Source organism: Thermobia domestica, chromosome 2, assembly GCF_964235325.1.
Source record: "Thermobia domestica chromosome 2, izTheDome1.hap1.1, whole genome shotgun sequence".
In the NCBI taxonomy this organism is placed as follows: domain Eukaryota; kingdom Metazoa; phylum Arthropoda; class Insecta; order Zygentoma; family Lepismatidae; genus Thermobia; species Thermobia domestica.
In genome coordinates, this window is record NC_137455.1 from 76379826 (window position 1) to 76524004 (window position 144179).

At 35.7% G+C, this 144179-nt stretch overlaps 2 protein-coding genes across 2 annotated transcripts in view; one reads left to right on the forward strand and one right to left on the reverse strand.

Annotated features, from left to right (window-relative positions):
* Positions 1 to 6605: 6605 nt before the first annotated feature.
* LOC145679082 (uncharacterized) lies at positions 6606 to 55300 on the reverse strand. The gene is made up of 2 exons (XM_081749678.1): positions 54159 to 55300; positions 6606 to 6732 (listed from the first exon to the last, which is right to left on the reverse strand). The coding sequence occupies exons 1-2, from the start codon at positions 55298 to 55300 to the stop codon at positions 6606 to 6608; spliced, it is 1269 nt and encodes a 422-aa protein (XP_081605804.1).
* A 34402-nt stretch (positions 55301 to 89702) lies between these two features.
* Positions 89703 to 144179, forward strand: part of LOC145672887 (uncharacterized) — a 255129-nt gene continuing 200652 nt past the window's right edge. Inside the window, exon 1 of the mRNA XM_081742087.1 lies at positions 89703 to 90255. Within this exon, the coding sequence (XP_081598213.1) occupies positions 90145 to 90255 (111 nt within the window). The 5' untranslated portion in view covers positions 89703 to 90144. The remainder of the gene's footprint in view (positions 90256 to 144179) is intronic.

The window sequence follows — 144179 nt, forward strand, 5'->3', positions numbered from 1 at the left end:
AGACTAAGAATAGACTCAACTCGTTTAGGATCCATGGTGATATTATCCCCATCGACTATAAAACCTAAATATTTAATCCGTTTTTTAAAGAAAAAACTCTTATCAGGAGATATAGTCAAACCATATTCTCTAAACCTATTTAACACCATTCTAATCGCCTTTTTATGTGACTCCTTATCCTTATTTGCGATTAAAATGTCATCAAAGTATACATGAACACCATACGGTTCAAGGTCACCAAGTACATCTTTCATACATTTAGATAAAACACTACTTCCAACCTTAATTCCAGCTGGGAGCTTCTTATATTGGAAGGTACCAATCGGAGTGACTATCGTAGTTAAATCTCGACTCGCTTCATCAAGCTCCAGCTGAAAATAAGCCTTCTTTAGGTCACACAATGATATATAGGGGCACCCAGATAGGTTACTTAAACATTCTTCCATGTGAGGTGTCGGAAAAACATAATCTGACAACATACTATTCAATTTTACAAAGTTGGCAACTAATCGATATGAACCATCTCGGTTTTTCACAATGAAACATGTGCTACCAAAATTTGAATGATCTGTTTCAACTAACACATCTTGTTCAACTAATTCTTTAATAACATTCTCAAAAATCTGTCTCTTTTCCCTGGGTATGGGAAAAGGTTTTTCTCGAAAATATTTTTGTTCCCGAAGGTACAATTTACATTTAAAATCTTTGAGGCAGCCCACCTTCTCACTCACAACATCAGGAAAATCCTGTTTGAGTGATCGCACAAATGACTCTATATCTGGATCAATCCAATAGTCACTATCATCTTCCGAAGAACTACCAATAGGAGATTCATCCTCAGGTTCATGAAGTTCTTTTTTATCCAAGTTAATTTCAGTTTCTTCAAGTGGTGGTTTCTCACAAACTATTATGTCACTCGAAGATTCCAGTCCAAGTTGTTGTTTTAACTTCTTAAATCTTTCACTAAATTCTTCTTCAAAGGATTCACTCCACTCGTTAGCATTTTTGGTTTCACCTGAATCTACCAGTTCTAACACTCCATCCTTATCGGCGTACACTTCACCAGTCGCTAAGACGATTTTAGATATCTGGTTCTTTCTAGTATGATCACGAAGTCCATTGACACGTCCAAGTTGATCCACAAGACCGGAAACTGATGTTGGAAAAGTGTTAACTATTGTATCTTCAGGTTCCTGATAGTCCAAATTAGGAACTGGTTCACACTGGATTCCAATCTCCCTAGAATCAGACACCACTGAATGAACGGAAGGGATGAAGTTGTTTCGACGACGGAAGCCATGTAGATAAATACAAACAGGCTTCAGACCCTCATCCTTCAAGCAGCTCGAACCATTGATGCCATCTACTTCAAAGAAATTCTTTAAAGTCTCCATCGATCTAAGAGGAACGTATCTTCTTTGGTTACGAAAATAAAGTTTATTTCCAAGTACGTCAAGCATGGCACCAGTTGAACGCAAAAACGGAGTACCCAAGATAGCATCACAGGGTAATGAAGCTATCACCACGAAGTCCACTTCAAATCTGAATCCACCTAAGTTTAAGTCCACAGTGACTTCTCTAGGTTCTGTCACATTAGAACACATCATTGAGTTCATTTTTATCGACGGAATCGTTCGTTGCCTCTTAATCAGATGACTAATTTGATTAATTAGAGTCGAAGATGCTAAATTTACAGAACTTCCGCTGTCAATACAAAGAGGAAGTCTCTTATCACTAATGGACCCAATCACAAAGGTTGCAGAACAATTATCTCCACTAGAAGGCACTCTGTACGTAGAAGAAGCATTTACACTCTTTCTGTCATTTATGGATTTCCCAGGACTTCCTGTGCTGAGACTGAGTTGGTTAGACTTACCTGAGTTCAACCTCACATTATTACCACTTACACATGTCTTACCCTGTTCAGATTCAAAGTTTTTCTTATTGACATTATTTGAAAAATTATTTTCAGAAACTTTTTTAGAATTATTATTAGATCTATAATTCATGGTATCCTTAAACCTATTCCCTCCATTAGGATAATTAGGCTTAAATCTATTGCCTTTATAAGCATTCTCAGCTGATGGACCACTACTGGCCACCCTTACCTCCTGATCTTCATTTGCAACAAAACAAGTTTTTAAGTTTCTGTTTTTGGATGAATTAATTTCTAAGTATTCCCTTTTTGATCTTTTGTACAAATCAAATTGCTCAATTATATGTTTCATTTCAATAAGGGTTCGTGGAATCCTATCTGAAAAACATTTGTACCTATACACAGGATTCAAACCATGAATGATAATTTCCAAGATTTCAAACTCGCTTGACCCTACATTTAAGACCTTGGCTGAATTATACACGTCATCTATAAATTGCATCACATGCTCACTAGGTTTCATGGGCCTATATACTTTAACTCCTATTAAATATCCCCTAACGTTTAAAGAAATAAATTTGTTCAACAAAGTCATCCTTAATTCGGGCCAAGTTTTATTTAATGTAAGACTATTCATTATTTCTGTATACAACAACCCTGAAGTTTTAACAGAAACTGCATACAAAATCATTCTTAAAGGGAAGTTGTAATTTAAAACAAGATCGTTTAAAATAAGCATCAATTCAAATACTTGAAAACTGTCATTACCATCAATCTTTTTCAAAGAACCAAGTTTAGTGTCAATAAGAATACTAATCTTATTGAAAACATACTTATCTATTAAAGGATCAAAAGATTTCCAATTATCCCCACAGTTTGTTGCTACCGTAAGTCTCTCAGGAACACTGTATGCGTTTAAAGGCATAAAGGCTCTAGGAGGTTCACAATATTGAGACCTTACTGATTCGTGACTATGTCCATACGTATTAGGAATACCATCAAACACTTGAGTTCCCACTCTGTCTACATACTGAGGCGGTTGTTCAAAGTTCCCTGAGTTTTGTTGGTCAAGTACTCTTTGTTTTACTTCGGTTTCAATTTCAGAATCTTTTTTACAAATATTGTGCACACTAGATTTCATCTGAGACCTAACGTCTCTTACCTTAGGGATAGCACCCTTATAATACAAGGGAGGAGGCGGAACAATAAATTTTCTATCATTTCCCTGACTTTCTTGATTTAAATTATCAAATTTTATTTCCTTCTTATTTAAATGTTGATTCTGATCTGGCATGTGACAATGATCATTTACTCCTAAACCACTAAACGCCACTGGTATATTAGGATTACCTAAATCATGACCTTCAACAGATGGTTCTTGATGACTAACTTCTAACGACATACCAGGCTCAAACCTTGACACATTTTCGCTTCTACGACTAAGATATTTATCAATAAAATTAGGTTGTACTGTAAAATTTCTATTCGCATAGCGATGAGAACCGACAACTCGATTAAACGATTCAGAATTTTGCGGTAATTTACTGGAAGCACCTAATCCTGCAAAGCATCTGTTTGCGCCTTGACTATTACCCCCATTTTCTATTTTCAGTTTATTCAATTCATCGCTTAGTTGGTAAACAACATCATTTTCGAACCTAGGTGGCGCTACAATATTCTCCTGTAAAAACTGAGTCGACATGTCAGAAACTTCAACTACTTCAATCATAGGATCTTCAATAATAACTGAAGTAGCATTAGAAACAACAGATCGATTGTCAAATTCCATGTTGAAACCACAATAAATAAACAAAATGTAAATTAAACACAGTACAATTTGAATAAGGAAGTAGTAACACAGAAACAAATTCAACTGTTACAATATATAAATGCTCCAATTTAGCTACACTACAACTACTTCTACAATGAAACTCATTCATTCAATCTCTAGCACGCAAGCCAGTACAAATAAAGGTTGACAAAAAATTTTTTTTTTTTTTTAAATTTCACTTTATTTAACAACAAAAGTAAATAGAAAGCATCCACAGCTGACAGCTTGTGTAGTTGCAAGTCACTCGTGTTTTTATTAATGGAGCTATGAAAACTTCAAACTGTTTTTAGAAAACAGCTAACTCTGATAATTTTTACTAATTTCCAACTAATTCTCTTAAAATTTCAAACTCTAAACAAGCAAACCTAATTTTTATCAAAAATATAAATGCAATCATCAACTGAACTGTGTTTAACCAACAATGACTTCAAAAAAGCAAACGCGGAGATTAATATTAATTTAGGACCTAAAAATCCTATCCCCCAATCAAATTACGGAAATGACTCCCACAATGAAAGATCCTACACACCTTAACTTTTAAATCCTTAACTTCGTAAATCCGGAATTTAACTTCAATCATGAAAATAATCACAGTTACTGTAATTCTATTTACAATGGTCGGTGACCTTACAATAGACTTAATCTACAGGCTAAGTTTTGAATCACCGAAACCACCTCATAACTGTATTGTAGTTTATCTTTTTTGTCACAATTCTCGGTATCGCGGTCAGAATGTTTCCTGCATCTATTAGCTGAAATAGTTAAAAAGGAAACTAAATGTGACCCCGAGTGACTTAACCACACCTGATTGGACAAATCCTGTAAAAAAGATATTATTATAGCAAGTAAATAACAACTAGGTACCATTCACACCAGCACACAATCTTACTCCCTAAACTGAGTGAAGGTGGGTGATTAGAATTACAGATTTTATTTAATGAAATTCCAGAAGTGTTAATTTAAAATATTTAATGCAATTCAGATTCCTTCAGAGTAGTTATAACAATTAAACAAATTCTTATTAGGTTCTTAATTTCGAAGGAGGTGTTCAAAATTTTAATGGAAAAACCTTTACTCTAACAACTACAGTTACTTTTTGCAAGGCAGAGATCATTTACAATAAATAGATTTTGAATGAGGATAACACAATCAAAACTCTCAATTCATTAAATATTAAACGCTAAATTGAATTCTATAATTCATAAACAGCAAGATAACAACCACGTCAATCAATTTAATCCAGCTGTAACAAAAAGATATCGTGACTTTCGAAGTAGCCTCGTATATTTATTAAAAATTAACCTTTGAACTATTTCTCTCTTTAATTCTCTCAGTAATTCTTAGTTAAGGAATGTACGCAGTGCTTTTACTACTATAAAACTATTTAACTAACTACAATACTTTTAACTAGCATTACTACTTCACACTTACCGTAATACAGCAGGAAATAATAGTGACAGTATAGCAGAGGTAGTTACCATTTCTCAACTCCAGATCCTCTTGGGTTTAGAGACTGTTCCTTACAATACAATTCCATACAGTACAGTGCACGCGAATATTCCAAGAACTTAAAAATTAAGCAAAAAATTTATTCGGTCCGAAAGTATGTTCTAGATTTAATCAAAATTATTCGTTTTACTTCAATTTTACGTTTGAAACCTAGCCGAGATATCCAAGAGAGCTAAAATAGAAGTATATGCATTTAACAGCAATTAATTACTGATCTAGGTAACTAGTGACGTTTTCATTAACAGCACTGTAAATTAGTTAACCTATTTCCAAAGCAGGAAATACCAATTTATATTTTACTTTAGTTCTTCAAAACTTTAAACACGTTATTAGAGACTGTTTTAGATTTTAAATTTAAATAGAACGAAATTAAAAGTAATTAGTAATTTTAATTACCATTAATTACCGACAAAGTTTAGTAATGAATGAAAAGAAGTTATGGAAATCCTTCTTATATTAGTTACCACGCGAGTATGCAATTTAAAAGTGGAATTTTAATACTTGATTTAACGTTTTATTTTTCTTCCCCCATTTAAAGTTACCCAGTTAAATTTCTTACTCGACCTTCTGTGGTACAACGAAAGCAAGAAACGCACTAGACTCGATGACGTAATACACGTGTTCCGTCTCTCACAAAGCAGCGTTAGGAATTTAACGTAGTTTTTAGCTTTTAAAAGGTTTTGACTACGGAAGTATTATTAAGAGGAAATTTAGACCTTATTAATTTCATTCACTTGCAAGATACGTCTTCCTTTAACACAACTTCACACACTAGAAACACAAGTAACTTTTTCACTTTTAAACTGATTAAGCTTACAGAACTTATTTAAACACAATTTAATTTTATATTTCTGAACTCTTAGTAATTTAACACTGAGTTTTAGAATCACAGTTGTAATTAAGACACACTTCACAAGTTTAAACGAGGCACAGCTATAACGAACTCTCGACCACGTTTTCTAAAAAGAACAATTTTCGGCGCGAAGTAATGATGTCTATTTCTTGAGTCCAACCCGTGTTGGCTCAATAAACTACAATACAGTTATGAGGCGCAGCGGATCAGAATGCCATATATAGGAGCAAGACTCTCGCTACTGCGCAGCGCCCAACCCATTACATACGTCACTCCAGACCCCTGCGCTAACTGAATTGGTTGTGTAATTTAAAAAAAAAAAAAAAGAATTGATTCTCTGCCGTATTACAAGAATAACCAAGCTAACATATAAACATATATATATCATTTTAAAGCTTTTTTCATGCTCTTTACAATGAAAGTACTCTCATTTCAATCCAACAACGTATAACAAAGTAATTCTTCAAAAACAAAAACAATAACTTTCTTACTTTTTTAAAAAAAGAAAACAAAAAAAGTAATTTTCCATAATGAAACTATGAACCAAAATGTAACGATTTTGCAATCGTTACATCTTCCATTTCTTTCTTTGGACTCTCCTCATTATTGTTATTTTTGTCGAAACCAATGCCCATAGTTCTTTCATTGTTGTACTGTCTTTCCCTACAATTATAGAATAATTTGTTCTCATAGTGGATTGTTCGTTCGCCCATTTTCATTGTGAATGGTTTCAACCATTTTGGATAACTTGATTGGATAGGATAATTTTTTATTATTCTTAGGGTAATTTATATTATTCTTAAATCCAACAACTTACCTCTAAAACCAAGAAGAAAGACTTGTATACAATATTTACAAATATTCTTTTTTTTTTAAAAAAAAAAAAAAAACTAAGTAGGCTATACTTGTCTGTCACCAATGATATTATCTACTAATAAAAGAATAATAATACTGATTATAGTTTTTTCAAAGTGTGTATATTCTTCAGCACCTACAAAGATGCTATTTAAAGTGGTGGATATAGACCCATCTCGATTGAATAAGTGTCCAATTAAATCAAATTATATTGTATTGTTTTCTTATATGGCGGTAGTCACGTTGTTAGTTGACACTGATTACCAGTTGTTTAAAAGTCTTATAAATAAAATTTGTTCAATTATTTTTAATGTTGATTATATAATTAATTTATTTATATACTTGCTAACATTGATTTTACAGTATATTTTTCAAGTTATAGCTCTAATAAGTAAATAATTATTAGGAAGATTTTCATAGTCCTTGATTTCTTTCGTAAAACATAGATACCTAGAAGAGTTTTCATCTTTCTTGTGTCTTAGATGGAGGTTTCCCTTATTTTGAAATAAATCTTGATTATGTCTGTGGTATGTTTCAGGGTAGTTGTGATGCATTTTTCTATCTAATGCAATATTTTGCTTGGTCTAAGTGGTGTCTCATAACCCTTATAACCATTAAGTCCTAGGCTAGTCGAGAAAGCGTTACCCCCTGTAGCGAACGCGGCCAAAGTGGCTATTCAGTAATTTTACTTTCACCAGATATGTAAATCATACTGTGAGCCAGTCAGGGTTTCCAGGTCTTTTTGCCAGGTCCAGGTGTGTAATAGCAGAGTTCCAATACTCTGCACAAACCATCTTCCAAGCAGCTGTTTCCTACTACAATCCCTTTGCCTCGCAACACGTGTTTCCTTTCTTTCCCTTCCTTTTGAAATCTTTTAAACAGCAGGCGGTCTATTGTTCCGACCCGCACCAAATACGCTCGAGTTGACGTTTTCACAGCGATTTTATTGCTTTCGCGTTTATGATTAGTCATCTACATTTAAATACATGGTCAGCGTATTCCAATGAGCAATAAATATGCATGAGCAATACATACGCTTTGCGATCGCCTCAAATAGCCGGGCACTAATGGTTAAGAAGTAATAAATAAGAACTTTCCCTTCATTCACGATTAATCTAGCAGTCGAACTTTCTCAGTCGAACTATCTTTCCGTATGTGAACAGTATTGTAAAAGCCAAAATCCCAGTGATTAATTTAATACATTTAATATGCCGATATTTCATATTCTAAATCAGCGTTTCTCAAAGTGTGTTAGGTTAAAGTTAGAACCCCTTCGTTCATGCAATATCAGGGGTAGATGCTTACAAGGAGTTTCCTTTGTCCAATGTGACCTCGGGAGATATAATTCCTCCATAACTCATTGCAGCCATAAGTGGATGGTAGTTGTAGGATGAATGCCCAATGCAGCCTTCAGAGATAAGGTTTAGAAGGATTTTTCCATAGACCACTGCTACCGCCGCGCCGGGGTGAGATTTCGGTAGGTTAATGATAAGTTGTTAACTGATACTTGTGTCCATTTGTAGTCCTCTTTTATGGGTATCCTCTGAAGGGGCGGTATGTGAGGAGAGGTATCTTCGGTTTCTTTCCGAACCAACTTGTGATTCCCTGGTGTTCCCCTTCCATCGTCTGCTGGTGATAATGTTTCACACAATATAGCACATGGTCGTGAATGAAGCGTATGTTTACACACGAATGAAGCGTGTGTTTACACGTAAGGGTATGAAACCTAACAATATTCTTACTTTAATAATAATTTTCTGTCATTTATTCTCGGTGCTTTGAATATAATTTCGCATTAGGCAAATTTTGAATTTAAGATTCGACTACACATTTTCTCTTGAACCATTTTTAAATTCCACTGCCAGAGGTAATCAAACGAATTCTAAAGAAAATAAACTTGATGTCTCCACATTAAGTTAATGAGGCATATAGTATTTAAGAAGTATATCAAGAACTCATAAACTGAGACAAAAGGGACAACACTGTGTTGGTGAGGTATGTCGTAGCCGCCAGCAGACGCAGGCCGGTAGCCAGACCAAAAATGTAGGGGAGGGGGGTCGGTAGAAGTTAGGGGGGAGCGATCCAACCATATTATAGTTCATTTGCAAGCATATCGTGAAAATTTTAGGGTGCAGTAAAAATTTAGCGGGGGCGAACCTCCTAGACCCCCGTGGATACGATCCTGGAGAGTAGACGAGATTATACTACTACATGTGTTCAAACTGGATCAAGTACAGGGTTTGTCCGGAAAGTAATAGGACTGAGTCGATTTAAAAAAAAAAATTATTGAGCCAATCGTTGCAATTCTTTAAAAACTTTCAAAATAGGCTCCTTCTGCGTCGATGCAGCGATGCCAGCGCGATTTCCAAGCATTGAAGGCGTCACGGAAGTCATTCTCAGGAATAGCCTTGAGAGCCGCGGTGCAAGCTGCTTGGATCCCCTCTGTCGTCTCAAAATGCTTGCCTTTCATCGGGCGTTTCAGGCGAGGAAACAAAAATAAATCCCGGGGGGAGGCACATCTGGGCTGTAGGGCGGCTGCGGAAGCATTGGGATGCCGGCCTTGGTCAGGTAACTGATCACAAGAAAGGCGGTGTGAGCCGGGGCGTTTTCGTGGTGCAGCTTCCAGTCGGCTCCGATGTCGGATTGATCCTTCGTTTGAGTCTCTTGAGCACTTCCACGTAAAACTTGGCGTTGACGGTTTGTCCAGGAGGAACAAATTCATGGTGGACGATGCCTTTGATGTCAAAAAAGACAATGAGCATCGTTTTCACTTTGGATTTGCTCATTCTTCCCTTTTTTGGGCGAGAAGACGCCGGCGTGTGCCTCTTTGTCTCGGGATCATACTCAAAGATCCATGATTATTCACCTGTGATTACGTTATTCAAAAATTGGGGGTCACTTTCACACATGTTCAAATTTTCTAGGCACAATTCCACTCGCCGCAATTTCTGGTCGTCAGTGAGCTCTTTTGGGACAATCTTCGCGCACACCTTGCGCATGTTCAAATGCTCCGTCACAATTTCATGAACCATAGTTTTTGGTAAATTTAACATCTGGGCAATTAAACGAATACTTAGTCGACGGTCTGAGTTCAAAACTTCGCGCATACGAGTCACATTGTCGGCGTTTGTCGAAGTGGAAGGTCTTCCAGCACGGTCTTCATCGGCGACCTCTTCCCGGCCCTCCGAAAAGGCCTTGTGCCACCGAAACACACCACGTCTTGCTAAAGCATCATCTGGGTAAGCCTGCTTGATCATATCAAACGTCTCTGTCGCAGATTTACCGAGTTTAACATAATTTAATCGCTTACCTCTGCTCTAACGAACGCTGCATTTTCGGCTTGCACCACTCACAGAAACACGTCGCGCGAAAAAGCCTGTCCTGACTCTCCGTGTGCTCGGAGACATCTGACCAGCCGCTCGTTCGTTAGCTAGGAACGCCCTCTACCGGATCCAGTCGGTGCGCGCACGCTCCGAAGTACAGTCATGGCGGGATAAAATCAGTCCTATTACGGTACTTCCCGGACAAACCCTGTATCAAATGACATCGTTTCCAGTTAGAGTGAAATGAGAATATATAAGATGCCACTTTAGTCTGTAAAGTACGTATATCCGGACCATATACTCAGAGAACCCTAGAGTTACCGTAATGGTGGCCAGAGAGCGATGTTTACATCATTTCCTGTACAAGCCAAAAGGTAAAAAAACATGGAGAAAGCACTTACCTCTACACTCCATGGTTTGATTTTTTCTTCCTCTTTACTCACTCGACCTGTTGTGAGGTGTCTTCTCCAAGCGCGAATCAAAATTCCAGTCGCGTTTCTACTGGCAATGATAGAAGCCTTCATTGACCGTCATATGTGCTCTGCTTAATATAATCTTCCTCATTATCTCGTCACTATAGTTTGATGTGAAATTTATTCATTTTGTGGTTGAAAATATGTCAACAATTAATTATATTTTGAAACTAATTTTTCAATTGTTGGCAGAGATTTGGGATAATTGAATTCTTCTTTCACAAGTAGATATCACAATACAGTATATTTCTCGCGAATCATGTTAATTCCACCACTTTCATTTTTTTTTTTTTTTAAGATGGAAGTTTGTTTATTATTCCTTTAAGGGCACATATGACTTTGGGCATGAATTGTCAAGAAAAATGAAAATATCGGGGTATAATGCAAAAGTAGTTTGTAAAGCGTTCAAATTGTAAAGACCTCACTTCATGTGACTGTTGCCTACGTTCTTTCAGGGTCATCCTACATTTTCACTTGTTACCGTTATAGAAACCCTGTACTAAAAGTTCAAAAGCGAGTAAATTGCGTAATTGTACTACAGTTTCCCATTGTCTCATTTTGAGACTTCAAAACCATATCATTTGACTTGCTCTTAAGTGTATACATATTTTAATGTGTTTAGATCTGTTGCTTGGAAACACTTCAGTGATAGTAGCTTGATTTTATATTGATTAAAAAAAAAATAAATAAATAAAATAAATAAAAATAAAAATAATTTTTCTAGAACAGGGTACGACATTTCAGGTCTGAATCCAAAGAATTTAGTCGCCATCTTTACTTCTCAATTCCAAGGAAAATAATTTAAAGGCTAGAATATTGCCAAACTAAAATATTTGGTCGCTAATAGCGACTTAGCGACCGAAAATTTAGCAGGCTGATTTAGACAGAATACTCGCGCAGGTAGGGTCGGCTCTACATATGTGCAACATGTGAATTTGCAGAGAGCGGAAAAATATGTCATAATTGTATTATTTACGTAAAATAAATATTTCTTGTGGGAAACATACTTCATGATGATGGTAGTTAAATTTACTAAGTTGACATTCTATTTGAATACTACATTCATAAATCATGTTTAGGTCGCATTAGTTTAAGACAGTGCTAAAGCAAATGGCCAAACAAATCCCAGTATGAATTATTTGATTGTTGTCAAATACAAGAACTCAATTCTCGAGTAGTAGCGAACACTTGTTCCATTTAGTTAGTTATCACAGTTTTTATATTAAAACTAGTCTTGTCTTTGTCACAAAACAAGTTAATCATTGAAGGTGAAAACGTTTTTTATTTTATTTTAAACATTTGTAGAAGGGAAATCAAGAAATAAAAGAGCTAGTTACACTGGAATTGCAAACTGATATATTGAGATTGAAGCTTGATATTGAATTCTATAAAAAGGATTACCATGTTTCCAATGAGGTGTGTTTGCTTTATCTTTCAGTAACATAATAGATTATTATTTAAATAAAAATACAGACACAACGAGATTGTATTTCTTGAGTTTAGGCCTTTCTGAGTGCGAGTACACTTTCCTTCCCCTTCGTTGCCTATGATGGGGTGGCATACTTATAATCGTGGCTTTGAAGATTTGTTCGTTCTGGAGAAAGTGGAGGAGCAGCAAATGATACCATTGCACAGGGCGACAAATTGCCTAGGGTCGGCCCTAGGCGTTGGAAATGGTAAATAATCGAAATCTAACAACCCAGCACTACACGTTGCAGGAATACCCATTTTTGAGTTGTGAAGTAGTTGTTTGTAGCTTAATAGCTCAATGAAAGAGCGTTGGATTAATCAGAAAAAGCAAATGTGTCGTGTGTTCACATCCTGGTACGTATACATAGATATGGGCTGGACCAGTTATCTTGATACGCCTTTGTGACCTATAAAATGAAAAAGAAAATACAAAACTCTAAAATTTTGTACCTTGGAAATATCGGGAGGAGAACATTGACATTCCCTGCGATACTACAATGTTAACAGTGTTGCCAACCCAACACAAAGTTATATTTCAAACGGCACTATTACTTATTACCAACTTGTTACATATTTCAAATCTACGTGCTAAACGAAAATATACTATATCACGTTTGTTATTGAGTGTTGCAAACTACAGACGTTACAGTATCAAAAACCTTGTTAAAAATGGTGACCTCTATAGTAGTAATAACCAGAGTGAGGCAGATCAAACAATGTACATTCAAAGTGTATAGTGTCTAATACTATGATCATGATGTGACAGATTTCGAATGAATAGGAACAAAGTTACAAGTGATTAAAAATTTGACTTTCTTCATAACTTTCTTATTTCAAAAAGCTGCTTAGACAAGTACTTCGTCCAATTGCGTAGATGGCTTTCAATAGATGTGAAGAATATAATGTTACTTCCAGATACTTGATATCTCAAACCGTTCTGAAGATACGGTAAATATTGGTTAAGTTTGCAACATCCTAAACTTATGTAATTCCGAGAACTTGTTGTAATTGCATCTAACCAGCTGACATGTTCTTTTTTTGGGGGGGAGGGGGCATAAATGTAATCGGACCTGTTATCAATCAGCTTAGCATGGCTCCGAAAACTATGAATCTAACAATAACATCGGTCATTTTGGTCATGTTATTTTTCATCCCCTTCTAACCCTCATGACGATAGGGGCTAAAATTGGACTTGAACGGTATCGAGAGTGTTAGTATTCATATCAGTGACCCTGAAATCTATGAATTCGGCACTAATATTTGGAGTTCCGGAAATTTAACATCTTGTTTTATGAATACATTTTTATCTCCTCCCTGTAATTTCCACTCAGTATGAAATTCGGAAAAAGAAAAACTTCGTAGGCCATGAGATCTGGCAAAGATCTATGTGTGTACAAAATGTTGGTGGCTCTAGATGACTTCTATTTTAAAAGCTGATGACAGACAGACACATAGATACATTATTATTATTATTATTATTATTATTATTATTATTATTATTATTATTATTATTATTATTATTATTATTATTATTATTATTATTATTATTATTATTAAAGATCCTAAAGGAGATTCCTCGTGGCTGAGCGGTTTGCGTACGCGCCTTCGGCGTGGGAGACCCGGGTTCGATACCCGGCGGGAGCTCATGTGGTTCGGATTCTTCGTTAATCAGTAGGTCCACGTCTCATATAGCCTCGGTGCTGAAAGGGACGCTAAACTAAAATCAACTCAACTCAAAGATCCTAAACTTTTGTCAGTGAATAATCAAGGTTTTGTCAAGGAATAAGTCCAAACACCTGGTTAAAAAAAAAAAAAAGTTTCTTGATTGTAGAGAAGACCCTCGCATCAAAATACTTTTTTTAAAAAAAGTAAGAAGACCTAGGGTTTCGATAGTTCACTTTTTCGCTTCCTGCACTATGTAAGTACTTAGGCTTTACGTAGAAGTCAACGATGCCTGCTTTCCAAAATTTATGTGGGTGCATATCAATGGCGGGATGTGTTATATGTTTTCAGGGAAGTCTCGATATTTGATTATTTTCAGTTAATATCTTATGAACACTGTCAAAAGGGGCTATGCTGTGATAAAGTAAAATATAACGGTACTGTAATAAGTTGAGGCTTTCCTAGCTCAGTCGGTAACGGGGCTGTCTTAAACGCAATAGAAACGAGTTGAAAAACGGGTCTAAACTAAAAACCTTGTAGGTGGCAGCACCCGCTAGATTATTTGTGTGGGTACTGGAGGCCGGAGCACTCACCTAATCGGCGCGCATGGTAGCAGTCAGAAATGGCTCTCAAAGAAGATACAGTATAGTATTTCATAACATAAAAATATGCGAATCTTCATCTGATCTGCTTGTTTAAATTACTGAATAGGGCCTATATGCTATAATTATGAAATTTACAAAGTGTATGTCTTGTAAGAGTCTTTTAGTCTATGAAGAATCGTTTCTACCGCCAAAAGCCTATCTTCTACGGTTGATAGCAGAAATATCAGTAGATTTATTAGTTTTTTTTTTTTAATCTATTAGTAGATCAGTAAATAAGTTGAAAATTCAGATCTTGTGGAGAATCAGTAGGATGGCAGCATTTGTCGCAAAGAAGATTGATGTGTAGTGACATCTATGGAACGCTGTAAGAACTACATGATCGTATTCTAACACGAACAAGGGAGTTGCTGTAATTGAGGAGTTTGATGCAATAAGGGCGTAAGTCTGAAACATGCAGCTGGAGAAAAACAATGTTGAAACTTTAAGTAGTTTTTTCTTACATAAAACAATGTAATATGCAACATTTTATTCCGATATTGAATTGAAATGTTAGCAGGAGGCTAAACCAGCATGGCAAAAGCCACAAATGCGTTTGACGCAAAAAGAGAGTAAACGCCCTTATTACATCAAACTCCTCAATTGATGTGGAAAGTAAAAATAAGGAACACTTTGCTGCAAAGGAACATAAATTTCGAAATGAAAAGAAATGAAATCTTTGAGTTTTACGTTCCATAGTTATGCCGTGTGGGCTAAAAGAGACAATGATGATGAGAAATGAAATGGTGGAATGAAGAAAGTGGGAGGAAATGGGAGAACCTCGAGAAAAACCACCATGGTGTTTGTCCATCACTAAGCCTACTTAACGCGAGATGAGATCAAACTAGGGATCATACGCACCAGAAGTGAACGCTCTACCATTGAGCCACTGCGGCCCGATGCATAATAAACAGAATTCTTAGGGTTCTCGAAGGGTTATGCACGGCCAAACGGATGTTATTCGAGTGATATATGGTTAAAGAATGATATAGGCTTCCATTCGAACTATTTCTGCCTTTGTAAATCGGATTTCGTTGCCTCTTAATTGACGTAACTTCCCAAAAGCCTCACAATGGTAGATCAACATCCAAAAATCTTCAAAGGCACGCACATTAACCATTAAGCAATAAGTATACCAAATATTTAATTTAAGGTTAAACCCATACTTTTAGAACCACAACAACATTACACTTGGTTGATTCGTTTTGAGTTTGACGTCCTTTCAGCACTAATATTATATGAGACATGGATATGCAGCTTCATGTGGGATTCGAAGCACGTAAACTCCCTCTGAGAGTCAAACCCGGGTCTATCGCCAGGAGCGTCATTTAGGACTTCGCTTGGGGGGGGCAAGAGCACCACCGACGTAAGACTTTTCGCGTTTTGTACTAGTATATTTGTAGACAATCGATTAAAGTATATGTATTCCGCAAACTCTTCGGGGGGGGCAGTTGTCCCCTCCTGCCCCCCTAAATGACGCCCCTGTCTATCGCCGACCGAAGGCGAAGACATGGGCTTAAGCCGCGTACGCTAGCTATAGGCGTACAGGCTATAAAGAAAGCTGTCATTGTGACAATGGAATTATTAGTCCCTATGATTTCAGTGTAAGAAAGGGGGATTGTCTGAACTCTTCTCCAAATAAGAGAAGATTGAAAATTCTACAATATTAACGAAAAAAGACTAAAGATTAAACATTGACTATTCGATTAATCACGTTGAGCTGAAGAAAGTGATATGCGTTTGTGTATATCTTCATGTGACTTTTTGGAGAAAATCGGGAAAACTATTGGTTTATAAATTTAAAAAAATAGATTCTTTACGATAACTACGCCATTTATTGAAATGAACTTGATAATGAAGTTTTTCATTAGGATATTAACAAGACGACTGTATACAGCAGTGACGATTTCAGAAAATCCCCCCGGGGTGGAATTTCAATGCACGGGGGAGTGAAAGTAGTACTTCTAATATACTAGTAATTCAAGTTGTGCATGATCGGAGATATATTCCGGAGGTGTTGGAATTTCGTAGCTCTAGAGAGGAAATTCTCCCCCGGGCTATCCCTGAAATCATTATTAACACAAGATGATACATAGAGACCTAAGTCAATCAATAAATCACATTGATCTAAACAAAAGGGAATTCTTTGAGGGTCAGTGACAAGTTTTTTTCTTTTTTTTTAACTCGAAAAACCCATAGACGCAACTTTCGCAGAAAACGCGTTTTTTTTTTTTAAACTATTATATAGAGCTATGTATAGATATGACATTAGAGCTTATAAGTATAGAAATTGTGCTCTTTTAAGTGACAATTTGATTGTGTTTGATGTTTGAAAATTTAAATATTTTGCTTTGACAAATAAATGGTAGAAACTATTTTTTTTTTTTGAAAAGGAGATTATTGAGAGGTTTTGAAAACAAAAAAAAACTACTTCTTAATTTCTCATTTTCGAGGAAATCGAGAGAAACAAATATTTATGGCCCTCAAAAGTCTGTACGTCGTTCTTTCCAATGATAATTAATATGTTTATTCTACTGAAATGTGTTTATTTATTTATTTATTTATTTACGGTATCTTTTAAAAATGTACTGTTAAGCAGAAGATCGCGTCTACTGTTGTTTGTATTCGGCTAAGAATAACACATACATTCCAAACAGTCAGGGGGCGAACACACGAAGTCAGGTCAACCGGGTCCGGATTCCACTAAAAATTTACTAACTGAACATATATTCGTACACTTTTTCAATAAAACTATACTAGTTTAAGAGGGAAATGATTGGTGTAGCATGGAAAGGGCAAGGATGGATAAGTATAGTGAAATGGCCTCAAATGGATCTTGGGACGACAAGCGGGTGGTATGTAGGGGAGAGGGGGGTACATTTGAACATCTGTTTTCGAATATTCGTTTTTGCTTCCAAACACCCAGTAAATTTCCTTATAGAACTGTAACAAAAGCTAAATATAATATACATTATATTTGCCATAAAATAGAGTACTTTGTTTGATCTTGTCATTCTGTGCAAGGGCGCAGGGGGTGTCGTTCAAATGTACCCCCTTGGGGGGTAGATTTAAACAAGCATGGGGTAGATTTGAACATACGTGGGGCAGTTTTGAACAAACCATTATTTTACTACAATAATCGTTATTTTCAGGATGAATTCGTTTACGAACAACAAGGCTAATGTAACAAAGCAGCATTAACAGTTTAAGGCACAAGAATTAACCAATCGCGTATGGCAACGAAATAATAATAATAGTAATAATTGCTGAAACATATATGCAGGCCCGTATTTGTATATTGTGCGCCTCTGTGCTCTAAATAATTTGCCTTCCCTTCGGAAACACATCTAAATTGAGTTGAATTCATAGTTTTTGGGGTCACTGACATGAATAGTGACAGTTATAATCCAATTCAACTTCAAGGTTATACTCAACTCCCAAGTGAGGCGGACGAGAGTTTAAAAGTAATCGAAAACGACAGACAAGAATTAGAAAGTCCACACACAATATCAGCAGTTGGTACTGAACATTTGTCTTCATTGTCTGAGAACACAAACATGTTGCTGGTACTTATAACTTTCAGAAAAGCATATGTAGAACAATGTTCAAATGTGCCCCCTAATTTTTGTTCAAAGCTGCCCCAACCGGCATGATCAAGCATAATTTGATAATACCCAGATAGTACAAGCTATTGTGAAATACAAAGGGCAACATTGGATAAGTAAATTAATGTACTTGCTTCTGCAATGAATGGCAGATAATATCAAAACACAGGCTTCTGTCAAAAATCTTACAAAACTTCACAAAAATTCCAACTTTTCACCCCACAAATGTAACAAAGTACTGCTGTTCATCAACATGTACATTAAAATTGCAGATAACAGATGACCGTCATGCAACGCAGTTTTGCCAAACTAAAAATTTTGAAACCACCAGATATGCTATTATTTCTAGCCTGTTATCTTAAATGTTCAAAGGTACCCCCTGTTCAAATGTACCCCCCTCTCCCCTATGCACCCCCAAGATAAATTAATCCCTCACGTTTCAAACTTTAATTCTCATTGGTTCATAGGAAATGGCGCAAAATCCTAGAAGTGGGATTAATTTATTTCTCAAAAATGGCTCGATCGATTTCGTTCAACTTGGATGTATGTATAGGAGTATACAAGGGCTTTGTCTGAAAAAAATAACAACTCCCCCCGACCATTTCCCCCTTCAAAACATTCAATTCAATATTTTGAGCCCACTATGACCCATGATGGTTTGCGAGCACAACTATGAAAAAATAAAGTTTAGATGTCGCTTTAACCTTACAATCACATATCTTTTTTATCTTTTTTTTTTCAAAATTGTATCACAGGTACGCCATTGTCAAAATTAGCCAAAACCAATCATACCACACCTATAAGGGAGCAAATGCAAAAAGAACAGCTATTGATGTAGCTTTTGCATATCTGCTACGTAAATGAATGAGAAATCACATCTGAAAAGCGCAATTCACTGATTCCCCATTTGATGACCTGTAGCGCAGCCATCTCTAGCTTGGGATATAATGAAACCGTTGATATTTAACAATTTATTTGAGAATGAACACCCTTATCACTTTAAAGCAAACACGAAACAATGAATCTTTGTAATTGTTTGAATTTGTCACGAAAAAAGGAATACTGACAGCCAGGAGCGTCTGTTGAGATTTTTCTTGGAGAGCAAGACCCCCATCTACATAAGAATTGTACGTTTTATATTAGTAAATTAGTAGTCAATGGATTAAAATATAGGCCCTGTAAAACTTATATTGGACAAAGGTGAAGAAGTTTCTATGCCTGCGTTTAAAGGCAAGAAATCACAATTTTTGTCCACTGCAGAAGCAAATCATACTAGGTTCGTTACAAGAAGTCGTTGAGCTGACGTTGAGCAGTTGAAGCTACACACGGAATGCAGAAAGAAAAGTATCGTCTGTTGGATGAAATATTTGACAATGAAATCATAGCTAGTATCGGCCCGTATTCTAGAATTGCTGGTTCTCTACACAATAAATTTTCCATACGTGTGACATCAGATGAAAAACACTCCTCAATCACCGCAACCATGAAATCTGCGAAAACTTCAGGAAACGAAAACAACTTCGCAGCCTTTGTTGAACAGAAGAAATTGTGAACAAGAGAACTTTCGTTTACATCTATTTCTTCACGGGATCTTGAGGATTTTTCTCGAATGACCGAAAAATACTTGAAAGGATTGTTTTGCGGATCCTTCAAATATAAACAGGCAATATGTTATTTGACTGAAATGTTGGATGAAAGAGGTAATATTAATATGCAGTATGTTAAAGATAACGACAAGATATTGAAAACTACAGTGCATTCAAGACACACACAAAGCAAGACTTACAAAGGTTTCATCTAAAATGAAATACAGAAGGTTACAAAAGTGTCATTAGTTATTGGTATTGTTGCGACTGTGCAAAAATGGATTGCGAACAATCGGCTCTTGCTCCCAGGTTGCAGCCATTATTTATTACCTAAGTTATGGAAAATAATTGTCATCTAAGTTATGGAAGCTATTTGACATGCCATCAAATGGGGCCTCAGTGAGTTTGGCACTTTTCAGGTGTGATTTCTCATTCATCCACGTAGCAAATATGCAAAAGATACATCAATAGCTGTTCTTTTTGCATTTGCTCCCTTATAGGCGTGGTATGATTGGTTTTGGCTAATTTTGACCATGGCGTACATGTGATACAATTTTGGAAAAAAAAAAATATGTGATTGTAAGGTTAAAGCGACATTTAAACTTTATTTTTTCATAATTGTGTTCGCAGACCATCATGGGCCAAAAGGGGCTCAAAATATTGAATTGAATGTTTTGAGGGGGAAATGGTCGAGGGAGGTGTTATTTTTTTTTTCAGACAAAACCCTTATACACACCTATACATACATCCAAGTTTGACTAAAATCGATCGAGCCATTCTTGAGAAATAAATTACTCCCACTTTTCCGATTTTGCGCCATTTCTCATGATCCAATGAGAGTTGAGGTTTGAAACGTGAGGGATTAATGTATTTTGGGTGTACTTACATACCACCCACTTGTCGTCCCAAGATTCATCTGAGGCCATTTGACTATACTTATTCACCCACGCCCTTTGCTCTTATACTTCATCTGTACTCTAATTCTAACCTTTTTTTCTGAAAATATAGGTGGAAATATTTTACAATTACTTATCGTCTTTTCGAGTGCAGAAAAATATATCCGTTCAATACTACATAGACGTAGTGGCTTGTAGTATTGGACTCCCCACCCCAAACCTTGGACTTCCCCCAACAAAAATTTCTAGGTGTGCGCCTGCTAAGAGTGACACACATTGTCCTAACAGTGACACATATTGTCCTAACGGTGACACACATTGTCCTAACAGTGACACACGTTGTTCTAACAGTGACACATTGTTCTAAGTGATGCATATTGTCCTAACTGACACACATTGTGCTAACAGTGACACAGTGTTCTGACAGTGACACACATTGTTCTAAGTGACGTATATTTTCCTAACAGTAACACATATTGTTCTAACAATGACGCAAATTGTCCTAACAGTGTCACAGCTCCTAACAGTGACACACAGTGTCCTAAGCGATGCATATTGTCCTAACAGTGTCACATGTCCTAACTGTGACACACATTGTCCTAACAGTGGCACACATTGTCCTAAGTGACGTATATTGTCCCAATAGTGACAGATATTGTTCTAACAGTGACACGCATTGTCCTACCTGTGACATATAACCATGCTTGCACTACGTAACAGAAAAAATAACTATGATAAGAATAAAATGAAAGCAATCATATTCACCGTGAGCTGTCCATTATGGAAATTCTTAATATATACGGTAGTGTGTGTTTTCACTTCTATCAATGATCAAGACATCAACTCATAGCGTAAATATTATTCATCAAGGACATAAGACTGTAGCATAGCGGAAAATTGTTCTGGTATTTTGTGTGTACATATTTTTAAAGGCGTTGTAGGAATATGTTAATAAACATTATGTTTGTATATTTTAAAATCCAAGTGAGTGAAGGTTTTTAGGACATACATTCACTTCCTTTTCTAGCGAAGATAATCGCGATCCTTCACAATAAAATAATATTTGTAAAAGTATACAATACAACAATCATTAGGTACATTTTACTACTATTCACATAAATTTTATTCTTATGTCATCGTGATTATCACACACATACACAAGGAGAACATAAAGTGTATTAAACCGCGGACTTTAATACAGTAATATAAGTCGTGTGCATTTGTATTTGTGATTATTCAACTGCTATAACTAAAAAAGCAAAGAAGAATTTAGTTATTGTTCCTAAATTATTGATTTAACTTTTTTGGTTTGTTTGTTTATTACAAACTGTTGTAAAAAAAAAAAAAAAAAAAAACAGTTGATAATGCTCCGAGAGCATTGCCAGAACGAACTTAAAAGGAATGGAAAGATGGAGTGGTAAGGATAACTGTGATTGTTCCTACATGTAAAAGTAAATCTTTTTATCCACACTTTCTTCTGTTTCTCTCAAAATTTCGCAAAATATCATCTCTCTATGGCTTATGCTTCCCAAGATATGACTCCTTAAATTTCCCGAAATTCGAACTTTTTTGGCCACTATCTGGGGATCAGTGGCTAATTGGCCAGTGGTCACCAGTTACTATTTGGTACCAAAATGTTCACCATCCTCTTAGGTATTGATCAACAACAATATTATCTCTCTATAACTTATGGTTCCCGAGATATGGCTCCTTAAATCTCCGGAAATCGAACAATGGGTGGCCAATATCTCGGGAACAGTAAGAGTGACACGAAAAATTCCAACACTTTCTCAGATAGTTTTTATGCTCTATCGAATGGAGGGCTCAAAATTTAAAAAATCGCAAATAACAGAAATATATACATACATACACACACACACACACACACATACACACACACACACACACACACACACACACACACACACACACACACACACACACACACACACACACAGAGAGAGAGAGAGAGAGAGAGAGAGAGAGAATTCGGTGACGAACTTTTTAAGTTCGTTGAAAATCAGTGTGTGTTGGTGTAGAGAGAGGGCATCATTTGCCTCATTTTCAGACTTCTGTGTTGTGTTGGGCCTCATTTTATGCCCCAAAATATCAATAACCTATTTCGCACACTATCTGTAGACACACGTCTTTTAGAGCCTTGATGCTGAAAAGAAACATTAAAAAATCCACGTAAACAACTAAAAGCACCATTGTCATATCGTAAATCATATTATATGTAAGTAACAGTTATAAACTTGAAATTTCATGAGTCAACGAGAGAAACGTTCAAATTTATTAGTCATATAATTAAAAATGCTAATATCCGTAAGTGTAACACGATACAATAAACGAATTATTGTATGTGAAAAGTTCGTAACGCATTTCATAAAACACAAATGGCAATAGGCAAAATTAATGACAATGAGTACTATAAGACAGGATTAAAGCAAAGCAAGTAAGGTTCAATTACTGTTTCAGAAGTACAATACGCGTCTATTATGAACAGTAAACGTATATTGTATATCCTCATTTAGCTCAAAGGAAAGAAAAAAAAAACGGTACATGATTAGATCTTGGTTCCACATTGAGTAAGGAAGGAGTTGTTAGATTTCGACATGAAAGGAAGAATTAAAAAAAGAATAGATACAAAATGTTTCGCTTTTTTTCATTCTTTCGTACGTCTCCCTCCCTTTTTTTTCGACTTCCTGTCTTGCACTTTGGTAAGCAAGAGTCTATTGTTTCATGTTCACAAAAATGAGGAAATTAAAGCCACTGGACTTCTTCTGGAATGATGCAAGGCACTTTCTACCACCTTTAAGTGTAGCTGCCACACATAGGCTACACAAAATGGTTTCCCACGACACGGGAATCTGTTGGCTTTGATCCTTTAGCTTTTTCCCTTACCTGTCGTGTTCGCTTTTGTAATGAACAGAGTTCTGCAGGGAAATTGCATGTGCACAAACTCCATCCACAATTCTTTTTTCCGTATTTATCTCGTTATATAATTGCGAAATAATGACTTCTTGATTTGATTGTAGTAAATGAGGTCTACTATCATGGTTATAGCTTTATGAAAAGTCTAATGAAGGTTTCTTCGTTTCCTTTAGTTTAGTTATTCCTTAATTAGCAACATTAATATTATAGATAGCGCTGTCGCCCATTCAACTTAACGTCTGAGCTCCTTCGTGACTAAGCTGTGAGCGTACGCGCCTTTGGCGTGGGAGACTCGGGTCCGATTCCCGGTGGGAGCTCAGTGGTTAGAATTCCACGTTAATCAGTAGATCTCGTCTCATATAGCCTCGCTGCTGAAAGGGGTGTTAAATTCAAAATCAACTCAACTCAGCGTCTTTTCTTTGTACATTAGGGGAAGAAAAACGAGGAAAGAAGTCCTTACCTCAGTATCTCAAGGTACGACTGGCCGAACACTGATGTCAAAAATGGGAATTTGGGGTATGAATTTAGGATTTAACTCAAGGGGTAAGTTTAAAGCATTAGTATCAAGTGATCCTTAGTACACTTGAAACGTCTTTTAATATGTGATAAAAGGGAGGAGGAGTTGGGTGAGAGTTATCCGAAAACTGACAAACAAAAACGATATTTACGACATTTACGTTGAAACTGAATCAAATGTATCTTCAAAAGAAACCTTAAGTCCATGTGTAGAAGAGAAAGAAGTCATTTGGCACTAGGCCGGTGAGTATGGGGGTGGAGTAATATTTCATGTCCAAATTCCACCGCCTTCATCATGGATACATTTGATTGGTGCATTATCTGCCAACAGCAGCACTTTTTGTGATTAATTCACGACTTTTCTTTTTTTTAATTCCTCTCTTTTAATTAGTCAGGAGATGGGAATAATAGATACTAGCAATAGTTTGTCCCTGTGATAGGTAATCGGTCATGATAACCACCTTCACAGTCCCAGAAGAAGGAAAGCATGACTTTGGCGGTAGACTTATGCACTCTAGCCTTTTTAGGAGTGGGGAAGTCGGGTGTTTCCATTTTTTACTTATTTCCTTTCATTTTATTTCATAAAGATAAACCGAACTTTCATCCATTGTCACCAAGGATCTTATAAAATAGAGGATCTGCCCTTACAACAAAATCTTGAAGCCATAGTCATAGTTTCGCCACCCCTACTCTGCCCACTCCGCCCAATAGGATCGCAATGTTTTGAGCCAACAATCATGGCGGAAACGAAAGTAGGCAATCAGACGATGGCAGAAACGAGAGTAGCCAATCAGACGTGCCGATGTTCGGTTGCTTTTGGGCTTCACCGATTTAATAGGATGAAGATTCATATGGGCAGATCCTCTATTTATAACGTCCTTGATTGTCACTAGTCTGTCCAAAAAGTCCTCTTCATCCACCTCACAGCGATGCAATATTTCTCTTCCAGCGTCCTCGCGATTTCTCTTCTGGAAAGATGTGAGCAATAGTGACACCCACCATGCTAACGACTTTCTGAAGATGCAACTGGTTGTGAATGATATTGCAGGGAGACCCATAACTCATACCACATTGCACTCATAACACTTTCAATGGTTATCCTCCTGTCTTTCATTATGATCTTCTCAACTTTCTCTGCCAAGGTGGCATCACCTGTAAAAGATGGTCTTCTTTGGTGCTCATGTGTCCAGTTTGGAATTGACGTTCCCACTTGGATACCATATCTAAGGATGGACTTTCATAGTCATCCCCATAGACTTCTTTCATCTCTTCGTGGATCTGCTTTGCTGATTTCCCCTGAAGGTGGACGAACTTAATGACGCTCTGTATCTCAAACTTGCCAATCATTGCACCTTCAGTGATTTACTTGAAAAAAGAAGAAGAAGTTGTTCTAACACGTTTAGAATTTGAATGGTTAACATACAAGGACCTAACTATAAAATACATGTCCGAGGGAGTTTGTAGTTCCTCACTTTATAGGTGGTTACACGAAATTTTTGATACCTTCTCATAGGTATGTATGCTAAACCGTGACAGAATTATCACAAAAGTGTCTTCAGTGGATCTGAATGGGATTGCGAATTCGATTGAGAACTGCAAACTCATCTGTCTCCACTGAATTCATATATTTCCAACTGCGATATAAATCAAGGTGTCTCTTTAAAAGATTCATCCTAAAATTATGTGCTTTGAAAGTCATATTTTAAGGTTTTGAGAGACCGATAGTAACATATTTACGTTGTCACAGAAAGAAAGAATTTCTGTGCAGGTTTACAAAATATTGTCAAATTAGAAAAAGAAAAAAGAAAGAAAAACAAAACTTGTTGCTTTATATGATTCACTAAGATTTGTGTACTGTTAGTATTTTCCTGGCGCATACCCAAATAATTGCCTACAGATTGATAATATGTATACAAACTGATGTACCATAAGAAAAGATTATTGATGACAGAAATATACATTAAACTATGATTTTATTCCTTGGAATGGTTTCCTAAGACATTCTACACTAACGTTTCCCAATTGGTGATTCGTGGACCCCTTAGGAGTCCGTCGAACGAATTTAGTAGTCCGTGGCATTATTTACATATCATAATTTATAAATAATACTATGGACCCCTGTATGTTGAGTGCTTATAACAAATAGAAGCATCTATTTCAATTGTTGTTAATATTGACACCATTGCCCATTCAGAAAAATGAAAGAGAAAATACAAGTACACGACTGGACGAAGAAGAATAGAGTATAACAATGAGGGGATTCAGGTACTTGAGATCAACGCTACAGGAAAATGCAGAAGTAGAGGAAGATGTAAATGGCATAATTAGCAGCAGTTAGAGAGAAGCTGCAGCAGTTTTCTGTGACTGTAAGGTATCAATATGCTTTAAAGAAAAAGTTTACTAAACAGTAGTGAGACTTGCCATATGATACAGATCGGAATGTTGAACGACAAAGAAAAAGAGGAACAGAAGTTGCATTTTGCTGAGATGAAGATGTTGTGGTAGATGTGTGGAATGACGCGGAAAGACAACATTAGGAGTGAAGTGATCCGAGGAACAGTATAAGCGATGCTAGTAGTTGAAGATCTGCAAGAAAGTTGATTTCAATGCGTTCGGCATGTAAGAAATAACGTTTGGAATATGTAGGTCACCAGTGGATGCTATAGAACTGAATGGGGAACGGGAGTGAGGCTGACTAAAGAAGGAATGATGGAGAATTTTGTGCAGCGTGGTGCTTTAGTTGATATGACACAACATAAAAGTAAAAGGGAGCGATCAGTAAAACCTATCTTAGCTAAGGGGGAAAAGGTTTTAGAATAATAATAAATATTATCATCTATCTCTTCAACTATTAACTACTATGCATATACAAAAATTTATAGTTGTTGGGTACGGACCTCCGAAGTAACTGGCAACTACTGTTCTAACTCCTATTTTCGTGGGACATAAGTTACCTAGGTATTCAATTAATTGTTTACAGAAATATAGTATGCATGCAAATTGATTTACAATAAAAACGAATATTCGTACGAAAAATATACACCAACTTATGCTATATAGCCACTATAAGCATGCATTTTATCTATTCCGCTTCAGGCCGACGAAGCTTATGGACTTTCGCAGTATCGCAAGAAGGGTGCGTAGAGACTAGGCGCAAGGCGACGGGGCTATAAGGAAAAAACGATTATTCACCTTAAAAAGCACGTACCAACCTATGCTAGGTTCCCACTACAAGCAAGAATTTTACCTATCCTACGTCAAGGCAGCATAAAACCTGTGGGACCACGTGGAGGTGCGTCTGCAGGTAGCAGATTCGAAACGATGATCGGTATACGAAAAAATGATTATTTATGCAAAAAATAATACTAACCTTTGCTAGGTATCCACTACAAGCAAGAATTATATATTCCGAGCCACGACAGGGCATACTGGTGGGCTTGTACCAGGGTTGCGTTCATAAAATTATTATTTTTTTGTGGCGGCCTACTGAAATATGTAGCATAATTACAATATCCTGTCATTGCTATTTTGAATCTGAATAAATATTATTTTTGCTTCCGTTTCTCATGTACCCAACTTCCTTTATACAATTCGTTAGTAGTAATGGGGAGACCTGATCTAACTTTGGACTTTGACCCCGACTTTGACCCGGGGTCAATGACCTAGGGGTACAGAGGACCACCCCTTCTAAATTTTGGCAGGGGTACCATGGCTCAACCCCTAAATTTTGGCAGGGGTACCAGGGACCATCCCCCTTAAATTTTGGAAATTACCAAATTTAAAAATTTGGTATGGTAGCCTAGGACCATAGTATGTACCTCTATCAGTATTGGGGGTCTATGTCGTTCCCTTTTATGGGTAAAAAATTGCCAAAAAAGTCAAATTTCGGGGGTTTTTGACCTAATTTATCGCCTTTGATGAGGTGTTATTACCCTATATGGTTATATGGGCGTATACAGGGGTCCATTACCTTTCATAAGACATTGGCATATTAATGCACCCCTTGAAAAATTTGGGAGGGGTACCTTGGCCCACCCCTTAAATTTTGGAAATTGGTCAATTTAAACATTGGGTATTATAGTACAAGACCCTAATATGTATTATGATAAATTTGGGTGGTCCACCTCGTTCCGTTTTAGGGGTACAAAATTGCCAAAATATAAACGTAAGCAATACGTTGTACCACGTCTTTGTTCTTTTGGCCCAATTTATCCTCTTGGATGAGGTCCTATTACCTTATATGGTTATATAGTTATGTATAGGGGTCTATTCCCTATCATAAGACATAGGCACATTTGTGCACTCCTTTAAAAATTTGGGAGGGTTACCTTGGCCCACCCCTTAAATTTTAGAAATTGCCCATTTTACACATTTGGTATAATAGTATAGGACCCTAATAGAGATTACTATAAATTTGGGTGGTTCACCTCGTTCCCTTTCATGGGTACGAAATTGCCAAATTTTAGTACAACCACGTGTTTCGTTTTTGACCTAATTTATTCCCTTGGATGAGGTCCTATTACCTTATATGGTTATATGGTCATGTATAGGGGTCCATTACCTATCATAAGACATAGGTACATTTGTGCACCCCTTTAAATTTTTGGGAGGGGTACCTTGGCCCACCCATTTAATTTTGGAAATTACCAATTTTATATATTTGGTATTATAGTATAGGACCCTAATAGAGATTACTATAAATTTGGGTGGTTCACCTCGTTCCCTTTCATGGGATACGAAATTGCCAAATTTTAATACAATCACGTGTTTGGTTTTTGGCTCAATTTATCCCCTTGGATGAGGTCCTATTACCTTATATGGTTATATGGTCATGCATATTGGTCCATTTCCTATTATAAGACATGGGTATATTGATGCACCCCTTTAAATTTCGATTTAAGCATTCGGTATTATAGTACAGGACCTCAACATGTATCATGATAAATTTGGGTAGTCCACATCGTTCACTTTCATGGGTAAAAAAAAATGCTAAAATATAAACATAAGATATATTTTGTACCACGTGTTTGGTTTTGGCCCAATTTCTCCCCTTTGATGAGGTTTTATTACCTTATATGATTATATGGTCATGTATATGGGTTCATTACCTATCATAAGACATGGGTACATTGATGCACCCTTTAAAAATTTGGGAGAGATATCTTGGCTCATCCACTCAGTTTTAGAAATTGTTTAATATAAGCATTTGGTATCTTCGTACAGGTCTTCAATATGTACCACTATAAATTTGGATGGTCCACCACGTTTCCTTTCATGGGTAAAGAACTACCAACAATCAAATTTCGGAGGTTATTGACCCCTTTGATAAGGATTTAACACGTTATATGGGTATGTACAGAAGTTTATTACCTTCATAAGTTTATGTGCCCTTTTAAATTTGGGAATTATCAAATAACAAAATTCGGTAAACGTTTTCTAGGACCCGTTGTAGATGTTGGGTGTTCCTCTTATAGCCAAATACTCAAATTTTGAAAGTTATTGACCTATTTTTTTGATACGGCTTTATTATTGAATAAGTACAGGATTTATTACTTTTCCGTAAGACACAGGTGTATTTGCGTACCAATCTTAAATTTTGGGAGGGGTACATTTCTTATTGTCATATCATTAATTGGTAATTGTTCTTAGAATTGGGTGGTATCTCTTTCTTTGGGTAAATCATTGTCAAATATTAGTATGATCACGTGATCAGTTATTGACCTATGATGGGATTAGGAGTCCAGGACATTGGTACATTTAAACTTTGTAGGATAATTTGAGAATTGTCAAATGAAATTGCGTCATTGGTTTTGATTATTCCAGCCTATGGACCAAATATAAACGTAAGCAATACGATGTATCAGGTGATTGACCTTGATGAGGTAGTGTACAGGGATTCATTTCCTTTGTTGTGGTACTTCTTAAGTTTGAGTACACACTTAAAGAGTTGGTTCTACTCAGATAAACAATTGACGGACATTATTGACCTTATTGAACATATAATGATATGATTAATTCTAAGACTTAGGTATATCGAGAGAAGTATTCTTTAAATTTGGGAATTGTGATAAACAGAACTTTAACATAAGGCGCGAAATTTGAAACAATACTTTGAACTTTAGTCACAGCTCATAGTCTAAGATCATTTGTGGTGATTGATTTGACCTTGAGCTTTAGAAATCTGATAGCTAACCTTATTGAATCTTATGACTCATAGTCTTAAGGGAATACATGCCACAACACTGAAATTTAGTCACAAGGTGATGTAATCTGACACTGGCAAAGTTATTGTTGATGCAATTTGATTGGTTGATCACTATCTTTCGTGCAATCTGATTGGCTGATCACTATCTTTCGTGCAATCTGATTGGTTGATGATTTTCAAATCTTTGATGCATTCAGTTTTGTTTTAACATTTAAAAAGTTTTTGAAATTTTTTGTTTGAAACTTTGATTTGACATTTTATCGTTTGATATTTTGTTTAAAAATTTTTGTTTCGAAATTTTTGTTTCAAAATTTATTGTTTAAACTTTGATTTGAAATTTTTTCGTTTGAAATTTTTACTTTAAAAATTTTTGTTTCAAAATTTTTTGTTTCAAAATTTTGGGTTTGGAATTTTTTCGTTTGAAATTTTTAGTTTGAAAATTTTTGTTTCGAAATTTTTGTTTGAAAAATTTTTGTTTGAAATTTTTGTTTCAATTTTTAAGTTTGTGCACTCATTAGTATAGAACCGGAACTGTTTAGAAGAAAATTTGGCTTGAAATTTTTTTGTTTGAAAATTTTTGCTTCGAAATTTTTGTTTGAAATTTTTGTTTCAAAATTTTGGTTTGACATTTTTTTTAAGTTTGTGCACTCATTAGTAAAGAACCGGAATTGTTTAGAACAAAAACATGTGGCATCATTGTTTATCATGGTGCAATAGTACACGTCAGAACATGGGGTTGTACTTGAAATGAAAAAACACAATTCATTGAAATGAGTCATTTTATTACACTCCACATACATCTATACCAGATGTAGGATCTGGATATTGTCGATACAATGTATTTTGAACTTCTTGCACTAGTTTGTCTTTAGAATATAATTTTAATTCCAATTGAAGTCTTGTAAGGTCTATTGCAATATCAATTGGTGGAAATTCAATGTTCATTTGATCACAAATAAACTGTTTATCAATACAGGTATGCACCCACGAACGATGTTGACAACCGTCACAACATCTAGGTACATGTTGTACAATATGCGTGACACATTTTTCAAAATAGTACTTTTTCAGGAATATACTTGTTTTGTTGCACACTTCCACTGCATGTTTAACAGACTGGAATACGTTGATGAATTTGTTAAATTCCGTTTGCGTTAGATACACCATGTTGCGAGGGACATGGAATGTACTCTTTTTACGTAACACCACCATCTTCTCTTCGAGGACTGTACGTAGCACCACTTCATGATTTGAGCCTAATGGTTTGACTATTGTCACATTTAGCTCATCATGAAAAGAATCATTCATTTGGTCGATTCGTGAACATAATATTTGCCATTCTTCAAAGTTCAGTTGTACACCAAATTGTTCTGCTTTGCCCAATCGAATCACAGGTTCAAATGTTCTAGCACTGATACCAATCATCACATGTTTTGTTTGAAATATATTTATTGGATAATAACTTGCGAAGAGGAATTCTTTACCGTTAGAAGTACACATCTTTTCTGTTGAAACGCACTTGCTCAAATGATTTTATGGGCTAACACTGTATTTGCTCATTTCATAGTTATTGCTGACGTCATTGGAAAGGAATGTGCTGACGTTTGAATTCGTGGTTTCATCACAGTTGCTGACGTCATGCTAACTAACCAAATTCATAGATCGCATTCTGCATACATCTACGTCTGACGTCAAAGGAATGTGCTAACGTTTGAATTCATGATTTCATCACAATTGCAGACGAAACCGGCTGTGTACTAAATTCAAATTGATGACTTCGACCCAAGAATCCTTTGTAACATAAAGATACAGATCCAGTATTTAAGAAACGCAGCAGTTCTTCTTGTTTTGATGCTTCCATGGGTAAATATATTGCTGGTAAAATTATATTCTTATCATTTTCAAGCTTCACTACGATTCTTAATCCAAACTTTGTAGGGATTTTTTGGCTAGCTAAGATTCTATAAGGTACATTCTGTTGTAAATCTGTAATCTTGGTAAATGATTTCATCACATCACGTATGTTTAGAAACTGTAGACAAGTAGCCATGATGACGTTATCATGAATACTAACTCGAACGATACTTATATATGATGCAAAACTGATTACGTTGCATTATCATGTTCTGACGTGTACTATTGCACCATGATAAACAATGATGCCAGATGTTTTTGTTCTAAACAATTCCGGTTCTTTACTAATGAGTGCACAAACTTAAAAAAATGTCAAACCAAAATTTTGAAACAAAAATTTCAAACAAAAAAAATTTAAAACAAAAATTTTCAAACAAAAAATTTCAAGCCAAATTTTCTTCTAAACAGTTCCGGTTCTATACTAATGAGTGCACAAACTTAAAAATTGAAACAAAAATTTCAAACAAAAATTTCGAAACAAAAATTTTCAAACTAAAAATTTCAAACGAAAAAATTTCAAACCCAAAATTTTGAAACAAAAAAATTTTGAAACAAAAATTTTTAAAGTAAAAATTTCAAACGAAAAAATTTCAAATCAAAGTTTAAACAATAAATTTTGAAACAAAAATTTCGGAACAAAAATTTTTAAACAAAATATCAAACGATAAAATGTCAAATCAAAGTTTCAAACAAAAAATTTCAAAAACTTTTTAAATGTTAAAACAAAACTGAATGCATCAAAGATTTGAAAATCATCAACCAATCAGATTGCACGAAAGATAGTGATCAGCCAATCAGATTGCACGAAAGATAGTGATCAACCAATCAAATTGCATCAACAATAACTTTGCCAGTGTCAGATTACATCACCTCGTGACTAAATTTCAGTGTTGTGGCATGTATTCCCTTAAGACTATGAGTCATAAGATTCAATAAGGTTAGCTATCAGATTTCTAAAGCTCAAGGTCAAATAATCACCACAAATGATCTTAGACTATGAGCTGTGACTAAAGTTCAAAGTATTGTTTCAAATTTCGCGCCTTATGTTAAAGTTCTGTTTATCACAATTCCCAAATTTAAAGAATACTTCTCTCGATATACCTAAGTCTTAGAATTAATCATATCATTATATGTTCAATAAGGTCAATAATGTCCGTCAATTGTTTATCTGAGTAGAACCAACTCTTTAAGTGTGTACTCAAACTTAAGAAGTACCACAACAAAGGAAATGAATCCCTGTACACTACCTCATCAAGGTCAATCACCTGATACATCGTATTGCTTACGTTTATATTTGGTCCATAGGCTGGAATAATCAAAACCAATGACGCAATTTCATTTGACAATTCTCAAATTATCCTACAAAGTTTAAATGTACCAATGTCCTGGACTCCTAATCCCATCATAGGTCAATAACTGATCACGTGATCATACTAATATTTGACAATGATTTACCCAAAGAAAGAGATACCACCCAATTCTAAGAACAATTACCAATTAATGATATGACAATAAGAAATGTACCCCTCCCAAAATTTAAGATTGGTACGCAAATACACCTGTGTCTTACGGAAAAGTAATAAATCCTGTACTTATTCAATAATAAAGCCGTATCAAAAAAATAGGTCAATAACTTTCAAAATTTGAGTATTTGGCTATAAGAGGAACACCCAACATCTACAACGGGTCCTAGAAAACGTTTACCGAATTTTGTTATTTGATAATTCCCAAATTTAAAAGGGCACATAAACTTATGAAGGTAATAAACTTCTGTACATACCCATATAACGTGTTAAATCCTTATCAAAGGGGTCAATAACCTCCGAAATTTGATTGTTGGTAGTTCTTTACCCATGAAAGGAAACGTGGTGGACCATCCAAATTTATAGTGGTACATATTGAAGACCTGTACGAAGATACCAAATGCTTATATTAAACAATTTCTAAAACTGAGTGGATGAGCCAAGATATCTCTCCCAAATTTTTAAAGGGTGCATCAATGTACCCATGTCTTATAATAGGAAATGGACCAATATGCATGACCATATAACCATATAAGGTAATAGGACCTCATCCAAGGGGATAAATTGAGCCAAAAACCAAACACGTGATTGTATTAAAATTTGGCAATTTCGTATCCCATGAAAGGGAACGAGGTGAACCACCCAAATTTATAGTAATCTCTATTAGGGTCCTATACTATAATACCAAATATATAAAATTGGTAATTTCCAAAATTAAATGGGTGGGCCAAGGTACCCCTCCCAAAAATTTAAAGGGGTGCACAAATGTACCTATGTCTTATGATAGGTAATGGACCCCTATACATGACCATATAACCATATAAGGTAATAGGACCTCATCCAAGGGAATAAATTAGGTCAAAAACGAAACACGTGGTTGTACTAAAATTTGGCAATTTCGTACCCATGAAAGGGAACGAGGTGAACCACCCAAATTTATAGTAATCTCTATTAGGGTCCTATACTATTATACCAAAATGTGTAAAATGGGCAATTTCTAAAATTTAAGGGGTGAGCCAAGGTAACCCTCCCAAAATTTTTAAAGGAGTGCACAAATGTGCCTATGTCTTATGATAGGGAATAGACCCCTATACATAACCATATAACCATATAAGGTAATAGGACCTCATCCAAGAGGATAAATTGGGCCAAAAGAACAAAGACGTGGTACAACGTATTGCTTACGTTTATATTTTGGCAATTTTGTACCCCTAAAACGGAACGAGGTGGACCACCCAAATTTATCATAATACATGTTAGGGTCCAGGACTATAATACCAAATGTTTAAATTGGGCAATTTCTAAAATTTAAGGGGTGGGCCAAGTTACCTCTCCCAAATTTTTAAAGGGGTGCACAAATATACCCATATCTTATGAAAGGAAATGGACCCCTATACATGACCATATAACTATATAGGATAATAACACCTCATCAAAGGGGATAAAATCGACCAAAAACCAAACACGTGGTATAACGTATTGCTTACGTTTATATTTTGGCAATTTTGTACCCCTAGAAGTAAACGAGGTGGACCCCCCAAATTTAACATAATACATATTAGGGTCTTGTACTATAATACCCAATGTTTAAATTGACCAATTTCCAAAATTTAAGGGGTGGGCCAAGGTACCCCTCCCAAATTTTTCAAGGGGTGCATTAATATGCCAATGTCTTATGAAAGGTAATGGACCCCTGTATACGCCCATATAACCATATAGGGTAATAACACCTCATCAAAGGCGATAAATTAGGTCAAAAACCCCCCGAAATTTGACTTTTTTGGCAATTTTTTACCCATAAAAGGGAACGACATAGACCCCCAATACTGATAGAGGTACATACTATGGTCCTAGGCTACCATACCAAATTTTTAAATTTGGTAATTTCCAAAATTTAAGGGGGATGGTCCCTGTACCCCTGCCAAAATTTAGAAGGGGTGGTCCTCTGTACCCCTAGGTCATTGACCCCGGGTCAAGGTCATTGGCCTTTGACCTATGACGTCACAAAGGTCGGGGTCAAAGTCCAAAGTTAGATCAGGTCTCCCCATTACTACTTCGTTGCGCCTTTACCGCAGGATTCTAAAATATGGAAATTTACGTAGGGCGTATACTAGTAGTTATGATGCGATAGGCCCATAGTTCTCGAGGTATGGAGCTTTTTAGTTTCTATGCTCCTATGTTTTTTGCTTCTCTGCTGCTCTCCTATAAGATGCTATTTCCGTCATCGCCGTTATTTCAAGTCATGTGAAGCTCATTTCCTACTGACAGCAGTTCGTGTCAACATGTCACTGTTTCCATAAGAACCAATTTCCTAGAGGACGAAAAATAGTTCGCTCTGGCTTCAGACATCTTATTTAATACCCATATTATTCGACATTAAGGTACTTGGATATGCATTGTACCGTCTTTCTCACTTGCTTTATTACTGTTTTAGATGCTTTCAAAACTTGGATGTTTGTGATACTGTAGAATCTTTAGTTTGTAACACTGGATAATAAATATGGTACAGAGTATTCTAAGAAGATCCGAAATATTTAGTACTATAATATGACATAATCCCATTTGAAAAAATACAATTATATATTGAGTTGGCATCACTGTTGATCTGATGACATTGCAGAATATGTCCCCTGTTGACATGGCATAAAATTGTGGCGATTTTATGTATTATTTTAAAGGCACAAGGGTATTTCAAAATAATTGGTCAATTCCATATATATATCAGTCATTCTCAACAAGTGTCTCGCGAAATTTTAGAAGTTCAAAATTAGGAAACATTTATTGATGAGTTAAAATTAAGTTTGAGACAGACTGTAACAGTCAACGCCTCCAGCGTCAGAAACAATAAATGCTCAGTACTACTTAGAGTAACTTCTTTTTACAAACTTATAGTCTTAACTATTATAATTTAAATGATTATTATTAAGTAATCAAACAACTCCTTCGCGACGTCGTGGACATACAGTAAAATATATCGCCACTCAAAAAAGGTTGGGAACCACTGCAAACATTTGATGACCAAACTCTGGGAAATTGTTCCTTTTATCAATTTTTTTAGTTATAATTAACAGGGCCGAAAAACGCCTACTTTCAGTTACTGCACAAACCACCGAAAATGAGGACCATCACTTTTTAGTTAAAACGTGTTGCCTTGTAAAGCTATGGGACCTATCGCTCTCATTTAATTTCATTACCAATGTTCAACATAGACTATAAAGAAGCTTACTGATAGAATACATGTTTTTTTTTAATTATTATTTCTTTCCTTTTCCACATCGAGGCCCTAATCTTATTTACAAGCACTTTCTCTGTGAAACTATGAAGCCAGTAATGCTTGGAAACAGGATGCCATTAAGAGGTGCAGCATAATTAGGCGTACGTTGGTAGCAGCAAGTAATGGTTGCTACTGAAAAAGGACATGGCACAGAGTACTGAAGATACATATACAGCTTCCGGTAAGTGTCGCAGATATTTTGCATGGCCTCGACAACGCTTTCTAACTCCTTTCATTCTCCAACACGTACTACTGTTACTCATCCATAAGAGCGTTCGATTTCCTTTCTATCGCTGTTTGTTTCGTAAACGTTCTCGGTGTTGTTGTAGAGTCACTTTTACTGCTGGTCAAGTGAACGCGAAACTCAAGTTCCAGGATTGAAAACTTCGTTCTAATTCGCCCATTAATATATATGAAAGAACCAGGGGCGGATCCAGGACCGACTTCTGGGGGGGGCGGTGGGTTGTCATACTGCTACTTTTAAGGGCTCCAAACTTTGGGATGGGTTTTATTTATATATATAAAATAAGAAAGTTTCCTTTTCTGGGAGGGGCGATCGCCCCGATCGCCCCCCCCCTGGATCCGCCCCTGGAAAGAACTTAGTACATCATAAGCTTAGTAGAACCGAAGGAAACCCTGAAATAGTCTCAGTCAAAATGACTGTTCGCATATAATCAGTAGCTAGAACACTAAGACACGGAGATTAACATCAAGGAAGCCTACAGAACGAAGGGGGTGGGCACAAGAACCAACACAAAACTTAGTCGCGAACATACACACATTTTGATACACTTTATGTGAAACAATAATAGTCCTTTTACTCACGCTACATTACTTTATTATCTACATTCAATATACTCTGTAGTACTACACTGTATAGTATTTCAATTACAATGACTGACTAAGCAAACCTAATATGTTTTGAGTTCACGTGTGTTTCGAAGAATTTGGCCATCTGCGAAAGTCCTGGGGTGGACGATTTCCTCCTTTTCCTGGTGATATATAGCAAAAGACGTGAGACGCTACTTCATCGGTGGAGGGAATAAAACCTAAAATGTAAAGCAAAACCTAAAATGGCGCTACTGTTATTATCACAGTCTTTGAGTTTAAAATTAGCTAATAATACACAGTACTATTACTGCTACTACTACTACTACAAATAATAATAATAATAATAATAATAATAATAATAATAATAATAATAATAATAATAATAATAATAATAATAATAATAGCAAGGTAGTACAGCATTTAATACAAAATTTAGCAAGTATTAAGACCTGGTAGACAAATCAGATATGGAAATGTCAAAAATTTGCAGTAAGACCAATAATCATCCCAGCTACAGCTATTACCCCTAAAAGCATTGTGGCACAATTACAACAGATAAACGCAAAATATATGTTATCAAACTTAAAAACAAAGAAACAAACAAACAAACAAACAAAAAACAATAATTCTGGATACCTGTTATATGTCAGAAAGGTCTTCGGAGAAGAAGAACCCTTCCACTAATTTTACACTTCTTAGAGATGACCTTCAGATTATTAAGTTAAAACTCATTAAAATAATGGTGTAGTAATAGTACTAATCAGGATTTGAAAATCTCGGGTGCCAGATTGCTATGGGGATTGGAAATAAAGAGTTTGGCGTTTAGCTAATATAAGGCCAAAACATGTAGGCTTACGTATCAAGGTGGATTCTATTATTATGGTGCATGATTTTCAGCACTGGAGCTCATAAGAAATTTTTTGAGTTGTAATAATAATAATGGACCCCGCGTAGCGTAGTCGCTAACGCTCTCGCCTTAAATGCGAGCGGTCCCAGGTTCGATTCCCACTCGGTCAAAAAAGTGCCAAAAGCTTTTTCAGGCCAGCCATAATAATTGAGGTTTTCCTGGATTTTCCACATTCACACCAGGTAAATGCCGAAGTGGTACCTAATTTATAGGTCCCAGGCCTTCCTTGCTCACCGAGGGACGTCATCCCTCATATATGATGACTAAATGACCATAGATGCCGAAAACCAAGAAATCTAAATCCTAAAATAATAATAATACTAATAATTAATAGTAGTAGAAGATGTGTAAGCACATTTACGTAGTTTCAATGACAGGGAGGTACTATGTTTAAGAGTTAATGATAGGGAGGTTCCAATGTAAAAAACAAATATAATCAATTCCTGTGTCTTGCTGAGCAGAGTAGATCAGTGAGTACGTGCAAGCAGTAACTAAGCGGTGAGAGTACAGCATGACAACGACCAGCGGGGAAAGGGGGAAGGGATGCGACTTCTTGAACCCAACCTTTTACATCCCAGCCATCTCTTCCTTCTGACGGTTCTTCTTTTTCACAATCTCTTTTTAATGTGGTGCAAAGTGAAAAACCACAGTTTATAGGCCTCTCTTATTTCATGTCCTGTTGTTACCATCATTTCTCTTCTCCCATCACCTTTCATTTTTTGGTTCATTTCTTTCAAACGAAAAAGATGACGGAAGTATCTGGTATTCCATGACCACACCTTTCGTTTCACAAATCAACTACAATGTATTCGGATTGGACTTTCCATTTATGTCCTGAATATAAACAAACTTTGTAATAAGAACTACTTCTATATTACTTCTAAGAATTACATTTACAGTAGAAGATCGTTATATTGCGGCTCGAAACAACACGAAATCAGTAATATCGCAAGTTCAAATACTCTCGAAGTGTTGTTGAATTTTCAACATATTTTATGTCTGCAGTCTGGTTCGAGTTTCCAATATCTTTTGGACATTTAGAATTGAGGGGGTTAGCGCAACAGTGGTCTACTCCACATTTTTAAAAATGGAGAAAAATCAAGTTAAACTTAAACACATGTTGTTTTTTGTACAATATATGTATGTACAATATATGACACATGCAACCACTTGTAATTGCTTTTGTTATATTGTACAAAACATCAGATGTGTTTAAGTTTATCTTGATTTTTCTCCATTTGTAAAAATGTGGGTTAGGCCACTGTTGCGCTAAGCCCCTCAATTGTTATACGTATGTATTGAGGATTCAGTGTCATCTTAACTCCGAAATCCGGTTCTGAGTACCAGTGGAGGTAACAATGGCTTCAATATTATAGAAGAAAATCTAAAAATAATTGAGAGAGTTAAAAATGGCGTATCAAAAGTGAGTATTCTTCGTGAAGTGTGGAATAACAGAAGGTACACTCATGTCCAAAATGATTGTCGCATATCTATAACTGTCTTCTTGTAAGAATATAATTTGATAATGATTTTGTAGGATACTTTTATTACTGATAGTATGTGTATAATCGGGAAATGTATATTTGTGGTCAATTTCATAGGAAGAGAATTATAAATACGAAAATTAGAATGAGTAAAACAAAATGTTGTTAAATGGACAGGAAAGTTTTATTTTCGTTTTATTGTTCTTATTTACTGCTCTTTTGACATGAAATTTGCCACATACATGCCTCTGCCGATTATACACATAATCACATTATAAGAAATACCGAGCGAATTCGTTATCAAATTATATTCCTACAACATATTTATAGACATGCGACAATAATTTTGGACATGAGTGTACAATACGGGACTAGATGAAAAGTAAAGCAAGTTGCGTACTTTTCTCTCTTCGGTTGAAAGGTGATGTTCGTCTGAGAAGAACCTTGAGCCAGGGAGGATAGCGATGTTGATGGGTGATTGTGTAAGTGGTTCCTCCAAAAACGAATTTATGTTAATAAAGTTGTAAAACTACCATAGAACTACCACACTACCATATAATATTAAGTTTCATTCCATCACGGTAAGACTATAAAGCCGTTGTGACGCATGTGCATTAACACCAGCGACATAATGGGTTTCTACTATAGGGTCTATATTAATTTTAGGTCCGGGCGTAAGTATTCGGCGGGAGCTTATAGTTTCACTCCAGGTGTGTGTTGGCAACATCATTAGGGAAATAATAATAACAATAATCATAAAATAAATAAATATTAATAATAAAAATAAGAATTCGAATTCTTGCAGTTGGTATGAAGGTATCATTTTTTGGTACCTACAAGGGACCTAAAAGATTATGTATGCGATTCTTTCATATTTCCCAAGTATACGTTTCTGCTCGTTAAAATGTACTGTGTGGTTCTTTACGCCGACATTCTTTTACGAGCTTTCAAATGTCATCTAATGTAACATATTTTTCCAATTGAATGTTTTGAATTAATCCCTGACCCCCTGCCTCTACGGTAACTCATTTATCACGAGCACTTGAAATAGTGGGCCTCAACAGTACATGCACCACTTGTTACAAGAAGTCTCTAACTCCGAACCGTTTTTGAGAAAATATCCCGAGGTCAGACTTTGGGACCCCCTGTATATACATAAAATACCATCCCACCTTATAAATGTCCAAAGACCCTGTTACTTGTATCCCCTTATTTTTGAATACATAGATATACGTAAAATTTCATCTTTCTAACTTGACGGCTTCACGGTTTCATCTTAATCCAATTGAACACATTTGGAACGTCATTGAATGTCAGACTTGGACTCATCGTCCTCATCCGCAGTATTTGCAGGAAGTGAGTTGTATGTACAGATGTGTTGTTCCATGTCTCCAGCCAGCTAGCAAGGTCTAATTGCTTCCATATGCCAAACCACATTGCTGCTGTCCTGTGAGCCAAAGTTGGACATACCAGATATTTAGGAAGGTGGTCATAATGTTCTGGCTGGTCAGTGTATCTTCATATCGGTGCTGTCCATTTTGCAATCGGAGCTCACTCGGGCACAGGCTCATTGCACTCAAAGTGACTCGCAACGCTCACTAATTTCAAAATGAGGCTCACGCTTACTCAGATTCACATTGCACATGAGCATATGGTATGGGGAGTTCTGGAGGGTCGAAATACTTCCTGAAATATTTTAGAACCTATTTATACAACAAGAATTAATAGTTTAGTACAATAAACCATTTTATTTATTTCTTGTTGTCGTTAATGACAAACTAATCGCTCACCATTACAATTTCCAATAAAACATATTCTTTATACTCATATATGTCTCCTACTATTGAATTTAAAATTCCAGACAGTTTTGTATAGTGTTTATTCAAATTTACTTTACTTTTTATCTATTTTTAGAATCATAGACGCTACTATGTAGAATTTTTGATTCTGTACTGCGCATTTGCCTTAGTGTACTGTAGGCATAATAACATTATGGATAACGTATGGCGCAGCTGAAATTAGAAAATCGACCAGCTTTGAGGAGTGTCAGCATGTTGATGATATTTTAATGTAAACAAATTCTCGGCATTCCAATATAGACAGTAAATTCAAATTCAGTGAATTTTGATTTGAAGAATATATGAGAATGTCGCTTAATTGGAATCAATATTGAGAAATTAGGAATTTCTTCTCGCCAGTGTCACAGGGAAAATATAGAAGCATCCGATCCAGAACCTGTCTGTCTATATCTATTATATAAAAGAGAACGCACAAATCCTTTGTTAGCTCATCACGCTAATACGGCTGAACCAATTTCTTTCATTTTTGGGGGGTTATTAGGATTTGGACCCTAGATGGTTTTTATCATATCACTTTAATTTTTAATTACCAGTGTCTTGAGATAATTGACCATTCAAGTGTCCATAACGTACAAATCCTTTGTTAGTTCATCATAGGTATAAAAATAAACGTATTTATATGCAACCCGCATGACCGTGTCACTCGGCGGGTTAACATAAATGACAGGCGCTATAATGTTAACATTTACTGCAATTTGAAAGCGAAAAAGTAAAAATTATCTAAGTAACAAAGTTTATTGCGTTCCGGGGTGACCGCAGCGAAGCGGGGTGAACGCTGCTAGTAGAATATAAAAATGAAATGACTATGTTTGTGACTGAATAACTCTTAAACCATCTAAGCGAACTCGATCAAATTTTCAACATAGATGAGGTTCGGGCCTGGAATGGTTCCTATCAATTCACTTTGACGGTGCAACTTAGGGGAGGGAAACGAAAAGGAGGAGGTATATAAAAATGATGGAAAATGACCGATATTAGTGTCAAATCCGTAGTTTTCGGACTCGTTGAGATGAACAGTGACATTTTCGATGCCATTTAAATACAAATTCAACACACTATAGTAATATTTAATTTTTTATTTATATAGAGTACTTATTTTCTGATGTTTCATTATATTTTCTTTGTTTGTATCGATTTGAGAACACTTAACAAAGCAAAGCGAGTAATTGACGCCAGTAATATTATAAAAGCATATCTAGATGGATATTCACTTTAAGGTGATAGCTTACAGAATATCATCTCGGAATGATTTGATTTGATTACTGCTGTGTCATGTAGCAAAGTACAAGGGAATTACAATGTTATTGAAGCCAATAAACAAAAAAAAATATATATATATTTATCTTTTTTAGAGCAGGTTTTCTCAACCTACTTTTTATCATTAACTCTTCCTCCCAGGCATGTAGCCAGGATTTCGTGAGGGGGGAGGGTTCCCTGACATGAAATACTGTGATCATCACACCAGGGGCTCGATCATTCTAAACTATTATACTGGAACATATATTGGTTCGTTTAGCCAGGATTTCCTAACAGGAAGGCGGGGGGGTTACATGAAATTTTGAATGCCCAGGAGCTCGATCAATCTAAACTACTTCACTATCAACATATATTGGTTTGTTAGGACGATAAAATGAAGATATGTTGGTAAGTATTTTAATAAACTATGAAGAAATCTCGAGTAACATAATAACAAAACGTGTTGAAAAAGATTTTACAATATTTACGTCCTCACTCTGTTCATTCAAATATAACAATTTTCCTTTCATTATGACCTCAACTATTATAAAAAGTACATACTCAATAAGGTCTTATAAAATATTTTCAATATCTGCGTTCCTTTCTCTGTTGAATCAAATGTTAACAGAACTTTCTTTCCACATAAATTTTTGTTTTTATTATTCCGTCAACTACTGTCTGTTCTAAATGACAAGTTAGAGAAGCAGTAGAAAATTGTTTTTAAAATAACATGTTTGATACTGCAAGGATGCGATAACGAAAAATTATGATAAAAAAATGTCCACGCTGTTGCACAACGGTACTATGCTTTCGGAAGCTTGAAAACTCCCTGACTAGTAGCAGAAATTCTGAGAATTCCGTAACTTTTCTAGAAATTCTGAGAATTACGTAATTTTTCTAGAAATTTCAAATTGCCTGACTCTTCCAGGATATCTCGCTTACCTCACTACCATGTATTGCAAGTAATAGAAATCTCCTCATAAGAAAGAGTAACTAAAAGCCTGTTGATTTTTTTTAACGCGATCCTTATTTTTCTCATTTCATTTTGTTTCTTCCTTCCTTATTTTTTTCATTTCTGGTTTCGAAGCCCGGACCCCCCCCTTTCTACGTGCCTGTTCCTCCCTAATATTTTTTTTCAGTGACTGTAATGATTTCTGGTTTGTAATTAGGGATGCGCTCGAGTCGAGTCGAGTCGAGATTTAAGCCTGTCTCGACTCGTCTCGAGAAAATGTTGTCTCGACTCGTGTCTCGACTCGAAAATATGGTGCTGTCTCGACTCGTGTCTCGACTCGACAGTCTCTGTCTCGACTCGACTCGAATTCGAGTCGAGACGTCTCGAAATTCGAGTCGAGACAAAATATACGGGTTAAAATATACACACACATCAGCCAGACCGTTATGACTACCTACTTAATTGTTAGTATGTCTACCTTTTGGCACGAATAACAACGGCAACGCGTCTTGGCATGGTCGCAATGTTCCTCGGTGGGTCGCTGGAGAGAGTTGGCACCACATATGCACACACAGGTCATCTAATTTCCGTAAATTCCGGGGAGGGGGTGATGCACCCTCACGTTACGTTCAATCACATCCCAGATGTGATCGATTGGGTTCAGATCCGGAGAGTTTGGGGACCAGCACATCACTTGGAACTCGCTCCTGTGTTCCTCGAACCACTCCATCACACTCCTGGCCTTGTGACATGGTGCATTATTTTGTCGAAAAATTCCACTACCGATGGAAAACATGGCCGTCATGAAGGGGGTGTACGTAGTCTGCAAGCAGCGTGCGACACATCGGCCGTCATGGTGCTTTGCTCGAGCTCCACTGGACACATGGATGCTCACCTGAATGTTCCCTAGATAATAATTAAGCCGCAGCCAGTTTGTCTCCGTCCCGCAGTACAGATGTCAAGGAGCTGTTCCCTTTGAACACGACGGATTCACACCCTCACATCGTCATGATGAAGAAGATATCGGGATTCATCAGACAATGAAACGCTCTGCCATTGTGACAAGGTCTAGTGGCGATGGTCACGTATTCATTTCAGTTATAGTTGCCGATGTCGTGGTGTTAACATTCGCCATCGTTAGGAGTGTTCGGTGCACTGTGTATTCAGACTAGTGTTGTGAAGGCCTGTGATAAACACGGAAATTTTGGGTAAAAAAACAGTTTTTTTTACTGTTTTCCCGAGCTGAGGAAAAAACGGAAAATTTGGGTATGATCAGAATCATCATTCTTGTTAATCACAGAATCATTTTAGTTAATATGTTAAATCAAACATATATTTCATAGAGATATCTTCATTGTTCTTTGTAAAATTCCGGAAATTTTGAAACCATTAGAAAAAATCATTTGTTCGGAAATATTGGCAAAAACAGGAAAATGTAGTTTAAAAACTATTTGTTGGCCTGATGGTAGTGATCTTACTTGCTGTAACATGTCTGCAACATATACAGTGGGAAGTGGAAAATCCGAGCTAATTGGGACCACAGGTATTCGGATTTTCGAAAATGACCAAGAAAATATCTTTTAGGCTTACATATACTGTACGGTATGTTCTTCTATCGATACAGTGGTTATTCAGTACATACAGTAATTACAATACCGCACGTAAGGCTACTTACATTTAATGTTTCTGAAGAACTTGCTTGTACTCTAAGTCACACTTAAAACTTATAGGCCTAAGAAAAAATAAAAATAAAAATACATGACAAACAATTACATATAAATGAACTTTTGTAAAAACACTGACTTCACAACGTCGATGGACACGCTATTGTTTGTTTATCGCTAGCGTTAAGACAAAATATAAAAACCTTCTAGGGACCGCGTTCGGATTTTTGACGTTAGAATTATCGACGTCCTAGTGTATATACAATGTTTTCGCTAACGGAAAAATACTTAGAGCAACAGGTTTTAATTCTACTTTACACACATATACCGCACAAGTGAGTAAATTTGAGCAGCGAGAAATATATTAAATGAAACTTCCGTTAGTTATTACAGACTAGCAGAATATCCGTTCTTCGCACGGGGAGAATACGTTTCATTTTTGGACACAAAGGGCACCAAAACTGTCACCAATGAACTTGTGGAGCCCCAAAACTATGAATTTGACATTCATATCGATAATTTTCAATTATCTTTACATGTCACCATCCTCCTTAGAGTACTAATGGGGCTGAATTTGTGGATTTAAACGGCATCTTCTGTTCATTTCAGCGAGTATGGATTCGAGGCCATTTTCGATCATGTATATATATATATATATATATATATATACAGAGGCGGATCCAAGGGGGCTATAGCCTCCACCTTCACACTCAAGTATACACTGCATAAAATGGGCTTCAATCCTGCTTTACACTGGATAAAACTGCAAACTATGGTTTAGCCCCTCCCTTGATCATATCCTGGATCCGCCACTATATATATATATATATATATATATATATATATATATATATATATATATATATATATATATATATATATATACTGTATATAATGCTCAAAAAATTAGGGGTTCAGCTGAAATATCACACAAGACCTTAAGATAGTGTATGAATAAGCTTGTGTTTGACTCATATTATCATACAAGAAGGAATGCTTTAAGATACACTAGAAAAATGGGGCACATACTGGTGTTGGGGCCAGTGTTGGGAAGTAACGTAACGCAAGTAACGCGTTACTTGTAACGCGTTACTTTTTAAGTAACGTTTCCTAGTAACGCGTTACATTTTTTCCAAAGTAACTGTAACGGTAACGCGTTACAAATTTTTAAGTAACGTACCTAGTTTCCGTTACTTTTTTCGCGTTACATTTCGGATGAGTAACTACAATATATGTATATTATTTTTCGGAAACAAACGTTTCTTTCCTGTAAGTGAATTTCTCTGAATGGAGCAATGGAGCATGAACGATGTCACTGACCGACAGTCAGTCACCGGCACTCAAAGAATCAGATAAGATCATAGTACCACTTGCTGTTTTTGGAAGATGAGGACAGCCTCAGGGAAATCACGTGTACTGATTGCAAGCACCTGGAAAGTTTTGTCATAGATTTTGACAGCTTCAATCCATTCACTGAGTGAACTACGAGTGCAATTGTACCGATAGTCTATTTTACTTTGATTGGTGTTGTTTTTATAAAGATGGAGAACGAAAATATTTTATCGTTCGAACATTTGAAAGATACTTCTTCTTAAAAGCTCAAGATGATGGTGGACAGAATTTAAAAGTAAAGTGGTGCCCCGGCGGGAAATTTTGTCAACAACTAGGGTGCCATAATTTAACGATATAGAGTAAGGGGTTAATATGAATAAACTGTGTTCTGATGAGCAGGCTTACTTTATTACTAGAAAATAGTTTGTTCATGGTTTGTAATATTGGAGTTCTTTCAGATCAGTTTGCGGATCCTAGAGTACCATGGATTATAGAGTTTGGAACAACTAGCTTTAAAAAGCATGTATCGATTTTAGAATTACTGGCAAGTTTTGATTCACCTTTAGTTAATGTTTTCTCATTTTATTAGTGTAGTGTAATGTTTCTCAATATTCTGTATTTTCAATATTACATAACAACATTGTTATTATTATATAATTAGTTTAGCAAAAGAATAATAAGCAATCATTTTTTCTAACGCATATTGATGGACAAGAGTCGAGCTAAAACTCGACTGAGATTCAAGTCGAGTTTTGAGTTGAGTCGAAGGTAATATTGTCGAGTCTTATTCCTAGCCGACTCACTGTTTTTGGCGTCGTTTCGAGTCGAGTTGAGTTTGATAAATGGTTCGCTCATTTTAAATCGTTTTGAAATCATGGCCTGATTACACTGGAAAGCGAAAGCTATGAGAAATGTAAGCTAAGCAGTAATATGGAATACTTTTAGTGTTGCTCACGAGGGGAAACACTGGTCGCATCTATTCTCGTCTCAATATCGAGACCACAAGAAATTATTTTATAACAAGCTCAGCTCGGCTTGGCTCAACTGAGCCAATGGCTCGAGCCGGCTTGATTGGGGTGAACCATCGGCTCGAGCTGGCTTGGTTGGGAGAGCCATTTGCTCGGTTCGGCTCATCTGGGCCGAAGGCTCTAGCCTACTCGGTTGGGTGAGCTGTTGACTCGGCTCACTTCTCGGTTCGGGTCGATAGTGAATGAGCTGTGAGCCGAGCTGCTGACAATTCTAAACCTGGGCCGAGCAGTTTTGAAGATATTTGGCCAGTGCCCTATAACTTTTAACAATGTTTGGCTCGAGCCCGAATACTCAATCTAGACCCTCAACCCAAATTCAGAAGCTCGTGAACGTCCTTGACTCCTAGACTTCACGACTACCGAAGTTGGCAATCAAATAGCTTTTTAGTATTCAAATACAAACTGCCTACCTTTCATGTTTAAACACAGTGTTGTTATAATTAATAATAATAATAATAATAATAATAATAATAATAATAATAATAATAATAATAATAGTTGTAGTAGTAGTAGTAGTAGTATCATTGATAACCTATATTGTCTATGCAAGATACTTAAAGAGAGTACTTGAAACTACACACCAGATTTGGCTCGATACCACTTGAAACTCGACCCGAATTCGAGTCGAGTTGGAGGAAATTTTTCGAGCCGAGTTCTCAAAGGTGTCTGTTTCTAGTCGAATCGAGTTTCAAAGAAAACTCGCCCATACTACAGTGACCAGATTCTAACAAACGAAAAGTAGGACACAAGTATAATAGTATATGGTAGCTTACTGCGTTGGCAATACGCATATCCTATTTCATTTAATGTTAACTTTAAGTTAATCAACATTTTTTAAAAAAGAAGAAGCACTTAACAAAAATATTCCAGGAATTCAACACACCTCCAAATGCTTTGACGAGTGACAAAATGGTTTATTTTTTATGAACATACAGTGAAACTTCGTGTTGGGCTAAAAAAAATGATTTTCGAAGCGTGGTATTATTTTAAGAAATGAGAGAAAATTTAGACCGGCACAAGGGAACTTCTACAGGTACTTAACTTGATCACCACTAACATAAGTTGAAAAATAAACTTTTCCTACCTTACCGATATCTCAACAAGCCCTTCTCAGTAAAAACAATGTATTGTAAAAAAAAAAAAAATTGTTTGTTGATTGTTCTCCATCCTTAGTCTTTTGAGGAGTGTTAAAAAACACAGCGGTTCATCTTTCAGGAAAAGAGTGCATTTGATTCAAAATGTTGTGAATAAAGAATGAAACATTAAGATATTGCAAATAAATTAACTCTGGACATTTCGCAGAACATTTAAAAGAATAATATTTCTCGATTTTCTAGGCGTCTTCGCAACACGCAGGAGAGCTTTTTGAAAAACAGTACTGTACTGCGAAAATCAGTACGTCTGATCACCGTAGCCCATCCCTATGAGTAACGCAGTATGGAATTTAGTCAATGTTACATGATATGAAAATATTCATATAGCTGTCAAGTAAAAATTTACATAAAGCAATTCAGAACGTGCAATAATAATAATAATAATAATAATAATAATAATAATAATAATAATAATAATAATAATAATAATAATAATAATAATAATAATAATAATAATAATAATAATAATAATAATGTAGCGGTAGTAATAGTAGTACGGAAAATTGAAGTAATAAGATTTTTTCACATATTCAAAGTTTCGGACCTAAAAGTAACGCGTTAGTAACGCGTTACTTTCGAAGTAAAGTAACAGTTACTTTTTTGGGGCAAGTAACGCATTAGTAACGCGTTACATTTTAAGAGAAAGTAAAGTAACTTGTAACGCGTTACATTTTTACAAGTAACTTACCCAACACTGGTTGGGGCACGGAAAACCTTGCTCACATGGCTCATGACACAAGTGGGTTATGTGTGCACCTCTCGAACTGCTCACAAACAGGCAAGGCAACAACACTGATTGTTCCTTAATATGTCATATGATCACTTCGAATAGCCAACAGGGCCTCGCACCTGCGTGGCATGGATTCAATCAGATTATCGATGAGTTCTTGGGGGATGTTGTGCCACTCATCCAGAAGAGCGACTTCCAGCTCTGGAATAGTTGTTGGATTTACTGGCCTAGCAGCAATTCGTCTGCCAAGCATTATCCAGACATGCTCAATTGGAACGAGACCCGGAGAGCATGCTGGCCACTTCATCCGAGCGATACCCACAGCATCCAGCATCTCATCCACTAACCGAGCTATGTGAGGACGAGTATTGTCATCCATAAAAAGGAACGAATCACCAATGGCACCAGCATAAGGAAGAACAAGAGTTTTCGTGATCTCATCCCTATATCTGAGAGCCGTCAAAGAGCCATTTCGGATGATGTGGAGCTCAGTACGCCCACCAATGCTGATTCCTGCCTACACCATCAGTACACCACCATGATACTGGGATGTTTCTCGCACAAACATGGGATTGTGTCGTGTTCCACACTCTCTCCAGATGAGAACACGTCGATTATCAGGCTCTACACTGAATTGAAACTCGTCAGAGAACAAAACATTGCCCCATTCATTGCGTCTCCACCCACGATGTTCCTCCGCCTACGCTCTTCGATCATGCAGTTAATGGGACACACACCATAGGCCTACGTGCGTAGAGACCACCTTCTCGAAGGCGATTGCGGACCGTTTGAGTAGATACTGTGCGTCCTGTTGTTGTTCGGAAGGCTCGCGGCAGCAGAGTTGTATTCTGACGCCGGTTTCGACGGGCTGTTAACAAGAGATAACGATCGTCTCTGGCTTTGGTTGCTAGTGGACGGCCCTGTCCTTGTCTTCTTTGAACACTTCCAGTTGTTTGAAATCGATTCCACAATCGGGAAATCACACTCTGTGCCACTCCTATGGCATGTGCCACCTCCCGCCATGACTGACGAGCTTCCAACCTTATTGAGGGCCGCGGTGGCTCAGTGGTAGAGCGTTCACCTTTGGTGCTTGGGGTCCCGGGTTCGATTCCAGCCCCTGCCAAGTGAACTTTGTGGTGTACAAACACCGTGTGCGTGGGTTTCCTCGGGGTTCTCCCGTTTCCTCCCACTTTCTTCATTCCACCCTTTCACTCATATCTCATCATCACCATCTCCTTTAGCCTAACTGGCATAACCGTGGGACGCAAAACTTAAAGATTTTTCCCTGCCCGCATACAATTATAGCTTAATTTGCAAATCATCGCAAATGGAAGTGTCACCATCGATATTAGTGACCGCGAAAACTATGGATTTGACACTAATGTCGGTGATTTTGGATTACTTTTACATGTCTCGGTATCCGACCCCCCCCCCCTCCTCCGGTGACCACCGGCCCGAATAGGGTGAATTTGTAAGTTAATGTGATCAGAGTTTCACCATTGATTTCAGCGACCGCGAAAACTGAATTCGACAGTAATATCGGCCATTTTCTACCTCTTTTACATGTCCCTGTAAGCGCACCCTGAGACCCCCTGGTTCGAATTTAAAAAAAAAAAAGATTCGTCTTGATCTGGGGCCTGGGCCAGGGTACCCCTGACTAAAATTTGGTAACTCTCGGTCCACTCGTCTGGTTCCCAGGCTGCATACAGACAGACAAACACAAACAAACTATTTATTTTATTTATATTAGACTAGATAGATTCTTGCAAATTATGCCAGATTTTCATATTGTCTTTCCGAACTAATTTTAAAGACCCGCTCCTACTTATCTTTATACATATACACAGTATATCTATATTTATATCTATCTATATCTATATATGTATATAACAAACGCAGGAATTACACCCTAAATAACGCTCCTGGAGGACCCCTTTCTCAAAAAAATTGCTGGGGAAACACTTGTAGAAACTTCAGTTTTCGTGCCAGACGATTACCGAGACCTGGTGAAAAAAAAAAAAAAAACTCCTTTAGCGATCGAATTAAAAAAATAGTTCTACTCAGGTTAGTATTCACTGAGAATATTGTTATAAAATTTAAATTTTATGGGTAAATCAGTAGACTTTGAATACATCCACATCGTATCCACTGAGTTGCGAAATTGTGTACCTCCAGATATGGGCGGTCGAAGAAAATTTTCTAGGACATCTTCAATGTTTGCTATATTAGTCTTGCATTTAATGTGCATGGTTTGTTATATTACGTATACGTGAGCCAGGGAGGTTCATTCTTATCAAACACGGAGATTATGAAGGAGCAGATCTACTGTACAAAATATAATAAAAACATCTCTTTCGGATTTCTATCATCCCGCAGTCCAACCTCGAGACGGAAACATAAGAGATGGCTTTTTGTTTTTAAACAAGATAACGTGCCTAGCGAATGCTTTACATTGTGAAGATTGTATTAGTGAAAATTAAACGAATATAATTTTACAACTTAATATACATATCACTAAATGTTGAGCTCCCCGTTGCTATATGATTAGCGTATGCGCCTTTCTCGAACAAGGTTTGATTCATGGTAGGAGCTCATGTGTTTCAAATCCGACGTTAAACTGTACGTTCACGTCTTGTAGAGCTTTGCTCCTGAAAACGACGCTAAACTATAATCTAATTTAATATTACTAAATATTAAAAAATAATGACTTACCAAGGTGACGTCAATTTGGCAGTCATCAAATCCATTTTATACTTTCACTTAATCCAGTGGATATTAATATAACAATTGCAAGACACACGCGCATATAAATACTCAGAAACAAGTACATACACTCGTACACATACACAAATATGAACCCTTCAAATCTTAAACACAAACAAACTATTTGCTGAGCAAAACAATATATTCACATAAAAAACTACATGCGTGTTACAGTTTCGCCAACTAACATTTTGGCTTCATCAGACACTATCTTTTTTTTTTTTTTTCAGCAGCCAATCCCCTTCAAGTATTCTAATTTGTATTACCCTATACCGAGGCTTCCTGTCTGTTGTAAATTACACACACATAAAAAGGACGATTTTAGCACAACTAATCTAAACTAACAAATAATTGACATAAATAATTAAATAATTATATAAATATATGTAAATAAATAAATAAAAAATACACATAAATAAATAAATATATAAATAATTAAACAGATAAACATACAATTACGCATATGCTTAAAAAGACGACACACACATACAGTATATACACATACACTATAGAACCACATATATATATATATATATATATATATATATATATATATATATATAAATATACCATTACATATAAACATATATAAACACACGTATAGATATAACTAATATAGACTAATATATACATAAACACGTGTGAGACAATCAATCAATATATATATATATATATATATATATATATATATATATATATATATATATATATATATATATATATATATATATATATATATACAACAACCATAATAGATTTGTGTATTCCGAATCTTATATTTTAAGCTTTTTTAACAACCTATTCCACTGTTGGTCGATGATCAGTCCTGAGTTCCAGTTCATAGCTTTATTACCCTCCATTTCTATAAACCGTGCCTCCTTCCATTTCCTAACTATGCTTCTTTCTTCCTCGCTTAGAATTTTCACTTCATTCCAATTAACTGAATGTCCCGTGTCCCTTACGTGTTTGTAGACCGCATTTTTGCTCCTTTCTAGCCTAACGTCATCCTTATGTTGTCTTATACGCTCTCTTAGTCTCTTTCCAGTTTCCCCAATATAACACATATCACACTCGCCGCACTGAATTTTATAAATAACTCCTTTTTTCTCCATTATTACCCCTTGTTCTTCTTCTGTCTTCTTCCTTCTTTTTTCCCTTATTACTTGCAGAAGCCTCTTACTCCCTTTTCTGTAAGTTGAGATGCCCCCCATCTTCTTAAGCATTCTTTTAATGATTTCTGTTTCTTCTCCCAAACTTTCTATCCCCCACCACGTTTTTCTTCTTTCTTCTATTCCTCCTTCACTCTGCTCTCCTTCTCGGCTTCTTTCTTCTTTTTCTTCGTTTTTCTTCTCCCATCTCCTTCTGTATTTTAGCCTCTTTCTATCGTATCCATTATTCTCCAGCTGCTTATGGAATGACTGTATAGTCTGTTCCGCCTTGTCTCTTTCACTGTTTATTTGCTTAATTCTATTCTCCATGTTAAGGATGAAATTCCTCTTGGTCGAGTAATCTACATCACTTCTGGCGTGGCAATAGTTTCCCGACGCGCAACTTTTTTGATACCATTCTGTGTATATCACTCCTTGTTTCCTCCTTTTTCTCATATCCAGGAAAACTATAGCCTCTTCCTTTTCTACCTCTAGCTCCAGTTGTATGCCTTTCTCTAGATCCTCAATTTCTTTTACAAACTTTTCCAATTGCCTTACAGTTCCTTTCCAAATCCCCAAGCAATCGTCCACATATCTAGCAAAAAACACTAATCTGTCACTTCCTTTCATCCTTACTTTCTTCTCCCAGTCGTTCATAGTAATTTCTGCTAGCACTGGACTCAGCTTGGAACCTATGCTTAGTCCTTCCTTGATTTTCACTAACTTATCACCTATAACACAATAACTGTTATTCCATATAGTCTTCAGGGCCTCCTTCAGTCCTTCTCCGCTCCAACCATTGATCTTCCTGTCCTTCATCAATTCAGTGATGACTTTAACAATGCTGTTTCTTCTTAGACTTGGAAACATAGCCTTCACATCAACACTGAACATGATTGTTTTAGCTTTGCTCTGTCCTACTTCCTCCAACCTTCTTCTTAACTCAACCGAGTTTTTCACACTGCTACTGTCTTGTTGCCTCCTTAACATTTCCACAACCTTCTTTAACTCCTCCTCCAATGGTTCAAATATATTTCCTCGGCAATCTAATACTGGTCTCAGTTTTACCTCCTCCTTATGGACTTTTGGAAAACCTTTCATTACCGGTATCCTGCCTTCTTTATTAAGACCTCTTTCAAAACCTGCTTTTGTTAGTGATACTAAAACTTTTTCTTTAATTTCCTCACACACAGATCTTTCACCTATCACCTCGTAAGTATCATCACAGATCTCATTCAATTTTTCTTTGTACCATTGTTTTTCCATCACTACAATCGCACCACCTTTGTCCGCTTGTTGCACACATATGTCTTTTCGCTTCTTTATATCCTTCAACACACTGTACTCATGTTTTGAAAGGTTTCCCTTTGGCTTCTTTATGCTCCTTTCCACAATTACCTTAGCCTTTCTCCTTATCTTGTCCCTTATCTGATAGTGTCTGATGAAGCCAAAATGTTAGTTGGCGAAACTGTAACACGCATGTAGTTTTTTATGTGAATATATTGTTTTGCTCAGCAAATAGTTTGTTTGTGTTTAAGTATATACAAAGCAAAGCTTCTACTTATGGATAATATTACCTTCAAATCTATTTACATGTGGTGGACTGCGCTGCATCAAGCATTGTTATCTTCATCATCATCTTCTCATGTATCTGCATTATTTGATTCATCCACAGATTTGTTATTTGTACGCATCATTCATTTTTGCATTTTCGGGAGGGTTCAGGATTCTTTCTTCATTTCTGTATTGGAAAGAGAATCAGAGGAGGAAGGGGGAATTTATACTTTAAGAATGGATAATATTTTAAGAAATATATACAAAACATGCCGCTTCCGACGCAGCACTGAAGCATTTCTTTTAGCGGCCATACCCCCTCCCCTCTCAAGTTGTAAAGTGAGAAGGGACTGAAACATCCCAGACACTCAGGGTTCAGTTGACAATAATAAAACTATGGGTAAGTAAACATCTTGTACAGAGTCACGTTTTGCTTATTTTTGAACATTTCTGTGAATTCAACAATACAACAGCAGAAATACTAACTGGTTTTATTACTCCAACCATCGCTTTAACTAAGGGATAATTCCCAATGGTCAGTGAGCCATCTAAATGTTCGTTCTTTTTCTGTTCTCCAGAGGAAAGAATGAGATTTTGCCAAGATGCTAAAGTCAAGATGTTATATGCTAAATGGGAGTGAATTATGCTAGATATGGCTTCACTAGCGAGCTTCGATATCTACAGAACTTTCTGCCAAAGCATAAAAAAAAAAAAAAAAAAAAAAAAATAGCACAATAGTTTCGATAACATATGTGTGGTCCTTCGTTAGGCTACACATCTGGTAAGAAGCTCATCCCAAAGAGTAGTTTGGACAAAATATTTGTAGCCGGCTTGTATAGATAATTGAATTCATATATTCAAGTATCCATTTACTGAATGTCCATATCGTGTATGCATGCATTTGCATGCATTATTTAATAAGTAAATAAAGTACATACACAATTAATTATGTCAGTGATAAACGGTGTTTATTGAAAAAAACCCTCTCCAAACAATGAAGATTAATCTTAGACTTGAGAAATGGTTATCCTTCGTTTTCATTATCATTTGGCCATGAAACAAACGTCTGACAGATATACAACCCCTGTATACAACTATGTGGTGTTGGGATATATAACTCGTAGGGTATGATGCTTTACTTTTTCAGAAATTTCAGTACTTCTAGTGAAATGAAATCTTTAGTTTTACGTCCCACGATTATAGCGGTTAGGCTAAAGGAGACGGTGATGATGAGAAATGAATGAAATGGTGGAATGAAGAAAGTGGAAGGAAACGGGAGAACCCCGAGAAAACCCACGAGCATGGTGTTTGTCCACCACAAAGTCCACACGGCGCGATTTGGGATCGAACCAGGGACCCCATGCACAGGAAATGAACGCCCTACCACTGAGTCACCGCGCCCCCACAGTACTTCTTGTGTACCCCTATAAATGTAATAAAGAACTAATGGCCATGTTTTTTTAATATAAAAATATTCAATTAGAACTGGACAATTTACATAAAATTTGGAATCGACAAATGAAAACGGCACTTGTGGGTTCGAGATCTCATTGTTGAAAGGATTGGAGACAAACATATAAACTTTTCTGTGAGGAGAAACATATACGCGTAAATCTAGTATTTTAATATATAGATAATAATTGGAATAGTTTTATTTTCGAGTGCTATTTTTTAATATTCGCAATATTGAAATTTTTGAACTTAAATTTTTCGCGTGTTTGAAAAAAAAAAAGAGATATCATTACTAGTAAAATTAACCTAATACAAACATATTTATTTTTCAATTTTTCCGGAAAATCGAAAAAAACGCTTTAAAAAAAATGGTTCAAAATTTCCGGAAATTTGACAACACTAGTTCAGACACACTTGTACTTTTCCCAGCATTAAACTCTGATCTTAGTTCTGACGCAGTTCGCCGCCTGTTCTGTTTTACCAGTCTGCCCAGCCTACGACGTTCGACATCTGTAATGAGGTGGGGCACACAACCCGTCGACATTTGGACGTCTTTTCCCCTTGGTTTCGCCACTTGCTGAAGACAATCACCATAGCACTCCTTGAACACCTGACAAGTCCTGCAGTTTCCGAAATTCTCGTGCCGAGTGTTTCTGATCGAGCACTTTCTTCAAAATAATATTAAAAATTATAGAAAAATTTTCGAGACATTCGAGTCGAGTCGAGATTTTTACCAGCTGTCTCGACTCGACTCGAGTCTCGACTCGAAAATTCGAGTCGAGAAATGCGTTTGTCTCGACTCGTCTCGAATTTTACAAAGTGTGTCTCGACTCGAATCTCGACTCGAATTCGAGTCGAGTCGAGTCGAGATTCGAGACATGTCTCGACTCGAGCGCATCCCTATTTGTAATAAGATTTTTTATTATTATTACTGCCCAGTGGCGTATTTAAGAGGAATTTCGGGTAAGCCCCCCCCCGAAATTTTATTTATTATTTCAAAGAAATTAAATATCTTTCAGAATTTTCATATTTCCATGAGTAAAGTTTGCAAAGCGCCTCCCGAAACAAAATCGTAAATACGCCACTGTTACTACCTATCTCTTATAATTGTACATGTGTGTAGCTTTCATTTTAAACTGTATTTTAATATGCAGCTTTTATTTTATTTCATTTTATCTTGTATTTCAACAGTGGAGTATTTAGGGGGAGGGCTTCCGGGCTTAAGCCCCCCCAAAACCTTACTTACTATAGTAAAGTATATGAAATATCTTGCAGAACTGTCACATTTTCAGGCATAGCCCCCCCGAAAGTTAGCAAAGCCCCCTCCGAAACAAAATCGTAAATACGTCACTGTATTTCAATATGCAGTTTTCCTCCAGTTCCACTCCTCTTTTATTTCGATTCCTTTCTAAAAAAAAAAAAAAAAAAGTCCTTACTAGTTTAAAATTTTGTTTTAATATGTATTGCTGTATTGACACTAAGTATGGAAATAAAAATATTTCTATCAAAATGAGACATTCAAAATAATCGTTAAAAATATTTTTTTTCCGCTACTAGATCCTTTTCACCTCCCTTTGTGGATCCTCTAGGGCTCCCGATCCCCAGGTTGACAAACCCTGCTTTATAATAATAATAAGAAGAAGAAGAAGAGAAAACACACAAAATATATAGTTAATTGAACTGTTTACTCGGAACTAATTGAACAAAGGCCATGTTAATTGATGCTAATATTGTTCTTGTTAGTTACCTGGTGTTTGTGAACACTTTACCATATATGTAGGTCTTCAGAAGCATATATGTATATGGAGCTCATTCATTTTTGTACTTGTGCAACCTGGATTGATTGGCTATCTCTACTTCCTGTTCCTAAAAACATTTGGTTATCAAATTATTTGTTATCAAATACACGTAGCACTGACACTTATATGATTTAGGATTCGGATTACCTTGACATCCTGCACCTATGGTCTTTTAAGTCCATCAAGTGTAAGAGTTTATGTCCCTCGGCAATCACATCATCCAGATAAGTCTAAAAGAAAAAAAGAAATAGTAGGGGAAGGAAGGAAAAGATCTGGCATCTCTATGTACGCGTAAGATATTACCCTGGCATTTGAATGGAGGAAAACCCAGAAAAAAAAAAACTATACTCTGGATGAATGAGCTGAAAAGTCTTTTGCAACTTTTCGGCCGAGTATTTCTACCCTGGAATCATAATTCAGATCGTTCACACGAAAGAAGAGAGCGTTAGTGGCTACGCTACGCGAGGCCACAGATAAATAAAATATAGATAAGGCAGTGAGTATAGCTGTAGATTCTGGAGTGCGTAAAATACGTGACCCCTCCTTTTTTTTAAATAGGGGTCTTGATCTGTAATTTATTCTAGTTAACAATAGTTACGAATAGATACAATACTTTTGTCGATTTGGGAATAAGTTACTACTGGTATGCTCTTATGTACAGACGTATTATATGCAGGGTATTCGTAAACAACACCAAAAAGCTTTGGAAAACGAATCCTGAAATGAAAACCTATATATATATATATATATATATATATATATATATATATATATATATATATATATATATATATATACATATACTAGCCTTTGGTTAGCTGTCGGCTTGGGGCCCCGCATGTCTTACGTATCAGCCTTTGCACCAACAGTGAATTTCATGCATTTGCTCTTCATATTTATTAAATTTGTCAAGCTGGGGGCTTCGCCCCCACACCCTCGCCTTTGCTCGGCCTATGGCGTCGTATCTCTCAAACTCACAATTCTACCGAATTTCTAGTTTATTTTCCTATTTCAACTATCTAAAATATAAGATTTTGTATCGCAAGGAAACACCCATTCAAATAGCATGGGAATTTCTTCATCCCTCTTTAGATCCCTAAAAAATTAAAAATATTTACTTTTGGCAATTTTTCTGTCGATTAGTCCTGGAAGACTACTATCATGCCAAATTTCTTCATTCTAATCCTGCCAGAAGTGCCTAAACATTTTGAAGTGTAGAAGACGTCCCACATAAGTAACTTGGGAAAAATTTTTAAGTTCCCCATAAAACCACTCTACGGTTTTAAATTTTTATTTCTGATGATTTACTTAGGTATCGCTAATTAAAACGTACAAGCATACCGAATTTCAAGTTTTTGTTCCAATTCTAAGTACCTAAAACATCAGATTATAGGTTAAAAAAAAAACTGCCCATTTAAATAACATGGGGAAATTCTTCATCCCCTCTTTAGACCCCCTAAAAATTAAAAATATTCACTTTTGGCAATTTTCCTGTGGGTTTGTTTCGGAAAGCTGCAATCATTCGAAATTTAATCATTGTGGTCCTACAGGAAATGCTCAATAATTTATGTTAGCTCATGTAGTTTTATATATAGTTAAGACTAGAAATATTCACTTTAGGTGATTTGTCTGTGAGTTAGTTCCGGAAGATTACAAACATTCCAAATTTTATTGCTGTAATCATACCGAAAGTTCCTAATAATTATAAGATGTAGAAGGTGTTACATTTAAATAACATGGGAAAGATATTTCAGTTCCCCATAAAACCCCACTACACTTGGGAATTTTTTATTCTGTTTTAATTTATTTAGATAATACTATCAAAACTTTAAAATGTACCAAATTTCAATTTTTAATTCCAGTTGCAATAACCTAAAATATATTTTATATCCAGAAAAAGACCCATTTAAATAACAGTCATATTTTATCTCCTCTTTTTACTTCCTGGAAATGTAAAATAAATATATTTTAATAATTCTCTAATTGTCTTCATTACTAAAAACAGAAGCATGCAAAATTACAACTTTGCTCGTTAATTGGAAGTACTCATGATTTTATATCAGTTCAGGTACCTTTGTATATTATTGATATGGTGATAATTTTTTTCAACGGTTTTATATTTGAGATCCGTTGCATGCAAACTGGAAGTTATCTGCGTGGTTTAGTTTCTTACGTACTTTCTGTATGAAACAAAGAAATGTATATAGGTGGTCAGGATATCACATACAGATGGATGCACGAAATATAACTGAGGTATATAAAATACTAATCTGTGGAAGATTGTTAGATGTCAGACATCTTGCTGCGGCATGATATAATATTTAAGTGGAAAAAATGTCAGTATGTACGTAGCACATGAATAACATATACTCCGTACAGATTTTCGTAGTAAACATGTGGATTCCGTATATTTGTACAACATATCGCTGTTCGGACAGTGGATTTTCTCAGTGTATTGCGGTTCATATTCCATCTTAAACTGCAGGTCCATGCAGTGGTGATATTCAGCCGGTTCGATAGAACCGGTTGTTAAAATACATGTATTTCGAGTTTGCAGAATCGTTTGTTATAGTCAGACGTAATAGTAAATTTAGTCAGTTATACCCAGGAACAGTAAATTTTACTTCAACTATCTTTGTTTTTTGAAATTCTTACAGCTACAGGTTAAACACGATTTCTCAGAATATATATATCCAGAATGGATACTTAAATATGTCATTTCGAAGCTACAGCCCGCAGAAACTTGGTTGAAGCGATAAAGTGGAGGACCATAACTTAACAATGAACGAACGTATACACTTATTTCGATATGTGTATATTATACTATTATACTATGCATATTATTATATAATATACACTTAGTTCAATCCTAGACTCTATTAATATACCAGTGGATGTGAAGCAGGGTAGCGACAAGGCCTCGAAGCACAGAAAGACATTTAAAAAATGTTACGGACATCCAAAGCCGAAAGAATGAGGAAGTCCGGACGGAGTGACGCAGGTAAAACAGAAGTATATTGCTTAAAAAGTTACGACATTTTGAATGGGTTCGGATGCGGCCAGTGCGCCTCTGTACGACACCCATTCACTAGTTTTTCTCTTGATATTAAACACTCTGGTATAGGACAGACATCCTTCATCGATACAGCACTTGAAACCCATTTTTAGACTTTCCTCATTATACAGTCTGAATTTAGGTCCCTGCAATATTAACAATAGAGTCTAGTGGTATCATGGAATGTTACTCGCACAAAACTGTAGAAATCAACTTGTCTGTTACGCAATTAACGCGAAAAAGGACAATTAATAAGGATATTATTACTGTTTTATCACAAGTTATTCATTTGTTTAAAATTCTGAATTTCTAACAGAAAATCTCACGACACTCAAGTTGGAAAGCTCTGCACTTAAACTATCAAGCCTAAATTAATCTATTATCACAAATGCTAAAATTACAACATCATTCCGGGAACTTTTTGACTATCTGTCGAATCATTAATCATATACAGTAGAGCGTCGATTATCCGAACGTCGGTCAACCGAACGACCGCTTAACCGAACTGTGTACTCGCTCGCACCTGTTACTCTCTCACCCTACCGTCCATCATCCCCCTCACTCCCAAACCAAGTTTCCCACAGTAGTCGCCGCACTGAGCCACCGCTGGCGGAACATTGCTTCTAATGGGGCCTTCATAAGGCGCTGCTGACCGGCCAAGCCGCCAGTCGCTGTGTTTCAACAATCAACACACTTCTTTTTGGCAAATAAACATGTACAGTTCGATTATCCGAACAAACCAGTTTTCCGAACACCCATGTCCCCCAATTACTTCGGATAATCGACGCTCTACTGTACTGTATCTCCTTCAGCCTACAGATACACAAGTGATGAAATCATTCGTTTACAAGTACCTTGGACGATCGTGGAAGATGAGCAAAATAAAAAGTGGGTCCCGCATGAACTGACCGCCGCGAACAGACTCTAGCGGCTGAACAGTTGTTCATCCTTGCTGAGTAGAAAGAAAAGGTGTCCAATTTTGGACCGTATTTTAATGTGTGATGAAAAGTAGGTGATGTATGATAACAAAAAACGCTCCTACCATTAGTTGCTACCCAATGACCTAATGCCTCTGTCTGCTAAACCCAATATTCATCAGCGCAAGGTAATACTGTATATATGGTTAACTACTGCTCGGATAGTGCATTTTAAGTTTTTGGAACGGGTAAGACCATCATAAAAGATGTTTACTCAACACAACTGCAAACGGTAGCTACAAAACTCACCCCAAAAGAAGCAATACTCGTGAACAGAGAAGGGGCTCTGTACCAACAAGACAATGCAAAACTTCACACAGCAAGGATGACCTTGAAAGTAATCTCGTCACTTAAGTGGGAGCTTTTACCTCACCCTACTTACTACCCAGACGTCGCTCCATCAGATTTTTATCTCTTTTTTGACCATGAGCAAAGCGCAATCGATAGTTCAAAACTCGGGAAGAAGTTGAAAATACAGTAGCGCAGTTTTATAAGTCGCAGGACACACATTTCTAGAAAAATGACATCTATAGACTTATTCGTAGATGGGAAAAGGTTGTAGAAGGGGGTGGAGGTTATTTTCCTGAATAAATATTGTGTAAACCTTTTGTGTGCGCTTGTTTTCTTTTCAATGCTCAAACGGCATGAACTTTTTTGGCCACCTGGTAGTTGTTTGACTGCGGGTAATGAATGCGACATTGTAAATACTAAGAAAGAGGCAAATGGATATATTTTTTTTCCAAACTCAAGGTCTGTAAAGAATTCAATAATTTTACAGTACATTGATGTCAATAATTGTAATATTACCTGATTTGATTTATTATAAATACACAAATGAGTTATAATAATATTATAATATCTACAATTTACATTTCACTAGAGAAAGTAAAAAGACGATCCCATTCAAGGTAGTCACGATAAGCGTTTTGGCGTGATACGTCACGATTCTTAAGTCAATAGGTTAAACACTCCACTCCCTTATTCTAGTTTTATTTTTTAAGACTATATAAAATCTTGAATAAAAACATTGATTCTGCAAGCGAAAAATTTCATACATCCTACCATGTTATACGAAGCGAGAAATCTTATAAACTTTCCACTGGAATCAAAACTGGCTTTTTTTTTTTAAATTTTTTTTAAGAAGCAGGTTTAAGATCCCGAGAAAGGGAGATGACCAAGTTCACTCGTAGAAATGACCTTTCACCTGATTGACCTTGGTAATAATAAGTTTCCCTTCCTTTCTTGTTTAATCTCCATGAAAGCTTCAATACCACTTTCGTTCACGCACTTTCTGCGTAACACGAGAAAAAGAGTTGAAAAGAAATTACTTTCTCTATGAACATGGTCATCACTTAAAAGTAAAAAATGTTTTTACGCCGCCGGTTTCTTTAATTATATTTCTTGTAGTATTTATATGCATGTTGTGCAAATACGATGTAATGTCTACTACTTCGAAGTTGAGTAAGGTCAGATGTAACAAAATCAGTTGTTTATTTCCGTTACTTTATTTAGATTGTTTAGTTGCATCTATGCAACCTTTTTTCCTACCTTGTTTTCCACAATTCAAATCAAGATTTTTTTTTACAATATTAGTGCAATAAATTTACAAAAACGATTATAGATAGTACCCAAGTAGACCTCTTTCGTAACTAAATGGTTATATCATTCTCTTTCGTAGAGAGAACCTGGGCTCGATCCTTAGTGATATTATATTTTATTTGGATTCTACGTGTACATCTTATAGTTCCAGTGATTAAAAACGACTGTTAAACTTTTTCTTTTAAATGTAGCCAATTAACACGTTTTAAAGCAAAGGTAGTCTGATGTTCAATTCTTTGTTGTAGACCGAGACTTCTCTTACATCGGAGAAGAGAATTCTACCACTGAGCCATCTTGACCTCTCAAAATATTGTAGAAAAAGAATACAGAATGGTCCTCTGATTTCTTGATGTGTGCTCATGGTTAACATTTCTTAGCTTCGTAATTGAGAAAATGAAATCTTTCCGCTTTACGTTCCATGGTTACGCTGTGTAAGCTAAAGGAGAGGATGATGATGAGAAATGAATGAAATGGTGCAATAAAGAAAGTGTGAGAAAAAGGGAAAACTCCGAGAAAATTTACGCACACGGTTTTTGTCTACCACAAAGCTCGCTTGGCGCGAACTGGGGACAAGAGTTGAACGCTCTGAGCCACCGAACCGCCACTTAGGATTAGTGTGCTGAGCCAGGGCGTCCCTAGAGATCCATTGTGGCTATATGGTTATCTTACGCACCATACCACAAAGTCCAATTGATGTGAGCTGGGATCGAACCAGCCAGGGTATAGAGATACAAGACTATGTATAGACATATGAACTCTGTATAATTGTATGCATATAAAGCTCCTGTTTCCTTTAAATATTTATTTCTTGTTTCTTTATAAGCTAATTTTCCATTGGAAGCAACAAATAAATATGGATATACATTTTGAAACAAAATAGTCTAGGAATTACTGTATAAGTATATTGTAATGTCCCTCGTGATGTAATGTCCCAGTTTTACAATATTATTAGAAATATCATCGCAGCATTGAATGATAACACAGAAAGAAATGTAGAAAGCCCGTATGGATGGCCGCGGAGCTCGAATTCAGAACCTTCGCCAATCGCTCATCTTTCATCCGCTCTTTTTTTTTTCTCTACATCCTGCTTTTAATTTAGAAACGTTACTTTAACTATCAACGTATAATACAAAACGCTATACAGAAGAAAAGAGAAAAGAAAGAAAGAAGACAGACAGATAATTAAAATTTAAGAGCTAATCATAATTTTAGTTTATTATATATTTCACTAACCATAGTGTGTATTACTATCCTCTTATTGGTACCATACTGAAAGGTTTGATGGGATATTTTAATATCAGTTTCACTTTAACAAGTGGCATATTATTGAGCTTGTTATTGTTAACCGCGATTGGCATATGTTTTGGCGCCATAAAAAAATTTTTAATCGATTTTCTTGGAAACTGTGCATGAGGATTTATCCTCATACATGCCTTTCAGTGTTCGTAGTTTGAGGGAATTTTCCCTAATCTAGGGAAATTTTCGTAGGTAAATTTAGCAAAAAGGGAATTCTCCGATAAAACGTGAAAATCCAGGGAAATTTTCGTGCCAACTGATTGCTCAATATAAATGCTCCTATTTTTCTTTGTTCTTCAGAAATAAACCAACACAATAGCAATAGTTTGTGTACCTATTCAAAACAGCATAATTTGCACTCACTGTTGGCTGAGTGTATTTATGTGATTTTTTGTGTAAAAAAATGAAGGAAAAGTGAAAAATAGAAGCAGAAAGCAAATAAATAAAACAAATATGGTTGGCACTTCCTTTACCACAGTTAAATTAATTTTAAGACATAATTTCTGTCAGGAATTGGACACTGAAAAAGCTAGGGAAAATTTCATAAGAAAAGGGAAAATTTCAAGCAGTTGAAGAAATTTTGAGTGAAAAAGGGAAATTTTCTTAAAGAAACCTACGAACACTCATGCAATTTTGTTCTGCTCAATGAGATTTATCAATAAATACTTCTCACTTTTGAACAACATATAAGAATAATGTGGTAGAATTTTATCATCATGCATATTGCAATATTTATGAACAATATATCACGATTTCCTCAATCATTTCCACTTGAATAATGTAAGCTTTATTTATAATCACATAAATCACACATGGTGTATAGAGTGTATTTTGGAAATGTTGCTTTGTCTGGATATAAGATATGCATTTCGTCAATGTGACTACATAGCATAATGGCCAATCTTGCTTTTTTCAAATTCTTAATATGTTCTTCCACAAGGTGCAAAGGTGTGAAGAAATGTCAATACTAATACGTGATTATGTAATACATAATAGAGCATATGAAGAGTCTTTTATAAATGATATCTGGCCCAACTCAATTTGATGATTTGAATTGCATGCTGCACCACTTGTCTGCACTTTCACCTACGCAATAGTCTGATCAGAAATTCAGCAACGAATAGATATCCGTGGGAATTTCATTTTTCAATGGAGTTAAACGAACAAGAGAGGATTTAAACTGTTCTTAGATTCCTAACTCAACGAAAGCTTAAATTCATTTAATATCGCGAAATTGGAACCAAGATAGTACTTCAACAACATGTATGTTATTTTTATTTCAATTGAAAAACATTACTTAATCTTAGATTACAAATTTGTCTAGTAACATATAAACATGGATAAAATAAAAGCTAATAAAATGTTTCGTATTGTACTCTAAGGTACAGAAACATGAGCATTACACAAACGCGATGGAAACAAAAAAAGACTGAAGGCTTTATAAATGTGAGTTTAGGAAAGAATGGAGAGAATTAGTAGGATCGAACAGAAAGTGAATCAGGAAGTGTTTTAAAATAGTAGGGGAGAAAAGAACAATTTCAGATATAATTGAAAAGCGGAAGAAAACTGGTTTTGACATTAGCTGAGAAAGAATTGTATCGTAAGAAACATGCTAGAAGGTATGGTGGCAGGAAAAATATGGACGGGCGAAAAGTCTTGAGCTAATGGGTGATATTGAAACAGAGAAATCGTACGTGAAGATGAAGAGATTATCTGTTCATGAAAGCTTGTCAGTTTGCGGTAAGTGACCTGCCAAATAATGGCAGAATACATAAGATGATAATGATGATGCAAAGACTTTTAAAATATGTTAAAACAATGTTTGCAAAGAGTATAATAATGCAGTAATCGACGATAGATAAAAATACGTCTCCATTTGTACTATTTCACTTATGAAAACAATCTAGTTCTATCATTTTTGCTTGAAAATATAGGAAGAATTATTTTACAATTACTTATCGTCTTTTCGGGTGCAGAATAATACCCATTCAATACTGAATAGACGTAGTGGCTTGTAGTATTCGATCCCCGAACCACCAAAGCTTGGACCCCTCAAAACGAAAATTTCTAGGTGTGCCCCTGCAATGTACCGAACAATAAATGAAATAAAACAATAAAATCTGTACACTCTTTCTCTCTGATTGGATTCAACTGACCCTTAAGAAAAGTTTCAATATGTATCACTTGAATTTGAGAGAAATGTGATTATTGAATGAATTGCTTCGTAAATGGAAAGATGGAGGAAGTATAATCTCTATTTTAAGCAGCATTTTTGCCATCTATTCATGATTATCACAATTTTGCACTCGCCTTAATATTTCTTAATATTTAATTTCTTTTTCTTAATATTTAATTGTTGCAAATGTGGCAAAGTACAAGCAATGCGCCCCAACTTTTAATTGACTGATAGATTGATTCCCTTGTATTTGCATCGTTTGTTAACATTGAAGTTATATACAACAAGACCTACAGTTTAAAGGGGGATCAGAATTATTGTAGTTCTTTGGATGCTGTTCCAGCCGGAATTGAACCCAGCAACTCGTGCATCAATTCATTTATTATATATATGACGCCCACAGAGCACTATTCTACAGGTCAAAATAAAACGAAAATGTTATATGATGGAATACTCTCCGGTGCCTCCTTTAGCCGCTATGGAGAATCAAAATTTCACTATGTGGCAATATCGTATATTAACTTGGAACCATTAGCATTGCTCTATAAATCCATCACACAGTTACATCGATTGTTAAAGTAATAAGTAGTGCTAATGTCAACGTCTTGACTTTAACTGTTATCTGGTAAGAATCGATGTAACTATTTGATGGATTGGTAGATGATTCTTTATCTGCGATGTTAACACATAGTGCAATTTGCGTCTGCATATGAGGAGCCGAAAGGTATACAAATAGTTTTTGGTTTATTTTGACTTGTAGAATAGTGCTCTGTGTTTCGTGAACATTTTTAGAACCGGTAGCACTTTACTTAATTTCTTACACAAAAACTATAAGTGAATAGCCATATAGCTGTCGTGTATATGCCATATGAAAGAGTATCTCAAATATTTTTTTTAATGTATGAGTTCACAATGCCTAGGTATGGGAACCATGTGTAACACGACGTATGTCTAGGCGCTAGAGACCTGCACGGACCGGGCCTGGCCCGAGGCCCGAAGCCCGGCCCGGCCCGGCCCGGGCCGACTCTATTATTTCTTTGGGCCGGGCCGGGCTTGGGCGGGCTGACACTGATTTCTCTTCAGATCGGGCCGTGCTGAGGCCGATATAATTGCAATTCTTTAATAATTATTGACATTCGTTAAACGATAATTAGAATAAAGGCAAACGTTAAAGAAGTGTGCCCGTGAAAAGTGTTACAAAATGAAACTTCGAAAATTTATCGGGCCGGGCCGGGATTGGGCCAAGAATTTTTAAAAACTTATCGGGCCGGGCCGGGCTCGGGCCGAAAATCTCCAAAACTTTTCGGGCCCGGGCTGGGCCGGGCCTACGTACATTCGGGCTGGATTGAGCTCGGGCCGAAAAATTCGGCCCGTGCAGATCTCTACTAGGCGGTAGGCTAATCAAATTCTTGCCATACTCGTTGGAGCATATCCTGAGGGACAGTGGTAGCCACTTCTTCAATCCTGCGCTTGAGTTTTACATTTTCTGGTAACGGTGGCACATATAGATTATCTTTTATGTATCCCCATAAGAAGTCACATGGAGTTAGCACTCTTGTTTTTTATCGAACTCCAACATACAGAAAGCACGCTCTGCAGCAGGAGTCGCCATGTTTACAACACGCCGATGCAAACGCCAACTGCCGTGAATGTGGAAACTACCAACATTGTCTTAAAAAAAATTGAGATATACTCTCCTATCGTCGCATGAGAACCAGAGGAACGTAACTCCATTTTCGTAGGTTTACAGGCGAGAGGATAAAAAATATTATCTTCTTAGAAAGATGTGTTTTTAATAAGATGGTAATTGAGCTACATTACAACAGATGATCGACAGGAGAACAGATGGCGTTACGTTCCATTTACACCAAATGGGGCTTTCAAAATTATGTCCAAGCATGAAGGAAACGAAAACCGCATTTTTGAAGTTACGTTCCTCTGGTTCTCATGCGACGATATGACATATACATGACAGCTATATCACTTGTAGTTTTTGTGTAATAAATTAAGAAACGTGTTACTGGAATTTTGGGACACGGTATATAGATATATAGATATAGATATAGATTTCAGTTTTTTAGAATTGAGCTCCTATCTAGACATATCTAGACATGCAAGAAAGAAGACTTTTTGGGAACATAGAACTTCTTTTCCCATAAAAGCAGTTCTTCTTCTTTTTCGTTTTTCTTTTTTTAAAAGAAATTTTCCTTTTTGGGGGAGAGAAGAATTTTTGTAACTTTCTTCTTCAAGTACTACCTTTGTTTTCCTATAGTGGATTCCACAATTTAAAAAGTGTCTTCCTCAACATTCATTACTTGTGAATCTCACAATATTTTTAGTCTACATCCGGTTATTTTAACTGGTTCTAAAAGGGCATTTCTTCAGTTGCCAGCAACTGTAAATTATGCAATGCAACGCATCACGAGTGTGAATTCAGAGCTCCGTCGTGGCTAATCGGTAAGCGCATACGCCTTTGGCGTGAGAGACTTTGGTTCGATTCCCGGTGGGAGCTCATGTGGTTCGGATCCTACTTTAAACTGCAGGTCCACGTTTCATATAGCCCCGCTGCTGAAAGGGAAGCTAAACTAAAATCAAAGAAGTGTCAATTTGGTTACCTAACCACCTTATCAAGCTAATTAAAGTTATATGTTTTGTCACATGTATTTTACGGGTTGCCTAAATTCAAACAGAGTAAAAAAAATCATAAACCGAGAAATAGATTCAGGGTTAATTTAGTTATAGTATAAAATTTCACTTACATCTCGTTCTCGGCTGAGAAAAACTTATTAAACCCTATTATAATTCACTTTACAAAGTTCAAGATAATAATGGCAATTAGTTTAACATGGGAGCCCTTGTGCACAGTACATTATCAAAGAATAGCGCAGTCCTTAGATTCACCAAATGGCTTTAACAAACGACTAGGTTCACGTTCTCAATTAAGCTCACGTTCTGTGACACTGTCGTCAATAGCTGAAGCGTTGTCATTGCTGTAAATAAACCCAGCCTTTTTAAAAACAGTTTCTAACAGTAGTGGCGGATATTTCCTTCAATGCTGAAGATATCCAAAGAATTGCATCCAATACACATCCGTCGTATACAGATTTTGCCAGGTCGTACGCAGATTCTACATTGTCCATTCGAGATAGAGTATGCCTCAACACTTTTTGCCTATAAAGGACTTAAAAATTCTGGATAATCCTTTGATCCAAAGGTTGACAACAAGAAGTTGTGTTCGGTGGTAGAAAGACAAGTTTTACTTTTGTTAAAGTAGCATTGCAATGCGAAGTGGCATTGTCCAGGAACAAAACCATTTTCCTCTTGTCCCTTCCCATTTTTCTATCAAATGCCTGCAATCAGTCATTTTTTCCCTTGTCGTCCATGACCACCTATTTGAGTACCACCACGTTTAATTTACTCAAATCTATTAACTTGAAACATCTAAGTTTCGCAGCTTTCCCAATAATTAGAGACTTTTCAAATTCACCTACCATGTTGACACACAGTAGGACAGTAAGCCTGTCTTTTGAAATTTCCCCCATCACATTTTTCACCTTTTAAAAACAAAATGTTAATGGGGGAGAGTTCTGAAAAAAAAAGAAAAAAAAAGACGTCTCATCACAGTTGAAAATGTTTCTCCATATCCTTCACAGATTTCGTATTATCTTTTTTTGCCACTCAGACACGATGTTTTCGTCAACTGAACTTGTTTCTCCACACACGTTTCAGAAAGAGATGTGTCTAATTCCAAATTTGTCAAGCTACTCTTCAGATGCTTTGAAATCTTGAAGACGTAATTGTTTAGTGATTTCATGGTTTTTTTTCTTTCTTTTTTTTCGCGGATGAGGTGTCAACTCACCGGTATATTATTGCTTCGTGCACGAAACAAACATTCACAAGTTAAATCGTTAATTTTGGAGCCAGGTGTGTTTGTAAAAGAGTGTTTACCAGTTGGGTTTCGAACGATTTGTTGTAATTAGAAAAGTCACTACGTCTACTGATTTGGCTTCGTTTCTTTCCTTTGATTTGACAGTTTTGTGACAGATTTTCTTTGATTCTTGATCTTTTCGAGATTGTTTTCTTTAGTGCAAAGTAAGTACTTGTCTTTTCATATTATAATAAAAATATGTAATTAGAATGTGCTGTTTTTTCTCATCAAAATCAAAATATCGAAAAAAAGGACCAATATTTCCCAAGCAAAAAAGCCGTGAGAAAAATTTTAAATGCCATTTTCTTTTTAAAAGTTTTTGCATCTGTAATTCTATGTATCTGTGTTTTCAAAAGATATTAAAAGTATTATCTGCAATATTTAAGGCATGCAAAACCTATATAAAAAAGAGGGGTATTACTCCTTCTCAAAATCCATGACGCAACCCTAAATTACCTTAACATATCCCCTACAAAAGCAATATTTACTTTTTTAAATTTTCTCAATCGTTCAGACTTTCATTACCCCTCTTACCAAAGAAGTACGGCATTAATTGAAACTCGTATCTCTTATTTATAAACCATGTACTTTTAGTTGTTAAATGGTTTATTATTATTATTATTATTATTATTATTATTATTATTATTATTATTATTATTATTATTATTATTATTATTATTATTATTATTATTATTATTATTATTATTATTATTATTTCGTTACGATGGTTTCTACGTTATTTTTTCTGATTATTTATTTATTTATTAGAGTCAAATGTTGCAACTTAAATTTTACCTATTATCCAGAGCTCAAATTTTGTACAGATACTACGTATAGTGTAAAACCAATTAAGTTATTGAGAAAGTATTTAGATTGCGTATATGAGTAGGCAACGACAATTAATTAAACATTACTTCAATAAAAAAGAGAATGCTTCAGTGCGGGTTTCAAGATCTTTATATTGAGCCTCTAACGGAAAAGTTTGGAACAGTAAAGAGAAACTTTCCCTAAAAATGCGGATAGATTTGATACACCCTTCTCTCCCCAAAAGAAAGAACAGTTGTAGTCACTATAAAATGTTCTTAGAAAAAAAAAACACATATAGGTAAGGATCACATACTGGAATTATGTTCAAATTAAAGAAGTTAGGATTAAAGGATAATAAATAAAATGTAAAAGCTGAAAAGTAAAGAATTACAGTAAAAAAGAAACTTAAAATATACATAGTCTATACGTATATGTTTGGTGGGGTAAAATCAAGAAATAGGATTGCAATTAAAAGAATTGGGCGCTATTTAATGTTTTATTCATAAAATAAACTTAAGCTAGAGCTCCTACATGGCTAAACGGTTAGCGTACACGCCTTTGGTGTGAGAGACCTGGGTTCGATTCCTGGCTGAGCTCATGTGGTTCGAATTCCACGTTAATCAGTAGGTCCACCTGTCATATAGCCTCGCTGCTGAACGGGATGTTAACTCAACTCAATTCCAGTGGGGGCTTTGGTCGAAAAAGTGTAAACCGCTTTTTCAGGCCAGCCCCCCTGAATGAGGTTTTCCTCATTCACACCAGGTAAATGACGGGGTGGTACCTAACTTATAGGTCCCAGGCCGCTTATTTCCTTCCCCAATCCGTTCTCCCTTCTCTTTTATTCGATAGTGTGATAGATTAGGGACGTCATCCCTCAAACGTGACGGTCTAAATGACCATAGATGCCGCAAGCCCAGACATTTGAACTCAAACTCCTTTTTTAGTAGCTACATTTTATACAAGTATTGTGTTTTTCTTTTTAAATTGACTGTTATATTGCGTTAATGTATAAAATTGCGATTATTCATTTCACGCCTTTATCGCCCGCTCCCCTTTCCTTGTTCACACGGCTGTATTTAATGAGAAGACTTTTAGTTTTAATTGCTTCTTAATTCAAAGTTCTTTCATTTAGGCTTTAATTGAAAAACGAAACAGAAACAAATACTCTTAACGTGAAATTTACCTAGAAACAAATCTTCTTGATTTTTTTTTTAAAAAAAGAATATTCAATTATGTTTTGTAAACAAAAACACAGACATAATATGGAACAGACAGCGATAGATCTCTAGACACGCTTTTGTTGAAGTTCACTTGTTTTGAGATAAAAAAATCCCGTGCTTTGTGTTCGTAAACCTTCTTTGATGATCTGTTTCTTTTTATCTTTTCTCAGTTTACGATATTTTAAGAACAGAAAAAAAAAACGCTTTTTAAAAGTAGCTTTCTCGGACTACACGATCGCTCTAGTTGTTACTTTCTTTCAGAAATACTTTCACCTTTAAATTTATTTGTTTTCAATCTTTATTTGCCAATAAAATAAACTATTACCTACGTTTGCAACACTAGTGGATCCACTATGGTCGTTTAAGAGCGGAGGACGGAGGCGAAAATGTCTCCTGGACGATGAACTTAAATAAGAGCGAAAGGTATTTAAGTTTTGCGTCAAAACATAATAGAGTGGTGGTAATAATTTGTAATAATTTGTTGTATTTTGTTGGTATCTTGTATATATTATATGCTATACTAATGTTGAATAGTATGACACATTTTTCTGTGTAGGACTTACTGTACCAAAAAGATCCGGTCAAGAATTGCGATAGCCAAAGAATTCAACAAGAAAAGATTGCTCTTAACTAGCAGGCTTTATATTGGACTAAGGAAGAAGTTGTTGAATCCATATATATGGAGTATTGGACTGTGTGTCTAGGGATGCGCACGAGACAAGATTTGTGGCTGTCTCGTCTCGAAAATGTGCTGTCAATGTGATGTCTCGACTCGAAAAATGTATATTGGAAGAGCCGTGTCTCGACTCGAATTTTGTTAGGAAAATCCTGTCTCGTCTCGTCTCGTGCGCATCCTTATGTGTGTCAGAAACTTGGACATTACGGGTACTGAAGGAAGATAAAATGGACAAAGAGAGTAACAAGTGAAGCTGTTTTAAATCAGATAGGAGAGAAGAGAACGCTTTTAGCAAGCGTCCTTCGTAGAAGGACCAATTGAATTAGACACAGTTTTCTTCTCCTAGATTTGCAAATCTTATTAGGTATATGTGGCACAAAAGCGGTTATTTGGAAGAAAAACCACCTGCGTTTGAAAATCCTGTAACATTTTGTTTCAAAGATTCTGTAGCTTTTTGCGATTTATTTACAGTTATTTCCATAATAAGGGTGCGTGGTGTAAACGATGTTTATGCATCACACACTTTATTGCGGAATATTTTTACTGTAGAACGTTTTCTTCATAAATTAATAATTATAAAAATTGAGGATATATGAAGTTCTGACGTAGTGAGAGGCGAGGGGTCTCACTTTAAATAAACATCCCGAATAATGAGAGACGAGGGTTCACTATAAATAAGCACCCCTAATAGAGAGAGGCACAGAGACGCACCTTAATCGAGCATCCCGTTAAAATACATACAGAAAGAGGTTTCAAATCAGTCTGCAACCTTCTCGCAGTAACCCCTGCTAAATATGGTTGTTCTTGCCAAACTACAGAACATTTCAAACCAGAAGACTTGTTGTAATTGTAATCACCATATTGAATCCGCCATTTTGAATTTTGTAATTTTGATGTCAGATTCTTCATCAGCTGATCTAAAAGCCTCCTGACAGTATTTTTTTTTTTAACATTAAATGATTGTTTTCTGTCTATGCTTGTAGGCCACCCCTACCGTTCAAACTGTGGTTTCTGTCCTTAAACCCGCACCATTGCCGAAATATAAAATACGTGTCGATTTTTTTTTCTCGATGTTCTCTAAGTGTGCAAAGTTTCATTCAAATCGGTGAGTGACACTTCCGTAAGTCTCCTTGTCAGATATATGCTATTGTAAATGTAGGCTGTCTGGCTTATTTATTCCTGTGGGTAAGAAAATGTCAAAAATTAGTATTGCCACGTATTCGCCACGTGGTCGGTTATTGACCTAATTTATGTTCTTTGTTGAGCTGTATCATGTTATATGATTATATGGTCAAATGATAGTGTCCATTCTATTTTAATAGGAAATATGCACTTTGATATCGCATCTCAAAATTTGGGAGGTGTACAATAGTACATAATAATAACTCATTAACTTTGGAAACTGTCAATAAAAATTGTAAAATTTTCTAGGAATCAAATTTATAACTTTGCAAATTTTGGTGTTTTTGCTTATTCCCTTCTACGGATAAAATAGAATCAGATTAGCTATCTCATTTTCCGAAACCACTATACTTTCTCGAAGCTCAGGATATTTTGATAAGAAAATAAAAGAAGCCATAGCTATTTTGAAAGAAGGCAGCAATCTCAACAGAGAGGTTGGCTATCAATTCTGTAACACCTGGATTTCCCTAATCAATAACCATTAACCAGCAATTAGTCACAGCTAGTTATTAGGCCAACAACTGATTGGACAACCAATCAAAGAGCACCAGCCACCGATCAATCATAGGCAGTCTTCAGGCTGACAACTGATTAGCTAATCAGAGCCCAATTTGCCCACCCCAGATAGTCCTGGTCTTTTCAAACTAACCCTGAAGATGAGAACAGTGGCTGTTATCGAAATGTTGAACAACGAACACTTCACCTAGTGGATATCTCGAAAAACATATTTTCGTATATTTAAGAGTTAATCATAATGTTGGGTTTTATCCCATTAACCATTTACTGTACTCTTAATGAAAGCTAGAGCTCCTTCGTGGCTAAGCGGTTAGCGTACGCGCCTTTGACGCGGAAGACCCTGGTTCGATTCCCGGCGGGAGCTCATGTGGTTCGGATTCCACGTTAATCAGTAGGTTTACGTCTCATATAGCCTCACTGCTGAACGGGACGTTAAACTCAAAATCAACTCAACTCTTAATGACGAGTTTGTCATAATGAAAAGTTTGTTGCAGGTATGCTTCAGTATTTATTTCGTCTTTGTTGGTGGCTTGATTATCGTACGGCATCAATAATTAGGTTCACTAAGTTTTTTTCTCAGTTGTCTCGAACAATAATTCATAAAGCTTTATACTCCCCATATTATTTTGATCAGCCCAATGAGATGAATCGATTGGTATGTGTCTTATCCTTGCACCTTTTTTCGTTATAGACTAAAATTAAAAGTATTGTACCTAGATAGAATTTATCTTTCTCTGAACAAGCTTTGTTAAATCATAGGCAGTCAACAGGCTACAATGCAGAGGAATGAACAAAGTAGTCAACAACCTCAACTTTCAACACAAGATAAATCCCTGTTTTCATCATTTTTGTCTTCGGACGTAATCTTTTGAGTATGGGACACAAAAGAAGAGAAAAAGCTGGTTTTGTTATTTTTATTTATTTGTAATTTCGCTTCTTATTTTTTATTTTTATTTTTATTTATTTTCTTTTTTAACCTCTGTTTTCGCTTTCAAAGCGACTTTCAGTGCTTGCGGCTAGATTGAGAACGTTACTGGTACGGTACCTAGAATGGATGCGACTCAAAATCTTTTCAATACTTGTAGACGTTCTTCTTTTCTGTTTTCGTACTTTCTTCTGCGAAGATCACACGCATTGGATATGGCGAAAAGAAATTGTATTTATTATATTTAAAAAAAAAAAAAAGAGAATGCCCGTTTCTTTTTAAAGATGAATCATCACGCAAAAGTTGTATTATGGTTTGGGGATCATGTTTGATATGACAACTGAGCATCTTCTTTGGGAAATTCTTCTTCATGGATCACTGGACATAAATCTACGAGTAAAGTTTACGATCCACGTTGGTCAGTGGTAGAGTACTCATCTCTGGTGTGCGGGGTCACTGGTTTGATCCAAACTCGCGCACCAAGTGGGATTTGTGGTGTACAAACACCGTGTTCGTGGCTTTCCTCAGAGTTCTCCCATTTCCTTCTACTTCCTTCATTCCATCATTTCCATCATTATCATCACCGTCTTCTAAGCATTATTATTATTATTATTATTATTATTATTATTATTATTATTATTAGTAGTAGTAGTAGTAGTAGTAGTAGTACTAATAGTAGTAGTAGTAGTAGTAGTAGTAGTAGTAGTAGTAGTAGTAGTAGGTATTATTTACGCAGAAGCCGTCTCTCCGATAAGGATGTATACGTGTATGAATAAAGAGACCTATAAGAATCATCAGAGGATGAAGGGAAACGCCGACCTTTCTCTTCTTTGATTGAACTTATTTCGGATAATAGTTTATGTAAAGGACATCAGATAAGAAAAGAAACTCAAATAACCGTGTAACGCACGATTCTACATGATAACCTTCACGTGGGACAAAAATATCATTTATCATTTCTATCCCGTTTCTTCCATTTGTTCTCAAACTCAGCAAATTACCTATTAAGTGTCCTTGCAACGAATTTGTAATTGAAACTGTCATGGCCTCAATGGTAAACAATGGTAATATTATAATATTTTTCCCCTCTTTACTATTGTTTATTAATTTCGTCATATTATAGGAAAGTTTTCTCTTTTTAACAATCAGAAACTAGAATACCACTAACCAAACGAAGTAGCGGAGTCAGGTGTACACCACGTGAAGGAGTTTGGTTTTATGGCATGGTGTTTTCTAATTAACATTGAAAGCGGAAACGGTAGTAGATTTGTATTATTTCCGGTTTTAATGGAGATATTACATGTGGAAATAGAATATATTCTGAGACGCTAAATTGATTGTAAAAAAAAAAAAAAAAAAACTTCTCGCTTTCTATGATCGTTTTTACTCTGTAGTGGTCAATGTTAAAATCTGAAGTGATTGATTTCTCCCAATTCCGATTTGAATTGAGGATTAAGAGAGAAGATGGTATCTATTGTTACGTTAGAAGACTAAATCCTTCCTAGAAAAACAACTTCTTACTATCTCTTTATCATTTTTACGCTACGTAGATCAATATTGAAACCGAAAAGTTTTAGTGAACTTCTATCACTTTTGATTTTAGTCGAAATTTAAGGATGGGGACGAAATGAATGCTTCAGACGCTTGCAGAAAACCGCTTCTCGCTATCAACTGCCGTTTTTTTGCGCTATAGTGATCAATATTAAAACCGGAATTGGTTGATTTCTAGCACTTTCGGGATAAATATCATCACCTAAAATTTGGTTCCTAACTGTTGTTGATCCTCTACCTCCTGGCTAGAATTAGTGGTGAGGTGATCCAACAAATAGTCCTTGAGTTTTTTTTTTTTTTTAATATATATCTACGGACAAATAGGGTTAATATACAAAGGAGTTTTGGTAAAGCGAACTTCTGAATAAAATTACAATTGAAAAGTTTCCGTTCACTACAGTCTTCAGTCAATCTCTCGTCATTCTGACGTAACACCTATCTTCCTTAATCTAATCTAATTATATTAATCTGCTTATTTCTCTTTCTCTTTTGTGTTTCATCCCTCACAATGGAATTTCTTCTAAATAATGTCTTGGCCAGTTTCTTTTAATCCTTTTCACTATCTCTATTATTGTTCTTCCCTCAAACTTTAAACTCCATTTCCTCATAGGTTTTCTGTTCAAGGCACTGCATTTTTCCACTCTTCTCCATATTAACATTTTCAATATTCCAGTCTCATATAATTTATGTTAACTAATGATCATGTTTGTACTACATATGGGACGAAACTCCAGACGAAAGCATTTAATGAGCCTATCCGAATTCCTATTTATTGCTAGAATTTATCCGTGGCTTTAGACTCCCAGTGAGAATTTTTACTTATAGGCACGCCAGTTGTAGAGTTCACCTGTGTTTCATATGCGTCTTCAGTGTAAGATTTGATTTGATTTTGAGTTTAACGTCCCTTTCAGCAGCGAGGCTATATGAGACGTGCACCTAAAGCTTAACGTTGGATCCGTACCACATGAGTTCCCACTGAGAATCCCATTCGGGCCTCCCACGTCAAAGGCGCTTAAGCTAACTGCTTAGCAACGAGGGAGATCTTTTCAGCGTAAGAGATCCGGGTTCAATTCCCGGTGACAGTTTGTGTTGTTTGGATCACACGTTAAGATGTAAGCCCACATGTTACACCCACAGTTACAGGCTCAGAGCTGAAAACGGACGTAAAGTTCCAAATCAACCATTCGCACCAGTCGTGAGACTAAGGACACTAGAAAATATTTCCTTGAAAACAGTGAAGATTAACTTCCAACGCTCATATGTTGCCTTAAAATTTAGGAGGAAAAGACAAAATCATACCTGTCATTCCTTCCTTTTCTTTTTATTATTCAGACTGTTCTGCTGTCCCTTCTGTGTAGAGACATGTTTAGGAAGTAGTGTTTTCTTTTTTAATGATCATTTGGATGGACTAAATAGACACGGCTTCCATAGAGGTTGAGGACAAACGATTACGTGATTTGTTGAAAGCTTGATCATAGGTTATCAACTTCTTATAGGGCTACACCCTTTTTCAGAGAAAAGTTATGTGGCTGAAGAATACAAAATGTTAGTAGAGGCTAACTTTCAATAAAAGAGTTAATTTGAATACTTTCAATGCATTCAGCTCCCTATAGAGAATACTTGAAATTCTAACCTAACATGTACAACAACAACAATAATAATAATAATAATAATAATAATAATAATAATAATAATAATAATAATAATAATAATAATAATAATAATAATAATAATAATAGTAATAAACATTCGAAGCATTTTTAGAACAATATATTCAAGATTTTTCCTTCATATCATTTTATGGTAACCATACATCCTTCTAGATTTAAAAAAAACTACAGGATATAATATATTTAAATCATATAATAGAAATTAGATAATCCAATAATGTGAACCATCTATGTAAGAACCAAAGAAGGCGCCAATAGCAATTCCAATTTCAGAGCAAATTTGAATAAAACCATTAGAGAAATGATTCCTGCACTGTTCGCCTTTTCCCGATCACCTTACGAACTCTAGCAATGCAATTTGCATGTAAAACTTGTAATCGCTTTCCGTCTTGATGTAAGGCGGAACGGGAAATCTCGATGTGCATTTTCCCGTTTCGCCTCACGAACTTTATACTGGTAGGCTTGCAAATGCATTCATAGATATAATTTCATTTGTTTATTCATATAACAATATAAGTACAGTAACTACAAGAACAATATAAGTACAGTAACTACTGTACAAGAAGTACAGAAAAGCTATACAAGATGCTATTTATCTTCCGTATGTATACAATAAGCAACAGCATCGAAGTATTGCATTAGAGAAATCTGTTTACTGCTCATTCTACATTTTAAAGTATGCAGGCGAATGTTTAATTGTCTCTAGTTATATTTCTGGTGTCTTGCAGCATGTCCTGCTAAGAGCATGGCTATTGAAGCTTCATTGCCATCAGCTTCATTCTGATTGCTCCTGCTTTAGTAATTCAATTAGCCTACATCTATTGAGGTGAGGATTTCCAGCACTTCTATTTAACTTTGAGTGCCAACCCTCTGCTCGATTTGTGGTTCTATCCTCTTCATTATCAAAATGGTTTCAAATACTGTATGTCCAAAATGGTTCCCAATAAATGGTAATTAAAATAGTTCCAGCAATGAAGTAAATAAATCGATTGAAGAATTCTTAACTAAGTAATTTATTTTATTTTATTTTATTTTATTTTATTTATCTATTTAGTATTATTTTACATGGCGAAGTTAAGGCTAATCATGCCTTGTCTTCCACATGACCATGCAATGATCATGATTTGTAATACAATAATAATAATAAAATATGTATAAAATATATAAAACACTCCGAATCACACACATACACACATGCATCACATACCTGCACACATGGATTATAACAAATAACCACATAATATAGTCACATGGATTTAGTGAACAAAAAGAACAAATAAAAGGTAGGAACAATAAAAATCAGCATTTTTTCAGATGTTAGTAAGCCTTGATAGACTTATGGAGGGTCTGTTCAATCGACTTCTTAAATAGATTGATTGTCTGAGATTGCCTTGTGTTGGATGGGAGGTCATTCCATGCACGGATAGTGGATGAAAAGAATGCATTCGAGTAGAATTTTGACGAATGTAGGGGAAGAGAAAGGAGTTTGTTTACACCTGATCTTGTATTGTGATCGTGATGAGCATTTAGTGGTTGCAAGCGTTGAAATAAGTAGGAAGGTTGTTCAAACCGCAAAGCCTTAAAGAAAAGTGTGAGACGATGCAAATAACGTCTATCAGCAAGTTTCAAAAGTCCCAGCATTCTGTAGTATGGAGTTAAATGATTTGATCGTTTGAGATTATAAGCAAACCGTATACAGGAATTTTGGATACGTTGTAAACGATACGCTAATTCTTCATTTAAGTCTGATAGAGCTACCTCACAATATTCAAGGTGAGGAAATATTAGAGATTTTACAAGTAGTAGCTTTGTTTCAGTGGGTAGAATTTTCTTTAGTCTAGTGAGTGAATGCAAAGACCGAACGCTTTCTTACATACAGCGTTAATGTGAGGTTTCCACTCGAAAAATTGATCTATTATTACCCCGAGATTTGTAACAGTTTCAGAAAATGGAAAATTGTTCCATTTATCTGTACTGTTGGTATATTGGAAAGGTGCATTTGTATGAGTCGTTTAGAGGAGACGAAAATGCACTTCGATTTAAGTGGATTTATGGTTAACCCATTTTCGTTTGACCACAAGTAAATGCAGTGCAAATCGTCATTCATTTGTTGAATTGAATTGTCCAAGTTTTCGGGTAGACCTGAGATATAGATTTGAAAATAATCTACGTATAGGTGATACTTGCAGTATTGTAAGACAGAAGGAAGGTCGTTAATGTACAGACAGAAAAGGAGAGGGCCAAGGACGCTTCCTTGAGGAACGCCATGAGTGAGATTCCGTAGTGCAGAAGAAGTATCGGCTACGGTAGATAATTTTTAACCCATTTTACAGCACCATTGGAGAAGTTAAATTTCGTCACCAATGGAAGAGAATCTTATATATAATTGATTGAAAAGCTTTAGAGAAATCTAGTAGAGCGAGAACAGTTACTTGCTTTCTATCCATTGCTACTCTAATGACGTCAGTGACATAAGTAACAGCTGTAGCAGAAGAAAGGTACTTTCTGAAGCCTGATTGAAACGGTTCAAAAAAAATTGTATTTCATTAGATAGGGTTCGAATTTGATCACTAACAATGTATTCTAATGCCTTTGAAAGAGCAGGTAAAATACTAATTGGGCTAAAATTATTAATACTTGTGATATTACTTGTTTTGAGGAACGCTAGGACTTCAGCTGTTTTCCAAGCAGATGGAAAATTGGCGCTCATAAGAGAACAGTTGAAAATATTAGCGATGGGATTTAGTATAAAAGACAAAATTTTTAAAATAAATTTAATACTAATTTGGTCAGCTCCAGTAGCATTTGATTTTGTTCTATTGATGGCCTTCATGACTATTAGAGGACTGACACACTCAAATGAAAAAACGTTTTCTGTACGTTCTGGACTCTCATCATATGTAATTTTAGCTTCTGTATTACTTAAAAACTTAATGTCACAAAAATTGTTATTAAGATCATTGCAATAAATGTATTGTTAGCCATATTTTGTTTCCTACTGCTCTTGATTCCGAATATATTTAACTTTTTCCACAAAATTTTCGATTACCACTGCTGTTCGCTAGGTTCGAGGTAAATTCCATTTTGGCTTTCCTAATTAAGTGTGTTCATCTATTTCATAAGATATATTTTTTAAAACAGTCGTCAGTCTGTACTGGATTATCTTTACGAGATTTCGTGTATTGTCTATAAGAGGAATCGCGTTGTGCCATTAAATTTAGAATTTCTTTAGTTATCCACAGGGAAAAAGGTTTAATAAACATATAACAAGTGAACCCTATTTGGCAGGATATGGTTTGGAGATCCAGCTTCCCATTCCTCTCACCTGTTACCCCTGTATATTGTCCCCCTATTATAAGTTCCTTGTTACTTTTTTTTTAATGTTAACTTTACCAATGTACTTCCTCCCTTTGGGTTGTGGAAGAGTTTATTTTTTATTTTATTTTTTTTTTCGTACATAAGTATAGTCGTACACTTATTGCTTGAATTTTTTTGCACACTAATGAACGTTGGAATCATACTGTTTGATGTCTGGGAAGTTTTGTGAATCGGAATTTGTGCAAGAATGTTTTCATTACGCAATGAATGAAACATGATTATGAGTACTATCATTTTAATCTGTTCTTTTTCTTTATACGTAAGTAGTGAGCATCGGCGAGGATTTTTTCACTCTTCAAAACTTTTCTGCACTTCTGATCCGAGTTCAGTTGTTTCCGAGGAGTTACAATTCTACTTCTGTATACAGAATAAACGATTTTCATTGAGGTTAAAAGAAATAAAATACAGGTAAGGTGGATAGTGTTACAAGTGATTCTACTGTTTTACATACAAAAACAGACACGCACACGAGAAGTTGTAGGACATGTTTTTTTTATTAGGCATAACTTTGTTTCCGTGAATTGCAGTAGGGTGTCGAAAATCCGGATTCGTGAGCCGTGATGGTCGGATTCGTGGGTCAAAATTTTGATGGTGGGCCAAAGTTCGTCAGTCCCCTTCTGCCCTGTGATCATTAATTCTAAGTTCTGAATTCCAATTCATTACATTGTTACCTTCTTTTTCAATGAAATTTGTTTCTTTCCAGTTTCTCAGTATTCTTCTGTTGAACACTTTAATTACATTTATATTTGCTAAAGCAGGGCTACCAATATATGAAAATTATTGTAATTTCCGTTCTGCCTTACGATAACAAGTCATTAAGTACCAATTTTTGATTGATATTTCCTGCGATAAGAATCATAAGGCAAAACGGGAAAAGGGAGCAGTGAAAACACGAGAGAAATTCGTGGCTGCTACCTTAGACAACTCTTATATGATTCTGTATTTTGGTAAACTATGATCGATAATTTATATCACTAATATAATGAAAATGTTGTGCTATCAAGCACCAGCGCCATATTACTTTCTCAGCACATTGATTTAAAATTTATATGGAAAAGAATTCTTTCTTTCTTTCTTTAAAACATTTATTGAAATATCCCTTAATTAGTAAAATTTGAACTTTGATATTTGTAGCTTAAGTCAAATTTAACTTAAGAGACGTAGGGTAGTGGTAGTTAGCGATCTTGGTTCGTAATCGGGAGGTTCTGGCTTCGAATCCTAGGGCCGGCCATCTTGACTGAGATTTTTCTGCGTTTTACCAGGCAAATCCAGAAAGGTTATATATACTGGGTGGGTGCAAAATAACTAAGTGTTTTAATACTATATAAAAATATAATATTACTGATTTCATATGGAAAACAATGCCATAATATTGTAATGATTCATGTGTTTATAAACACCCAATATGTGCTCCTGTTTATAAACACCCAATATGTGCTCGTGTTTATAAATACCCAATATGTGCTCGTGTTTATAAACACCCAATATGTGCTCGTGTTTATAAACACTCAATATGTGCTCATATTTATAAACACTCAATATGTGCTCGTGTTTATAAACACTCAATATGTGCTCGTGTCGTGTTTATAAACACCCAATATGTGCTCGTGTTTACAAACATTTTACATGTGCTTTTATTTATAAACAACAAGCACGTGCACTTTACAAGGAACTACTACGATTGCAGACGATGGAGACAACAGCGACACCACCAGTCACATGCCGAGGGAACAACAACGCCAATGCCTCACCTAGAAATTTTGTAGTACTTTGTGTTAACAGTGCTTTTATTATTATTATTATTATTATTATTATTATTATTATTATTATTATTATTATTATTATTATTATTATTATTATTATTATTATTATTATTATTATTATTGGAAGAGGATTCCTGTTTCCTGGGCAGCTCGTTTACCAAATCATACCCGACCTGATTTCCTCTTGTGCAGTTACCTCAAAAGCTTTGTGCATGAATCTCCCGTAGATAGCAAAGAGGGACTCCTTGCACTCATCCTTTCTACCAATAACATAATCAGAACGATACCAGGGATATTTGAACGTGTGCAACAAAGCTTCCTTCGATATTGTGTTATGCTTGCAACGATGCAGGGGGACGTCATTTTGAACATCTACTGTGAAGCTGTTAGTACATTACATACCCACCTTCGGTGCGAGCGGGAGCACTCGGTCAAACACGCGTAAAAAGCTTTTACAGACCAGCCATCCTAAATGAGGATTTCTTGGGTTTCCCTCATTCACACCAGGCAAATGCCGGGGTGGTACCTAACTTATAGGCCCTAGGCCGCTTCCTTCCTTTCCCTGGATAGTGTGCTCGCCAAATGACGTCATCCCTCATACGTGACGGGCTAAATGACTATAAATGCCGAAAGCCCACAAATCTAAACCCTAAACCTTAAACCTGCTCTCATACCCTATAATAACTATTTTACTGTTGCGCGTTTGAGTCGTAGTTCCTAACCTCATATTGCTTCTTCCGTGATTTCCCACATCCCTACAATGTTTCTTCGCAAGATGTCTTCAACTGAATTTGGTTTCCTAGGCGGAATGTTGGTTAAAAGAAGACCGGAGATTAACAAAGAATGATGTTTAAAACATGTAGGAGAGAAGTTTTAAAACATCTTTCATTGTTACTCTTTCCATCCATTTTATCTCCTTCATTTTACTACATAACCACATTTCAAAGCTTCTCAGTGTCAAAATTTCCAAATCGTACATTCCCATACTCCATGTATGACACTTGACTAAGGTCTAGTCGGTACAGAATTTCTTTCCATGTACGCTCCAGAAAGTCCATGGTGACATATTCAAATGTACTGCGAATGCGTGTCTTCAAGTCCTGTAGGTATGTAACCTTGGTTTGGTATACCTGATATTTTACAAAAGCCCATAAGAAGAAATCTGTTGTTTGAAATCAGGTGATTGTGGCGGCCACCGAATCGGACAATTTCTTACAATCCACCTTTCCGGAAACTTTTCATCCAGAAATTGACGGGCATTTAGGAATCAATAAAGTGGTGCCTATCTTGCTGGAATGACATGCATGTGTACCAATTGTGACAGAGCAAATTCTTGTAACACGCCAGGTAAGCATCACTGTTGACGGTAGACTCACTGAAAAACAATGCACCAATGATGCAATTGTGTATAAGTACGCACCACTCTTTTTTTTGGGGGGGGGGGGGGACTGTCTCTTTTCATTTCACGTGTAACATGAGGACGCTCTGATTCTTATTTATGAATTTTATGACGATTTCGTTTGCAGGACACATGAAAAGCTGACTCACTGGTGAAACAAATCTGTCCAAAAAGTCATTAGTGCGTCAACCTTAGCTAACATATCTAGTGCAAACTGGTTTTGCTGAAATTTGTCCGTGGGTTTTAATGCCGGAAGCAGCTGAGCCTTGAAGGCATAAAGACGTTACCTCTTATGCAAGACTTTGTGCACTGTTGATTGTGACATTTTCAACTTTCTGGCAGCCATACGCACTGATTTTGTCAGACTCCTGGAAAACGCCTGCCGTACTTTGTTCACGTTGGCGTCTGAAACAAATGGACGCCCCTGTTTATGGAGAACACCACCAGTTTCCATAAATATATGCCTAACCCGAATAGTTAGTTGGGGCGGTGCTTTCCTTCTAGACTGTCCGAAAATTTTGTTGCACTTGGGTACACACTGAGCTCTCTCCTGTAATGTCTACATTTATCGTCAAATCTGCGTCACCTGGAAAATAATAATAATAATAATAATAATAATAATAATAATAATAATAATAATAATAATAATAATAATAATAATAATAATAATAATAATAATAATAATAATAATAATAAAACTTTATGAATTATCTTGTCACACGTTTAAAATCGTTTGTTATTACTTAGTATAGTATTAAAGTTATTAAAGTCTAAAGTTGTAAAGATAATTTATGTAAACCCATCTGTCTATCTATTTATCTATCTATGTAAATAAATAAATAAAAATGAAAGTGTCTATGTTTATGACATAATAACTTTGGAACCACCCAATCGATCTCGATCAAATTTTCAAGATTCGTGCCTGGGATGGTTTTTACCATTTCACTTTGACGGTGTAACTTAGGGGAGGGGAAGGGGAAAGATATAAAAAATAATCATAAATGGCCGCTCCATAGTTTTCGGGGTCATTGAGATGAACACTGTCACTTCTGATGCCCTTTAAATCCAGATTCAGCCCCGCAACTTAGGGGAGGAGGAGGAGGAAATATATAAAAATGACTGATATTAGTGTCGAATCCATAGTTTTCGGGGTCTCTGAGACGAACAGTGACACTTTAAATTCAAATTCAGCCCCACTCAGCCCCCATATGCAGCTAAAATTCAAATTCAGCTCTCATTAGTACTCCTAAGGGGGGATGGTGACATGTAAAAATAATTGATAATGACCGATATTAGTTTCGAATTCATAGCTTTTGGGATCCCTAAGTTGATTGGTGACAGTTTTTGTGCTCTTTATGTCTAAATTGAAACGTATTCTCCCCGTGCGAAGAAGTGACATTTTGTCAGTATTATTCTATACAAATCCTTGCAATAGTACCATATAATTTATTACACGATATCTCATTTATGTCATTGCAGGCATCAGTGGCTGACCATGGCGCAAAGTCTAATTTTGCTCAAGCGGGCTCAGATTACATCCCGGATATATACAAAAAAAACTTCCAGATACAGCCTACGAAGAAAAGAGGAGTCATCAAGAACGAACAATAATACAAACAACAATATAAAAGGAAATAGAAGGAATTCGTGGCAGGCATCATATTTAAAAGTGCCATCTCAGTAATCTTTATGCAACTGAGGAAAATCTCAGGAAAAACTCCGTCAGGATGACTGGTTACCGGTTTCGGATCTTCGGATTACTAAATAAGGATGTGACCACTAGCCTACGCTCCCTCAGTAAAAATTGTCCAGCGACTGAACACCCTGCCTAGACTGAACTAAAATGGTAGGATGCATTATAACCTGCAATTTCCTTCCTCTATTGGTATTGTGTTGCTCAAACTCTGTTGGTCTTGCATAATTTGAACAATATTTATTCAAGTTTTGAGTGCCAACTGGGTTTGAAACTCGACCCCTCAAAAATTTCAATTTGACACTTTGCGTAATGATCCCATTATTGGCACCCCCTCAGAAAATGTTGGTTCGAAAACTAGAAGGGGGAATCTTTTATTACAATGATATTAAGAAAGCTAGAGTAATATAATAGAAGGTAAAATTTGAGATGGGTGATTAATAAGACATAATTGGATTAAGACTCACATTGCAGATAAGCACTGACGTCAGTGCCGAGTTTTCGTTTCTGCAACGTTGAGCTTTCGGGTCCTTTCGCCATAAGGGTAGTTAATAGAAATGTATTTTTTAAAAAATAAAGCTACTTATTAATAGTCTACAGAATCATTTAATATGCAAATTAAAAGCCTGGTTATTTTCATATCTTTGATTATATATTTTCTACTGGACTAAGTAAAGCTTCCGGGACTCTAGCTGAGGCACTCTGTAATCAAAAACTGTGAAAGACTATAATATTGAAAGTGAAAGCATCAATTGGTCTACGAACTCTATCATCACCACAGCCTTTGGATGTTTGTGTGTGGTATGGCAATTCTCTTGGGAAACACGAAAGATAAAGATGCACAAACATCTCCTGACAGTAAAATTATACCTGTTGTTGTGATTGTTGGTGGACCTTCATCTTTGCAGCATTTTTTTTAAATGCATATATGAAGAAAACGAACGTTCTCCAACTTCCAAGAGATTCCATGACGTTGATCCTAGTGGAAGGGGGCTGTCGAGCTATAAAACCTTGCCCCTTGACCTAGATCTGGCATTAGTGTGTGTGGACTCCGCGCGCCGCACAACCAACAAGACAGTGACGGCAAAAATCTGGAGCGAAAGCGCCGCTAGCCAAGTCGTTCATCGCTCTTCTCCTTCTTGGTCTGAGCACACTTCACCTTGTATTTATCACGTCCACGCGCTCTGCCAAAGAGCGAAATTCTCCTGTTATAAAGCATATGACAATAAAACGGGAAGCAAAATAAATTTTGCTCGGGGATATAATTAATTTGGTGATCGTGTTCGTAACGAAAAGTGTCATTTTCTCCTGAATTTTCTTCTTGTGTGGGTGTTAAAAAAAAAGAATTGTGAAAAACCTGATGAGTTACTGTTCTCTGAAATCATAAAAATCTCCAGACTGGGGTCGTTGCCTCTCTTGTTAATTAAGAGTTGCCAACAAGATTTGGTGGTTATATTTTAATATCTGTTAAGTGTTGAATTATTCTCGGGGACCATGAACTGGGGGTGGTGGTCGATATTTATTGTGGTGGTGGCTACAGAAGTGGTTTATGGACAAACACCGACGCCTACGAGGTTGGCACAACCGGGACTTCAGGTTGCAAGGGTAAGTTACAGTTATTTACACTTCCTAACAAATTTTCGCTAATACATTGTACTTTTAAATGTCGTTTCATTGATATGTGTTATTATGTCAAATTGTTTCTAACAGTCTTTGTGCGGTGTGTTAATGGTTCAAAATCCAGTGACCATTTACGCGACTAATATTTTCTGAGATTTTATTGAACCTCATTTGACTTTTAGGCGATATCTTTAACATAAGTTAATTTGTAATTTCTAAGTATTTTAATAAAAATAAAAACAAATCAAGTACTCTGAATCCTTAACACTAACTAAGGATGTAATTCATGACAAATCTGAAGGTGCACAAAAGAACTAGTTCACAATTAACAGTGAACTCTCATTGCTGGTTCAGTGATTTCCTTGCGTGCCTTTGAATCACAAGATCCCAGGTTCGGTTCCCGGTGTAACAGCATCAAACATTTTATAGTGATTCTATTTCCACTTTGAAATGTAGATTTAATTCTATACAACCCTACAACTTTTAAAATAAGTAATACCAATAAACCAATCATTGACAAAATAAAATGCTATTCTTTACTCATATTACTATCCCCTTCAGGTTTAATTTTCTTAGTTGATAGATTGATTAATTGATATTTAACGTCTCTTTTCAGTATGCAGGGTATATGAGACTGAATCTACAGTTTAAAATAGAATATTCGAGTTTAGACTTCCACCGGAAATCGATCCAAGACCACAATAAAGAAAACACACGTGTTAGTCACTTGGATATGAAAGCACACAAGTTATGTCACATTTTTTCTCGTTTTAGTCTTTAATGTTTTAAATATGTATCTAGTTTTTTCTTAAATACATTTAGATTACTTATAACTTTCCATTATATAGATAGAAAATTAACCAATAAATCTGAAAAAAAAAGTGTGTAAACACGGATCTATAACGTTGAAATAGACAATAGTGCACAATAGGTAAGTAGGTAAATAGATATTTGGATTATTGGAGCTTAGCTTCCCTTTACATAGTGATACTGCGTGGAACGAAAATTGTAGAAAGAAATCCGAACCACAATCAGTTTCCATCGGTAATCGAACTCTCATCTTCTGCATCAAAGCCAGGAACCTAAGCAGAAACGTTAGTCTCTGGACTTTTATGTACTCGCTCATGATATTCATTATGAAAACTTTAGATAAGATCTTTGGAATAAAACAGCACTTAACTATTTTTTTAAAAACCTTTCTTTTTTCGTTTTGAATAAGCGACATTCCCTGATGTCTTGTCATCACGGACTTGTCAAAGAGTAAATTGACTGATCTCCAATAAACGAAGCATCAAAAACTTCATAAATTCAAGGAGCAAACATCAACCTGTAATCACTGAAAATATCTTCATACTTAATTTTTCGAACATAATTTCGTTTTCGGATATTTAAGGACTGGGCATCTATTTGCAACTTCCACGAGTGAATCTCTGGCTTAAAAGAACTTCCTCATAGCTATACGGTAAGCGTACGCGTCTTTGGCGCGGAAGATCCGGGCTCGATTCCCGTTGATTAGCTGATATGGTTCGGATCGCACGTAAAACTGTAGGTCCATGACCTACATAGCCACGCTGCTGAATGTGACCCTATACTCTAATCAATCCTACTTTAAAGCTACTCTGATATGACATGGCAGCAAAGTGAAATCCAAGATTCTGACCTTCAAGTTTGTAAAAACATTCGGAAATTCAAGTAAAAATAACAAATAATGGGAATAAGCAGACAAAATCCTATATAAATTTGAGTTAAACAGTTGCAACTTAATTTTTACATCTTGGTTGCCTACAAGACAAAAGTTGAAGGTGTCTTGTCTTGAAAAGACGTCGTGAATGTAATCTTTCACTTCGTCTCGAATGTAACACTATTTACAACTAGCATATGCATCCTCGGCGTAAGAGACCGACGTTTTTTTTCTCAAATCTCACATTGAGCTATAAGTCCACATTACATATAGCCTTGATGTTGAAAGGGGACGTTGAAACCCAAATTAATGGATCATTTTGTACTCTTGAACTTTCAACCAGAACAAAGTTACCTCCGGACAGTTCGAAAGGTCAGTAAATATAAATACTGTTTATCTTTTTATATAAAAAAATAACATGGAAATAATGACTACCGTACAGTTGTAGGGTAACCAAAAAGAAATATTCAAATATCTCTGCAGATTTATGTAGGATTCCGTAAGTTTGGGGAGTAGAGGTTCGGATCAATTCCTCCCGCCTGATTATGACTCTAATGCAAACAAATGTAATAAATTTGATTCTATACGACTTGAGTCACATCAGTAATTAAGTTATTAATAAAATTCTTGCATTAGAATCTTAGCAAACAATCTCATTACCTGAGTGTTCTGCCCACAAATAGATTTTTAAGCACCTTATGGACCAGGATGTGAGTAAAGCAGGATTACGGTAGCCACTTCCTTTACCCTTGTGGTTGAGAAGCTGAAGTAGCAGGATGTATTGAGAATTAGGATTAAGGAAACCTTGTTTATTATTTATTTATTTATTGAAGTTTAGTGTTCCTTTTCAACATCGAGTCTATTTGAGACATGAATCTACAATTTAAGGTGGAATCCGAACTATCGTAATACGTTCAATGTTCTCCCATTGGGAATCGAATCTAGAACCGCATAGACCAAAAGCGCTCGCGATAGTCACTAGAGCAGCAGAGAGGGCTAACAATACCACGTGCACGAAATGTGAGTAATTATATAGTAGATCTGAGTATTTTGGGTTTCATTACACAAATATTCACTTGCATATGTCAACTAATATTCCTCCGATATAGGTTCAAGTGCTCTGACTTTTGCAGTATAAATTCTGGGAGAAAACCCAATCCAAGAGGAAGAAAATAACAAATATTACGAAATTGCTTATAAGATATTATCGCAGGAATTAAAACATAAAGTTACTTCAAAGAAAGATGATTGTCACAGACTTAATTTATCTAGCTTTTCTTCCTTTGTTGAACTTTAGCGCCCTTTTTCAGCAATGTGAGACGTGGCCTTATAGTTTAAGATGGGATCCGAACTTTTGTAATGATCTCTGACCAGGAATCGAACTCAGTACCTCGTGTACCAAAGGCGTGAGCGCTAGCCACTAGATCAACAGAGGGAACTTATGAGTTTTGTTGAGGATTTCCCATCAATTGTGTTTAAGAGTTTACCGGAAAACGTTCCAGTCCTGTTGTGTTGATATATTCGGTTAAGCAAACTTTGAACATTACATGACGTTCATTAAAACCTATTCTAAAATATGGACTGGAACTGAGTCATCAACGAGGTACTTAACATGTGAGTATGGAATTATGCTTATCGTTAGACAATAAATTTTTAAATGAAGAAGATGAGAAATTGGTGAGAAAGTGTCTTTATCAATTCAGCATCTTTCTTCTCACCTACAATCTTGATCATAACTGTAATTTACTATTAAGCTTTATCGTTTTGAATTTGAAGACCTGAGGGAAAAACTGACTGAAATTTCTCAAATTGTGATTCATCATCTTGCTCTGCTAGAAAGGAAAATTAAATTTTTATTTCATTCACTTTCATCCACTTTGGAAATAAGTTGTTTTTAGTATGAGGAATCAGTAAAAGACTGATGTACATGCTTTTTTTTTTTTAATATTATATATGTTGATCACAAAAGCCTTTACACTACACCTAGAGATTTGAATCAAATACATTATCCTGTGCTGACGATAGTGTTTATTCAAATTTAAAGCACTTTGACTACGACTCAAACTCCATACTCGTCATATTCGTTGATGTTTTTCACTAACTGGCGAATATCCCAACTCCTTTGCATCATGAACCGGGGAATGTGTAAAATTTGACTTGTTGAATTTTGTGTTGCTGTTTATATCACAACAACTTGTAGTTTGTTCTCACAACGTGCAAAGCTTCCATTAAGTTTGTCTCGAATATTTTTTTCCCGTAATTCGTAAGTAAAGCAAAATTTATTACTTAACGTCGTTTTTCTCGAAATCAAGATTTTGCACATCCAGTTCTGGTACATGGAAATGGGATATTCGGCAGTTCCTAAAAACATCGATGTGAAATCTCAACGTCTAATCTGGTTCGAACGAACTACTGTATTTGAGAGAGCTTAGGGTGTTGTAGTTGGAAAGGTGTCACTCTACCAACCAAGCGATTAGGATTCCGTTCCCCTTGGGAGCATGGTATCTCAGTGGTAGAAAGAGCTTACCTCTGGTGCGTGGGGTCCCTGGTTCGAACCTCGGCTAAGTTTAGTGGTAAACAACATCGTGCCCGTGAGTTTTCTCGAGCTACTCTCGTTTCCTTCCACTTTCTCATTCCGCCAATTCTTCCATCATCATCCATTTGCTTTGGTTATCTCCGTTAACCTAAAAGACAAATCGTGAGACGTTAAATTGAAAGAAATAAAGATCCATTCGTGTAGCGGCATTCTCATTCCTCTGCGACTAATAGGTACACCACAACATATGCCAAATAGGTATTGGGGAAACTCGGGGAGTATAGGCGGCTTGGGCGTGGTGTTAAACACACAATCTCCTGTTTGTGTGGAAAATATCATAACTTCCGAAAGAAAGGAATAAGACAAAGCTGTGAAAATTAGACAGAAAAGCTAATTCAGCTCTTTCATTTCCTCATTATCAAATTGATAGACAATGATGGGAATTAACAACTTTTATCCTAAACATACAGCGGAGGAGTGTGGTAGATTTCTCAGTTTTGGTATGCAGGATATGCCAAGCCACATAAGCTCCCTCGGGAACTAAATCCGGGTCTCCTATGCCAAAGACACGTACGCTATTCAGAAAGCCACGAGGGAGTTCCACACCGAAATAAACTCTATTAATTAAGCAAAAACTTCATTGTATTGGGTCAAATGTTATAGACTAACTAAAATACAGTCATGAGCAGTGCTGATTTCAACTAGTGTCTCTTCGCTTCCGCCCCGGAGCAATATCGTGATTGTACTCAATGTAGATTACTTGTACTTTTGCTGTACTTTTCATCCCTGTATACGGAAATTCCTTCCCGGGGAAAACCTTCTAAGCTCATCGCTCGACACGAATATAATTTGTTTTGTACTGTATTTATTATTATTATTATTATTATTATTATTATTATTATTATTATTATTATTATTATTATTATTATTATTATTATTATAATTATTACTGAATTTCGATTAATATACGAAATGATTAGTGTTTTCGTCTTCTGTATGGGAGACCAGTTTTTTTTTTTTTTTTTTTTTTTTATTCCGATGGAAGTTCATGTGATTTGTATTGCTTGCTATTATGGTATTAAGTTTAGTGCTGCTGAATTGCAAGGCGCAAACTAGAAACATTGTGGTATGTACATTAAACTCTAAGCTCCTGTTTCCTGTAGCCTCGGCGCTAAAAAGGGACATTAATACTTCATACAACTAACAAATCTACATTTTGTATTAAAGAGTTCAGTGATTATAATGATATCTAAATTTCTGGAGTGTCAAAATAATGCTGCTCATTTAAATTTGGATGGAATTGCGTGAATAATCATGTTTATACATGCCTTAAATTAAGTATATGGGTAAACCTCAAACTAATAGAGATAATTCTTAATTGGTTATCACAAAATCAATAGATATCACTGTAAGACGTATAAGTAGGTTATATACGGTGACCGTTTTTAAGATGACCAGAATTTTAAGTTGTAAAAATGGGACGCATATAAATAGGGACAAAGGGTAAACCTGTAATTTCCAGATTACATTTTGAGCACCAGCAGTGTTTTTAAGTTACAAAATAAACAAATGGTGGTTATGATAACGTATTCAAAAGTCCCAGGCACGGCCTAAAATATTCCAAGGAGTGTTAGTACCCAAAATAACTCTATACGTAGTCATTTTAACGAAAGAGTGCAGAAATTGTTATATTTTGAATAACAATTACAAGACACTTCGTTCAGTTTTGCTTTAAAATGTAGTATTTAGGCATCCCGTTTGATAATCAGAAAAAATGGAACAACGGTTGGAAAAAAGTGACTTGACCCGCCTAGAACAGAATGGCTGGTCACCTTAACCATATTGAGAGATTTATGTAATAGAATCGATTATCGAATTAGATTGTTCCATTTATATACCTAACTCAGTCCCATGTGATTTCTACATTAAAGAATACATGAACTTTTTACATCATTCTTGATGATCTTTCATTTTTTTCTTTTTACAAACTAGCCACCTTTAAGAGGGTAACATCCTCTATCAGGAACAAAATTTCACGGAAACTTAGGTAAAGGTTATGGTGGCTGGATTAAATTAAATATTATTTGTATCCAGCATTATGTGAGAAAGAATTCAAAAGTGTTCGCGAAGAACATTCTAATAATGGGAATATGGTATTAACCATGTAAACAAGCACAAGAATATTATTCCAATGTGATCCAAATTTTTCTATTTAATTTTATTTTATTTTTCTCATGCATTCCGCAAATTGTCACACCTTATAGTAGTGTTGATTTATCGTACGATATTAGTTAAGAAAAGAGATCAATCAAGTCGTATGTGTGGTAATTGTGGTTCACCTAAATACCATGGTTCAATTCATTTGATCATTTTGGTAATGGTTTTTATGGTCATTCACTTGCGGTTGTCTTTCATAGTTTGGAGGAAATCATTCATAAAACTTGTCCACAATTTCTCTCTCTTTCATACCACCGTGGTTTTCTAAAATCTTCCAGAAAGATAATCAGAATATAGAAATGTATAACAAGGTTATAAGGAATAACATCATTGTGTACTAATGAGTTTGAGGTCTCATGTAGTTAAATCATTAAAGGTTGATTACCTCTGACTCACATAGTCGCGGATTCGTTTCCCGGCGAATTCCTAGAAATTTTGCTGTTGACTCGCCATTGAAAGCCAATTTAGAAGTTATTCAAATTAACAAATATGCTACTTTGGTCTAGATTGCCAGCAATAATAACATCCATACACAGGGTGTTTCAAAATAACACTGACGTTTGGGAGGTGATTCCTGACACCAAGGTAAGACGAAAAGTATAGACCAACCTGGGTGCACAAATGATTCCTTTCGGAGTTATAAGCTGCCGAAAATATGAAAAATGAACTTTAAAGGTCCATAGCTCAAATACTATGGGACCTAACGTAGTCGGGTCAAGACTTCACTTAGGAACTAGTATGTGTCCTATCCAAATATCTAAGGTTCTCAACTCCGGTATTTTCATATCAAATTTTATAGAGGGAGTTGGTGAGTACTTCCAATTAAATACCCGTAGCCAAACTCCCTATATAAAAATTGTTGCGTGAGTACCTTAGGATTCTAAAACATGAATTTTTGGATACCGCACATATTAGTTCCTAAGTGAAGTCTTAACCCGACTACGGTAGGTCCCATAGTTTTAAAGCAATGGACTTTTAAAGTTCATTTTTTCGTTTTCGGTAGCGTATAACTCCGAAAGGAAGCATTTGTAAACCCAGGTTGGTGTATACTTTTCGCCTTATCTTGATCTCAGGAATCACCTCCCAAACGTTGTCGGTGTTGTTTTGCCAATCTACACATCACAAAATACAGACAACAATCATTAATTAATAATATGTTCTTTTATTTGATTTTTCAGTGCAAAAACTACATCGCACACGATCGATGAAATTCGTTCGGCCTTAATCAAACTCAGCATGGTGGTAGTTCTTGACAAACTTAATGAGCTATGAAATATGATATATTGGCTTTTGGTTCTCGAGTTATGAACCATCAGAATTAGAGACTGGACTTAATGACATTTTCGCATAAAAATAACTCTTTATGTGATCTGTAAAACTCGTTCGATTTTCACTAAACTTGGCATACTCACAGAACTTGACGTGTATAGTAAGCACATGATATGTGTTTCCGAGTTATGGCCCATGAAAGGTGGAATTTGCACTTAGTAAAATTTCTGCAAAAGAAAAAAAACATAGAATTTTGCTATTCAGAACAAAAATACATGTGACAACCTTATTATAGTTAGCACAAAAGCAAAACCAACTTTTTTCCTTGAAGTCAAGACCACTTATGACGTTACAAAAATGTAGCTAGTTAATCAAAAAGCTAGTTGAATACTCTTTGTGCTTCTTGGTGACAGTATTTTTTGGTTAACCCTATAATTGAGGCAAAATTTGACACCTTCACAGTTTGCACGTGACCCGAATGTTATTTTGGCAGTTTTACTGCTGATAAGAAAAGTTGGTTTACTTTGTACTTCTACTGTAGTACGCTAGTGCACCTTATAAAATTGTAATGTTCGCATGTACATCCTCCAGTCCGTTATTTTATACGATAACTCTTGAACAAAAGCGAATTTTTGAATTCTGTTTCTTGCAGTGGATAGTTAGAACAATTATTTCAGCCGAGTTCGTCAATGGAGTCAATTCGTTAACGGTGGGTAACGATGACTTTAACGGTGGGTATCTTTATCCCATATCTAATACATGGAAACATGTGCTTTCGCGTGACTCTCTTTATTTGTCTTTACCAGAGTTTATTAAAAGTTGATTTGAGGCATAAGAATAAGATATTGATTACCTATGTTATAAATGCAGTGTGTATTTTTAATGAAGATTTACTAAGATCAATGAAGATTTTTTTCCGCAATAGGAAAACTTACTAATCTAGTATCAAAATGGTTCGGAGGAAAATTTTAGTAGTTTGAAAACTGTTGAGAACGGGGAAAAAATTGAAAATTGAACGAAATATTTATAGTTTAGTCACTGTTATGCTCTTTAGACAAGCATAAAATAATGAAATGAAATCTTTCAGTTTAACGTCCCACAATTATGCCCTTTAGGATAAGGAAGACGGTGGTTAAGGCAAATGAATGATTATGGAAGGATTGTTGGAATGAGAAGGTGGGAGGAAAGAGTGTACCCGAGAAAACCCACGGACACGATGTTGTCCATAACAAACTTACTTGATCGGGGATCGAACCAGGGACTCCACGAACCAGAGGTAAGCACTCTATCACTGATCTACCGTGCCCCTACGCAAGTATAAGAACAAATTTATAATGATGGAACTGTAAAATGAAAGGAACCGCAGATTGCGAAGAAAGTTCACTTTACAATCTCTTCCTACATAAAAAAAGTGTTCACTGTATGTCCTGAGATTAGTGTGCTTACAAGACGAGACATTTCTCGAGTTTCGTTGGCAAAAATAGTTTACCAAGTCTGAGATCTCAAATACTGTTTTAGTGTTACGTGAGTGTAAAAACTATAAATGGATAAAGTGATTTTACAAACAATGAAGAATATTTTATCAACGTTTGAAGATACACGAATCATTAGACAACATACTCCAATAATAAATATGGCTTAAATGTTATATCACACACTTCGTGTACTTTTCGTGACGCGGAAAGCCTGGTAACTTATAAATGAAATAAGGGGGAAATCGGGGCATTTCGTACATAATTTTTACAAAACGAGACGAGAAGGAAATTGTACAAAAATTTATGAGACGAGGCGAGAAAACCTTATTTCTCATTTCGTCTCACGTGAAAGATCTATTACTGAGCTGTCTTGAGGAAACGATGTTTGTTCAGTGAGATATCCCGTGGTTTATGTTCTCACCTTTAGTCTGGACCCATCCCTGTTATTCTCATCTTATATTAAACGAAACTTCTCAGTTCGTATAAGCCTCAATGTTGCAAAGGAAAAATAAGGAATAACGAACAAACAAACTGTGGCTCAATAGTAAAATACTTGCATCTGGCACAAAGGGTCTCTGGTTCGATCCTTGAATATGTGATTTCGTATTAGACTGCATCATGTCAGTGAATTTTCTCCAGGATTTTTTTGTATCCTCCCACTCTTTCATTTTATCAATTCTTTCATATTCATGGGGCCACGGTAGCTCAGTGATTGAGCGCTTACCTATGGTACGTGAAGTACCGGTTCGATTCCCGGCCAAATAAGTTTGTGGTGGACATCATTGTATCCGTGGGTTTTCTCGGGGTACTCCTGTTTCCTTCCACATTCTCATTCTGCTAATTCTTTCATTATCATTCCCTTGCCTAAATCATCGTCTCCCTTATCCCAAAGGGCATAATCGTGGGACTTTAAACTGAAATATTTCATTTCTTTTATATTCATTTACTTGCATTTACCGACTGTCTATTTTAACTTAGATCAGCGGCGTAGCGTAAGGGAACACCGGTATGCCCGGCATTCCCTCTTAATAAGGAAAAGCACGTATTTCATTATATATAAATTGTTTGCTTGTAATTATCACAATTATTTCCACTGCAATCTTCTGGCGCGCTCTCTCGACTTACTTTGACAAGAGGAACCTACGCATGCGCGTCGCTCAGATGCATATTTTCTGTCTTTCCTCTTGTCGTATGCTATTTTCCTCGGGCTTCCAGGCCTACTGAAAGCATCGGGGTTTTCGTCTGCTTTCTGTTGAATGCGCATGCGTAACTACTTCCATTCGCACTCCTCCTCAACCCTTGCAACCCTACATTTGCTTTAGATATACGCTGGCATATTCAAGTATTTCCAACTGTATATGTTTTGAACTAAGCTATAGTTTCTGTACAGAACGTACGAGCGCTATCAAGGAGATAGAACAAAACAGAAATGGTTAGTTAATTTCCTTTTTGAAGCAAGTCGGTTATGTAAATAATAGTATTAAAATAGTTATGCCTTAATCGTAACTAAATCCATCGTAATTGTAATCTTCATCATAAGGGAGCTCACAGACACAGGCATAAAGCACTCTGTAGAATTACGGTCACCGATCTGGTAGGACAAGAGAGCCACCACTCCCCGTCACTCGCAAAGATTGTGCCAGAGCCCTTCAGTCACAGACACAAATCTCGGGGACATAAGGGGAACATGTTCCCTACAATCTTGTCCCCCCCCAATAATCCGATTTGAGATTGTGATGATGATGATTTCTATCCGACTGCCACAAAGGAAACTAATGTCCTTTGACTTGTTTCATTTTTAAAAAAGAATCGTATTCTTTAATATTTCATTGTCATTAATTATTAGTAGTCTATTTTCAACTATTTGTTTAATTCCTGTAACAATTCCTATAATGCTATTGTGGTAATCATAATTTTGCACAGATAAGTGTAGTGTTGCTCTAAACATAGGCCTGATTGATTTTCTTTCATAGTTTTGGGCAAGTCATTATTTGTATTGTTATAAAACAAATGTCCTAAAATTTTAATGTGGATCATTGTGGATGCGTAAGTGGAACATGTCAATTATTATTATGCATGTATTCAAATTTCAGAATGTGCTCACGGCACTGAGTTGTAATACTGATATGTACCACTATTTCATCTACATCACTTGGTATATAATATATGAGTACAACAGGTTTACCTCAGAAATCTGATTTATCTACTGTAATATTAGTCTCTTCTCCCCTCCCCCCACAATAAGCCTTAAAATGTGCCCTCCTGCCGATGTTATAGAGAACTCTGCTCCCCTAATCCTCCACAGCATTTGTTTCAACTTCATAAATATTTTGAACATCGTTAAAAAAAGGAAAGGATTATGGGAACAGTCTTACCCATCCCACGAACGTTGAAGACAGATTTGCGACCTTGACTTCAGTATCTGGGTACAGAAACAGGGCCCCAGAGTTGGTTTAAGTGCTTTGTATTTACATCTTCAAATGATATATACACTCAGGCCCATATTCACGAACGGGCGTCTGAGTTCCGGACCCAAGATGACAAATTTCTAGGGGCGATATTTTTTTTGAAAGAACGAGATTGAAGCGTGGTATGTGGAGAAAGAAGCCGCCCACGAGAAAGAAATGAAGGGAACTATAATGGAAACAATGTTCATACAAAAGTGGGGCCTAGTTTCCTCGTCACAACGGTAGTGGCAAGAAGGAGCTGAGACAATTGCTTATTAGATTCTAACGTAATCCACGCATTCGCTTCTGTATGCCCCACTAGACCTCCAATTAGGGGGGTTCCCCCTAAATTTTGTATAACCCTATATTTCCATTCAGAATAGCTATGTATTGCTGCATGCAGTAGTGTTATATCGCACAAATGACTAACTTTGGCATCCCCCTTTCGGAATATCACGCTACGCTACTGACTTAGATGGCATATATGTTAAACTAAAAACGATGATTTTAATTTCGTTTGAATTCAGCGGGGCACTCGAACCAGAATAATCAGTAGTCTCCTGGAAGTTTATTTCCTAATGAACATATAACTTATGAATGCAATTCGTCCCTCTCGAGACAAAAGGGCGTATCTCATTTTCTTAACTTTCCCAGGAGACAAGTTTAAATCTTTTCTCATTATTTATTCTATCGTCTACTTTTAAAATTTAGTTTGATTTCTTTCGTTTCAGGTATAGAACTTACGAGATCAAACTAAATTTTAAGAGAATACGATGAAATAAATTATGATCAAATCTTTAAATTTGTCTCCTGGAAAATTTGAAAAAAAATGAGATACACCCCTTTTGTCTCGAGAGGGACGAATTAATACTGAGGCCTTATGAGAAATTCAGGGTTGACCTTATTGAACCCTTTTCACCATGCAATTTCGTGAGTTAACGTAAAATATACTGTATAAGTAAAGACGGTATACAATTACTGAGATATACCTTTCCAATTTTCAAGAAGGCTCACAAAACATTTTTTTTTCTGTTCGTCTGTTATAAAGAAAACGAAGTCAAGGCAACACTTGAGAACTAAAAAAAAAACCTACTAAAATCAATGTTGTATGATTTTATATCAGTTTCACACAAGAAGCTTGAAAAATGGACCAAAAAGGAAAAAAGAAGGAATTCTTCCTTCCTTAATTAAGAGAAGAAGACAATTAATTAATAGGAGATAACTATCTGATAGAGTAAAATAAGGAAGTGATATTACGATCAATCTCTCGCTGTCATATTTATTTCATTTTGAAACCATTAATAACAGTTTCTTTTTTAATCATTTTTATCATGGGTAATATGCAGACAGATAAACAATGTGTGTATATAACATATATTAAGGTCAAAATAGTGTTGTGCTGAGGAAGGTAATATGTGTTTTTTGTAACGTGTAAAAGTGTAGAGAGAGAGAGAGAGAGAGTGGGAAGATGTTGGTGACCCCTCAAGTGTGACGGAGTTCACAGCCTGATTTTCTGGAGGAGTGTGTTACTAAACCATATAAACATCTTAAAGTGCCACCGTAATATAATTCTTTCTTCTTAAAAAAAAAATAATAATACATTGTGCAAATATGCTTTCATTTATAACAATATACGGATTGTGCGTATAGATTTAATAGTTTAAAGCAACAGCATATATATGCGAATACTTGTGTGGCTTTTATATCGTTATTTCCATCTTTCGACTAAAGGAAAATAAAAGAAGGAAAATTTATCTCTATACAGTACCTTTATAATCTATCATATTCATGCGTATATGCATACTTACGTATAAACAGGCATGCATATTTCTCTACACATACATTTTCCCATGAATCATGAATTTAAATATGTAGGGTACTGTTCTCGTATATGCATAATATAAAGCTTTACGGAACTAGGTGGTATGCTGTTGCACCTTTTCTGAATTTTCGCTACAAACTATTATGTTTTTAATATAGGAAGTATTTCCTCCTTATACGATTAGCATTTTCTTATAATGGTATATATTATTTGAGTGAAGTAAATCCGGATTTCCGTGACACAAATGAAAATTTTTAGTTAAATTCTAACCAGAAGGACTCTTTTTAATGTTGTAATTTGTAAGAAGAAGAAGTCATCTTCTAAAATTTCTGTGCTTCACTGTACATAATAACTTAGATTCTACTATATCATGTTAATTCGTGTCATTTAGTGGTACTAATCTAGCGTACATTCTTTTCACACTAAATCATTTTAAGACTTTTTTGTCCCAATTTTGCTAAAAAGAGCTTTCGTAGGAATTACAATTATGCGTGTGATCTTGGATTCGAGTTCTGATGGAATTATATATAGTGCGTTCAGTGCAGGGGGGAATCAAGTACAATTTCTCGTCACTGCTTATATTTCATCTTCAAGATCTCTATCTGATGCTCTTTTCAGAGTTTAAAAGATTCACGTCCAGATATTGAAAATAGCTCTTATAATGTTTTTTTTTTTTAAACTTTAATGTTAACTTTTTGATGTACTTAAGCGAATCGTAAGAGTGTATCTTTTTCTTACAAATTTGAACTTGATTCCCTTATGCTCTGAGAAGCTCAATTTTCGTCGATTACCCTAGTTCGTGAAGCAATGGAAAATATATTTAGTTGAAGAAGTAGCGTTGTTGTTCGTTGAAGTTTAGTGTCTCTTTTCCAGCACCGAGGCTATATGAGACGTGAACCTACAGTTTGAGATGGCATCCGAATCACAGTAATGCGTTCATATTTTAAGACTCTCCCAGTGGGAAGGGAACCCGAAACCCTATGCATCAAAGAGGTGCATGCACTAGCTACTAGACCAGCGTGAAGGACAAATTAAGAGGAGGTATCAAACTCTGTTCTAAATAACCAGAAGTAATATGTTATGGTACTAAGTGCCTGCTATGCATCACAGTTTACTCTTACTTTTAGTTTTGGGTTGCACTTGTGTTAGGAGTAAAACGAGATCTATTTTTGACTCATCGTCTTCATTATCATAAGTGAAAGGTCACTTACCCCAAATTAAAAGAATCTGTGCTCGATGATCTTTGCTAATCTCTTCACTATGGTGTATGAATTATCTATTACAGTTTTATTCTTTTGTTTCCTTCCAGTAAATCTTCTATCACATCTATCAGAAGGCAATTTATTTTCAAATTGTTTCCTAACCAACTTACTTTCTTCTTTTACTGGATCTCCAGTACTTTTCTTCTTCTCTGCTAAGATTCCAAACACTTCACATTGGTTTTCCAATAATGTTTTCAATTCTTCTCCTGTACCTGTATTTCAAAGTACTTTAATCGGTTTGTGTTGATTTTTCGTAATGTCCCTGTTTTTGCTCCGTACAGTACAAGATTGCACACATAACGTTGTTTGTTATTCCTTTTTATTTTAGTAGCACAAAACACACTTTATTCTTTCTGGGAGTAAGGGTACGGTGGTTCAGTGGCAGAGCGCTAACCTCCGATGTAAGGGACCCCTGGTTCTATTCCAGGCCCTGTGAGTTTTTGATGCACAACGTCGTATCTGTTGATCTCCTCGGCGTTCTGCCATTTCCTCCTACATGTTCATTACATCAATGATTTCATATCCTGATAGATTCTATTAATCATTCGTCTCCATTATCCTACAGGGCATAACTAGAGGACGTAAAACTGGAAATTTCATTTATCCTTTCTACAGCCTCTTTCAACATCCTTGACTATGTAATTTCTTTCCGTTTACGTTTCAGTTTTTTTTTACTATAAATTTAGAAAACTATTTACTAGTTCTACTATCTTTCTTGATAGTTTCTACAGTTCATCTCTTTGGGTCCGAAGTACCATTACTTTCATTTCACATTCGTTTCGTGAGGTTCCTAAACTGTAAACAAAACTCGATTCAAACTCTATGATCTTCAAAACTATTTTTTTTTGGAGGGGAGGGGGGCAAAAAAAATATGTTTTAATATTTCGTGCTTTCGTACAATGAGTTTTAAACCTAATACGTTCAATTAAATTTCTCTGTTAAAAATAAAACAACAAAAAACTGACTTTTGTTGACACCGGTGAGTTGTCAGCTAATTGTGACACCATATGATTCGTTAACGTAATAATCAATAATGAGAACTTCCTGAAAATAATTTATACTTTTTGATTAAACTATTCGTGCTCCTTCATGGCCAAATGACTAACTCGCATGGTCCTGGATTCAATTTCCGGTTTATTTACCTCTGATACAAATTCGAGTACGGTTAGGATCTCACTTTAAACAGTAGATCACGTTTCATATAGCCGCGGTACCGAAAAGAAACGTTAAACTGTCATCTATAAACTATAACATTTTGTAAGTATAGGGTGGTAAACATCATAATAATCTACAAGGAGATTTAGTAACTTTTACAGTAGTAATAATACACATTTAAAAAAAATGGTTTTAGAAATAAGCAGCAAGTTGCATTGTTATACACAGTAGTCATCTCGGAAATTTTGTCTTCTTTCTATGAAACTAACACAAAATTAGGACGAAATACCAGCGTAGAGCAGCAAATCTTTATTTGTATGGAATATATCATTCTAAACTTCCGTATCCAAAGATTTTTGTTTTTGTTTTGTTTTACGGATTTCCATACTTCCAGGATGTCAATTGGAAGTTTTTCGCGAAAATGTTCCAAATCGAAGAATCATTTCTATACGTAGCGATATTTTATGGCAGACATATTATATATACATGCACACATACATATATATTGGTATAAAGATTGTTTATTTTCGATTTGTACTTTAATAAATACACATCTTTAAAAAATGGGTCCATCATTTATAATAACCATATATATATATATATATATATATATATATATATATATATATATATATATATATATATATGTGTGTGTGTCTGTTCTCGATGAATCCTTTTCTTTCAATGTTTAGAAAATTGACTTAAACTATCGATTTTGCAAAACTTCTCTTTGTTTCAAACAAAAACGGAAACATGACAGCAAAAATTTTCGGAAAGTGTTGCTATTTTCACTGCTACCTTCTCACTTTAGGTAGTGTATATTTATAACGAAGCGGGGTGTGTGTGCACGTGCACCTTTGCACCTCTCCTAAATCTGGCCTTGTATATATATATTGAGAAAGGCTGTTACAAACACTTTACTGATAGTTGAATATTGCGTTGTGAAGTTGTATTTTCGTTACGAGTATCTATATTTACTGCACCAGATAAGATTGTTGAGTTGGTGCTTATTGTAAACTAATTTTCTTAATAGTATACATTGTAATGTACGTGCCATGATGCTTGATAGTAAATTCCCATACATAGTTTTCGACAAAATTGACGAAAACGATTTTTTTTTTAAACATGAAAATTGGTGCTATACGAGAACCACACCTCCTATTTAAAGTGAACCTGATACTAAATTACTATATACCCCTATCACATCTTCTATTACGACACTACCAAGAGAACAGTATACACTATGAATAGAGGCAAATGGTGATACACAAATGAAAATGTACGGATCTGAAATTAGATCCCTATGAGACACTAGTATAAACATAGTAGGTAGATCTTTAAACCTAGAAATTATAAGAGGAGAATATTTGCAATTATTATTATTATTATTATTATTATTATTATTATTATTATTATTATTATTATTATTATTATTATTATTATTATTAATGTCAGTATTTAAATATGTATGAAAATAAAGTATGCTTACGCTTAAAATTCTGCAAGTAGTCTTTAAAAATAAGGACTATTGCTGCAAGAAGAATAAGTAAAAATCGAAAAATGTTTTTATATTAAAACGTAGAACAATGTTAACACGGGTACGTATACTGAGTATATGTACGAAGATGTAGTTAATGCAACCGAATCATTAATAATAAATAACATTTCAAGGTATGAGTGGTGTAAAGGGGAACATGTCTTCCCTTCTGGGTACGTCTCTGCTCATGAATGTACCGTATATCAGGAAATAGTCTCCTTGTAAGGAAAAAGAAGAAAAAAAACGAATTATAAAGAAGCATTTTTCTTAGCGATTGAACGCTGCCTGCTAATTCGCAAAGGCACCAATACTCACTTAGTTGCGCGTGGGAAAAATGTGTTCCCGTTTTCCGAATCTTTTGTCTTTTCTTCGTGACACTTCATTCACTTTCTTACGAAGGAAGGGAGTTATTCCCCCTCCCCCATCCATCAATCCTCACTGTTTTCCCTTTTCTTTATGACTTTTTGTTTTCCAAAAAAAGTTTTTAAAAAATCAACACATTATCTACGTACATTACAAGCTCTAAGACTCCCAGTGAAGGGAACTGCTCAAAACACAATGTGTATGTGTGTGGTAATTTTTTGTTTCCAAGAAAGGAAATTGTACACATTATTTACCTTTAAATTAGAAAAATTTAAATTCAGTTATAGAATAATCTTTATCTATTAATCAATTGAATTAATGTGCTATTTCTATCTACGAATATGATCAAAACAACATCGACAACGTTTACAAAGTGATTCCTGACACCAAGATAAGATAAAAAATATAGACCAACCTGGGTGCACAAACGCTTCCTTTTGGAGTTATAGGCTGCCGAATATATATATATATATATATATATATATATATATATATATATATATATATATATATATATATATATATATATATATATATATATATATATATATATAAGGTCCATAGCTCCAAAGCTGTGGGACCTACCGAAGTCGGGCCAAAGCTTCACTTAGAAACTAATATGTGCCCTATCCAAATATTCATGTTTCAGAATCCTGCGGTACTTCCACTACAATTTTTATAGAGGTAGTTGGTGAGTACTTCAAATTATATGTCCGTAGCCAAACTTCCTCTATAAAAATTGTTGCGTGAGTACCTTAGGACTCTCAAAAAAGTGAAGTCTTGACACGACTGCGGTAGGTCCTATAGTTTTGGAGCTATGGACTTTTAAAGTTCATTTTTTCATGTTTTCGACAGCCTATAACTCCGAAAGGAAGCATTTGTGCACCCAGGATGATCTATACTTTTGTCTTATCTTGGTGTCAGGAATCATTTCCCAAACGTTGTCAGTATTGTTTTGAAACACCATGTATATATTAGTATAATCTTATTTTTACAACATTGTTTTGTTCTAGTGTATAGTGTTCATTCAAACAAAAATCTCATGTATGTTGCTAGATAAAATGTAAAAAAAAAAAAATTACATTAGCTTCTTATTTCTTTTCTCATTTAAAAACTTTACTTTCTTAAATGATACAATTTATAGTAGATCTCATTTTATCTTTTGAATTACTACTTAGGTAAAATGCAGGCTGCAAAATGCAGTCCTAGTAGACCAATAGTGTCCGAGATCAATTAAAATTAGAAAACTCATCAAATGGTCCTATTTCTATATAGAAATAGCTGCATCAAATAGAATGTCTTTGATCCATCAGTCTGCTATCATTTTTATTTGTCAGCTACAATATTTTTGCTTCTTTCCACGCATTCCGTATGAAACCAGACGTAACATTTCAAACCTTTTGATTATATCGCGGTTTTCGTGATCACGAAAATCCTATCTAAAGAATATTTTTTAGATCATTCTATTTATATAATGACACACTTGAACGTCCCCATCATCATCTTTAGTATTTTCTTATCTAGTACACTTGCTGCGGATTGGAAAGCTTTTATGTAATTTTGTTTCGTTTCAAATCAATTAAAAAAACAGCATATAAATTTTATTTCAGAATGATCTAGATGAGGAGGGTGACGTATTGAGAAATTCATGTGCACAAAAAATTGGTATATTTGTACACATATTAGCTTTGCCTTTCTGTTTTGAGTACGGCAAGGATTTAGGCACAAGTTAGTTGTACGTAAGAAATGAATTCATTTTTTAAAAAATCTAAAAAGCAACTTAAGATAACAATTTGTAAACGCTTTAATTTTCTGGACAGGACGAAGGGACAGAATGGCTTCAGAATGATTCTTATGTATAGCTTCACATGGTCACATTCCATACAATGTAAGCACGTTATTATATTAATGTAGCCGCAATCCAATAATTCTAAACTAAAACCATAAAATTTTAAACTTTATTTGGGAAGACCCATATAATTTTGAGTGCCACGACCTCTCAACGCCCAATTATGTGCCACCTCTGACTCCCATTCTATGTTTTTTTTTTTTAAATGATAAGCAGAAGTAATAGAAGAAATATGATTGATATTAAAATAGACCCCGATTAATCCTTATTTTGTTACTAATTATTAAAGTTTTAATGTCAAAAGTATTTCTTGTACCATGATTGATTGTAATTTTACGATAATGTAATTACAGCATATTTGTCACATTTCCATTGTACTTTTATGAAATATCTTATAGTATACTCTGATAGTATCTAAATTTGCAACAGCTATAGGGATATATTGTTTACAGCTCTTTAAACTGTCTTGCAACCAGTGGCTGTTCGTCAGAAAAGTCACATCGGTAAAAATTAAATTTTTAGTTCATGAAGCTCATGTACTAATACTTGTATAGATTAGATGAATAGTACTGCTAAATATGTACACTCGTGTCCAAAATGATTGTCACATATCTATAACTGTCTTCTTGTAAGAATATAATTTGATAATGATTTTTCAGGGTACTTTTAATACTGATACTATGTGTATTATCGGGAAATTTATATTTGTGGTAAATTTCATAGGAAAAGAATTATAAGTACGAAAATTAGAGTGAGTAAAACAAGATGTTGCTAATGGACAAGGAAGTTTTATTTTCGTTTTATTGTTCTTATTTACTGCTCTTTTGACATGAAATTTGCCACATACATGTCTTTACCGATTATACACATACTAACATTATAAGAAATACCGGGCGAATTCGTTATCAAATTATGTTCCTACAACAACATATTTATCGAAATGCGACAATAATTTTGGACACGAGTGTACCACTTCCCTCAAGTGCTGTCTCTGCTTGCAACCGCCGTTAATTCTATCAATACACTGTGCCTACGGGAGCAAGTGACAAGCTTATAAAATAAAAGTCCAGTGTTGAGTATGGCTCTTGTAGGGAAGAAAAAAACAATGTATTAGGCAACTGGTCTGAGGTGAACCAAAAACTGGACGTACTCGAAAATGTTGGGAAATGATTTTCTTAGCTTAACGTTGCAAGAATATGCCCTTTAGAACAAAGGAGACAGATTATTAATGAAAGGGAATGATTCTGAAATTACCTATTTTGTACTCTCCAACCGGAAATCGAACCCAGGACAATGTATACAAATGAATGCGCGCTAGTCACGAGACCAGTGGGAACAGCCCAGAAACATAGTGTTTAGAAGAATAGTTTGCTATGTATAAATTTGCTGTGGTTAAGTTAAAGATGTTTTTGGCTAAGATTTCAAAATTTGTGAATATAATTGTACTTTGATATCATTTATGATGAAAATTTAATACAATAAATTGATGATATTCAGTATGTTTAAAAAGTGAAGTTATTGGAGCAGAGTATATGCAGTATGCACTGCATATATATATATATATATATATATATATATATATATATATATATATACAATAATCTGCAATTAAGCAATGGAATTAAATGCTAATCATAATGTTCGGAACAACTATATTTTACGTTAAACACGATTTAATGCTCCGATTCACTGCTCTGATTATTTATATGTGATTTGATTACGTAATTTATTACTGAACGAATCCCAGTAATTGGAAGAGTGAACGAGAACAACATAATATAATAGAACATTAACTATTATTCAATAAATTTACAAATTATGCATATCCTCTAGAATGTAGATTCACTTCAGAATCAGTTTAAATAGTAAACAAAAATAAATTAACACAAAGTAACTGTAATATTGAAAGCTAGTGTTCCATAAATCCTTCTAATATCTATACAATATGCCTATATTGTAATCAGTAAAACAAATAGACTTATTCCAGAAGAGAATAACAACTATAATATATTTCGTAATTAAAAACAAATTAAATAATATATGAACTAAAAATTAAAATTCATCTTCATTCATAGTACAGTAGGCCATTGATTATCCAGTCTAATGTGGCGGATAAAAAAGAAAGAAAAAAACAGATAGGCTGTAATTCTATAATTACTTACTTCTTGTCTCACCCATACCGTTAACAACACACTTCATATATATATTCTTATTCAAATTTTCTGACAACTTAGTACAGTCCAGTATTTTTTATAAAAGTTTGATATGCATTAAACTGTACGTTCTAAAAAATATTACCGGAAAAGAAAGTCCAAAAATGAAAATATTGTACACATTTTAAGATAAATTTTACAAGTATAATGTCTAACTTAATTGGAGGAAACGTAAGGTGATGTACACTGTACATACATACAATTTTAAAATAAACAAAACACCAACATAAAACATAAGACTAACTTTTTAAACAAGTGTGTTTCGCACACAGTATGAAACAGTAGTAGACTTCCATACTATGCGAATTCAGTACTCAAACTTGAAGTTGGTTGCAAGAGCAAAGATAGCACTGCTTCTCAAACTCTGAATTTATATTTGAAAGCCATTACTTGCCATCCCTTATTATTTATGTTCTATGCCGATAGAGGTTGAAATTTAAAAAAAATCGTTAATTTGTACCACTTCCGGGTTGAATTGAGGGTTAAGGGAGCGGATACAACCTATTCTTGGGACACTAAATCGATTGCAGAAATCCGCTTCTCAATACCTTTTAACTACGGTATTTCCTCTATGAAAATCAATATTGAAACCGGAGTAAATTTCAATCACTTTCGGTTTCACTAGAGCGTTAATAGAAAAGGTTGAACTTATTCTTGCGAAGCTGGATCGATGGAAAAAAAATCTCAATAGCTTCTACTGTTTTTGCTCTGAGGAAACCAATATTGAAACCGGAAGTAACAGTAAATTTCAACCACTTCTGTTTGTGGTAGAGTGTTGTGTACAGTCATGATACGCTATTTTGAGATGCTGAATCGTTTGCAAAAAAGCGATTCTCGCTATCTGTTACCGTTTTCGTTCTGTGGCAATAAATGTTAAAACGAGAAATAGTTAACTTGAACCACTTCCGGTTTGAATAGAGCTTCAACTGAATAGATGAAATCTATTCTTGGGAAGTTGAATTGATTGCAATAAATCGCTTCTTGATATCTTTTACAGTTTTTGCTAAACGGAAATTAGTATTGAAACCGGAAGTAATAGTAAACTTAAACCACTTCCAGTTTAGGTAGGAAAAAAACTGCTTCTTGCTACCTGTTACTGTTTTTGTTCTATGGAGACAAACGCTGAACTCGGAAATCGCTAATTCGAACCACTTCTGATTTGTATAGAAGGTTAACGGAGGAGATGAAACCTATTCCTAGGACGCTGAATCGATTGCAAAAGATCACATCTTGATATATCTTACCGTGTTTGCTCTAATATCTGTTGACAGACGGACGGACGGACGGACAATCCCGTTCTGTAAGATTTCTGACTCTTATGCATAGCATAGTTTGGAAATCTGATAAATGATTTCAACTTATTTTTGTTATTCATCGATAAATCATCACACAAATGTAAAAAGATAGGCTCAAAAGAGTCAAAACATATAGGTTTTAGGCTGGACAGTCGCGATCCGGATAGTCGAGAGTCTACTGTATTTTATATTATTTTTTAAATTTCTAATTTCTAAGCAGAAGTCCAATTGAATGTTTAGTTTGACATTAGAAAAATCCATGGTTTTGATCTTGTACTTCACCAGTAAATATGGTTGTATTTTTATGTTCATCGTATCAAAAATTACTTTTTTTGGTATTTCGTTAGAATATCCTTTAAGAATTCCACCACACAAAGATAGCTGTTAAGCGCTTTAACAGGCAAAATTAAGTATCCTTTAGGCAAACATATTTAGTGATTGATTACTTATTTCATATGTTACCAGAAGAGCACTAATAAAATATTGCTATTAAATATAACTAAAGAACTAATCATTTTGCAGCATCTATTCAGATTGAGAGAGAATGAGCCGTTTGACGAATTATAAAGGAACTTATACGCTAACTAGAACCGGAACTGCCTAAATACAAAAATGATTGTGGAAGAACTGTAAATTGAATAGGGATGCGCACGAAACAAGATTTGTGGCTGTCTCGTCTCGAAAATGTACTGTAAAAGTGATGTCTCAACTTGAAAAATGCATATTTTTCTATTGGAAGAGCCATGTCTCCACTCGAATTTTGTCAGGAAAATCCTGTCTCGACTCGTCTCGTACGCATCCCTAAAATTGAAGGAATAAAACAGTGTTTCTTCTAATTTATAATAAAACCACTACTTGAAATGTAATTACACATTAATTTCCCCTCCCCAAAATTATTTCTATCTACAACTGTAACGATCTTACTTTCTTCGGTATGCTGTCAATGCTGTCATTATAGAACTTTTATAATGTAGCTGAACATCAAGGCAAGAACAAATATAACAAGTTTTTCTTTCAGATTTTTTAAAAGTACAGATTGTATATGGAATCAACGAGGTGTAATGGTACGTAGGTTCCTGGGCTTAATCGACCATACGTTCTCGTAACAGGAAAGTGTAGACCTAGTTGTTGGCGGCTGCAGATCACGTAACAGTAATATAGCGTACATGTAAGTGTTTAGCCCAGATTTCCCGCTGTGGCATATATGCAGCTCAGCAAGAGAAAATGACCTGTGCTCGATACTATAGATGAAGCATTAAGTCAAATGCGAAACACTAACTGCTTTAGATTTTCTGAGATTTTCGACTAGAAAAGGCAGGGAAATTTTGAAATCCCATAGGAGTAAGGAAAGAGTAAATGTAATTTTTTTCCCCTGGGTGGTCCTTATGTGGGGACTATTGAATAAAAAAATATTTAGGAAAATAATGTATCAGAACTGGCAATATACGGTATGTATAGTCTTCTTAGATGGTGTAACCTTTATTTTTAAATTCCAAAATTTCGAGACACCATATAGAGGGTTGCAGACACACTGGTTGGATGAGGCTGTCTTAGGGATAGATCGCATTTTTAACATTTTGACTACGTCTGTGACTACCTTGGATAAATTTATATGTCGAGGGAATCCAAGTGGATATACGTCGAAAGACAGTGTTGCCAAAAGTATCCATTTGGATATTTTTTGGTTATGTTGAAATGGGAAAAACATTATTTTTTTAAAGGTTTAGCTGAGGGGCACAGTGGCTCAGTTGTAGAACGCTTACCTCTGATGCAAGGGGTCCCTGGTTCGATCCCCGGTCAAGTAAGTTTGTGGTAGACAACATGGTTTTGTGGGTTTTCTCTGGGTATTCCCATTTCCTTCCACATTATCATTCCACTAACTATTTCTACATCACTCACTTACCTTGATTACCCATCTTCCTTAACATGAAAGGCATATTCGTGGGACGTTTTTATATGAAAGATTTGGTTTAATTGTTTGGTAATTAAGAAATCATGTACAATTGAGGAGGTGCACTTGACACTTGAAGGGTACACTTGGCACCTGAGGATTGCATCGCTTTTTCCGTAAGGTATGTGGAGCTTTCAAATGGATACCCTTGCCACGGAATATGCAAATGATAACCTCCTTGCTGAGGGTATCCAATTGGACATCTTGCATGCAAATAAAAATACTTCCAATATAAGCTAGATTATTTAATTTGTATCGAAAGTTACATTCTGGGTCTACTACTAATTTCAAGTAAAATGGGGGTAGGCGCGAGTGCCTTAGTGGTAAAGCCTTTACCTCGCATGTGGAGACCCTGACCAAGTAAGTTTGTGATGGACAACATCGTGCTCATGAGTTTTCCTCGGGGTACTCCCGTATCCTACTACATTCTCATTCAACCAATTCTTCCATCATCATTCACTTACATTATTCTTCTCCATTATGCTAAAAGGCATAATCGTGGGACGTTAAACTGAAGGATTTGATTTCATTTTTCAAGTAAAATATGTATAAGAAAAATATTGACATACGAGAAGTGTCAGGTTTTCCATTGCAGGCGTTACGAACATGATGGAAGGGGTCCATATGGATATCGTCAGCCCCAAAGTATTGATTGATACAAGAATAAAATTGGTAATGTTTTACTTTAGAGAAACAGGTGAGAGAGGAATGTTACAGATCAAAAGCAGTTGAGAATGCTCTAAGAGAACGAACTTAAAAAGAATGGAGAGATGGAGCGGGAAGGATAACTATCATTGTTCCTAGATGTAAATCATTTTATCCGCGCCTTGTTCTGTTTCTCGCAAAATATCATCTCTCTATGACTTATAGTTTCCGAAATATGGCTCCTTAAATCTCCCTAAATTCGAACTTTTTGGCCAATATCTGGGGAGCAGTGGCCAGTTGGCCAGTATCCAGTTGATCAGTGGCCATCGGTTACTGTGTAGTACCAAAATGTTCAACATCCTCTTAATTATTGATCAATACCAATATGATTTCTCTGTGACTTATGGTTTCCGAGAAATGGCTCCTAAATTATCTGGAAATCTGCAATTTTTATTTTTTTATTTATTTTATTTTATTTTATTTATTTATTTATTTATTTATTTTTGCCAATATCACGGGAACAGTAAGTCATAGAAAGATGATATTGCTGTTGATCAATACCTAAGAGGATGGTAAATATTTTGGTACCGGTATTAATTGGTGGCAACTGGGCAAATCTGTAACCAGTTGGACAGTGGCCACCGGATACTATTTGGTACCAAAATATTTATCATCCTCTTACGTATTGATGAACACCAATATGGTCTCTCTATGACTTACGGTTCCCGAGATACGGCTTCTTAAATCTCTGAAAATCGGCCATTGGCCAATATATCGGGAACGGTAAGAGTGACGCGAAAAATTTAATCACTTTCTCTGATGGTTTTTGATGCTCTACCGAATGCAGGGTTTAAAATTAAAAAGAAAAAAAAACAAATAGCAGACATACTGAAAGACAGACAGACACACAGACATAGAGAATTCCGTAACGAACTTTTTAAGTTCGTTGTAGATAATATAGACGACAATCTAATAGAAAATGCAATTGTTATGTTGGGTCAGTGAACCTCCTTAGCACGAACCCTGGTTCAAAACGACTCCTAGCATTAATTCTACTCCTATTAACGTTACTGCTGATGGAAACGTAGTCACAGTAAAAAAGAAATAATTGCGTCCCAACGGTGTCCTGCTCACCAGACCAAAAGATATTTATTTCTAGCAGCTGTCCAAGTGCGTTCCTGTTACTTTCTTCTTGCATTCACATGTAAAACAGAGTTAGTATTTTGAGTCGGAATGAGAGAACTGGGCAAATATTTACAATGAATTCTATGTCATTACCGTTTAACGAAAAAAAAAAAATCCAAAGATGAAATATATATACTTATCAATCGATATATCTCACTGAGGAGAACAAAATGATATGCATTAAGGTAAAAACTCATGCGTAGTTTTCGACAAAATAAGAAAAAACTACTTATTTTGAAAAAACTTAAAAATTTATGCTGAACAAAAACTACGCCAACTATTAAATTGAAATTGATACTGAAGTATATCCTTAAGAAGTTCTTTATTTTGACACTAAAGAGGACATTGCGTTGTATGATTAATGAGATATAACCCCAAAATAATGATTAGCTCTTAAACTTTAATCTTTGTCTAATTAAAGTTCTGTTAGTCGATAGATCACATCATGCTTTACAAGACGACATGCTGAAGGGTAATTTTTCATGTGTAGAGTACAAGAAAATAGGCAAAAACGAACTTTTACGAACTCTAAAATGTAAATCGTTTGTTGCCAATTATAATTTGTAGTGTTTCTAGAACAGAGTGTTTGTATATTTATGTACTATATATGTTTTTTTTTAATCGCTCTTAGCTATTAGACCGTATCTTCTTTTAATGGTGACAGACACCCAACTAGTATTGACACCTGTACTCCTAATAGTTTCGAACATAATATTTATAAAAGAAAACTGTAAAACTGGCCGCCTCTGTTATTTGAACTTGAAGGATTTTCTAACACTTGGAAACGCTATTAATTATCCATTTATATATATATAGTTTCAGATACAGTAGTTTATTTGCTCACTTTACACTGAATCGTGTAACAACAGTTTAAGAAATAAACTAATAAATACACACATACAAAAGAGAATATCAACTAGGAACATTTAACATCAGTTGCTACCGGAAGTTTCTATTACACGGTATCACAATTGTACTGTCAAGAGGATGATTCTTCATTTTCCAACCTCATTCTTCTACTCCAGACTTTTATATCTAAATCTAATTCCGTATATAAAGGAATAATTATTCTCCAGACCCGGACTAAAAATGTATGTGGCCCCTCCTGACTTCGCTTAATTTATCTCTGTGAAAGTACAATAGGGAAGTTAAGGAAATCCACATCGTTCTACGACATCAACTATGCCATGACTTAATTTTTCTGCAGGATTGGGACTGGGTATTCTATAATTACATGAGACTGCAGAACATTTTCATTCAACGAGAAAATATGAATCACGATTCTCATGCTCTATATTCGATCTTTTTTGTAAAATTGATTTATGCTAATTTATTAAAACGGTGGATGTAATAAACAAAGGAGTTTGTTTCATATTTTATCTTATGATGATGGTTGTATCTTATATGATACTTTTTTTAGATAACCAGTTGAGATTTTGATCAGAGTGGAAGCCCCGTCCACCAGGAAGTCTGGGTCTACAGTCCCCCCCCCCTAAGCTCCTCCCCTAATCCGGCCTTGCTGTTTTCAAGTAATGCAATTAAGGCTATTCACAACGTAGAAGCAAGCGCAACTTATTTGCTACTTATAAAGCAGTAAATTCTCAGCAGTGTTTCTTCCAGCCATACTACAGAAGGGACGAACTTTCCCCTTGAAGTTAAATTAAATTGCTCTTATATGTCACTTTCATGCTGAGCACTCCTTTAGTAAATATTGTCCTGGTGCAGCCCTCTCTCATCTATATCTTCCTCCTTCCCCTGCAAAAAGAATTCTGGAAGAAAGTCTTTTTGGGGGGGTTAGAGTCCCACGATTGCGCACTGAGGGAAAGGATATGATAATGATGAGATAAATGGGAGGAAACGTGAGAATCCTGAGAAAACCCACACACACTCGCATTTGGTGGGAGCTGGGATCGAATCAGGGACTCCACGCGCCAGAAGTGAGCGTTCTACCATTAAGCCACCACGACGCTTGGAAGAAAACCTGATTCTCAATGGTAATATGAAGTTCGCATTGTTTCTTTGTCATAGAGCTCCTTCGTGGCTAAGCGGTTAGCGTACGCGCCTTTTGCGTGGGAGATCCGGGTTCGATTCCCGGCGGGAGCTCATGTGGTTCGGATTCCACGTTAATCAGTAGGTCCACGTCTCATATAGCCTCGCTGCTGAAAGGGACGCTAAACTAAAATCAACTCAACTGTTTCTTTGTCATGTCAATGTAATGATATTCAAATTCAAGATTCATGTCTCATTTTGAATCTTGAATTTGAATATCTCAATGTTGAAAAGACACGTTAAGCACCAAGACACACACATACACTTTTGTGACTCGGATAAGAGATGATATAAGAAACTTGAAATGTTACATGAGAAGTATTTGTCTTCTAGTTTTCGTTTCATGTTTTGTAGATTTTGTTCTCTAACATGTTTTGTATGGATATAGATTTAACATTATTGTATCGTATACTTTGATAAACTTCGAGTGAGCACGGTGTCCAAACAGAGTCACTCACGTGATAAAACACTTTTCTTAAATGATAACTAAGACCTTCGAAATCTACTCTGGAACTGAATTCTGATATACGCAGATTCATTCTGAAATATTTGACAACAGCATGTTTACGGTGGGAATGTAAAGTTCTGTTGCTAACTGTATGTATATGCTAAGAGATAACGCTAATACCACAACCTACCCAACATTAGTTGTCTCAAAATATTACACGGATCAACTCAATATAGAAAGCATTTTAATTATCTTCAAATTACTAAAGCATAACTCTTAAACATTAATATATTTTTTAAAACAGTTTCACATTTTCTATACAACCAAATCGAAAAAGGATTTTAAAAAATAGAATGTTGCACTAATCACTTGACTTTCTACCCAGGATACACATTTCCAAATGTGAATAATTTTCTTTCAGATACATGAAAAATATTGGTGTAGATGAAGAAAAGCGAGGCACATATTTAGAAAATTTACATACATGAATTTTATAGAGACTGTACTGCGAATAACTAAAATAATGAGTTAGAAATAAAACACATTACCATGTAATCTTTAATAAGAAAGAACTGCTCATAGTATTCACACTCTGCACCATCTTATATGCATTTTCTTAAGGGATTTTAAATTACATTGACTTTAAATAGTGCCTGCCTCAGCGTTCATGAAGTCCTAACTCTTCGTGCTAATCGCCTGCCTGAGCAGCACGCACAAAAGGCGTCCATCTTTGACTTTGGGCTATGAAAAACATCCCTTCGTGTAAACAAGGCATTAAAGTGATTTTATCCAAAACAGTGTATGTATAATTATTTCCATTATCTTCATCCTGAATCAGCCAGTAGAACGTGCGTAGTAATAAAATGTTAAATTCACTTATAGAATAATACTTCTAAAGGCATTAGAAGAGTTTTAAAAAAGCGTTAAGTTCATTATACACTCACCAGCTCAGCCAAATCATTATGACGCCCACTACTTCTTGAACGAAGTCGTTGGGCTGACATAAGACACACGAGGCACAACAAAACTGCTCGCAAGATGCTCACAGGAATCTCACTCGATCAGTCAGAGTGCTGCTTGTACGTAGAATGAGGAAAGCCGGGAACATGTCAGAGTTTGATAGGGACAAGATTGAAATGGTCAGACGGCTGGAAACGATCATCTCGGAAACAGCTCGACTTATTTTCGTGAGCTACCATGGTTAGTGTCTTCCAAAGGGGGGAAATGGACTTTAAAACCCGTACCAAACGACAAGGCGTGGTGCCACAATTCATTAAAGATTATGGACGTCGTAAACTGTCGCGGATAGTACAACAGGATAGAGCGCAAACTGTGGCACAATTAACAGCAGGCTCTAGCAGTGGACAAAGTACGAGTGGTTTGTGTATATATTTCAACGTACACTGTTAGATGTTGACTTCTGCAGCTGACATCCCACATGTATACTAATGTTAGCCGAATGACATCGTCGATTATGTCTGAAATTTGCACGTGTTCATCGTCGTTGGACCGGCGAGCAGTGGCACAACATTGCATCGTCCGATGAATTACGATACTGCCTTTTCACATCGATGGTAGAATCAGAATCCATCATCTTCCAGGTGAACCACTATTGGAGATGTGAACAGTAGGGCGACTACAGGTTGGTGGAGGCTCCATTATGATTTGGAGAAGCTTCATATGGTCATCCATAGTCCCAATAGTGTCAGTAGTATATGTGGAGGGCACCATGACGGCTCATAGTTATCAATAATCCATTGGTGATTATGAACATCAATTCATGAGATTCATGTTTTCACCTGAGAATGCCATCTTTCAGCAGGATAACGCTTGTTGTCACAAAATCAATGTTGTTCTGTAATGGTTTGAGGAGTACAATGATAAATTTTAATTGCTGCAAATGTCTACCGAACTCACCCGATCTTAATGCAAGTGAACATCTTTGTGATGTCATTGAACGTCATTGATCCGAGCTTATCGCCCGCTCTCCTTCGTATTATTTGCATGATTTAATGACGTGTGTGTGTGAAGATTTGGTGCTACATCTTCCAACTATATACCATGGCCACATTACTTCCATGCCAAACCACATTGCTGCTGTACTGCGAACCAAAGCTGGACATAGCACGAAATTATTATATTTAAAATGGAATACTAATACTTTATTCTTTTTGAGTCAGATATAGTCGAAGGCAGCCATGGCTCAGGGGTAGAGTGTTCACCTCTGGTGCATGGGGTCCGTGGTTCAAACCCTGCTCCCTCCAAGTGAACTTTGTGGTGGACAAACACCGTGTGTGTGGGTTTCCTCGGGGTTCTCCCACTTTCTTCATTCCACCATTTCATTCATTTCTCATCATCACCGTCTCCTTTAGCCTAGCCGACATAACCGTAGGACGAAAAACTCAAAGATTTCATTTCATTTTTTGGAAGATAATTTTTTAATAAGTACAGAGTAGATAAAAAGTCTAGAACCATAGGGAAAACTGATGAACAGTAGACTATCTTTATGCAAAACTGTCCCACATGTCTTATTCCAAAAACATGTATGATACTTCCTCATATTTGCGAAATACCACATGTTTGTCCAAATATTAGGTTGTCTAAAATGTATTGAGCCTTTGGAGGCCAATATTGAGAATGGATTTATCCTGATTTGAAAGTAACATTATGAAATTACATATGAACTATTTTGTTCGATAGCATTCTGCAATATTTCCGGCAGTACTACAATTCGGTCGCTATAGAATTTCTGTGGTTCCTGGTCAATACTTCTGTCACGTAGTTTCCAAAGGCCTACTTTGAAACTAACGCAATACCATTCAAGAAGTTCTTCAGAGACCAGAACAAATGACAGTCTGAAGCTGTCAGTTTCGAGCTATACGGTGGATGCATTAAAACATCCCAGCCAAGATATCTGAATTTCTGCCGCATCGTTAAAAATATATGCGGTCTTGTGTTGTCAGCGTGCTATATGACACCTTTTATGTTGACCAATTCTAGCTGTTTGACTTGCTGGGTGCACTCGCACTAACTTTCTACGGTACAGATTCAAGTCTACCGTTCTGTCCGACAGCAACTGCTTGTGCTGGATGATGTGCTTCTAATCCCCCCCAAACGCACAGTATAACCTTCCTGGGCGTCAGTTTATTTTTCCCACAGATGGTAGAGCTTCTTCTCACTTTGACCACCATTTTTCCGTACATTGTTGACGTAATTTATCCATTTTTCATCACTTATGATCAACCGCTGCGGAAATGGCTCGAGCTCATTTCATTTTAATGCAAATTCGCAGGTATAAATTCAATCAAGTAAGTAATTTTGAGTCAGATCATGTGACACTCAAACGTAATGCTTCTTGTTGTATTCAGCTTTCTGCAAATGGTCATGGATGTTTAGATTCTTGGCAACTACTTACATGCTGGTCCTGTTTCACTTTTGCCAGAATAACATCCACTTTTGTTGTGGTAAATCGCCCACCTCGAAGAGAATCTCGGACATAAAAAAATTCAGAACAAAAGCCACTGAACCATCTACTGGCTGTCGCATTTGATAACGTGTCTTGGAGATAAACAACGCAAATTTCTTCACCGGCCTGTACAGTACTTACACGTTTATTTAAATGAAATTGTAAAATGCATTGCGGAAAGTTCGCTTATCTTCACGGCACAATGCCTTATGTTTGATTATAAGAATTCCAACTCTTTTCGCTCATCTACTAGTTTCAACTGCCAGTTGACAAATCACGTTAGGCCTGATTCTTGCGACTCATATACTCTAAGATTTGGGACTCTAACGTCATCTGGTGCGCAAAAGACTCAATACCTTTTAGACTATCTTCTCTATCTTCAATATGAACAGCCCAGGGCAACCAATACACTATTCATAATCATCTACAACGTAAATTTCCACGTATATACCTTCATATTTTGAAAGATTCCGATATAACATTCATATGATCGAGGTCAGGTGATCGAGGTCAAATTTATTCACGCGAAGACAAGTTGGAAGTATATTTTCATTTTTTTTCTGAATAAATATATTTCCTTTAAACAGTAGTACATTGAATCACTTATAGGGAATTAAGATATATGGACAATACTTAAGAAAGTGGAAAAATATTTCCTCAGGTAAAGTGAGAAGCATCTTTATACTAAGTATCTTTATACTAAGTAGGAAATAATTTTGTTTAAAATATAATACTTAGAATTAATAGCAGGTGGTCCACATACATAAGATAAACAGCAACATTAATATCAGTACCACACATGAGTATCAACATTATATCACTACGAAAATACGCGTACAACATAACAGTAATAGTAACAATTTTGTTTCTGTGTCCCTGGTTCGATCCCAGCTCGTGCCGTGTGAACTTTGTGGTGGACAAACACCGTGCTCGTGGGTTTTCTCGGGGTTTTCCCGTTTCCTCCCACTTTCTTCATTCCACCATTTCACTCATCTCTCATCATCACTGTCTCCTTTAGCCTAACCGGCATAATCGTGGGACGTGAAGATTTCATTTCATTTTTTGTTTCTGTGTTACTACTGCCTACACACATTTTCGTTTCCAACATCCATCTCATCGTTGTTCTCATTACGCGATGTATGCAACCCACCGCGCAGTGCTGTCTCGCTGGCTGTCTATATGAACGGCGTTTGCATCCTTCCTGTGTGTTATCCCATCTTCGGGCATTGAGATAAATCTGCGTCTCTTTCGCATACGGGCAACATATGCACCCAAACCAAAAACACGTATTTTCTGTTTTCGTTTCTTCTTTCTTCCTGCTCCTTATCACCCTTTTCGCTCATTTCCATAACACATTGTGACAATGTTGTACACGTGATTGGTCCATTTTCGGATGTTCTGCTCTCTTCTCATGGGTGCGTTCTACCTCATTGAATTGCGTCGAGTACGGGTAGTATTTCGTACATTTAACCTTTTCCGATATCTCTTCTCGTTCTCGCTATATTCCACATAATCTCATTTTGACCCTATTTTAATGCCCCTATTTGACCCTTTCAATGCGCTTGTTGGCCGATATAAAAAAAAATACATGTCGCTTCTTTTTCAATGTTCTTTATGTCTGTGCAATCTTATCACAATCGGTGTGTTACACCTGGGTACCCTGCCTTGTTAGATTAAATGGGAAAACCATGTTATCTCTGTGAATTAAATTTTGTAGAAAAATAAGTTGTTTTCATCTCCATGAATCAGAAGCTATGGTTAAATTGTGCTATAGTGTCCATCAACCGGTGATAAAATTCGAATTCTTAATACTTAACGATTCCGTTCTATTTTTCAAGACACTTAGACTTACAATTAGAAATTAGACTTACTTAATTTCAATGTAAGTCCGGATTATGCAACCCTCTTTGCATTAATTTTTATGAGCTAACATATAGACCTACATACCTATACATAATCTCTCTTATTCTCATTCTCCCCCCCCCTTTTTTTTCTCAAATAACCACATTTTCCACGAAAATTGAGGTTTTCTTTTCTGGTTCGAAAAGATTCTGTATCTTCAAACCTACTAGCCACAATGCAATGAAACTTGGTAAATATATAACCTGGAACATGTTCCAAGTACCTGGCCCTGGATCTAAGCTTGGGACGCTCAGATTGCTACAGAACATATTTTTCGGGAAATTTTCCAAATTTTATGAATCGTGGGGCATCTATATGCTATCACTCGAAAGTCTGATTCTTTCTAAAGACAAATTCGTACAAATCATGATTCTATGATTATTAGCACACCATTAGAAGAATCTCAAAGGTTCGGTTCTTTGTGGTTTATTGTGGTTATATATATTAGTATTTCAAATATTAAAAAAAAAGAAAATCTCGAGGCGAGGCAGAGGAGATGTACCTGCACCCTGGGCCCCGGTATCTATACGATATTAAAAAGTTGGGTTTATATGTTTGTGGTCAAGAAAAGTTTATATGTTTGTGGCCAACTATTTTGACCATTATATCTCGGAAATCACAAGCTCTATGAAGATGCCATTTCCACTGATCGATTGCAAATTTTGCGTAAATTGTTCAGTTCTAATTGAATATTTAAAAATGGTCGTTATTTCTTTATTACATTTTCTGGGGGTGCACTGGAAGTACTGAAATTTTAGAAAGTAAAGTTTCATATCGTACGAGTTATACATTCCAATACCACATATTTTTATATGGGGTTAGTATATGTCTCCGGCGTTTGTTTCATGGCCAAATGGTAAAGCAAAACGAAGGATAACCATTTCTTCAGTTTAAGATGAATCTTTAGAGTTTGGAGTGTTTTGCTCAGTGAACATCATGTAGCAGTGACATTATAATTAATTGTATATGTAATGTATTTGCTTATTACACACTGCATGCAAAAAGAAAGGAAACACTGATAATAACATGAATTAGAAATTCCAACAGGAAGTGGGCTCAAATCTTGTATACGATGCGAAAAAAATCTCCCATTTATGATTCCCCTTGCCGATTTTTATCAAGACGTCTTTCACTTGTGTCTGTAAAGGAACATGTGAAGATATTGTGAGGAATCACAAGAAATTCCAAGCTCAAATGTGAATGATGCACTATGTAGAAAGCACAGGTTCAGCTAGTAAACACTCAAATAGGTTAGCGTATTTTCATTTTCTTGAAAATTTGCGGAAAATGCCCGGATTTTGAATCTAGAAGGCATTATGTGCAGTATCTATATAAAGCTTGATTAATCTCAAAGATAATGATGCACTAATAATGAACCTAAGATAATTAGGATAGGAGCAGCGGCTTAAATTTCCTTTTTCTTTCAAAGTGATTTTAGAAGGATTCAGGTTTATTATGGCTGTAAATTACAAACACGAAAATAATTTGTAATTCATTATGAGATACAGAAGTAGATTTTTTTGTTTATTTATGAGAGCCTCTTTTCATACACGTGTAAGGAACTGATAGAAATATTCTTTTAAAAAATAAACATTATCCTTTACTTCTTGTGGAACAACAGTTTGTTACGCTATACAAAACAAAGTTCTTTTTTTCAATGTTGTTCCTGCTGTCACATTTAAGAAGAAGAAGAAGAAGAAGAAGCTGCAATTAACGCTGTGAGTAGAACAAGTTAAACGACAGCGTCGCTCGTCAGAAGTCGCAGTATTTCACAGTCCACGAACCAAAACAAGGAATTAGGTTGCAGTTGTTCCACATTGCAATGACATGGGATGACAGTGTGTTTGTCTTAACATTTATGAAGCAAAACTGCTTCTTCCTTCAGCAAGTAGAGATGGTTGATAATGATAATAACATTTCGAGGCATAATAATTGAATGCCGCAACAACTCTTATGTTAGTCAAAAATACAGCATTTGTAAAACATCAATATACATATAACATCTGGTACAATAGGCTACGAGGTAAATAATAATAATTAGTTGTAAGACAATTATGAACTGAGCAGGTTAGGGCTTTTGTCAGGACATTAAGACATACTAATTTCTTCAATAACGCCATTTGAAATTTTGGCGTTGGGGGGGGGGGGGAGATCCCACACTGACAGGAATTTTAGGTTTCCTTTATTATCTTCGTATTAAAAGTATGGAACACTCAATCTCTGCAGCCAATTCAAAACAATTTTAAAATCAAAGTTTAAGTAAATGAATAATAATAAGCCAATGATCTAAACCACTGGTTTTCAACCTTTTTTGACTGGCTTTCCCGCTTTAGTGAATGCATACGACATCATGACACACTTAGGCCTACATGTTTCTTCTATTAATAATAATAATATCCATTACGATAATGTATGATTATAAGTTTCTATAAAGCAGTGTCTCTGTGTAGTACTGAGCATTGTGGTAGTAGTAGAGATGTTGACTGATACAGTGTGTCTCAAAATTGATTTTAGCTTATATTTAATATTTCGCGACACATCCTATATGGGACGATATTTCAGGACACGACACGCCGTTTAGGAACCACCGTTCTAAAAAATACCATTTTCAATACAATGTAACTAGAGTTTCATAAGGAACAAGTCGAGCTTCTTACATTTTCATGACCACTAAATTATCACTTTGTTGTCATATCGGTTAAAAATATACTGGAGATAACCTATCAATAATATCGAAGTCTGGCAGATAATTTCGTGTTGTAAATTTAATAATTTTGTTTGTTTACGTGACTACACTCTGTGAGTTTTCTCATATGCTTAGTTTAATATGGTCATTCGAGTGGAGGTTGTATTTCACCTTAAACTGCAGGTCTACGTCTCATATAAGCTCGGTGCTAAAAGTAAGTTAAATTCCAACTAACCAATCAAATCAAGAAATAGTGCATTGATATTATGTTAATGATGCATATCCATGTAAAATCTAAGCTTGATATTTGTGTGTGTGTGTGTGTGTGTGTGTGTGTGTGTGTGTGTGTGTGTGTGTGTGTGTGTGTGTGTGTGTGTGTGTGTGTGTGTGCATAGTAAAAGTCGAACGAATCTGACATTACTTTTTGGGACTACCAGTGCCCAGAAGAGTCGTTTGAAGTGGGTGGATCGCCTCCCGGACGATGAACGTAAGCTCGAAATAGACTCGAACGTAGTACATATTATGTATCATATATTATATAGTATATAGTATGTAATAATTAATCGTAATTTGATCCTACATACAATACAGTGCGAAAATCTTGTCACTCCACTTGTCCCAGCTTGTTTAGTGATCCAGAACATCCGTATGGGTGCCATCATTGTCGTGGCACAATATGATGCGACGCCATGTCTTGTGTGAAATTTTCCGTAGTGTGGACGGTGTGATTTCCTTGAATGTCCTCCTAATAGCTTGCTTTAAATCTTCAGTTGCCTGATATCACTATTTCGAGACATGCTGCTTATCTATTTCCCACAGGAAATTGCCGCACAATGTTAGATCTGAGGTAATGGGAGGCCACTCAATCGTTGCTTGCATATTAGCTGATTCTTTCCCTATCCACCTCTGGAGTAACATACCATCCAAGAATACCCGTATAAAAAGAGCTACATTCTGTGGAAACCAACTGTCAGCAACAATGTTCAATCTTTGGAGCTCTGGTATAAACCAGTCGCGGAACATTTTGAGATAAGAACGTTGATTGACTATACTATCAAAAAAATACGGCCCTACTAGATGCCTACTGGACATTGCAGTCCATATCATAACATCTAGGGGGATTGTGCTCTAACCTCTCATAATAATACGAGTTTTCCTTGCTCTGGAAAAGCATTCCCTTATTCCGATAAGTAAATTGCACATTCATGTGCAGTGCTGTGGGAGCACATCGATTAAATTTGAGAAAGCTTCTGTCTTCGTCTTATGTCCTTATCATTCAACTCATTTACGAATGATGACCTTGAATATTTTAATTCAAGATCTCTATTTATGAGTGTCAACATAGTCGTTTTTGGTACTTTAAGTTCACAGGTTCTTTCCCGCAGGTTTTTTTTTTTTTTTTTTTTTTTTTGAGAGGACCTCATCACAGAATCATCCACTGCTCATTTTGTTGTCGTGTTGATGATCGACTTGTCCTCTTCTAATTTAAAATAGATCCATTTTGGAAGAGTTTATCTTGTTATCGCAGTATCGTTCGCTTCTGCGGAGTTTCTTTAACAAATCATGCTGCAAAGTCCCGCTACACATCTTTCACGGGTTTCCTGATGCGTGGACGTTGATGACTTCATGCACTTGCCAGAACATGTTCTTCCACACTCTAGTGTAGGTACTTGTGTTAGGCAACTGAAAAGAAATCGGATAATAAATTCACATACATATAGCGCGACCATATCCATTTTCACCGGGACAGTCCAGTTTTAGGGGTATATCCCAGCCGTCCCGTCAGTAGATGGAAAAAAGTATTTGTCCCGTTTTATTCAAGTGTAAAAAGTAAATAACAAACCCAGTAGCTTTACTCCTTGTAAAGATATTAATTAATAATAACAAAGAAGGAAGAATTTGATTGAAATTCCCTACATTAAACATAATCTACAGTTCGCAATACTGCTCGAAAGCAGTATTTACTTGTTTGCTTTTAACTAATTTACACAGTAACCTGTTTCTCATTTCTCATGATTTTTAAAAAGCAGGAAACTGTCCCATTTTCAGCTGAAAATTTTATGGTCACCCTACAAACATACAAAAAATAAGTGGCAGCCATCTGAAAAGGAAATGGAGTATAAGTACACACACATACAAACAAAAAGGGAGCGACCAAGGGCGCCGATTTCTCTGTAAATTTGGGGGAGCCCATTCAGATGCAGAAAGCATGTATGAGGATTTTAAGACAAATTGCATTCAAATTATACCAAATATTGTAAACTTACAAATACAATGAGGGGCCCCACATGAGTTTTTGGGGCCCGGGCCCCCTTGGCCCCCCAGGATCGGCGCCCTTGGGGGTGACGAAACTTTCATATCGTACTGTATAGCGCGCAGTGTTCAAACTGACCCAAGGAAAATAGGGAATCGATTTTTGCTTGTTTGTTTCATTTCTGTTCATTTCTGTTTATAGTTCTGGACAACTGAACAAACAAACAGAAGAAATGTATGGTTCCGTAAGGTAACCTTTAAAAGAGACTATTATTCCACCGTTCTCTCAGTGGACCCGCCACTGTTCAGGATCTTTCCGTTATGAGATATTTGTTCACGCGACTTCACTGCAACAAAACAGAGACGTAATTAAAATTAAAAGGAACAACAAACAGATACAGAGGATACGACAGTACCTTCCAGCGTTATTATTATTGTTACGTCAGTCTTGTCACCTAACAATGTTATTATTATTCCCTGGAGCTTTATCAGTGGACAGAATCAACGAAAACTCTCCCAGACAGAATGACCCCACGCGCCTCCTGTTGGTTACACCAAGTCAGCTGGGTATTTCTTTTCTTTTAATTTCTTTCTTATTTTTCTCTCATTTCTATGGTTTAGTGTCCCACGACATGATCTACTTTCTCCGTCTTCGGAAGTGTGGGAGCCAGTCAAAAGTCTTGTTTTAGGATAAACTTCCTTCAGGACACACAACTTCCTGAGAACTACCCAACTCACAACAGGTATCATTTGTAATTAACGACGACAACAACAGCGCAACTTTCTCCCGTTCTAAACATTCTACCACACACTTACGCAATCGCAGCCATTGATACGGTTACACATTGCACTTTTGCAGCTTTATTTATAGCTAAAAACAGTAACAACGCATGGTGGCCTTGTTTTATATAAAAACTTATTAAATTACTAAATAATAAAAGAATTATTCTCCACTAAAAAGAAAACATACTCTTAAAGCTAATAGGAAGTTTTTTCGTAATAAGTGTTTGCAATGTTACAATTAATGCTAAGATTTCCTATTTGCTTTAGATGGAAAATTTGAAGTAATAACGCAATAAAATGTCTTGCTAAATTATTTTGGGATTTTCTACTGATTAATCTTCTGGTAATCTTATTGGTGGCTATTATTATTATTATTATTAATAATAATAATAATAATAATAATAATAATAATAATAATAATAATAATAACATATTTAATTACATGTTTAAAATAATAAGAACATGGTTAACCAAGTATAGCACTGTAATATAAAAGCTACTTAAATACAGTACCGGCTCTACCATATGTGCAACACGTGCATTTGCACGGGGCGACAAAATCTGTCATAACTATATTAATTATTTAAAATAAGTATTTCTTGTTGGAAACAAACTTCATGATGATGGTTGTTAAATTTACTAAGCTGACCTATTTGAATATTACATTCATAAATCATGTTTAGATCCCATTAGTTTAAGGGCACATGGACACTGCAAAAGCAAATGGTTAAACAAATCCCAGCAAGAATTGCTTGATTGTTGTCAAATACAAGAACGCAATTCTCGAACAGTAGCGAACACCTGTCCCTTTTAGTTAGTTATCACAACTTTGATATGAAAACTAGTCTTGTCTTTGTCACAAACAAGTTCCTTATTATTGAAGGTGAAAACATTTTTTTAAAAAATGTTATCAATGTAGAAGGAAAATCAAGAAATAAAGATAAAGGAACTACTTGCATTGGAATTGCAAACTGACATATTGAGACTAAAGCTCGATATTAAATTCTATAAAAAAGGATTACCATCTTTCCAATGCAGGTGTGTTTGCTTTATATTTCACTAACATAATAGATTATTAGTTAAAGAAAAAGCAGACACAATGAGATTGTTTTGGTAATGTTCAGGTCTTTCTGAGTGCGACTGCTCTTTCCCTCTCCTTCGTTGTTCATGATCGAGTAGCATACTTAAAATCGTGGCTTTAAAATTTATTCTTTCTGGAGAACGGGGAATGTTCTTTCTGGAAATGCAAATGATGCCATTTCATCGTTTTTAAAAATATTGCTTGTAAGGGGAGAAGATGTGCAAGGATTCCATTCTCCTTTTCTTTATTCAGAAAGTGTGGAATGTGAAGATTCGCTTAAGATGGGAATTTTAAACTCCTAATTAAGAATAAGATAATATGTGTCTTAGCGTTTTCGGTAAACTTGTAATTAAAATAAAGGGAATATGCATTTCAGCGCTCCCACAAATTTCACTCGTAAGGTGGTAAAGGGATAATTTCTATTATTTAGATTTCTCTTTCTTTATAGTGATTAGCGCGTGTGGCTCTGGTGGACATAGTCCCGAGATCGATTCCCGGTTGAAGAGTACACATCAAAAAATGATAGTTCTGATTCCTTGTTAAATTGTAGGTCTGCGTCTATAGGCAAAGTGCTCAAGAGGGAAGCTAAATGGTAACAAAGAACTAAACGAACAAATAAAAAAAGTGCCGAATATCCGCATATTCTTAAGTGTGAGATGTTAAGTTCGGTTTGTATAAATTCTTAATTACAAAATAAGGGAATACGTTTTTCCAAAATTCCTGTACGCGGAAGCTGGGGATTGTTCCTAAAATACTGAAGTTTTCTTTATTTAACGAGTGGCCAGTGCAGATATTTGCTTAAAATGTGAAATTCAATACAAACTCTAAATTGAAAACAAGAAAATATGTGAAGAAAATTCCGCTCCGGCGCTCCTAAAGGAAGGAAGAGACTTATTTCTATTGTATTCGTATTTCCCGTTATTGAGAAAGTGCCGAGTATAAGGATCCGCTTAATTTGGAGATGCAGAATTTGATATATAATCTCTTAATTGAGAATAGCCGAAAATATTGTCCTAAAGGGGGAAGGGACTAGTTCTATAACATTCAAATTTCGCTATAATTATATCTATGACGAATAGGCATTTCAGTGCTTTCAAAATTCCGCTTCTGAAGGGGGAAATGGTTATAATTTTTGAAATGAAATCTGTGAGTTTTACGTACCACGGTTATGCCGGTTAGGCTAAAGGAGACGGTGATGATGAGTAATGAATGAAATGGTGGAATGAAGAAAGTGAGAGGAAACGGGAGAACCCCGAGAAAACCCACGCACACAGTGTTTGTCCAGCACAAAGTCCACTTGACGGGGCTGGGATCGAACCCGGGACCCCAAACACTAGAGGTGAACAATCTACCACTGAGCCACCGCGGCCCCAGTTATAATTTTTGTAACACACAAATTTCCGATGTTATATGTATTTACCGGTGCTACACCTTATTTTCACCTTATCCTTTCAGTGCGAAGAATGGACACTTCCATTAGTATTAAAGTATAAGCATAAATTATTATTAAAGACAATTATGTTCAAATTGTTAATTACAGCTGCCTAAAACATAATGAATAATTATGAAAGTTTATTATTGTCCTAATATCTAGAATTTCTCAATAAAAATACTAAGCAAGGTACTTTGTACCGTTTGTACGTACACAGTAGGTTTAGGAAATATATTTCATTATTCCATGGGACGGTAATCTCAACGAGACGTTATTTACTTAATATTGGCTATGTAATTTATTTCCTAATACAGAGACCATAAATTTTAATGCTTGTTCTTTTCCCCGTTATGAAACCTCCAATAATCGCTCGAAGCCACAATAACATTGGTATAATTGTAGGTAGAAATGCATACATATTGCAACTTTTTTGAACTGTTTTTTTAGATATAATAATAAAGGAATAATAATAATAATAATAATAATAATAATAATAATAATAATAATAATAATAATAATAATAATAATAATAATAATAATAATAATAATAATTATTATTATTATTATTATTATTATTATTATTATTATTATTATTATTATTATTATTAACACGCATGATGATTTTTTATTGTTTAAACATTGCATATCTCTTGCATCTATTATTTTGATTGTGTAAAATTTCAGATTAAATGAACGAAAAGCAATGTGTATAGCTCGACAGTAATGACTTTTCTAAGATGCTGAAATTGCAGAAAGTTGTAAACTAACACAGTGCTTTATTGGCACCTATTTACTCAGGACTATATCCTTTCTAGCTATTGCCTTCCACATTTGGCTGTATGACAGTAACTTAGTGATCAAGTCATTCTTGTTTATATAATCGAATCTATACTTCTGTTTTTCACCATTCTGTTGCTTATACATATAGCCTTTATACAAATATTTTCATTGAACGGTATTTTCATTTATTTATACCGTTTTTCTAGAAAGTATTTGTTCAAAATTTGAGAAATGCTCTTTGAGGATTTTTAAAAAATATTTTTTTTAAACTTTACATACCTCTACATTGACTTGATTTGGATTGTGTAAAATTTCAGCTTGACGAACATAACTCAACTTATAATTCTTTTCTTCACTCCTCTCTGTTTACTTTTAATATTTAAAAAAAATGTTGCACAAACTCACAAACAAAAAATGGTTCGAAAGGTCCGGATATAAGTATATTACGTGTATCAAAACTTTTCAATGTTTATCTTTCCACGCACGTACGTTCTTATAACAACTGAGCAGCTATGGAATTCTTAAAATCGCTTTGAGCGCCGCAAGGTATATCTGAAATAACCGTAATTGTTACGTATAATTATCGGCTGCTTGCTGTGTTTTTATTAGATCATAACTTGTGAGTTTCTTGACTTAAACACATTAACACGGTGCCGATACACTCTCTTTTGAATTCTTCTCTTCCCTCTCCCCTTCTATACACAACTGAAATTTTGTAAGTATAGGTGTGCCTACATTTTAGTTCTTTGAGATAAAGATTGTGTTTAGAAAATTTAAATGTCTTTATTGTAAGTAGGGCTATATCATTACAAAACACTACATCTATGTATGAGGCGCTTCCAGAAAGTAACTTTCCCAAGGGCCTTAAACAGAAATAAAATACAGTTAAATTTAAACATTTATTGTACCAGATACAGGATATGTTTAGCTATTTTTTGACATAGTCACCCCTGTAATTCAGACATTTGGTATACCGTGAAACCAACTTGTCTATACCTGTGTCATAGAACTCGGTCGCTTGAGATTGGAGTATCCTCCGTCTCTCCATCATTCTGAAAATGATGATGCTGGCCTGATAAGAATCTCATGAGATGTAAAAACAAATGGTAATCGCTCTGAGCGAGATCCAGGCTATACGGTGGACGATCCGTACGAAGTGATTCTTGAACAACAGGCGTTCCGTGACTATGGTGTGCAATAAGAAGCGGGAAATCTGAGGGAACTGCCTGCTGAGTTCCGTTACTTTGAAGCGACGATTCTGCATGATGCGTTTCCGAACAAGGTTCACAAGATCATCTGTGATGACGGTTGACCTCCCACTACGCTCCTCATCATGCACATTTTGTCGTCCTGCTACAAATTGTCCACAGCAGCAATGCACAATCTGCTTGCTCATCATGTTAAGTCCATAGACCTGCCACAGCTGACGACGGATTTCAATCGGCGTTATGCTATGTGTGTTCAAAAACTTTATCACTGCTCGCACTTCGCAAGCAGGGGGAGCTGGAATAGGAACATCCACCTTCAACCACGGCCACGACGCTACTGAGAGCACTAGTGAAGTTCTGCTGGCGCATGTGCCATACTAGAACCTTACTCTTTTACATGCATTGCAGTTGCTTCGCGCAACATACAGTTTCCTAGCTATGTTTAATTTATCCACTCTCAATGTCCAAGATGCTTCTCGCAGTGGACAGCTAACTACAAGAAAAGTGGGTGATAATCTGGCAATAGTCGAGCAAGACCAGCATGACATCGCCAATCGTGACATCGCTAACTACCTAAACATTAATCAGCAAACACTGTTAAACCACTTGGAAAAAGAGGGCTACGAAGATGCTCTTAACTCCTTGGTTATTTGCAACCCACCTCACTTTGTTGATTATCTTGTTGCCGCATATTTTAGGATAAGATTTACTTTATCAAGCGTTGCAGAAATTATTTTACTTTCAAATAATTACGCATCGAAATGTGATCAATGATTCTCAATATATTTGCGAATATACATCTGTAGATGTCATAGTGAGCACCTCCTTTTTTCTTTTTTAATTCAGTTAAAAAAATTGTAACTCTTAAATACTACCCATATTCTCAAGAAAAAATGATGGAACTAAATTATTTTTATAAGAAAAGAAAGAGTACAATTGTAGTGTAAGATCAAATTACTAAGCTGTATTAATAATTTCTCTTCTGAAGCAAGTATTTTTTTTTTTTTTTAAGGCGTACAAATGTCCACTAAGTTAAAGTTGTTAAAGTTATCCAGACCAAGGAAACTGTCTCCTACATGAGTACGCCTGGTACAGACAAAAATACAAGTATATTATTTAAAAAGAAAAACAAGATCTCTTTTAGGCGGTAAACCCGGTGCCCTCTGGTACTGTAGTTTTTTTTCGCTTTCATCGAAAACCACGCATGAGAATTTGACCTCAACCATGTTATTTTGTTCAATTTGATGTCATCTATTCAAGTGACATATCATCTCTCTCTAGACAAAGGGGCGTATTTCAGTTTTTCAACTTTTCCCGGAGACAAGTTTAAAGATCATCATTTATTCTTTCATCATTTTTTCATCATTTATTTCATTTTCATCATCATTCATAAAGTTTTTCATCATTTATTCTATCCTGTTCTGTTAAAAATTTAATTTGACCTCGTAAGTTATATACCTGAAACGAAGGAGATCAAACTAAATTTTAAAAGAAGACGATAAAATAAATAATGACAAAAGATTTAAACTTGTCTCCTGTAAAAGTTTAAAAAATGAGATACGCCCTTTTGCCTCGAGAGGAACGATATGTATCGACTTTGGACATTAATTTAAGTGAAGAAAATATTCAATAACTGAATAGGCAGCAAGCAGTGTAGGCAGGTATTTTGAAGAGCCCAAATCAGTTGGTCCCGGTGAAGAGGAGGGTATTTGTTGGATCCTAATTCAGCTAGTTACTTTAAAACTATAACAGTTGAAGTTAGAAGTCATAACAACACCCGCCCCTTTTGAATTGATTTATATAGAAATGTTTTTCCTTGGTTGGATCTGTGAGGCTTTCGCTTCTCGGTGTCTCTTGCTGTAGCAATGCCTGGCGCTGTCTGCCTGAGAACCGAAAAGAAAAATAACAAAAGTAATGTAAGAAAATAAAGGCGGAAAAGAGAAAAAAGAGAGAACAGCAATTGAAGAGTTACATGAAAAAATAGAAAAACAAGATATTAATGCACTAAATGAGGATCACCACTACTACTTGCAGATTGACTTCAGGAGGGCTCAGTTTAAATACAGTGTGGATGTATGGCATAAAAACTACAGTGCATAAAACACGAATCAACTTGTGCTAGGTGGCCACTGAAAGCACGAATGCTATCTAATGGAGTCAGGGCAGGAGCGCAGCAGGTGAACCCGAGCGTTACCGAGAGGATGCGTCCATAGGGAGCAGACGCGTCAGCGACGGGGGTATACGCAAAGCCAAGGATAGTGGAAGAACACACTTACACATGCAATACTTTCATTATCACTCAAAATTCATTTCAATATGCTCTGCACTGACAGTAATTACGTTTATTCACACTGCCATTCCTTCACAAAAAATGTTTCACATCGTATTTTCCCATAAAATTTCTTTTTGGTAGAACCCTTCTTGTTTTATCCCGTTCTCCAGTGATGTAATGGGGCATATAAGGGAGTATACGATTTATACAAACCTAATATTTTTATAGCCCTGTGTATAGTCAACCTTAAATTTACGAAAGAACGAACTTATAAGGGGAGGGGTGTATGTTTTTATACAAGGGTATATTTTTTTGAAAACACTGAAGCGTATAACTACAAAAAAATTCTAACATTATATCACTGCCGTTGTGCAACTCTAGTTTTTGAATAATCATATCGGCCTTTGTTGAAAATAGGAAAAGCGTCTTCTCAGGACAATTCCTTGAATATTATTTTAGTGTTTAACGGAAAAAGTTTTGTCCAAATATGAGGCATACACCAATTGATAAATTTATATGTCATTAAGGAGAACAAAATAACACGGCTGAGTGTAAAATCTCATGCTTAATTTTCAAGAAGATCAAGAAAAGACGAATTTGTTTGTAAACTTAGAATTGGTGTCATCGCAGGGGCGGATCCAGGACCGACTTCTGGGGGAGCGGCGGTGGGTTGTCATACTGCTACTTTTAAGGGCTCCAAACTTTGGGATGGGTTTTATTTATATATATAAAATAAGAAAGTTTCCTATTCTAGGGGGGGGGCAATCGCTCCGATCGTTCCCCCTGGATCCGCCCCTGAAGAAAACTAAAAACTGATTCCAAAGTATATCATCATCAACTTCTTCATTGTGACACCAGCAATACAACAGTGCATACTATAGTTGATAAGATAGAGTTCAAAATGATCACTTACTCTTAACACCTTAATTGCTATTTAATTAGAATAATATCCGAAGTTGATACATACAGTATATATCAATCAATACATTGCATCAACCTTAACAAATTCACATATTTGAGGTTCAATTGGTGTGCGCAGTTTCCTATAAATTAAAAAAAAAAAAAAAAGAAACTAATTTTTATGGGGCTTAAAGGTATGTCGTTCCTGGCTAATATTAATTGAGAGTTTTTGTTCTAGAAAATGCTTCTTTGTTTATTTTGTTGGATGTTAAGGTTGCCAACTGCCTTTTTTTTTTTTTAACCGGCTTGGCCGCAAATATTGGTGTTACTTTAATTTAAGCCAGTGATCGGTACAAACTTCTTATCAGCCCCTTTATGACCGTCTTTTTTTCAAATTCGTATCTAGTTCAAATCAAATTCATCCTTGTAGTTCGAAGTATAGATTTAAAAGGTAACTTTCATTCTGTAAATCCAAAACAGCCACCTTTTACCATCTATCAATGGTTAATATATTTTGTTCATCTGTCTAGATCATTTTAGATGACGGGGACTGTATCAGGAAAAGTTTGAAATTTACTTGTAAGGAATTTTATACATTTATTGAGAGTGAAAAAAAGACTTCTTAAAGCAATTTCCTGTAGTTGAGGCAGACCCGTATCCACGGGGGGCCATCCCCTAGATTTTTACTGGCTCCCATAAAATTTTCATGATATGCTTGCAAATGAACTATAATATGGTGATGAACCATAATGTGTATGGATCGGGCTCCCCTAACTTCCATCGGGCCTTCCTACATTTTTGGGCCGGCTACGGGCCTAAGTTGAAGTATAAGTTTAAAGAATAAATTTTATATTACAAATCCAAAATTGTCAATTAAAGATTAATGTATTTTTGTTCATCTGTTTCGATAATTTTAAAGAAGTGGCAGTTACTGGTAAATACAATAAAATGATTAATGCCGATTTCAGTTCCTCATTTTTAGTACCTTGTACCTATTAAGCTTATTAGTGAATATACTAAGGATATGCAGAGTACAGGTGCTAATGTACTTTTGCCTACGATACTACATTTCCTTCCCATGGATGGATCCGAACAGAGATCTTCACACTTAGACCTACATCATAGGGAATTTTGAGTGGGTGCCGGGTTTTTATTTTGCAGAATTGGCAACCCTAATGCATAGAGATATGAAAAACATAGTCTGCTTACTAACACATTGTATTTATTGTTACTTATGTTCTCCTAATGGTGAAACCCACATTGCAACTTCGTTACTGAGCAGCAATCCACTAGAAAGTCAGATTAGGATGACCTGGAGAGAACATCGGGTAACGGAGCCAGACACACATTAAATGAAATGTCTGAACTTCTTCTTGTGTACGCAAGAAAAGCTTTCAATTTTCACTCATGATAACTGTGATCACAGCTGAAGAAATATCTGGACGTGTTAGTTGTAGCCATCACGAAGTTCAAGGTTATGAATACAAGGTGAGAAAAGGAACTTCGATAAAATACTGCTTTCTTCACTGAATACTACCGACCTTTGCTATTGACCTTCAAAGGTGCTAGCAACTCTCACCACAATCTCATTTCCAAACGCGTAAAATTTCTACGTCTAATAAGGAAATTCCGTCTAACAAAATGCATTATGGTTAACGAATGGATACAATGCACGTGAGTGAGAAGTTGTTGTCTATTCTTAGAAGTTTCAATTAAAATATTCCTTTCGAAAGTAAAACTGATATCGGAATGTTTACTTCCATTTATAATCATATAACTTTTGTTTAATATAAACTAATTTCGTCAGTAGGAAAGCGCAGAACGCATCTGAAATCAATTAATTATAGTAATTTCTACTTAAACTTCATAATGAGGAACTACATAAGTTATATGGTTTACCCAACATTGTTAGGGTCGTCAAGTCTAGAAGGCTTAGGTGGGCGGGTCATGTAATGGCTTAGGTGGGCGGGTAGAATGGAAGAAAGTAGAGACGCTTTCAAAGTCTTGACTGGAAGACCAATCGGAAAACGACCATTAGGAAGACCTAGGCGCAGATGGGAGGACAATATTAAGATGGATCTCGCAGAGATCGAAATACAAAGTAGAAACTGGATCCAATTGGCTAAGGATAGAAGTCAGTGGAGAGCTTTTGTGAACGCGGCATTGAACCTCCGGGTTCCAAAGGCCATAGAGTTAGTTAGTTAGTTAGTTAATTTCTACTTAAACTAAAAATAAATTGAAATGCTTGGTATTGCAGTCCTACGAAGGGCTATATCGTGACAGATTGCTTTTACCTGTTGTGTGGTGTTGTGTGGTCACACCATCGATTCTTGTTGTCGTCCCTTGTGGTTTTATAGACAAAAGTTTGTCTATAATTGAATTCAAATAACTCTTTCATTGTCTCATGATGCTGACTAAGCACCTAGAATTCTATGCTTGCACAGCACCTTCAAAATCAAGTGAGGTAGCCATTGAGACACATGAAGCACCATATTCCTACTTAAAGAAAGAAAAACAAATGATGTATTCAACTACGAAGAAACTAAAGAGAAATTAAAATGGAAACTTTCGAAAGTTTCTACACATTTTTGAAAGTGACACTAATGAAAGTAACCTATAGTCAAAAAGTCAACAAAATATGTCTATTGGTGCTAACATCTACACCACTCTATGATGCTATTCGTGGCCAGATTTTATTCGTGTCAATAGACATATTTCTGAATATTAGTCATTCTACTTTAGGAACTACGTATAATTTAAATAGAAATAAAATCTGGCCAAAGCAAACATTTATTGTTACTAAATGTGTTACAGTCACTGACTTCATCAGTCACATCACATAAAATCAATTATATATAGCCGACCAAAACTCCAACACAAGATAATAACAATAAATTATACTTTGTTCATATTTTATTTATTTAAGAAGAATTTCATTTTATTAGTTAATACTTCAGACACACGATTGTATCCAGATCAGCAGTGCCACTGGAGTCAGTGTAACTAAACTACTACAACGAAGTAACTATAGAAAGCAAAATGTGTGTGATATGACATAGTTTATTGGTGTTTCAGATTTTTATTTCGTGTAATTTTGAATTGTATGTGGGTGTTTTCAGCCTGTGAAGGACTCTGGTCAGCCAGATAGCTACCCAGAGAAATCTAATTTGAGATTCATGGTCAATGTATTGGTTTCTACTGAATTGAACACAACACTGTTTGTCTTAATTGAAGTTGTTTCCCTATTCCTTTGTGATGCCCTGCCAATATGGAAAATTATCACCCACGGCAGAGGTAAAAGTGGATCTGAAAACGTAGGGGAACGCATGACGTCATTAAATCCCCGTGCCTATCTTTGCCCATTGTATTTTTTTTTAAAGATGCCACAGATATTTTCTGGAAGTGGAGAGACGACGTCCCCCTGCGTTCCCCTCACTTTTACACCTGTCCCACGGGTAATCGAACTCAGAATCACGCTCATCAAAAGTAACTTTGCATATCATTCTTGTAACATGGAATTTTCTCCTCAAACTTATGTCACAGTTGGTTGACCTTCTTAGAGAATTTGTCTTAGTGATTCTAGACGTAGAAATTTAATGTAAAAGAATGTCTACTTTCGCTCAAGAGATTGAAGTGTGGTATTAGGTTTACTTACTTGTAGTATGTACGTGCCTTTTTTTTTTTTTTTTAATATATTTGTTTAACTTCTTACCACTGTGCACTCCTACCCACCATTCATTCAGAAGACATGAAAGTGTTTGAACTTGGTTAGAAGATGGCCTTGGCAATCAGATTTTGCCTTTAACGAGGTTGTGAGTACACATCCATTAAAGCAAATATTGTGAAGAATTAAAGTGGCAAATGCTGTGTAAAAAAAAGTGATAGTATATACACACCCAAATTTACACAGAGAAAGTGGAACAAATTGATCTTTAAAAAACGAGAGAGTGGTAAGAGTGTCATTAAAAAATTAATTAATTATTTTTACCCTATAGTGCTTGACAAGTTCATTTGATGTTTCAGTATGTAAACTTAAGGTATTACCACTCTGATACGTAACGTGTTAAGAGAAAATATATTTCTGTCCCGAGGTCGAAAATTTGCATATTTTAATTCAACTTATAACAGCCTATTTACTTCCACATTCATGAATGTTCCTATTAGCTCCTGTGGAACTGAATATGAATGTGATTGCGAATGCGAATACCAACTGTGAACTCAATTACCTATATCGCATTCTAAAATTTATGAATACGAATTGCATTAACGTGTCTATTCTAAAGATTAAATATAAAATTTTGAACTTCAAAATTTACATCTTAAGCTTTTGAAAGAGCGACACTTGCCACTTAACTAGAAAGAAGCTTATTTCCATTTTCTGTCATATTCCTATACTGTGTCTGAATAAATATAATTTTGGTGTCGGTTAAGAAAGTTATATATCATTTCATTCAGATTACTTTTTTTTCTTTAGAAAGCTATTACCTGAAGTTACTACATGTTGGTGGTTGATTTGCGTCCCGTACAGCATTAAGGCTATCTGAAACCTGAACCTAGTTTACCGTACGATACGGACCACATGAAGACACAGAGTTGCGTACGCTTATCATATACAGTAAACCCTCGTTAACACGAATTCCAAGGGACTGAAAAATCAGGAGTTCGTGTTAAAAAAATTCGTGTTAACCGGGGACTCAAATTTTATTATTCGAATACATTTTCTCTATACATACGCACTACAGTATACAGACTATACATACCACTACAGTTTATTAGGTGTGTCATAGAAAACACTAGAAATGGTATCGAGACGAGACTGAGTAGTCTTGGTCTCCTCTCGGTTCCAAATTCGAGACAAGACCAAGACTATTCTCCATCTTGATACCATCCACAGAATTGTATCGAGACGAGACTGAGAGTTTCGGTCTCGTCTCGATTTCTAAAAGCTCGACTCGGCCTCAAATTCGAGTTAAGATCGAGATCGAGACTAGTTTCGGCCTCGGTATTATCCTCTGAAAAGTGAAAACAGTACAGTAAGTTTATTATTATATCTTCGAATATTTAGAAGAAAATCCAGGTCAAGTTATAAAATTGATAACTCCGCTAGCAGGTTGGGTACCGCTAGTAACGGAAAGGTATTTATGACTGCTGTCACCAGTTTGGAATTACAGGGGAGAGAATATGTTTTGTCCCGAGCTGTCGCCAGCAGCTCGTCTGCCTAGCACCTGCATGTTCAGCGCTTGGCGGAGGACAGAATAAACACCTCATAAGGGAGGAAAGATACCTGTTTCGGGTTTTTCTCTTATTTACAAGGCAATCTTCGTCTGTATAAATACTGTTTGACAAAAACCGATCTGGAATGAAATCTGAAATAAGAAAAATAATCCAAAAGCAAACAAACAAACAAACAAACAAAAAAGAATTGAAAGTGTTCGTGTTAAATGAAAACCTTTACTGACTCAAGGGACTAAAAATTAGTTCGTAATTCGTGGTAACCGAAATTCGTGTTAAGCGATAAAACTTCCTATAAGATAACGTACAGCGATGCCGGGACCGAAATTTTGTTCGTCCTAACCGAGTGTTCGGCTTAAGCGAGTTCGTGTTAACGAGGTTATACTGTAATTATTATATATCTGGAAAGCTATGATAGTATAATATAAAATGTGGAACTTCTAACAAGAAGAATGGTTTATCACAAATATGCTTAATGATGGCTTTGATTTTCAGGGAGACATGTTTTGGATAGT

Excerpts from the sequence above, each read along its gene's own strand:
- LOC145679082 (XM_081749678.1), bottom strand. The coding sequence starts at position 55,300 with ATGGAAAAACAATGGTACAAAGAAAAATTGAATGAGATCTGTGATGAT. Across the intron at positions 6,733-54,158 it reads ATAGAAGAAAGAAGAAAAAC|GGAAAGACAGTACAACAATG; the intron begins GTGGTGGGGGAT and ends CTATAATTGTAG.